At 40.4% G+C, this 144,179-nt stretch overlaps 2 protein-coding genes and 1 long non-coding RNA gene across 3 annotated transcripts; 2 read left to right on the top strand and 1 right to left on the bottom strand.

Moving 5' to 3' along the window:
• Positions 1-32,053: 32,053 nt before the first annotated feature.
• Positions 32,054-92,807, bottom strand: LOC140132979 (uncharacterized). Its single transcript, XR_011855759.1, has 3 exons — positions 92,724-92,807; positions 86,374-86,467; positions 32,054-32,259 (listed from the first exon to the last, which is right to left on the bottom strand). It is a non-coding gene; the product is annotated as an uncharacterized lncRNA (long non-coding RNA).
• FOXQ1 (forkhead box Q1) lies at positions 54,740-57,153 on the top strand. The gene has a single exon (XM_072152477.1). It carries the CDS (start codon positions 54,886-54,888, stop codon positions 56,191-56,193), a length of 1,308 nt encoding a protein of 435 aa, XP_072008578.1. The 5' UTR covers positions 54,740-54,885; the 3' UTR covers positions 56,194-57,153.
• A 28,600-nt stretch (positions 92,808-121,407) lies between the features above and the next one.
• Positions 121,408-128,008, top strand: FOXF2 (forkhead box F2). Its single transcript, XM_072152476.1, has 2 exons — positions 121,408-122,733; positions 126,498-128,008. Exons 1-2 carry the CDS (start codon positions 121,797-121,799, stop codon positions 126,662-126,664), a joined length of 1,104 nt encoding a protein of 367 aa, XP_072008577.1. The 5' UTR covers positions 121,408-121,796; the 3' UTR covers positions 126,665-128,008.
• The last annotated feature ends 16,171 nt before the right edge of the window (positions 128,009-144,179 follow it).

The raw sequence follows: 144,179 nt of genomic DNA, 5'->3' as shown, positions 1-144,179 counted from the left end.
CCTTACAGGGACCAGTAAGTCCAGATTAACCCCTTCCCGACACGCGCCCTACTAGTACGGCGCGCGCCGGGTCCCGGTGCATGGAGAGGGCTCGTGGGCCGAGCCCTCTCCATAGCCGGTAAGTCTTTGCTGCATATTGCAGCAAAGGCTTACCGGTAACACCCGCGATCGGTGCTAGCACCGATCGCGGGTGCTTTCACGGCGATTGCCGCCGGCAATGCTGCCGGAGGCTTCAAAAAGAAGCCACCATCTTGCCGCGGATCTTCACTCCCCGATGACGTCATGGGGAGCGGTGATCCATTGCCATGACAGCATCGGGACTCACGAAGGCCCGATGCTGTCTCGTTTTAACCCATTCATTACAATGTGCTATCAGCACATTGTAATGAATGAAGAGTAAAATCCCCATATACTGCCATATTGCAGTATGGCAGTATATGGTAGGATCGATCAGACAACCTAGGGTTAAAGTACCCTAGGGAGTCTGAAAAATAGTTAAAGTAAAAGTAAAAAAAAGTTTAAAAAAAAAAAAATTATATAAAAAAAAACCTAAAAATTCAAATCACCCCCCTTTCTCTAGAACTGATATTAATATTAATAAACAGTAAAAATCATAAACACATTAGGTACCGCCGCGTCCGAAAATGTCCAATCTATCAAAATATAATAACGGTTTTTCACTGCATTTAACCCCGTAACAGAAAATAGCGTCCAAAGTCAAAAATGACATTTTTTTGCCATTTTGGAAAATATAAAAAAATTAATAAAAAGTGATCAAAAGGTCGTACAGTCCTAACAATGATAGCAATGAAAACGCCATCAAAAGTCGCAAAAAATGACACCACCCACAGCTCTGTATACCAAAGTATGAAAAAGTTATTAGCGCCAGAAGATGGCAAAATCAAAAAAAAAAATTGGAATTTTTTTCCCGCTTCCCAGTACACGCCATGGAATATTAAATACAGTCACTACGAAGTGCAATTTGTTACGCAGAAAATAAGCCATAACACAGCTCTTTATGTGGAAAAATAAAAAAGTTATAGATTTTTGAAGGTGGGGAGTGAAAAATGGAAGTGAAAAAACTAAAAAAGGCCAAGTCGTTAAGGGGTTAAGCAGTTGAATGCAAGAATGGGTTCATTCTAGAAGGTCCATGATCTTGTCAAAGGCTTGATAGAAACTGGTATCTTATACCACTTTAGAAACAACAGTAGATGGTTTCTGAACTATCTACATATGGGAAGAAGGCAACAGTTTGTGTACGTTGCATAAAACATGCTTGACATACCTATTATCTAATATGAAAATGATGTATATTATGTAAATATTAAGAGGAAGCTGATGGTTTCTTACAAAATGAATCAATAATTTTGTATGTGCACATAACACCACACGCAAATGATAATGTCCATCGGAAGTTTGCAACATCATCGAAATGCATAATCGTTGACCTAATTTATGTTTATACTGGCAATCACGATTACTTAATCTGAGAAATATTTTTGTTAGTTTATGTGACGTGTATTTATATATATAAGAACTTCAGACTTGCACAATACTTCCTATATGTGCTTGTATAATTATTGATCTAATAGTGACTCATATTTTTTTCCATGCTTTGTGTTCAAACAGTTCTCCAAGGAAAGAAATTTATGATATAGACTGACTCAGGAAGAATGGGGAGCCTTGAGAAGTGGCATTAGGACTAGAAATAAGTGCAAATTAACGGGTGTTTTTTAGAGGTTGATGCCTCTTCCATTGGTGTTTCTCTTATAAAGAAAGAGAAAAGAAGTCGCTTTTGGTCTCTGTTCAAATCATTGCCAATGATATATTAGGCTATGGCAGGCATACATCAATTGTGGCACTGGATCCGTCTCTCACCAATTGTGCTATAATTTGCACAGGGATGTAAGTTTGTGGCGCAAGGGATTAATGATTTAGCACACGGACGAAAATTAATCGCACTAACTCCTTATTCATGAAGGTAAAATAGAACTTCTTAGACCAGCTTTTTGCAGCTCTAAGTGTGTACCAAAAATTTCGGGAAAAATGTTGGAGAACTAGATGCACCGGAAAAGTGTCAGATTCTCAAGAGGTGACCGAAAAAAGATGGAAATTGTTGGAAAAGCACCAATATTGTGGCGCAGGCACTTAATAAATATGGTGCAACAGGGGCAGCAAGGGGGAAAAAATATCCCAGTTTTCCATCTCAATGTAAATAATGAATGCCCCCTATGTCTCAGAATATGCCAGGGAATTTATATCAAAGCATGGGCCTACTTCAGCCTTTGCCTCCTTCTGAGTATTTTTGGCAGTATCACCATGGATTTTTATCACAGATCTAACTCCTTCTGCTGGGTGAACCATTGCAAGGATGGCTTTTCCAGAATGAAACACTGCATAAGGTCACAACTTAACATGGTTGTGTGCTTGTCTGGTGTAGCACCTGGCTGGGTGGAGAAGGGAAAGGGAGGGAGCGCTAATCACTCTTCAACTATCAATTGAAAGTTGAGCACCCTGGTCATGGACCGCTCAACGGATTGAGACCAGGTGCCAAAGACCTCTATAGTGGCAGTGATAAAACCGCAATTTGTGGGGCCCGATCACAGACACAATTACACTCATGTGAATAGGACCTTAATTTGTGTGGTCCTCCTTCTGCTCCCTGTCTACCAATCCTTTTCATAAAACATATGTTTTGCCTACTTAGCCTTCCACTTCATATTGCTTTTAACCATGGGGTTCAATGTAAATAATAACTTAAGAACATCTGACTTACAGACGACTCCAAGTGACAGATGGACCTCTTTGCCCACTGTGACCTTAGGTGAAAATCTCTGGAAGCTTGGATGCTTACTGACCTTTAGCCCCAGGCTGCAATGATCAAAATAAAAGTTATTTAAGGTGTCTGAAGCTTTATTGTTGATCTTTGTTCCCATGACAGTCAAAATTTGAAAAGAAAAATTATTGACACAAGGACAAAACAATACTTTCCAATTACATACAAAGTCAACTACAGAACCTATCTTGTACATAACCCCGGGACTATATATATAGGTGAGTTACTATAAATTTAAATATTTAAGTATCATCAGTACAATATTATTGTGTTGACCAAAATCTGTTATATCTAGAGATGCTCTATAGTGATGCTTAAAAAATCAAGATTATGTTGGGTAATTAGTTTTTACTGTGTTTTGGTTTGGGTGCCAAATGTTTCTGTGTGAATGCTATAAACTTTCCTTATATAAATGGACCAGCCTAAAACTTCCTTTGATTCCCTCTATGTATACACAGTAAGTCAGGGTGTGGCTTTTGTACTGCTAGATAAACATATGTATTAATAATATCAGTATTAAAATTGATTCATAGAACAGTAACCACACAAAAGCTTAATGCCAATAGGGTTTGTCCTTTTTGGTTCAAAACTAATTAAAGTCTTTCAATTGAAAAAATAATAGATTCTGTGGTTTAAAAATATTTCATTGAACGCTTTGATGTAGTATAACAACAAAAGTGAAATTCATTTGTGCTTTACATTGGTCACATAATAACTGCAACAATGACATACAAGTGTTATTTGCTTACCTACTTTACCCTCTTGTTCTATTACCTTTCTGAGCAATAGATCTCAGCTAAGCAGCAATAACTGTGATACCATGTATTTTATAAGAACAAAATCTGCAAAGGATATTAGGAGTAATAAAGCAATTGTTCACATCTCACTAGGAAAGGGCTTTATAATAACTGAAGTAATGTTATGGCAAATGTAACAATATAAAATTAAAAACAACTTAAATAAGTCTATTGAGATAAGTGGAAGTAATAATATTTCAGTAAATGTTTTTCATCAAACTGGGAAAAAAGTTGCCCCCAATTATGTTCTGTTCTATCTGACTACCAGGCCTGTAACAGTGAAATCCTGCCACATATCCAAGCATGATATCTTCTAGCTATGACGTGTGTATAGAGTGTGAGGCCAAACATGTGCTTGATTCTTTTTTTAAAAACTATTTTAAGTGCAATATTTGTATGTTGTGTGCTGCAAATTGTACATGTTACATTTATATTGGTTTAAAACACACAATACCATTGTGTTATCCTTTTGCGTTTTGTGTACATTCCCATGTCCACTGTTGGCTTACTATCTATGATATTGTTAAAAGAAAAGTCGAAGCGTCCAATGCAGTGGCAGTTTTATTCCAATAATAAACATTGTCAGCTGCATAACCCAAAGTCAACATGGTTTCAATTGATGAGGAACAAAGGTATTACATCCTCACCTACTTGAAACAATCAGTTGTATATAAAAACATAGCTACTGTCACCAGCGTTTCTTCATGCCCATATTACAGTCATATCCCAAAGAGGAGAAGGACCTGCAATTGTGTGTGAGTTACTGTCCCATCTCCCTAATAAATTCTGATGCTAAGATCTACTCGAAACTTCTGGCCAACCATTTGTCTCACCACCAGGGAGCCCTGATCCATCTTGACTATGTGGGATTTATTCTTACAATGGTGAGAGATAATACTCTCAAAACATTGTCACATCCATCATGCCCATTGCTCAAATCAGTCCTTTTTGCTACTTTTGTTACATAAATGCGAAAAAGCTTTTGACTGGGGGAAAGGGGCTTCCTTGAGACAACACTCGCCTACCTGAGACTTGGAGATATTATGTTCTCCCAGATCAACCGCAGATCACCAGCTCAAATTCAGATAAATGGCCGCCTTTCTGGAGGCAACAGAGGCAACAGCACTAGACAGGGCTGCACTCTTTCCCTCCTACTCTATGCCCTGGTCATGGAGCACCTTCCCATGCTATCCCATGCTATCCACTTCAATTAAGCTATAAAAGGATTGTAAATCAAGCTACTTCTGCAACTATAAAGTGAACATTGAGAAGATTATAGCATTGAGCATTGGTCTTAACACCAACATATATTCCTCTTTTCTTGGCAAGATAAGACTCTGAAATACCTCGGACAACCATTGTTGCACAAAGTTTCTTTGAAATTAACCAGCTGCTTAAAAAACTGACCTAATCTCAGCCATGCTCTTTTCTTATACACTGCTTTATACTGCTGGAAGTTTTCTTTCCCATTGAATTATCCCATTAATTCATTAACTGCTTCAAAAGGTCCAGAATATATTAGTGTTCATGGTGATGTAAAACAATATTTGGCCTAGGATGTGCAACCAAGACATTGCACACTGTACACCAACTTTTAGATCATGGATTATTTGATCCCAGGTCGATTTTGCTATTTTTCCCACCTCCAAAGAATGGAGAGGCCTGATATTTGTATAGTAGGGGAAAAAAATCCAGGAAATCACAGTCTATGATTTTTAAATAATTAAGTAGCATTTTATTGCATGAAATAAGTATTAGCTACCAGAAAAAAGCAGAGGTCAGGCATTTCATGTATTTCTTGACCATGTTTGCACAAACTGCAACAAACTACAACAGGGATTTTGGCCCAATCCTCCATACCCATTTTTCTCCAGATCTCCGGAATTTCATCTCCCTCCAAAGATTTATGATTGGGTTCAGGTATGGAGACTGGCTAGACCACTCCAGGGCCTTGAAATGCTTCATATGGAGCTGCTTCTTAGTTGCCTTGGCTGTGTGTTCAGGATCATTGTCATACTGGAAGACCCAACCACAATCCATCTTCAATGGTCTTATTGAGAGGTTTTTGTTCAAAATCTTGCTATACATGGCATCATCCATCCTCCCTTCAATACAGTGCAGTTGTCCTGTCCCCTTCCCAGAAAACCAACCCCAAAGAATGATGTTTCCACCCCCATGCTTCACGTTTGAGACAGTGCTCTTAGGGTCGTATTCCTCCTTCTTTTTCCTCCAAACCCAGCAAGTAGAGTTGATACCATAAAGTGCTATTTTAGGCTCATCTGAGTACATCACACCCCCTTGAGGAAGCGACGGCGAAACGTATGTCGGGTGATGTGGTGGTGGTCTGGGGCTCATTTACTTAAGGCAAGGTAGTCAGGCACTTGTGGTACTACTCGGTGAGACTTTATAATTGCATACTTTGCACAGCCCTTTCCTGTATTTATTTACTTATTTGTATGGTTGCATGTGTATATGATTGGATACCTGGTACTGTATGCAATGGATTGACCACCACCATGCTGTTTGTTTTTGTGGATTTTAACGTGTGTTTTTGATGTCTATTTTGATCTCCCTTATGTGTATCAATGAAGATTTATGTTATATTGATTTGCTATATGGTATTTTGTGTACGGTTTTTGGTCCTGTATACTTTTGTTGGTATTTATTGTTATTGTTATTGATTACAAGAGTGGTGGGTACGGCTATTGATATTCATCATCTGAGTATATCACCTTCTCCTGTGCCTCCTTAGGATCATCCAGATCAGTGTTGGTCAGTGGTGAACTTCAAAGAGGCCTGGATATGTGCTGACATGAGCAGGGGGACCTTGCACGCCGTGCATTTAATCCATGACGGCATAGTTTGTTACTAATGGTAATCTTCGAGACTGTGCTCTCCGCTTGTTTCAGGTCATAGACCAGGTCCTCTGTGTAGTTATAGGCTGATTCCTGACCTTTCTTAGAATCATCCTTACCGCACTAGATGAGATCTTGCATGGAGCCCAAGTCTGAAGAAGATTGATGGTCACCTAGAGTTCATTCTGTTGCCTTTTCACCATGCCGCTTGCCTATTTTCCTTTCAAATTGAGTTGCACGCCCTATGTTAAAGGTGCACCACAAAAAAGATGGTGAACTCTGTCGGACCATTGCGGGGAAGCGCCAGATTAATGATTTGTGGCTCAAGATCTAAGTGAATCGCCGCTTGCAGCATTATAGACGGACAATGCACTTTTAGTGAACTGTCCAAATGTGTAAGTAAATGTGCCCCATTATGTTTAACACTGAAATGTTTAACACTTTTTATGTCAGCTGGTAAGTTAACACATGCTTCTTCATAACCTAGTTAAACAATTTGTTGCTTAATGTTTTTTTAGCAATTAATGCAATACTGTAACAATGATGTTGTTATAGTTTACTCCCACTTCCTGAATGGGTTTTCCCTACTTGCAAAGGAACAGGAACATGTCAAACCATCAAGGGTGGATTCATGTAATGAGGTTTCTTATTTATAATCAGAAGCCTGAGTTTTTATATCAACTATCTTTTGAGTTATCAGATCTGATGCAATATCATAATGTTATACTTTTCCTATGGTACCAGTATTACATTATATGCATTGACATAGATAATTTTGAAGACTGGTCAAAAATAAATTCAATTAATTGTCATGTCAGCTAATTTACTAATACATATCTATTGGTACATAGTAATAAATCAGGGTATCTCTACATCCATATACCTAGAACTGCATATTCCAATTTGAATATACTCATGAGGGTTTGGTGAACTCATACTGTTAGGATTGGTCATTAATAGGTGATGTGACAACCGGCACAGTTTGTAGTGCAGTGGCTGAGACAGTTCACTGAATAAGTAACTAATTTAATGAGAGTTGAATAATATCTAGGCCTACAGTAAACTGGACACCTGACACAATATAGACATAGGTTTTGTTTTTGGCTCTGTCCATAGTGTGGTTCTACTGGATGTTGAACCTCTATGAATCACATAGTAATTATTGCAGCTTAAGTTTAATTACTTTACTCAACTGGAAAGTGAATTAAGTTGTATATTATGTATTGCTTCCAGCCTCCAATATTTGGAAAACTCCTATAATGGAATAAGGTGAAGGAATGAGCAGGGTTGGTGCATTTTTTGGTGGCTCATCTTTGTATTGGGTATTTTTGGGTGACAGATTCTTGTCAACCTGTTAATAGTGCACAAATAAATTCATAGTATGATATATGTTGGGGAATCAGTATTGTGGTGGGAACATCGGGAAATGAGTGACAACTAGGAAATATGAGATAATTATAGCCTGGTTATAGCACTGTAGTTTGTAGGTTTACAACTAGAAGTCTTGTGAGTATTATGTGGTTGCAAAAGGCTCAACTTCCAAAAGGTCTGGTATTTTTTCCCAGCATTCTTCTTTCTTAATGGGCACGATATTTGGTCATATATTTACTCAATGCAGTACACAATCTTTGGGAAGTCTGAACTGAAAATAATTTTGTTGCATTTGTTTGCCACGTTATATGTCACTTCTGATTGGCTGGAATCATTGGGCCAATTTATCAATCTATTTATGAAAGAATTCTGTCATGATTTACTCTAAAACTGTCTAATACACATGGCTTCACATTCATCAAAAGCTTTCAGGCAGTTTATATTAAACGAAGACACAAACCATGTACAATATAAAAACAATTCTAAATTACAAATAGTTCTAAAATAGATCACAAACTGTTGAAGTCCCAGTACACGTTACAACCCCAATTCTTCCCACTTATGAAAGATCAGCTGTCTGATGTAATTGGTGCCCATACATATATTTTTGTAGGGGGAAAATACTGTGTATGGGATATGTTGAAAGAATTTACTATTGTCAAAAAACTTTACCAGGGTAAGTACAAGACCCCAATAGACTCAACCACATAGTACTTACAGTTTCTGTAAAGCAGAATCAGGACTTCTTGTGGTAGATGGAGGGTGGTGCTTATATTACTGTATGAACAGCCCCTCTTTTGTAACCAATGCCATAGCATGGAATCCTGCAGCAGGCAGGTCAAATGACCAGCCAGTCCATGGTAAAGTTTTATGATTGTTGCCAACTTTAAATGACACTTTATCTAAATCTTTGAAGCATTTATCAAAATAAATACTGAAAAAAGAATTGAAGAAAATGTCCACTTCAAAGTCACCTCCTCCGAACAATAGCAAAGCTTGTGTCCTTGTAATCCTAATTAAATAAACTGAAGACCTCTAAGCGATTCTGAAATCAAATTGTAATTGTGAGAACTCTGCTGCTGAGTTGTTTTGTGTTAAACACATTGTTCCAGTGCCAGCTTACTCAAAGATTATATTTATTCTGTTATAATCGAAACATTGCAGACAACACGGGCAAAGAATACTTGGTCCCTGTGGGAAATTGGTGTCTGCTTCTTAAATTTCGAGACATTTTCTAAAGCTTGTATTTGAATGCTTTTTAGTTTGTGTACTTTCATAGGATCACAAAAGGAAACCCTGACCTTATGCTTTCATCTATATTTTGTGCATAATTTGAGAAATTGAATGGTTTCATAAAACAACATTTGTTTTAATGTTCTCTCAAAAGAAAAGCACAGCCCTTGATCTCAGTGGGATAGCTGTTATGTACAGCAAGGAAGCCGAGGAATGACAAAACCCAAGGGCCCTATTTATAGATCCTCTTTGAAGCATCACGTACTATATTAAAAGTATTGAGCTTTTTGCTACTGGTGCCTTCCTCCTTCCTAGATGCCTAACTATGATAGAATGAAATATAGAAAAAGAGTGCTGACATTTGCCTGCATACCTGTTGCTGAGTATAAATGTAGGTCCTCAAGCCATGCCAAGGAAATATTTTCAAGTGACTCTTAGCCCAGATTGATACGTTTTTGAGGTCTGTAAACAGAAACCTCATTATTCAGATACTTGTTCAAATACTTCTAAATGTCATCATTTATGTTCTTTGACAGCCCCCATAACTTTAAATTTATTTATTACTTGATATGTTGATGACATTTGATCAGCAGATTGATATGTTCTTTTGTAGGAACAGTTTCAGTCTATCTTAACATTCCTTAGTTCATTAACCATTATGGATTTAGGAGTCTATTCAGAAGAGTAAGTAGGGGGTTAAGCATATGAGGGGGGGCAAGCCCAATAAGGTGGGCCCCCAAACCAGGTGTACTAGCATTCCACTATACAGTGACCATGTAGCAGTAGATACTGGTTGTCCTCACCCCTCCTTATTTATAAATCACAGCACATAATGCAGTGACTTACAGGAGACATCTCTGTACTCATACACATTTCCTGTGACCTCTGACCAGTGCCGCTCTGACTTCAACTGGTGGCATCTTGGATTTCTTAAAGAGAACCTGTCAGGTGAATTTGGGGCACTAAACCAGCCACAGGTCCATAAGAATCATTTATACTTACCTACCCGTGTACCCCGGCTTTATAGTGCACACAGCGTAACTACAGTCCTTGGTATATTAATCTGGCTTCATAATGCACACTTCATACCTACAGTGCTTGTGCAGTGAGACCAGGGTGTACTACTCCGGTTTCATAGTGCACACTTCATACCTACAGCGCTTGTGCAGTGAGACCAGGGTGTACTACTCCGGTTTCATAGTGCACATTTCATACCTACAGCGCTTGTGCAGTGAAGCAAGGGTGCACTACTCCGGTTTCATAGTGCACGCTGTGTAATTATATTGCTTGTGCAGTAAAGCCAAGGTGTAATAGCCTGGCTTTGTAATGCACACTGCATTGGGGTTGCCATCAAATTTGTTAGGCATCAAAATTTCGGGTCCAGAGTCTACTGCCGGAAAACATGATGGGGTGACTGGAGCAGCAGGAGGAGGAGTCACAGAGGCTTGTTGCTGTGGGGCAATCATCCATCGAAGGAACCAAAGTGGATCCTTAGCACAGTCCATGGCTTTAACAGAATTCACGACCTTGGCATAGTCCATGGCCAGGTCTTACTGTGACGGTTCATGAGGGAAGAACCATCTGAGAGTCTCTTTGGGAAGAGTCTGTGGACCCTCGTCTGTGGACCCTCGTCTGTGGACCCGCGGTGGCAGCCAAGGTAACAAATTCAAGAAACAGTCACAACCTGAGATGACACCAGGAACGCAGAGGAGCACTGGTAATGCTGGTACGGAGTGAAGACAACGCTGGGCTGGAACCCTGAAAGGCACGGCAGAAGCCTGAAAGACAGGGGGCGTGCAGCCTGCATGCCGGGACCCGAGCACAGCCAGGAGCATGAAGAGGTAAGTGCGGGCAGGGGGACTGGGGCAAGCAACCAGCGGGTCACAGGTGTACCTGCAATCCATGTCGAACACCTGTGACAATGATTTCATAAACAGTAATCAAACAGGGCAATTTTTAACTCTAAACCACTGTTCAATAAGGACCTGGGGGCGATTTAGTGTCCCAAATCAAAGCCAAAAAATTCTGCAATTAAAAGGGCATTCCAGTGCAGAGTCAGTGAACCAAACTTATTACTGCAACTCGAATTGTGTTGCATGCTCTATGTTAAAAGTGCACCAAAAACAATTTGGGTCAGTGCAGCGGGCACCAGATAAATGAAGACCATGCGCCAGTCTACTTTTGATAAATGTGGGCCACTATGTCTATTTCTGGATGATTAATGTGGTGCAGTACAAGACTGATGAGTCATACTTTGCACCTCCTATTAGTTAGTATAGTTTGCTGCGCCACAATATCGAATTTTATGGTGCACAGGATATTTTCTGTGCGGTCTCGTTAGTTACTAGTTAGGATGTGCCGCTAGTAACTGCCTAAAATTGGTCAAAAACTTTCAATAAATGGCATTTCATGTGCAAATTAATCCAAGGGGCAGTTTATCTTAATTTTTTCTATTTCATATTTTTTTTGCACCTAAAATGTCTCTATTTTGCAACATACTTGTCTATTGTTAAAATTTGGTTAGATAGATTTGTTCTTTCTCTGTCGCTTGTTTTTGAGACTTCATATTTTCGCGACTTTTAGTAAAATGTCTCAATGAGAAAAAATCCTATAAATAGGCTTCAGCTGACAACATTCTGCTGGCAACATACAATCATTTAACATTTAGGAACATTCCTCAGACTAATAGTATTGGTGGGGGGGGCATGAATTTTTTTTATATATAAAAATCGAAAATGAGATTTAATTATTTGTTTAAATTGTAATTAGAGATGGGCGAATTTATCAAAATTCGATTCGACACGGTTCACCGAATTTTCAGAGAAAATTCAATTTGAATCTAATCACGTCACATGTACGTCACATGCCGAGTGCAGGTGCATGGAGAGGGCTCACAGCCCTCTCCATAGCCGGTAAGTCTTTGCAGCATATTGCACCGATGGTGGGTGTTTTACCTCCGATGGCCGCCGGCTTCAAAAAGATGCCGCCCATCTTGCCGAGGATCGTCGCTCCCAGTAACGTCATTGGGGAGTGGCGATCCTTCGCCATGACAGCCTCAGGTCTTCCGAAGACACGAGGTTGTCTCGGTTTAACCCCTTCATTACATTGTGGGATCAGTACATTGTAATGAATGAGGGAGATCCCAATATACTGCCAGTATATGATGGGAATAATCAGACAACCTAGGGTTAAAGTACCCTAGAGAAACAGAAAAATAGTAAAAATTTAAAAAAGTTTTAAAAAGAATTTTATATAAGCCTGCCTCTTCCTGTACACCCTGCCCGATCTTCGTGCCTCATGCCTGAGAGAAAGCTGTGTCTGTTTTTCCGTTGTGACCCCGGTTCCGTTCATGACTATGCTCCTCTGCCACCTGCCCTGACCTTTTGCTATGTCTCCAACTCTGGCCCTGTGCCGCCGTCTTGATCTTCTGCATGTCCCCGACTACGAGATTGCCTGGCGTTCCTGTACCTTAACCTTGGCTGCCACCGCGGACAAGTTTCATCTTTAGAAGACCTGGTGGTACCACGCCCAGTTTGTCCAACCCGCTTTGGTGAAAACCAGGTAGCATTTACACTCCAGTCCCAGGTGTCGGTTTGTGTCATCATCCGCTGTGGTTCAGAGGATCCACTACCAACGAGCCTGACCGTAAGATCCAGTTATACTAAATTCCCTTTATAAGTCCTTTCTGATAATCACCCTCCTTTCCCAGCTCTCTCTCCCAGCAACCACCAGCACATCACAGCCACCACGCTGCATTGTGAGTAGCCAACTCTTATTTAACGCACAGCTACATTGTGTATCATCTAGCTACATTGTTTCCATGATACAACTGTGTACCCTACATACCCTCTTCCTGCCTATAATTTAATTATGTCTGGCCTTCATATTAGCATCTGATCTGCTCTAGTATTGATGTATTGATTTATTTATTTATATTAGCTATTACTGTATTATTTATGATTTTTCTGTATATATTTGTATTGTTTACATTTTAGAGTACACTCTGTTCTACTATTCTATTTATCTTTTTATTTATTTAATGATTTAATTATTTAATTGCATCAGCTCTCACCATTACATCTATTTATTTATTTATAGTAGTCCTCACTCAGTTCTACCATTGTATCTATTTATTTCCGTATAAAGACCGTGTCATTTAGAGTCATTAGCTCCTGAAATGTTGTATCACCTCTCTTCCTTTTAATCTTGGTTTACATATATTTTGATACATAATTTCATTCTTCCTTATGCATCATTTCCTAATATTTAATATGGATGCCTTTTTCTTCCCCTAGCAATTGTTTCTGTATATCTATACAGGTTGTCTGCCGGTTGTGATTTTTTTGTCTAAATATTGGTCTGAAGAAGGTTTTTATAACCGAAATGCGTTACTGAGACATATAAATTTTACCAATTATATTTTAATATGCCACTTTTTTGTTCAATGATTGTTTCAATAAATTTAATTACATTGATTTAATCACTTATCTGGTCACTCTTCTTCTCCCGCTTTAACCTGATAATCCACTTTCGATCTATGGAGAAGAATATCAAAGCGGATGCCCTTTCCCATGCCTCCGATCTCATTGGGGAAGAGCCAGTTCCTCAGCATATCTCCGGAACAATTGGTTGCTGCCACTCCGGTGGATTTACAGTAGCTTTCCCCAGGCAAGACGTATGTCCAACCTGCACCGCGGAAGAGGATTTTGTTTTGGGAACATTCTTTGCTCCTGCCTGGGCACCCTGGGGTGCAATGCTCCGTGGCTCTCATCTCCCGCTACTACTGGTGGCCTGACTTGGTTAAGAATGTTCGGGACTTTGTGGGATCCTGCACCTCCTGTGCCCGTAATAAGCCTTCCTACCTGAAACCCTCTGGTCTCTTGCTTCCAATACGGATACCCATTTGCCTGTGGTCACACGTCGCTATAGACTTTGTCATGGACCTTCAATCTTTCCCTGCCTCTTCTTGCACACCCTGCTGGATCTTCGTGCCTCATGCCTTAGAGAAAGCTGTGTCTGATTTCTTGTGCTGTTTTTGAGATTTCCCGTTGTGACCCCGGTTCCATTTCTGACTACAATCCTCTGCCGCCTGCCCTGACCTGTTGCTACGTCCCCGACTCAGACCCTATGGCACCCGTCTTGACCTGCCTGTCCCTGACTACGAGATTGCCTGCCGTTCCTGTACCTCAACCTTGGCTGCCACCGCTTTATGGGGGGCTCTGGTGAAAACCCGTTAGTATTTGTAAAGTGCATCTAATGTCGCTGAAAATAAGCCCATGTTTATCCAAATTGGCAAAAAATATAGATTGTATAGCCGTTAGAGATGGGCGAATCGATTCTAATGATTCTAACTTAAGTAGAATTTTTTTTTCCCTCATGCAGGGGCGGACTGGCCATATGACCCACCGGGATTTTTCCCCGTGGGCAGCTCAGTCCGGGGCTGGAGGGGCCGGTCGGAAAAAAACAAACCATGAACTCACCTTTCCTGGCGTTCCGCCGTAGCTCTGGTGCTTCATCCACTCCGTCCCGCGCTGACAGCTCCGTGTGTGCCGGCGTTGCCGCCAGCACTCACTGAGCTGTCAGCGCGGGACGGAGTGGATGAAACACCCGATTCAGGTCAACGCCAGGAAAGGTGAGTTCATGGTTTGTTTTTTTCCGACTGGCAGGCTGTATACACGGGAGCTGGCTAGGCTGTATACACGGGGGCTGGCTAGGCTGTATACATGGGGGCTGGGCAGGCTATATACACGGGGGCTGAGCAGGCTGTATACATGGGGGCTGGGCAGGCTGTATACACGGGGGCTGGCTAGGCTGTATACAAGGTGGCTGGGCAAGCTGTATACACGGGGGCTGGGCTGGCTGTATACACGGGGGCAGGCTGTATATATGGGGGCTGGGCAGGCTGTATACATGGGGGCTGGCTAGGCTGTATACACGGGGCTGGCTAGGCTGTATACACGGTGGCTGGGCAGGCTGTATACACGGGGGGCTGGCTAGGCTGTATACACGGGGGCTGGCTAGGCTGTATACAGGGGGCTGGGCAGGCTGTATACACGGGGGCTCGGCAGGCTGTATACACAGGGGCTGGCTAGGCTGTATACTACATGAGGGCTGGCTGGCTGTATACTACATGGGGGCTGGGTGGCTGTATACTACATGGGGGCTGGCTGGTTGTATACTACATGGGGGTTGGCTGGCTGTATACTACATGGGGGCTGGCTGGCTGTATACTACATGGGGGCTGGCTAGCTGTATATAGTGAGGGGGGCTGGCAGGCTGTACACTGGGGTTGAGCGCAAGCTGGTTATTTGCTGGGGAGGGGCTGGCTACATACTGCGGGAAGAGGGGGCTTTATGGATATATACAGGGGGCAGGCTGTATACTGGAGGGCTGTTTGGCTATATACAGGGGGACAGGCTGTATACTGGGGGATGTTTGGCTAGATACAGGGGGGCAGGCTTTATACTGGGGGGATGTTTGGCTAGATACAGGGGGGCTGGCTGTATACTGAGGTGGCTTTCTGGGTATATATCTGGGGGGGCAGGCTGTATACTGGGGGGAGCGCAAGCTGGCTATTTGCTGGGGACTGGCTTGCCACAAACTGGGAGACTGCCTGGCTATATACTTCGGGGGAGGGGGCTGTTTGGCAATATACAGGGGTACTGGCTGTATACTGGTGGGGCTGGCTGGCTGTATACTGTGGGGTCTAGTTGGCTGTATACTGTGGGGTCTAGTTGGCTGTATACTGGGGGGCTGGCTGGCTATACACGGGGGAGGGCTGGCTGTTTATACTCAGGGGGGCTGGCTGTATACTGGGGGACTGGCTGACTATACACTGGGGGGGCTGGCTGGGTGGCCATATACTGCTGGGGGGAGGGGGCTTTCTGGCTATATATTGGGGAGCTGGCTGTATGCTGGGGGGGCTGGCTGGCAATATATAGTAGTTATATTCTTGTACATAGGGGACATATATGTGTGTGTGTATATATATATATATATATATATATATATGCATCATGCCGCCGTATTTTAGTCCACCTTGGCAACGAGCATGTACCTCACTCCCTATGGCAACGAGCATGTACCTCACTCCCTATGGCAATGAGCATGTACCTCACTTCATATGGCAACGAGCATGTACCTCACTCCCCTTGGCAACGAGCATGCATCTCACTCCCCTTGGCAACGAGCATGCACCTCACTCCCCTTGGCAACGAGCATGCACCTCACTCCCCTTGGCAACGAGCATGTACCTCACTCCCCTTGCCAACGAGCATGTACCTCACTCCCCTTGGCAACGAGCCCTTTTTTTGTGTATGTGTTTGTTTTTTTGTCTTCCAGAACCATGCATGCAGTGGACTACTTCGGATTTGAAGGATTACGTCGATGACCAGCATCTTTTTGTGTCATTGTGCCACTCTGCAGCCTACTCATGCCGGTGACAACTGAACGCTGTCTCCCTGTGATTTCCATAATGCTGTTTTCACCCTCCATCACTCTATGACGTTGCCACTATGTTTGGTTTTCCCCTTCATTTCATCTGTCAGAAGGATGAAAAGCTTCAGGATTGATAGCCAAAAGCAGGAGTGGATACAGAACACAGAGGACATGCAAGTATCCCATTTGCTGCTCATCTCTATTCTGGATCAACTCCTGTTTGTTTTTGGCTTTAGCAATACTGATGGATTATTGACCAATTGAAAGAATATTTGTGACAGCAGAACAGATGAATAATCATGAGCCAGTATCATTTGTGGTTGTTGGGATGGTATGGAGGAAAGTTCTCAGCATGGCGAACATTCTAGAGACCATCTCTTTTACATCTTGAGAAGTGGAGGGTGGGAGGGAGATAAGGCAAGGGCTGCTGGTGAGCTCCCTCTGTGGTGTGAGAGGCCATGCCTTTCTTTGTGATGGCCAAAGGACTAGTGAGTGCATCTTTGTGGAGGTGAGATAGGTGGCATATGTGTGCCATGAGGTGATTGAGATTAAGGTGGCCATGTAGCATGTGTAGTGACTCACGAAGGGGCCAGCAATGCATATTCAGGTGGAGTATGCAACAGTTATGGCTTCTGGGGTATGTTTGTTGCCAGAGAGGCATCCCGTTGGGGATTACATAGAGGTGAACCTGGCTGCTGGGTGTCATTTGCCTGCCTTAGTACAATGTCCCCTTGCTGTGAGGAACAGGGAAGAGGCTGAGGGGCAGCCTGTGGCCAGATGACATGTGCATGTGTGCTCTGATCCCCCTGGAGCAGTCAACTGTGTGAGTGATGAGCACCCACACTCTCGGGTGGTGTGCTGGCGGTGCTTCTCTGCTAGGCTGTAATGCCGGGAACATCAGGTGCCACTATCTTAGATCCCTGATGTGGCTGAGACACTGCAGCTGCTGGCGGTATGTCAGGCTGGGATGGGCCGATAGGTGCCTGGCCCTTCTCCTGAGTTATGCTGCTGGAACTGGGTGTCTGTAGGCTTCCTTTCCCGACGGTCCCCATGGGTTGAATCTCGGGACGCACACGAATCTGGTGAGCCAGCCGCCATTACGGGATCTTGTGGTGCAGATGCGGGAGCCACTGCAGGAGTCAGGTATCTCACGATCCCTCTGGAGGTCATCCTTGTGGAGGGAGCACAGGGTGTTTTGGGGTCCCCATGCTTCTTGGGTCTCTTTGGAGCCTGATGGGGTGCTGGATAGCAGTGGGTGACAGCAAACTCAGAGGCTTAGGACAGCAGCTAAACTTGTGTGCGTCTGGTCTCCACCATAGTTAGACCACGCCCCTATTTTTACCTATATTTAAAAACCAAAAAAGAACAAAACTTAATTTATCTGGTGTTTTTTTTTTTTTTTGTTATCTACTCCTCCTCTGTAAAGGAGCAATTTTCAGACTTTTTGAGTCATCGTCCGTGGTGGTCCAGGGGGTTTACTAACCCCTAGCCTTGACACCTGATACCATTTGATCAGTGCAAAAGCTCAAATTATAAACTAGACAACCAAAAAATATGAAAAGTTAAAATATATAGAAGACAATCCACATAGAAACAATATTTCTTCACTCATATGCAATAGACTGAATTTCCATAACTGGACAAAGCAGCACAATCCTGTTAGTTAGCGGTATGTCCAACAACAAAGTTGTAATGGCCATATCTGTATTTGTACGAGTTGACAAAAATCCTAAATGGTTTCCCCTGGGAGAAAAGAATAATAAAAGAACACTGCTGGAATTAAATGACTGTGATCAGGGCCAGAATATAGTGTCGGCAACCGGATCACAAGTTCCCACCATTGAACAGGAGGGGGTCCTCCACTATCCTTCCTGTGACCTCTGCCACAGGATCAGCTGTATAAGTGTCCTGAAGACAACAATACAGCTGAGTCCTATGTTGTACAGGGACTCTCCCTTTAAAGGAAACCTACCACTTAGAATGGCAGGGGTAAGCTGTAAGTACCGAGCACCAGCTCAGGGTGAGCTGGTGCCGGTACTTACTTTCGTTAGTGTTATAAACCGCGGTATCGCAGTTTTAACACTTTTTAAACTTTAGAGCAGAAGAGGCTTCGGCGCTGCGTGCGCACGATCGTGTGCGCGCCTACATGGGAAATAGCGGAGATGTCGCGCGCAGCGCCGAAGCCCCTTCTGCTCTAAAGTTTAAAAAGTGTTAAAACCGCGATACAGCGGTTTATAACACTAACGAAAGTAAGTACCGGCACCAGCTCACCCTGAGCTGGTGCTCGGTACTTACAGCTTACCCCTGCCATTCTAAGTGGTAGGTTTCCTTTAAGATTCCTTTTATGCTTCAAGATCAGTAATGATATACAACATCCCCCACCAGGGCCTACCCTTCTCTGGGGGCCTGGATACAGCCGGGGCCCAGAATACCGGATTGGCTGGCGGTTGCGGCCTAGGCACGCTAGTGTCACGGTACTTGGTATGGGGACCGGAGGGCTGTCCTACAGCCTGGCAAGGTCTCCAGCAGGTGGTGTTGGCAAGAAATGATATGGAGGGAGAGGCTGTGGTACTAGTTCTCCCTGGGGCAGCCCTTAAAGTCTGTAGTATGTGTCCCTGGTAGATGGATGGGGCGCACTTGATGGTGATACAGCCATAGAGGCAATGTTGTGCATAAAAGTAACTTACAGTTCTTTATTCGAACCAACGGAAACAACACGCCAAACGATTCTGTACAAGTGCAGTACTGGAGTGATTTTGGAGAGGAACCTCAGGAGTTGGGTCACCAGCCTGGATGCACGAGCAGGCTGGGATTTAGATGTGTCCAATGCTGGAAGCTGCAGCTTTGTCCGGTTTGTCCTGTGTTACTCTTTATGTGGTTGCTGAGGCCTAAGAGCTTCTCATGTGGTGAGAGCTGGGCCTGAGAGATCTGCTCTCCCTGAAATATCTGGAACTCTCCTCCTGTGGAGAGCTGGGTCTGAAGAGATCCTCTCTCTGACTCCTCCCCTGACTATGGGTTTAGTTCCTCCCTAGTCAGGTGGTCTCCTTCTCCAATCACACTCCAGTTACAAAAGTGGAACATCATTGGATGATAACATTAACATTCCTTTAACCCTTGCCTATCCAGGCAGAATCTACCGCTGCACAATTACCTGAGCATATGTGTAGTGTCCTGCAGGGGAGCTGATCAGACTCACTACCAGGGGGACACACATATAAGGGGCTTATTCGCAACAACTCCTCTGCCTTGCATTGGCAGGGATGTTGCAGATAGGTTGTCCACGAATGAGCCGGCGCTAAGACCCAGCTCTTTCAGGTGAAGGACAGGAGTCAGCTCTTCCCTGAGAAGCAGCTGAATCAAATATCCCTGACCCTATTTAGACCATGCCCAATAATAAAAGTGAAAAGGTGGGGTGGGGGATGGGTGTCTGGCTGTCTGAAAAACTCTATCTCTACATATGGTGCCATTCAGGAGTTAGAAGCACTCGCTCTTTATAGGGACATGATCCAAAGGATCCAGCTCAATAAGAAAAGCCAGACTTCCCATCACTAAAGTTGAGCAAAATGAAGAGGCCACCATAGTTATGGGGTGGGGGCTTTGCAAATCGAGAATTTATACATATGTGGGCTAGAAGTAGGATGTATATGTATGAGGGGCTAGAAGTAGGATGTATATGTATTTAGGACTAGGATGTATATGTATGTGGGTCTAGAACTAGGTTGTATATGTGTGTGGAGCTAGGACTAGGATGCAGGGGCGAACTGGCCATGTAATCCACTGGGGGAAATTCTGGTGGGCCGACTGGGTTGTGGCTGCTGTGGGGCCGGTATTCATCTTCATATACACCCGAGTATAAACCAGATTATACTCGGGTATATAAAAATAAAGTATGTACTCACCTCTCTGATGCCCCCCGCCCACAAGTCTGCTACTTTACCCAGTCCTACCGACAGCGACAGGTCCGTGCGCGTTTGCATCGGGCAGACTATGAAGTCGGCAAGTAAAGTCGACATCGGAAACCTCTTTACAATATACAGTACGGGTAGTACAAGTATCTCTCCAAAGATCTTTTTATACCAAGGCCTGTGACCAGGACAAGGGGGCATCCTCCACGCCTAGAGGAGAGGCGATTCTACCATCGCCATAGACAAAGGTTCTTTACTGTAAGAGCAGTAACTATGGAACTCTCTACCTCAGGAGGTTGTTACGGCAGACGCTATGTACACGTTCAAGAGAGGCCTGCATACGTTTCTAGAGAGCAAAAATATCACGGGTTATGGGGAAAAAACATTTGTTTAACCCCTTCCCGCCGCGGCCCTTTTTCCATTTTGCGTTTTCATTTTTCACACTTTTTTATTTTTCCATGTACAGAGCTGTGTGATGGCTTATTTTCTGCGTAACAAATTACACTTCAAAATGATGGTATTTAATATTTCATGCCGTGTACCGGGAAGCGGGAAAAAAATTCCAAATGCAGAGAAATTGGTAAAAAAACGCATTTGTGCCGTATTCTTGTGGGCTTGGATTTTACGGATTTCACTGTGCACCCCAAATTACATGTCTACTTTATTCTTTGTGTCGGTACGATTACGGGGATACCAAATTTGTATAGGTTTTATAATGTTTTCATACATTTAAAAAAATTAAAACCTCCTGTACAAAATTTTTTGGGGGGATTTTGCCATCTTCTGGGGCTAATAACTTTTTCATACTTTGGTGTACAGAGATGTGGGTGGTGTCGTTTTTTGCGGATTTTGATTACGTTTACAATGTTATCATTTTTAGGACTGTACAACCTTTTGATCACTTTTTATAGAATTAAAAAAAAAAATTTAAATGGCAAAAAAGTGCCATTTTCGACTTTGGGCGCGATTTTCCGTTACGGGGTTAAACGCCGTGAAAAACCGTTATCATATTTTGATAGGGCATTTTAGGACGCGGAAATACCTAATGTGTTTATGATTTTTACTGTTTATTTATATTTATATCAATTCTAGGGAAAGGGGGGTGATTTGAATTTTTAGTTTTTTTTTATTATAATTTTTTTATTTCAACTTTTTTTTTATTTTTATTTTTCAGACTCCCTAGGGTACTTTAACCCTAGCGTGTCTGCTGACGGCACATGGTAATGAATGGGTTAACCCGAAGTAGCTTCGGGTCTTCGTGAGAGACCCGAAGCTACCATTGGCGACGGATCGCCGCTCCCCGATGACGTCACTGGGAGCGACGATCCACGGAAAGATGGCGGCGCCGCCGTCTTTTTTATGCCGCTGGCACCTTTGCCGGCGGCAATCAGCGGTAAAACACCCGCGATCGGTGCCGGCACCAATCGCCGGTGTTACCGGTAAGCCTTTGCTGCAATATTCAGCAAAGACTTACCGGCTATGGAGAGGGCTCGGCCCGCGAGCCCTCTCCATGTACCGGGACCCGACATGTGACGTAGTACGTCACATGTCGTTAAGGGGTTAATTCTTAAAGGTTGGACTTGATGGACTTGTGTCTTTTTCCAGCATTAAATACTATAATACTATGCTACTAATACTATACTAATATACTATTATTAGTAACTCCACCCACCAGGGCCGGCGCCAGACTTGGGCATACCGGGGCAAGTGCCGGGGCCCAGAGCTTCTGGGGGACCCACATAAAGCTGTACATAAGGAATCCATAGGGGTGAGGGGGCTGTATATAATAATTCCATAGGGTAGTAGGTGGGGCTTATTTAAATTAACCATGAGGGAACTGTTTGATGCGTTAACTAGGGAATATTTTAGGACAGGGGATTGTTTTAGTTTCTGAATTTTGAATGCTGCCACTTGAATTCACTGCAAAGGGGCCTACTAAGTCTCTGTCCCCCAGGGGTCTACTGAAAACTGGAGCCGCCCTGCCACCCACATCACATGGTAACACCTACTTGTTTTGCCCTTGCCCACAGAATAGGGCCACTTTTAGAGTTTTTTCCAGGCCCACTTTAAATTTCCAGTTCGCCCCTGCTAGGATGTATATGTATGTGGATATGATACTATGCAGCAGCTGTCGTGTGTATTATGAAGTTCTGCAGCATCTGAGGTGTTGATTATTAAGTTCTATAGTGAATTGTAATTTTATTAAGTATAAGGTTTATGGGCAATCTGGGATCTCTAGAAAAGCACTATTTTGTCTGTTGGGAGTGAGCGGGCACATAGAAGATTAGGGGTAGGTGTGGCCTGGCAAATAAAATATTTGGGTTGTAGTTAGTGGGCACATTAAAGAATTAGGGTAGGTGTGGCCTGGCACTTAAAATACTTTGGTGGGAGTGAATGGGCACGTATAAGAATCAGGGTAGGTGTGGCCTGACACATAAAATATTTTGGTGGAATTCTCATGAATAGCTTCTCTTTTTTGCATGATGCAGTGCTCTCTACCTCCTGCCCCCCACCCCTGCATTACAAGACCAGCTCAGACGCAGAGACTTCCTGCTGGCAAGCAGTGTGCAGAGAATTTACTATACTAGCTACAGACAGATCAGGTTTTTATAGCAGAGCTGAATGTGTGTTTTATTGACTAAGTGAGGGAGCAGAGCTAAGAGTGTCATTGTGTTTTATATCCATCTCATGGATCCCCTTATTTTTCATCTCTGATCCGTCACATCTCTCTTTTTCTATTTGTTAGATGCATGTGGAATGTCAAGAAGCTAAATAAAAGAGAATCCCCTCCCACACTATGGATTCTTACACTGACCTGTCTATGGAGTGATAGGAGCTAAAACAGCAAACAAAACTGACTAAAATTGCAAAGTAAGGGGTTAAAATTATCTTTATTGTGTAAACATCAGTAGCGGATTAAAATATGAGCGCTTTCTTTCAGGGGAAAACCCTTTTTCGTTTCAACAAGACTTTCTTGAATTAAAAGCATAACAGTGCCTTACAATACGTCATGGCATAACATATGCCCCTCACAGGGGGATCTCATAGAAGTGATTTCAGAGTGATGCATAACCAGCAACTGTATTTAACAAACTGAACAAATGAACGGGGGGAAAAGGGAGGGGGAGGGCAAAGGGTTGGGGAGGGTTGGATTAACTTGATAATGGAGTTAGTACAAGATCAGTATATGTGGTCGCTAAGGGTGAGAGTGGTAACAAGCATAGGTATCGACGAGCCATGTGTGATCTATCAATGTCCTTAAGGGGACAAAGTCAGAGACCTCTCAAGGGTGGGAAACCCCTTTTTAAAAGGTTACATGTCACTTTTTGATTTGTATTTCATATAGGCATAGAAAAAGAAATGTGGATTCTGCATGGATTTTGTTGTAAAAATTACCCAAAAGAATTTTCACTCTGTAAACTTCTAGACATTTTGGTATTGCACCTACACTTGATAAAGAAGCACTCCACAGGTTGGTACAGCCAAACAGGCTGATAATACACTAAAACCTAAGAATGAGCATGCCATTAAAGCCAACTATATGCTAATATTCCTCAAAGGAAACCTACCTTCAGGAATATGCCTATTAAGGTAGATCTGATGCTAGGTCCATAGTAACATCCTAAACCCTAAATTATCCTTCTCTAATCCTATTATACTTGTATATAGAAGATTCAACTTGGATGCACAGGTAGGAGGGATCAAAGATAATAATGGAGCCTGGAGAGTATATTACTTAGCATATTAGTTAAATAAAGTGCAGATTAAGTTAGAAAGTAACATGGAGTTAGGGAAGGATAGTTTATGATTTAGGCTGTTACTGGAGACCTACAATAGATCTACCTTAATAGGCAAAATAGTACCAGTAGGTTTTCTTTAAAACAGATATAAAGGGGCAAAAACATTCACAGCAATAATTAGAATGTAGGCTTATGTGTAATCTATTCTGTAGCACTAGGTATGTATTTGTTTTATGATGGACTCATTGCAGTTACACCAAGCTAACTTACAGTGGCAGCAGTCCAACGGTGAACACCCACAATGCCCACACAACTGCCGTGGAACAAAGACTATATTGACAAGAATGTGGAGGTGATGCAAGGGGAACAAAGAATTCCAAACAAATTGTAATTAACTTCTAAGACTTGAATGTTTATATTTGTTTCATTTTACATGCCTCTAGTCAACTAGATAAAAAGACAATGTTCACCCAGCATATGGGTTTATATGAGAGATATTATTGTACTTGTTATTGTTATTGCACTGACGAAAAACCCAGTAGTGTTCATATCGATACAACACTCAAATGGGAGTGGTTGTGTTTACAGAGCATGCACAAGCAAATTTCAGATTTTTCATGGTTTATCTCTTGGATCCCATGAATGCATTTAATATTTATTTATTGATATGGCACAAAAAAACATAGTTGCTAGGCACCTCGCCTACTGTGTTCTCTATCGTTAAGAATAAGTGGAGTTACTAATGAAAAACAGCTTAGATTAAATGCCTGTGCATACCAGACAGATTTCTTTATGGAGAAAAGTTATATACACAGATTAAAAACCTTTTTAATAATCACTATCCAAAAACCAATTCTGAGTATATTAGGGATATATTATATTTATACATTTATTTAAGGGTATATGGTTAATTATAATATCACCATTGTGCTCTGGGTTTCAGTTTATCGGTTACCTGTTTTCTCTGTGCATTAAAAATCGAATCAGGTAAAAATCATCGCAATAATAACACCCAAGACCACAACTTTTAACGCTGCCAGTGGAGCTGTGATAGGGCTTGTTATTTAAAGAGGACCTGTCACCTATAAAAAGGCACTGGGAGCTGCTTACTAAAGTAATCCTAGCACTACACCATTTTTAGCAGTGATAAACTGCTAGCTTTATCAGAACCTTCCAATAGCAGACACTGCTGCGCTCATAGTGGTCCGGTGTATTCATGAGGGGGTGGGACTAGGAGGCGGTGACTGCCACATGAAGTTCAGCAGTCACCGCCCGCCTATTGAGAAGAAGCAGTGCCTCGGGCCGCACCCTCATGAATACGCCGGGCCGCTTTGAATGCAGTCCGCGTTTCTATTGTAGTACGTGCCATTGTCTGCTAGCTTTATCAGAGAGTTCCAATAAAGCTGGCAGTTTATCACTGCTAAAAATGGGCAAGCGCTAGGAGCGGCTCCTAGTGCTTTTTTATTGGTGACAGGTCCTCTTTAAAAACCAATTGCATGTTTTAAGTACTTTATTTTAACTTTTTAGTCACTTGTTTATTGTTTTAAATGTGACAAGTAGAAAAAGAAATCACCCCAATCACCTTTTCAGATCAAAAGTTTCTCTTCCTCCTTTGGAACCTCCTCCAGAAGTTTTCTGCCAATTGCTCTATGTACAGTATGCATCAACAGCAAATGGCATCTCGAACAGCTCAGCTACTCACTGTCAGGCAGTCTTCTTATCCCAGGGTCCAGTAACTGCTGACCACACAGGGGATATCCAATCACTTGCACATTCCTGATGATGCACCTTAAATATATTTACACAATTTGTCCATTAAGACCTGAATTATTGCTCTGATCTACTCTTTTCTACTGCAGCTCCCTATTAATCGGTCTTTTACTTACTTACCTCTCTACAATCTATTCTTATTGCAACAGACAGATTTTTCTTAATGCTCCTCTGATACAAAGCACTGCAATTGGTACAGAGTGGCAGCATTGCGGAGAGATGTAATGAGGTTGACTAGTTTAAATTGTATTTGAAGGAAATGGGCAACAAATGCATTGGCTGGCAGAGACTGGTGACATAAGTGCATTAAACTTTGGCATTTATGGACATATTGGGGGTCATTTACTAAGGGCCCGATTCGCGTTTTCCCGACGTGTTACCCGAATATTTCCGATTTGCGCCGATTGTACCTGAATTGCCCCGGGATTTTGGCACATGCGATCGGATTGTGGCGCATCGGAAATCGGGGGGCGTGGCCAAACGAAAACCCAACGTATTCGGAAAAACCGCCGCATTTAAAAAAATGAAAATGTGTCGCTTGGGAAGCGCTTACCTTCACCTGGTCCAGCTCGGTGTATTCCGGCGCATTCAGATGATTTTCAGCGCAGCGGCGGAGGAACTACCTTTATAAATCCCATCCGGACCCTAATCCTGTGCAGAGAACGCGTGTATCTGTGTAGACTACTTGAAAGGATTAATGAACATTAAGAGACTTTTCTGACTGTGTATCTCTAACTAAAGAGAAGTCAGTAATAGTAAAGAAGTCAGCTATAGTAAATTGTTTTGCAAAAGAAAAACAGACTTGTTTACCAGAGAAGCAGACAATCTGACCTTTAGAATAACAGGTGCTGTCTAAAAACATGTTCACACTTTAGAATCTTGCTGCCTTAGAATATTATGGGAACTCAATGTAAGTCTATGGGAGAACACCTTGTCATTGTTTTTGCGATGAAATGTAATCACTCCTCCCCTGGCACAAAGTATGTAGGGAGAATAGTTCCAGTCCTTAAAGTCTTGCAGTTAGGGAACACTTCTGGATGTTAAGGAACAGAGTTTGGAGGAGAAGACTGCCAGTCTATCTGTGCAACTAAAAGAAGAAGAAGCAGAGTTGGGGATGCTCTGGAATAGACCCTGGTCTCCAAGACTATAACCAGGGTACCAGCCTTCTGAGAAAGACAGGGAAAGCTATCCCTTCTTCTCCCAAGGAGGAGAGTGGAGAAGTCCGCCCTTTGATTTGTGATGCTTTGTACCTGAATTTCTTCTTTCTGAAGAAGGAAACTGTTCACTGCAGACCCTGACTCTCTGGATTTATTTCCTATTGGGGTGCACCACGCCCTGCCAACCCTTCCATAGAGCAGAAACATGTAGTGACACCTCGTCAGTGCCTGGCAGACCCAGCATAGCACTGGGGACACCACTGACCCGAACACTGCACTCTCCTGCCTCATCTTAGTCTATTGGGGAGATTAATCATACGCCGGAGCTCCTGCACCAATTTAAGATTGCGGCCCACCCCCTCTTGTCACGCCGGATACATCAAGAGGCTTAGGTCTCTTGATGTATCCGGTGGGCGGTGGTCCAAGCTGGGGTAGTTTTGTGTAAAAACCAGCAAGGTTTCAGAATGCCCTGTGCACATGGCGTGGAGGTGGTGTAGTCACTATTGTAATTGCAAAATCTTGCACTGCGCAGAATTTGCTAATATTTCACTGCTTTTACGCTACTGGCATAGAAGCAGTGATATATCTCCCATTATGTACACTTCCATATATATATTTTTATATATAACATAGCAGCTAGTGACTGATTCATGCAGCAGTATTCTTCATTTATTTAATTATTTTACTTATTCTGGAACCTTAAATATTGTCTTAACCATTGCATTAGCTCTTATTCCTTCTGTGTCACCCATTCCTCCTCAAACACTGTAACATTGTAGGGCCTTAAATTATATGACTATGTTATTACTCTTAAACCAAAATATTCAGAGTGTGTAGGGGTCCAAAATTTGGTATCCCACCAAATTAAATGCTACACCCAACAAAACAAGCAGGTAGTCGTCACTACAAAAATACCCCGTATAGTAAATGGAGTAAACTGTTTTGCACAACTCCTACCCTATACTGGTCTGTATTTTTATGGGTTTCTACTTGATGTACTTCGTATACATGTCCTTATCTTACCTTTATTATCTTTTGAGCTGGAAAGAAGTTATATTATGGGTGATTTTGGAAGCTTTGGGCTTTGTGCAATACTTTTATGTGAATGACTCATGTGTTACTATGTGGGGTGGGGTGTTTTTTTGGTCTCCGTACCCACAATTTGTTTCTATTTTATTATATTGAATAAAGATTGTTATTTTGCATCTATGTTGTTGTATGTACTTTATGGGGTATTTTGGGTAGTGACGACTACCTGTGTCTTTTGTTGGTGTATGTGTATGGTGTATTGTTTGTGTAAGTTATTACTGTAATGTAATTTCTTCTTGTGTTTGTATATTTACCACATAATCTGTATAGAAATGTGTAATATGATGCTGCTAAATAGATGAATTTAATAGATTTAGAATCATCATTAACAAATAGATGTATTATTAATGACATCAAATTATTATTATATTATATTATATTATTAAATTATATTATATTATTATTATATTGATAATACAGAAGTATTGATAATATAGGTAACCTAAAGCTTGCAACTAAATCTAAGGCACAAAAGTAGACCAGCAACCAAAAATTCCTGGCAGGTTTCTTATTCATTCTTACTTAAATATCCAAACATCAATATTATATTATATCATATTATGAGTAAGGTGCCAAATTGGTTGGGAACATGTTAGTTGAGTTGATAACTTTTTTTAATTATTAGTATAACAGTTTACACAGTATGATATTTCTAACATTTTATATTGAAAAATCACATGCAGAATCATTGGTTGCTGATCTTCTACTATTGTCCTGTGGATTTTCTCGTGAAAAATAAACATAGCTCTGCATTCTTCTGATACAAACCATGTCATTCATAATTAAAGTACATCCAGAAATTCATGTATGAGAAATTTTTGATAATAATGGTGTTTCTAAAATATTTTTGGATTAAAATAGACTCTTTTGTGAAATACTCTTCTAAGAATTATCCTGACGCATGGACCTGTTTCATTTCAGTAAATAAAGGTTTCACTTTGTTACCATGATCTTTAATCCTTGCGATCCTTTCTAGATGAAAATTCCTTAGAGCACAAATAAACGAGTAAATTTAAATACACAACTATGAGGAAGGAAGGACTTTAAAAAGAAGACTAAAAAAATAGTAATATAGAAATATATATGTATGTATTCTGGCCTATGTGAGTATAGCCTAACATGTATAAAATAGCAATATTTTAAGATTATTTAATAAACTGCATATATTCTAAAGCACAAAATAAAAATGTAAATGAGAGAACTAAAAAAACACTGAAAAAAGTTTGGCTGGTAGCTTTTACCTAACTTTTGAAAGATGAAGGTCAAAGGGGAGACGTTATCAGCAATAACAGGAGAAGTTAGTTGTTCCAAGTTTGTGATTTTCTTGCATCCTTATAACATCACAAACTCATTCAAGCCCCCAAGAAGGCTGGTTGCCTCACAAAAGACCAATGCAAAAGACAACAGGATAATGTAGAGAATCTCCATGAGTAATTATTTCAACACTGCAGCTAGAATTTCTCGCCAGTTCAGAACTGAACAGGGTAAGGATCTGTCTTATCATACAATGGGGCACATTTACTTAACCAGTCCAGTTGTGATCCTGCCGTGTGTTGTCCGGCGCTGATTTGGGTCTGCCGGGATTCACTTAGGTCTGTGCGCCCGGTATCCAGCAGGTGTCGTTGGATGTGTTTTAAATTCCGCTGTTTTTCCAAATCCGTTGGGGTTGTCCAACGACCACACCCTCCATTTCTGTCACGAGAAAGCCGGCACCGATGTGACACACTCCGATCGCGTGCGCAAAAGTCCCGGGGCAATTAGGCGCAAATTGGAAATATTCGGGACCACGACGAAAGTGTGGCGTTCGGACCCTTAGTAAATGAGCCCCAATATCTAAATTCTAGATTCACCTTTGCTAAGGAGCATTGAGGAGAAGTGGTCCACATTTCATTTTAGTGATGAAAGCAAGTTTAATTTATTTAGAACTGGGAATATGGGAAATATAATGTTGATCTACAACCTGGAAAAAGTGAACCTAAAGTGTGTAAAGAAGTTAGTGAAAGGTGGTATAGCAAGTTCATGCTTTAGGTAATGTTTTCTGCTGCAAGAGTTGGACCAATCATACAGCTACATGGTACAGTGAATGCAGGTATGTATCAGAACCTTCTTCAATAACATGTGGTTTCTTCCTTGCATTATTCACTTAAAATGTCAGCAATTTTCATGCAAGACATTGCCCCCTGTCACATACAAAAACAGGTAAAGCATTTCCTTAAAACAGAAAACACTGACACAATGAAATGGCCAGCCCAGAGTCCTGATCTTAACCCAATAGAAAACCTTGTGAAAGTCCTTGGTGACAAGGTTATGGACATTAAACCCACAACAATCGCAGAACTGTGAAAGAAACTGAAAGAGAGTGGACCAAAATCTCAGCAGAGCAGTGTGAGAGACTAGTGATGTCTTGTGGCTGCAAATGTGCTGCAGTCATTCACAGCAACGGCCTGTACATGTCCTAACGATGTTGTAACCTTCAGAAAATGTAATTATACTCTTTCTATGTGCTGAAATCATTGCTTTCTCTAATTATGACATTTGTGTCTTTTGCAAAATAAAGGTTTTAAACTGATATACTTTGCCAATTTTGTTAAACACTTTTCTAGTTGGAGTACCCATTACTGAACATCCTTCATATGTTGATTAATAGAAATTACATTATTTCAGAAAATAATCAAGTGATTATACACTGTTCTCTAATTTTCATCTCCTATGTATATTTAAAGGACACACCTTATCATTCAAAGAGTTTCCTGTATTTTTATGACTATAAAAATTTGTAGATTCACACTGAAGGCATCAAAACTATGGATTAACACATATGGAATTATTATACTTAACAAAAAAGTGTGAAACAACTTAAATATGTCTTATATTCTAGGTTCTTCAAAGTAGCCAACCTTTGCTTTGATTACTGCTTTGCACACTCTTGGCATTCTCTTGATGAGCTTCAAGAGGTAGCTGAAAAGGTTTTCACATCACAGGTTTTCCCCTATTAGGTTTAATAAGTGGGATTTCTTGTCTTATAAATGGGGTTAGGACTATCAGTTGTGTTGTGCAGAAGTCAGGTGGTTACACGGCTGATAGTCCTACTGAATAGACTGTTAGAATTGTATTATGGCTAGAAAAAACAGCTAAGTAAAGAAAAACTAGTGGCCATTATTACTTTAAGAAATTAAGGTCAATCAGTCTGCAAAATTGGGAAAATTTTGAAAGTGTCCCCAAGTTGCTCACATGAGGACCGCCCCAGGAAAGGAAGACCAAGAGTCACTTCTGCTCCAGAGAATAAGTTCCACCGAGTCACCAGAAATCACAGGTTAACAGCAGCTCAGATTAGAGACCAAGCATCTCTGTAAACTCCTTCAAGACTGTTGGAAAACCATTTTAGGGGAATACCTCATTTATAAGACAAGAAATCCCACTTATTATACCTGAAGGGGGAACACCTGTGATGTGAAAACCTTTTCTGCTGACTACCTCTTGAAGCTCATCAAGAAAATGCCAAGAGTGTGCAAGGCAGTAATCAAAGCAAAAGGTGGCTACTTTGAAGAACCTAGAATGTAAGACATATTTCAGTTGTTTCACACTTTTTTTTATATAATTCCACATGTGTTAATTCATAGTTTTGATGCCTTCAGTGTGAATCTACAATATCTACAGTCATGAAAATACAGAAAAACTCTGAATGAGAAGGTGTGTCCAAACTTTTGATCTGTACTTTATATATAAAAATCCATTTTAATATTTAATTTATGGAATATAACATTTAATACTATTAAGTTGTCAATGAATCGGTAGTCAAAAATAAAGTGACTAAACCTTTAAAGAATTGTTTTATTGCAGAAATAGAGCATGTGATAATAAAATATAGTATTATTAATAACGTAAAGCGGCTTCTCTGGCAATAATGGAGGTATCGAAAGACTCTTCACCGGGGCTGGATGGTTTGCCTTTTGCATTTTATAAATGTTTGGAGAAGGCATTAACTCCTATTCTAGTCCAGGTTTTTTCTGCAGCATTTCAGAAAGGGACGGTCTCAGATTCAATGGCTGAAGCATCTATAGTCTTTTTTCTGAAAAAGGATAAAGATTCTTTAGACATGGGTGCATATAGACCTATCTCCTTGTTAAATTGCGATGTGAAGATATTAGCAAAAATCCTCGCTACCTGGTTAAGAGTGGTGATGACTGACATTATTCATCCTGATCAAAATGGATTTATTCCATTGAGGGGTACGGATAACAGCCTGCATAGGTTGTTCTCCGATATTCAGTTGCGAACAGGGGAGAGACGCTCCATCCTGTCGTTAAATGCTGGCGTTCGACAGGGTGGAGTTGCAGTTTCTCTGGAAAGTTTTGGAGAAGTTTGGTCTTGGGGAAGGGTTCACTGCATGGGTTTGTACTCTTTATAGTGCTCCAAAGGCCAGAATGAGTATTAATGGTATTTTAACAGATTTTTTTTCTCTATCTTGTGGTATGCATTAGGGGTGGATTAAGGGGTGGGGGAGCAGGGGAGAGAGGGATAAGATTTATCACTGTACGCAGATACCAATAATATGCCCACTAAAAACGCACAAATTAAATTAGAATAATTCATCAGATAGTACATCAAATATATATATGTAGGTCTTATAGAAGACTAAAGTGCAAACGTGAGGGATAATATATGCATAAATAAATATCAATCATAAACACAAAAAAATACAAAAGTGCAAGTGCAAATAAATATTGGACACAATCGGTGTCACTTGGCATATTATTGGTTTATGTATTAGTCCCATTCATCCAGTATGAATCTGTTATTCACTATTGATTATTATGAATTTATGTTTCACATTGCTATTGCAATATAATCCTCTTCCACATATATACATGCTGATGTATATGTCAGGGCGGTGACACATTATTCTTTATGTATTCAATTTTCCCCACTTTAATCAGGTAAATCGTTTTCTACTGCACGATGCGCTTCACTGACCTCACTTCCGATTTCATACCCGGAAGTGGGCGTTTTCTTTTCATTCCGGTGTTCGTGCTCTGACAGAGCTGCAACATATTTAAGGAGGTGAGTTATTCTCACCTGCATCCCCTGAGGAAGCCCGCCTGACGGGCGAAACGCGTGGGGCACGTGTGACCCCCCGGTTCCTCCAGCCCGGCACCTCGTTGATTGGTAATGCGACCTCTATGACTCCTATTTAGCACTTTATATTTATGCTATGGTTTTTGTACTATCCTTTGTCACATCATATATGTATTCCACACTGGGGCTGGACACTGGGGGTCCATTGTTTTCCCTAATCATGGGAATTTTAATTGTTTTTACTTCTATGTTTGATTCTCATTAAATAAAACTTATTTTTGCCTATAACATCTGTCTTTTCATCTGTCCAAATTCTGATTCATTGTTTCAGATGTTGCCATTATTTTCTTTGACCCACTTTTTCTGCGAGTTCAATATACACAGTATATACATATATACACAATATACACAGTATATACATATATATACAATATATACATATATAACCCAAGAGGGGGTGGGTCAACCTCGAGTAGATGAGGACCCAAGGAAATCACTTATAGGGAGTGAAGAACAAATTACAATCAGTGATTTAAAAATGCTATCTTTTATTTAATAAAGTTAAACAGAAAGGGTAAAGCTCCGTGAGTCTTATTGGTACGGACTAAGGCCTCTGCACTGAAGGTCAGTCTGAAAAAAGAAGATTGATCGTGTGAGAATAGGATAATGGTGACCTCGTTATGGTATAGTAGTGTAAATGTAGTAACGAGGGCTCACCTTGTTTGTTATCCGTGCAACTCAAGGATCAAAGGTAGGGAAACTCTATCAGCCTACTGGAGGAAAATACCCAAAGATGTTCACCTTAACCTTTGTGACTGTCAGAAGTAGTCGATTGTGGTGTTAGGTGAGAAAGGTAGAAATCAAAATGCTTAAGAGTTTAGGAAAAGGAGGGTGACCGATAGATATAAGTCCATATGGGCTCGGGTCTTACTGACCAAACTGTCATGTAAATCCCTATACAAGCCCTATTTAGGACATAGACTATTGCACCCTGATAACCTAGCCTCGGGACTATGGTCCTATGCGAACAAAGCCCAGACTGGAACCTGTCCCTGCAATAACTGGCCCTATTAAAGACCTATTCAGCAGGTAAATTCAGGTATTTTTAGAAGACTATTGGTGTCATATACTGTCATAAGTAAGGGTGAAAAATTGTGTCATAAAGTTAGAGGAGAACCCCAATCCCGACAAGGCTTGTTTCGCCCTATTGGGCTCATCAGGGGAACGCTGGGTTCTTCAGTAAACGCCCTTAATGCCGTAGGGGGTAACAAGGGAGTAGAATCAAGCCAGGTAATGCTTGCAGCCGTAGGAGACAATGTGAAGCTCCTGGTGACAGCCGTCTCAACCCGTTGAGACGGCTGTCACCAGGAGCTTCACATTGTCTCCTACGGCTGCAAGCATTACCTGGCTTGATTCTACTCCCTTGTTACCCCCTACGGCATTAAGGGCGTTTACTGAAGAACCCAGCGTTCCCCTGATGAGCCCAATAGGGCGAAACAAGCCTTGTCGGGATTGGGGTTCTCCTCTAACTTTATGACACAATTTTTCACCCTTACTTATGACAGTATATGACACCAATAGTCTTCTAAAAATACCTGAATTTACCTGCTGAATAGGTCTTTAATAGGGCCAGTTATTGCAGGGACAGGTTCCAGTCGGGGCTTTGTTCGCATAGGACCATAGTCCCGAGGCTAGGTTATCAGGGTGCAATAGTCTATGTCCTAAATAGGGCTTGTATAGGGATTTACATGACAGTTTGGTCAGTAAGACCCGAGCCCATATGGACTTATATCTATCGGTCACCCTCCTTTTCCTAAACTCTTAAGCATTTGGATTTCTACCTTTCTCACCTAACACCACAATCGACTACTTCTGACAGTCACAAAGGTTAAGGTGAACATCTTTGGGTATTTTCCTCCAGTAGGCTGATAGAGTTTCCCTACCTTTGATCCTTGAGTTGCACGGATAACAAACAAGGTGAGCCCTCGTTACTACATTTACACTACTATACCATAACGAGGTCACCATTATCCTATTCTCACACGATCAATCTTCTTTTTTCAGACTGACCTTCAGTGCAGAGGCCTTAGTCCGTACCAATAAGACTCACGGAGCTTTACCCTTTCTGTTTAACTTTATTAAATAAAAGATAGCATTTTTAAATCACTGATTGTAATTTGTTCTTCACTCAATATATACATATACACACAGATAAATACATATGTATATACTTACCTTTTAGGATGTTTGGGTGACCACTCGGCTGTGGTGTCAGGTGGGTGTTCCGGTGGTTGTTCGAGCGGGTGTTCGGGCAGGAGGGGGGGTGCGCTTGGACCGGGGGGGGGGGAGTGGGGTTCGTTTCCCGGGCGGGAGGGGAAGGGGGGGTGTTCACCGGATTTGAGGATGGGGGGCGTGGTCGGATGGGGGGCGTGGTCGTCAACTGTGCCGTGTGTAATCAGCCAGCTGTGCTGCTATGCAGGGGGTAGGCGGGCCGCGGTCACGTGTGCCGGCGGACGGGTAAGGGAGGTGGGTGGCGGCTGGTGGGCCGCAGGCGGGCAGGTCAGGGAGGTGGCAAATGGGAGTGTCAGGTACTGAGCGATCCAGGAGAGGTGGGTGGGCCAGGAGAGAGGTGGGCGGAAACCGGGACAGAGAGGAGGGGCCCGGGGACACATCTGCCAGGTACCCAGCAGTGTATTCACGGACCACTTGGCAAAGCACTGCACACAGGGTCCGTGCATCCCCAGGCCCCTGAACCTCAAGGGCCCCGTAGCAGCTGTAACGGCTGCTGCGGCGGTAGTTACGCCACGATATAATACCATTTCTACTGATGCATCTCTTAAATTATTTTCTTTTATGTTATGAGCATTCATATATTGTAGTTCCATGTTGATTTTTATGATTTTTATTTTTCTACATAAACAGCATGTATCGTATAAGTGTACTGTTTTTCACTATAGAAAACATTAACTTGACATTAAAATGAATGGTATTTAACAAGTTAAGTCAAGTTATCATTTGCTACTGTACATCTGTATATAAGCATCAGATTACTCTACAATACAGCAATAATAGCTTGAGGAAACACCCACACAATATACAGAAATCAGAATCTGAAATACATGTGTGTATATGTTCTGATTGAGAGGAGGGAAGAAAGTCTCAGTTACGTTATGGTAGGAAGGGAAGAAACAGTATCTTTTTACTTTTTTATAAAATACCTCAAAATTTTCTTTTTGTGGTAGCAATTTATTAGTTGTTGTAATTTACACACTGGATGGTATCATTTTCAATTCCAGCAAAAGCTGGAACATAGTGGACAAGGCAGCAAATGTCCAGATGTATAGAACATAGAATTATGGACTTGGCAGGCAATACCAGACTAGCAGCAATACAGTAGGAAACGAGATGGAGAAGGCACAAAATTACCAGCTGTGAAGGATTAGCATCATTTCTGCTTGAAACTATTTGAATTAAATGTTAACATTTTGAAAACATTACATTCAATTTAAAATATTAAATTGATAACATTCCATTTAGTTAAAAAAAACACTAACAATTTCAGAGCAAATGTAAATAAAATGTAAAGTGTCATTTTCAAAATATTATGGTGTAGAAAGGTGAAAAAGGAAATGGTATATGGACAGAGATGTATTATTGATTGTTGTAGAAAGTACATGAATTTGCTGTACAACAACAACAGACGTATCAGCCATGTAATTAACATTAATATATAACTGATACTTTGCCACAGAAAATGTTACACTCTGAGATATCAGGAAGATAATGGAACCTTGGACCGTTGAATTCTGTCAGGACTCACTGAATTGCTCCTGCAATGTTCTGAAAGGGAACGGGTCTCAGGCTTCTGTGCTTGTGCCCAGACACAGGGCTGTATGGCTGTGAGCATTGATTGACATCAGCCTTTCAGTTCCCTTTGCGGAGATGGGTATATGTTCCTGTGGAAAGCTTGGATGTCATCAGAATTTGTGTTAGTATCAGCTGTGACCCGAGTGATGGACGGCTAAACCAGTTAGTTGCTGGGGGCTGGGTCCAGGATGTCCATATATGTTGGCCCAGTTCTGATTACAGGTTGCTGAATATTGCAGTCCTTTTACTCTTTGTATCTTTTGCTATTCTTTGTATCTGATCTCTGATACGTTTATTTGACCATTCTCTTATTAGTCAGTTCTGTGCCTTACTGCCATCTTCAATTTGACATGGTTCTGCCTGACTTCACTTGTCTGTCTATTATAAGTTGTTTTTACCTCCTTGTCTTGTCACCTCTCCAGCTGTGACTCTGCTTTCCCTAACTTAGACTTGTTTTCAGTTATTGCTTTTACCCATTTGAATATCACTGCTCCTTGGTCAGTCTTTTTTAACAATATTTTTATCATCCTTCTACCAAGTCATGTAACAGAATGATGCATGAAAAGCAACCCCCTTTGAATAGATTGTGAGCCCCATGGGGACAAGGACTGATCTGGCAAACTCTGTGTAGCGCTGCGTAATCTGTGTGCGCTATATATATAAATAAAGGAATTATTATTTCAGTAAAGCCTTTGCCTATATCTATGATACCTTGCCATTTGTCAGGAAGAGGTGACATTTAGATCAGCTCTTTGGGATACTACTTACCGAGCCTACTTATTTCTTTTAAATCTGCATTTTGAGGATGTAATAAATTTGCAGTTGTAAAGGTGAAAACCTTTTCCTTTATAAGAGGTTTGCAGTATCCAAAGTTGACAAACACAGGGCCAAAGCCACAGGTGTTTTTCACCTTCGTGCAGTTCCTCCATTTGATGCTCAGTGAACCATTCGCTCAGACTCAGTTGTAATTGTATTCATTCAAGCTGTGTGTACTTATCTATGAATCTCTGAAAGACAGCGCTGTAGTCTCCACACTCCTACATGTGCTACAATGTTTTGCCCTTATGCTTAGGTATAGTAATTGGAATGCTTTCACAATGTTCCCCCTGATTGATGTTTGGATAACACGCTACTCTGACCACAAATGGAGCACAAACAGCCTGCATTCTGACTCACAGAAACAGAACACACGCATAGCTGCAAGTGTTAATCTCTACCTAATTTCCACCTTAATCACAGTCTAGCCACGTTATATAAATCAACAGCTTCATAAACAATAAACAGTATATTTGTTTCTTAGATATAAAAGCAATGGGATTTAGCAAATAATTCCTGCATCTTGTATGAAGCTAAAAAGTAGGGCCACCAATGAGATAAATACTCAGGCATGCTAGTGACATGAGGGTGTACAATCTAATAACAGGCAGAAAGCCGGGGAACAGGTACATTTACTATACTGTAAGCATACAAGCTACTGCATGTTTTAATGAAACTCACGACGCCTCAGTGTCTCAATCCAGAACACTTAAGAAAGGGCTCTCCGAGTGATTACACATTGTTGGACATTTCACATCCTTCAATGTGTTTGTTTAAAATTTTAAATATGAAACTGAGATAATCACTCATAGGTGGGTGGGAGTGATCCATAAAATTCAGTTTGTATAATTGCTTTCTAAAAACATGTAATAAGGGTTACTAGAGACACTGAAAAAAAAATAGAGACACTAATATATAGAGGACAAAATGGCTTTCTTTTATGCAGATGAATAGACAAATAATGAGAATAGACCTGGGGTGATTCAACAATGACATGTGATGTGTCAACAAATTTGATAACCAAAGCCAATAGATGGCCGTATTTTCGAGCAAATTTATAGTGTGACCAACCATGGCATTCCAGTCAGTCCACATGTAGATCTAACCTAAATTTGCATGTACATTAAATTACAAGCTATTCCCATGAGGTTGACCTGAACAAATATGCAAAACTGAGCTCAACTACATTAGAAACAGGACATTTATTCTGACCAATATGTGTGCAATTGCCAGCGCTGTAAGGTGGTAAAATTTTTACAGTAAAAATTCGGAATTCCAGTTCAATTATGCACAGGGCAAAAAGGCGGCACATAAAGTAGGATGTGTTGGAACATGTTACAAATATAATCAGAGACCCAACCCTGTCTATTCGACTATTTTATGTTGCAGATAACTGAGGATAATAATGTAGTATCTTTATTGAAAATAAGTCTTGTAGTTGTATTGTGTGACAATTTATAAACTTTACTATTTATTATACTCTATATTTAAGTCAGTTTGTACTTTAGAAATAAGTGGTCCCATGACTGCTGGATTCATATGCCCAACATTTAAGCGATAACCCTTCTAGTCCCGCTGATCCTGATGCTAGCACTTGCAATTATTTTGCCCTCTCTGCCACCTTCACGCTGGCCGAGAGTGGTTACCGGATTGGGGCGACTTTTAATTTTTTCATAAATGCTGCGCAGCCACCTGCCCAGATACATCAAGAGGCAGAAGCTTCTTGATGTATGCCACTGCGAAAATGCAGCGACAGAGCAATCATACTCCGAAAGATAAATATGTCCCCTTGTGACTATGCACTCGTTTATCTGTACCTGATGAAAGCTGTAGTCCCCAAGCACAAAAACATTCTACAATTTTTTAATATTTTATATAGTTATATTCATTTTATTCTGCAAATATTTTATTTGGAGGTTTTTGGAATATCTCTATTCCTGGTTGTACCTCTTTCCATTTGCTGACCGACGATAATATGGATTCCTATCCAGCTAGTCTCCAGCATCGGCTGCAACTTTGATACTATAAGCTGCTTGAATCACCTACAAGGTGAGTACCCACTATTGGAACACCTTGCCATACACTTGCTTGTCCGTTTACTGCACTTGAGATTGTACTCTCCTTTCTTTTGTGGGGTTCTCTCTTTTCTTCGAATTTGCAACATTACCATTGGCAATCTTCACTTCTGCTCCAGTTTTCTCTACTAACCCTGTGTTCAGCCATTGGGGCACATTTACTTAGCCACCGAAAGTGCATTGTCCAGCGATAATGCACTGTGGCGCGATTAACTAAGATTGTTCGTCCAATATCCTGCCAAAATCCCAGCGCAGACACATGTTAAATACCTGTTCAAGCCATGCAATCCCTGAAAAAGGTGCAAAATCTGATGAAAGTGCAGTGTGCGACCCTTAGCAAATGAGCCTTTGCCTCAGGTAGTAGAGATGAAGTTCCAGTGACTTAATGCAAAATCTGTTACACTTAATTTGTGTAACATTTCTGACACTTTTTTATGTCTTCTTTTGTAATGGAAGGCCTTTTGGACCCCCTCTAGCAGCAGGACCCATGTGTGATATGCTTACCTTGTCCAAAAAACTGTGACTTATTCATTGTAATGTGAGAAGTTAAATTAATAAAATAATAGGTCGACTTAGTAATATAATGATTTACTTAAGACCAGTTTGATTCTAAGACGGGTGTGAATTTACAACAGTTACATTAATTAGAATTTGCTGAGCTTGACATGTTATATTATTATACTGAAGTATGTGACGAATCGGGAGACAATGTTTGTGTATAGATGAGCTGCATGCAATAAATAATATAGTGCCATTACCTAATAGCAGTTCCACCTAGACAGCAAGGATTATTAATCCATGTACCGTGTAGTTATAAAACATGCCAGGACACTGTGCACACCTATTCCTCAAGTTAAAAACACACACAGTCTCCATGGTGATGATGATAAAATATGCCAAATGATCGAGCACGCCTCCTCCGCAAGCAAAGAAGGCTGACCGTGCCTTTTCATGGAAAGCTCATGAAAATGATTGAATGTGTCATGTCATGGCAGAAGAAGATACATTGAAATGTGACAACTAGTTATCTAAACAAGACGGGCAATAGAAGATACTTGACTGGAATGTACATTAGCTCTTCATCCAATTACCCACTTGCATGCAAACATGTAACTCTCGTCTTAATCTCATTCCTCTTACATTTAAATGTGGGCTCTTCAACTAGCAGAAAAGAAATTGTTGAGGGTTAGCTCACATGTATGTTCTGTCCAAACATCGGGACAAGAATAAACAGACCAGCATTAAAAAATCTTTACCATAACAAACAATCCTACTTTCATGCCTGGGTCACACTTTCAAGGGGTTTTGATCAATAAGATATAAAAACTAAACATTTGTGGGGAAAAATAAAAAATAAATCTCACCTGTTCATTACCCCTAGATCCAGCACTACTACCTCAGTGGTGCACATGTCCTGCAATTTAGTCATCACATAAAGTAGATTCATGTGACCTCTACATCCAATAATATATTGCAGGGTGTAATAGCCATAAAAGAAGCCACCAGCTCCCAACGCCGACAATCGTCACATTGCACCTTCAGAGGCGAACACGTGCAATGGGGGTAAATGAAGTACCACATTTTTGTTCATTCAGATTTTATTGCAAAAGGAAAGTAACAGTAGGAAAATGGGAATAAAGTGGGAGATACCCAAAGGGGGGCATAATGTGGGAGTGCTGCACAAAAGAAGGGATAAGGTAAGGGGCATAGTAGTAGGGTATGGTAATGAGTTGTGGGGCCACAAATGAGTTGTGGGGCCACAAAAAGAGAAAAATAATTTTTGGGACTAGTGGCTGATACAGAGCATGCAGCAAAAGTAAGGGGACACTATAATAACTGGGGCCACTAAGAGTGTTATTAGACTTTGTGGGCATACTAGGTGGTCGGTTTAGGGCACTAAGTGAATTTTGATGGTGGAATCCCCATATGAATTTAAATGAGACTATATGAATTGTAATGGGAGAGGCAGTAAATCAATTTATCTAAATGAGTGGTAAGTCTGGTGTCCTGAGAGGTTGTAAGCTGAACTAAGATGAAAGGAAAACGCAGGCAGCAGAAGCATATTTCTCAAATGAAACCATAAATCATAAAGGCCATAAATTGCCATTCGAAAGCATTGCCCCTATCCGTTCATTGTCCCTCTACATGCCTGTAAACTTAAACAATCAGGTCCTAAAGCTGTATGCAAATGACCTGAGATGGTTCAATGAGTCATGATCATATTCAGCAGCTTATTCAAGAGTATCAGGCACAGCCACAGCCCTCAGTGCTTGACTGACCACCTGCATAATGATGTAACACTCCTGATACTGGCGCCCCCTGCAGCCTGTATGTGTATGAGATAATCCTATACACATGACTGACAGCCTGTATAATGATGTAACACTCTTGGTGCTCTCTGCCTCTATGTACTTCCTGGTTCTGGCCCCCTGCAGCCTGTGTGTGTATGAGGTACTCCTCTACACATGGCTGCAGCCTTTATAACGATGTGACACTCCTGGTGCTGGCTGCCTCTATGTGCTTCCTGGTGCTGGAAGCCATGCCCTCTGCAGTCTGTGTGTGTGTGTGAGATACTCCTATACACATGACTGACAACCTGTATAATGATGTGACACTCTTGGTGCTCTCTGCCTCTATGTGCTTCCTGGTGCTGGCGCCCTCTGCAGCCTGTGTGTGAATGAGATACTCCTTTACACATGACTGACAGCCTGTATAATGATGTGACACTCCTGGTGCTGGCTCCTCTGTGTGCTTCCTGGTGCTGGAAGCCATGCTCTCTGCAGCCTGTGTGTATGAGATACTCATATACGCATGGCTGACAGCCTGTATAATGATGTGACACTCCTAGTGCTGGCTCCTCTATGTGCTTCCTGGTGCTGGCAGCCATGCCCTCTGCAGCCTGTGTGTGTATGAGGTACTCCTCTACACATGGCTGACAGCCTGTATAATGATGTGACACTCCTAGTGCTGGCTCCTCTATGTGCTTCCTGGTGCTGACAGCCATGCCCTCTGCAGCCTATGTGTGTATGAGATACTCCCATACACATGGCTGCATCCCATAGCAGTTGTAACAGCCTGACCAGCTACTACTCCTATACACTACTTGTGTAGCCAATGTCTGTGTCTTTCACACAAGCAGTAGAAATGCTTTACTATACATTATACACAGACATGAGCAGGGGGAGAGGGGAGGGGTAACATGCTCATTTACATATTAAAGAAAAGATTTTAGAATGATTAATGTAGGAATTGACTAGATAAAGGCTGGGATGGAATTCTTGTGAGCTGCTCCAACAGGTAGTGGTGACAGAATTCGTTACAGAGACGCAATGACAGGTGTCCTTTAAGCTGCATAACACGTGGTAGTAAATGGTTCATCAGTTTGTGAGAGACCCCATACATTGGCTCTCTGCAGTGGCTGACATATGGGGTTTATTGAGTGTGAGATCTCAGTATATCACATATATATATATATATTCTACACATATATATCCTATACCTATGTCAAGGTGTTATTATCTATAGCAGGGCCGGTTCCAGGTTTCAGTAGGCCCCTGGCAATGAAACCACGTTAAATTCAAAAACGTAAACAATCTTCTGTTCCCTGAATTATTCTCTAGTTTATCATCCCAAACAGCCGTGTCACAGTCAGGGCAGTTTTGAGGTCATTTAACCAACAGGGCGAACCTAAAAATTTGTGTCCCTCCCCTCTGCCAAGTAATAAAACTGAACCTCATAATAGCAGAACCTCATAATACACACCTCAGCTGCTGCGGAACCTCAAAATACACACCTCAGCTGCTGAACCTAATAACCAACACCTTAGCTGCTGCGGAACCTCATAATCCACATCTCAGCTGCTGAGGAACCTCATAATGCACAACTTTGCTGCCGAACATCATAATACAAACTTCAGCTGCTGCAGAACATCATAATACACAACTTTGCTGCTGCAGAACCTCATAATACACACCTCATCTGCGATGTGACCTCATAATACACATCACTGCTGATACAGAACCCTCTCTCCTTCTCATGTACATTGGAGGTGATTAATATTTTTAGACTATAAACCAGCACACATTCACACATGCAGAAAGACATATATACAGGTAGATACACATGCAGACAGGTATAGCTACATGCATACAATTACATGAAAACAGACACACATGCAGGCAAACACATCATCACACATACAATACACTCAATAAATGTATCAGTAATACACATCCATACATGTCACATACCATCACACACCCTGTGGTGTCTGCATCAAGCCCATAGAGAAGTCTTCACGCTTCTCCTCCTCCTCCTCCACCTCTTCGCCCCAATTTCTGAGCTGCCGGATTTCAACTCTACTGTATCTCCATGTGAAGAGGGGATGGGGGAGGTTTTAACCTATAATGTGCTGCATCACACAGGCTCTGAATAGCTCAGTAGCCTCTGCCTCTCCTGTGCCTTGTCCTAGTGGGAGGAACAGTGCAGGACACAGCACTTCCTCAGTCATCACAGAAAGTGAAAATGTGCACAGCGTGTGTGGGCCCCCCGGCAACTATCTGGGCCCCAGCACTTGCCCAGGTATGCCGGGTGCTGGAGCCGGCCCTGCTCTTTAGCCCATGTCAACAGCCCAATGTCTGCTACAGCTTCTAGCTGTGACCTGAAGGCTGCAGGGATGTGTACACTGTCCCCGCAGAACTCTGTATACTGTCTGTTCTTTTCATACCCCAGGGACCCATTATTAATCCTGGATAACGCCTTCAGGTATATCACATACAGTAGTTAGTGTCATTCATTAGGTAAAACCTAATATACATATAATAGCTAGCTTTTACTATTATTTCCCGTTTTATATGAAATGTATCTGGAAAATAACAGATTAGTAGTATATTTAGCATCACTTTATGAATAGAAGACACTGGACACTTTTATATCCTCAGAACAATGTTACAACATTAAGTAAATGGAGCAATTTTACTTGCCAGGCCATTGCCAAGGTTTTGCTAAGTGAAGTTGAAACTAAGGCGTATATTACTGAAAATACAGAGTTTGGAAAGAGTAAAGCGCCAGCACAAAACATGTGTCATAGTTTATACTATCCTAATAGCATGTTTTACAGTGAGTAATGGAACTTTAAATTAAAGGCTGTCATACAGAAAATATGGCAGATTGAGAAATTCCTAACATAAGTAATTGGAGTTCAATATTATATTCAAGATGGCTTTGTAGTTAATAATAAGAACACAGAGATGAATTTCTGGGCACTCATCAAAAGCCAGCACGTTCATGGGCCATATGGCGTGGTTACAGTACAATGCAGCATGTTCCTTTTTTTAATGTTTATTAACATGGAAGAAATTAACAGGTACACAGACAGTTTCCAAATAAAGGGAAAATAAATCAGGATTTACAAGTATTTAAAGGGAACCTGTCAAGCAAATTAAACACCCAAAACTAAATATGTTTTCCCAAAGTGCCATTAGAAAGCATTGCCCCTACATTGTCGCTCTACATGCCTGTAAACATAAACATTCAGGTCCTAAAGCTGTATGCAAAGGAGATTAGATGGGTCCAATGAGTCATTATCAAATTCAGCAGTCCAACTTATTCATGAATATGCACAACCACACCCCCAGTACTTGACTGACAGCCTGTATGATGACGACACTTCTGGTGTTGGCTGCCTCTATGTGCTTCCTGGGGCTGGCGCCCCCTGCAGGCTGTGTGTGTATGAGATACTCCTATACACATGACTGACAGCCTGTATAAAGATGTGACACTCCTGGTGCTGGCTCCTCTATGTGTTTCCTGGTGCTGGCGCCCCCTGCAGCCTGTGTGTATGTGATACTCCTATACACATGACTGACAGCCTGTATAATGATGTGACACTCCTCGTGTTGGCTGCCTATATGTGGTTCCTGGTGCTGGCAGCCATGCCCCCTGCAGCATGTGTGTGTATGAGATACTCCCATACACATGGCTGCATCCTGGAGGAGTTTTAACAGCCTAACCTGCTGTTACTCCTATACACTATTTGTGTAGCTTATGTCTGTGTCTCACACATGGGTATAGGAGGAGACAGCTGCTGCAACAGGTAGTGGTGACAGAAACAGGTGACAGGTGTTCTTTACGAAGATGTCTTACATACAGTGGTAGAGGGGAGGTCAGTAATTAGAAAGCCAACAGACAAACTGGGACCATGGATCTCCATGGAAGTCACCAAGAAAAAGTATTTGTGTGTGAGTGTGTTGAGGTTATTAGCTCATTAAATGAAGAAGTTCGCTGATGTATTTTTGTGGTGTAAATTATACAGGGTTATACCTCCTGCAAACAACTCTATTTGGAGTTGTGAGCTAGCCACAGAAATTTCAGGTTGCTCATGACCCCTACAGAGGTCTATTGTCCATGGTTAGATGCACCGTACTACGAACGGGCTTAGCTGCCGCGCAGCAAATTATACAGGTCCTTTGAACATGGGCGAGACGAGCGGTGATAATCTTACTATGTCCTCCTGTGCAATACGGGCTGCAATTTTTCCCCTGTTTGTGGTTTGTATTGCACTCAGTTGTGTGCATACGGCCTCAGTCAAAGTGCCCAGGACACCTTTTTTCTAAAAAAAAGAAAATGATAGATCTGAATATCTCAACAAGTAATGGGGGAAGAGCCTCTGTTTTAAGGCTATTTTCAGAACACTTTCTTGAATGCAGCCATATTAGATCAAAGGTTTTACTTATAGGAAGGTGGTCATGTAACATATCAAAGAAAAACAGAATTCCCTGATAAATCAATTGACGTATCAAATTTGAGAGATTTAGAGAGAGATTTGTTAAAAAAAACTGTGAATATTCCCTGTGATATACAACTATTTGACTTGTTTTACATGGTGCTATATAGAGATGAAGGTGCTGGATCTAATCATTATGGAGAACATCTGTGCTGATAACTTGTGACCAACAAGAGAAATTACGAATCTTATTGTGGCAATTGATTTCTCCGGCAATTTTGGCTTCTCTGTCATGCTTCATGACCATCTTCCCATTGGAAAAACTAGCCCTTGATCCAAGATGTTGGCTTTCAAGATGTGTATGATCATCCCATTGCATACTAGATTGATTTAAGCTTCTGAATTGTTCTAAAGTTGGCAAAAAATTCACACACAATATACAAACTTTTTTCTGTTTGGTAGGGCAGAAAATGAAGCACCAGGAAAATAAGGGTTATGGGTCTTTTACCACTGATTATACCATTTGCTTGCTTATTTTATATGATGTTTAAAAGTTTGTCATTTTGCTTACTGTGGTCTGTCTTAAAGAAGTCCATCCACCAGTGAAAATAAGAAAACAGTCTGTAAAATGGTTACTCTGAGAATGTCTAATTGTTTACCATGTTCGTGCTCTTTTTCCTAAATGACAATCCTAAAGTGATGATAACGTGTCCATACAATACAAATCCAATCCAAAATACAGAGGAAATACACCAGCAAACCTACAATGTTGTGCCCCAGAGAAGTGTGATTCATTACTCCACACAACTGGTTCAGGTTCACTACTCCAAAGTCCAGGGGCAATGAACTTTACATCGCTTCACCTGACACTTGGCATTGTGCGAGGTGATATAAGACTCGCTTTCTACTGCTTGATCAGAGAAATCAGTTTTACAATGATAGCATCCCATTATAACAATAGGCTGGAATTCAGTAGGGTCTTTAAACCATTATTTCTTAATTGAAAGTAAAAGCAGACTCCATTTCTGTGGGTTGGATTTTGTACCCCCGTGTCAATAGGACATAATTAAACACAAATTCAATTATAAATACGTGTGTCCAGGTATTTCTGTTCATACAGTGTATATGTAAATATACCCTAGCCAGACATAACCAGACTCAGTTCAGGATGTAATGTGCTAAGTCTTCATAACTGCAGAGGAATTTCACTGATGAGAATATTGCTTGGAATTTTAATTTACTAATTAGATGTATATGGAACATGGTGTAATTTAGGAAGCTACCTGGAAAGATGATTAATTTTGTACATTCACAAGGACTTATATATAGAACAAATGATATAATGCATTTGCATTTACCCTGGTTTTGAACATATGATATGAACCAACACCTACAAAATTATATATATATATATATATATATATATATATATATATATATATATATATATATATATAATCAGAAATGATTATATATAGTTAAGAATAGAAAAAAAGGTTTATTCAACCAAATACTGTATTTTGTAATTAATAGCAGTAGTCGCAGGCAATAAAGGTTAATATACAGTTAAGCATGTATGATATTTCATTTTCTCCTACACGTAACCTGCTCTGTGAAGTTCCCCAAAACTTCTGAACTCATATCCTGAAATACTCTGTGCAGCTATACCTCAGTGATTTGTTCAATTACTGGAGTTATTTCTTATTAAATTATTTATATTAAAAGTTTTTTTTCCTGCAGAATCCACGGTGAATTGTTTCAGGAGAATTATTGTTTGGCAAAAAGTCCATTTCATCATGTTTGTTTCAGAAAACTGTTTTGCCCACCAATAATTGGTAAAATGGTTTCCATGAGCCAAAAGCCCCATGCAAAGGACAGGGCCGTAACACAGGCAAAGCACTTGACTGGGGGGGGAGAAGGGAAGGGGGTAAGTGCTCATCACCCCTCCCATCTTCAACAGAACCGGAGTGGCCATGCTGAAAATCAGTCTAAAGCTAGAACCTGCTTTATATTTTGCAGCTCAGCTGCCCAACTTTGTTGCGGTGCGGTGAAAACTGGTGCAATTTGCCTTTGTGCAGTTTGTCTCACTAATGTGCACTTTGCACCAAATTATTTAATAGTTGTGCATGCTATTAATTGTTCTGGTCTGTTTTCAGGATGTGCATACAGTTGCACCTTTTTTGTGCACTTTCCTTCATGCTGTTGCAAGACAAATGTGTAAATCGCAGTAATAAATGTATTGCATACTAGGAACGCACACCCACGCGTCCCTTTAGGTACACATATTTTAAGAGGAAACAAGACAAAAATACTGGCACAGGCACAATAATATATCTGGGCCGCTGTATGCTCAACACATCCTGAACGGGTGCAAAAGACCTCTATGGAGCTGTGATCTGGCCACAATTTGTGTAACTATATCACAGCCCCCAATACGTTCTTGTGAATTGAGTCTTATTCTGCAATTAGATGCAGAAAGCAGAAACTTCATCTATATACAGACTGAACTGGAAGGAGGCCAAGACCTTCTTCAGTAAAACCTATGGACAATATGACTACTTTAGTCAGACTACTTAGGGCTTGCTTGAGAAAGGAGGCATTGCCTGAAAGTGTTGCAAAGCTTTTGTTTTCTTTTTTATCCTCTTCTAAGCACCTTTGGATGAGTTACTGTGACTTTGGTTATATACTAAATTTTCAATGGATTAATTTTTAGAGAAAGAAGCTGGCTTCACAACTTGTTAACAATGTTACTTTATGTTAGCAAAAACAAAATCATTTCTACATCAAGATCTAAAGATCTAAGGAATTTCCGCATATATAAATAAATGAATATATTCATACAGCAATGGGTGCTGATCCAGATTTCTTGGATTATTAATACGTACATTTTAATTAATCCTTTGTATACCATTTTTTATATATATTTGTTCCTATACCTACATCTGTCCTTACACTTATACTTGTATAGGAAATGTAGAGAGCACGACATCGATATCTAACAATGTCAGATGTAATGTACAAGTGTAGATAAATGATTACTTTTAATTAAGTTCAGCACTTAAAATAACAATTAAGTAATTATCTCTGTGATCAGTCGACTTTGTATAAATTAAAGAGTGATTTATACATGGAAATGGGCCTGAACGCTGCTTTACCATATAAGCTTTACTACCAATACAAAGTCAAAGGGAGGATTTCTCAATTACTATACAGTACTGTGGATATATTATGGGTTTGTGCCTAATTTACAATAAGATGTGTGTTTTTAAGCACATCCCCTGGCAGTCCATTTGCCTAGAAGGAAATCTACCTTCTTGCTACAACTACTTCTTGAAAAGTAGCAAAATAATTCACAGAAAATTTCTCAAATTAAATTTTCAAAAACACAAACCCAGCCTTTTAACAACTATTTTAAGAAATCTTCCAAAGAACCTTTACTAAATGTTGAAGAAGGCAATGAAGAAATCAATAACTGATCTGGAAACCCCCATAAGGGAATCCCAGAATTACAGTACATACAGTACAACTATATCTGTGTATTTAATTCTTGCACAATTATTTTGTAACCAAAAGCTTTATACGTCTAACTGCCTCTTACATGGCTTGCTGTAACTGGGATAACATGGGAGAACATGTCACATAGTTTATTTTCTTTGTTTTTACAACAGAACATAGTAACAAAAATGTTTCCCTAAGGCTGAATTCAGAAATAAAATGTGAACGTTACCTGGCCAGGGATCAGTGGTGTTTTCTTCAGCATATATTATGGATACTTTGCTTTCCTAATTTCTATGGTGCAGAACATATGAATGGAATGCTGGAAGGTTTTTTGTAGAACATCAAAAACTAATAAGATTCCATCAATGCTCTCAGTTTGTACAAAATATACCGGTAGGTTAATTTTGCAGTTTTGTAGGAAAAGTAGTGAGATGACTAGATGGACAGAATGTTGGGTGGATGGGTAGGTAGGTAGATAGATAGGTAGATAGATACAAATTGGAAAAAGCGAGCAGCACTCCAGAGGTAGAATTCCAAAGTTGGTGATCTTTATTGAGGCAAATGGCAATGTTTCGGTGTTGGACACCTTTTTCAAGCAATTTGACAAGTGAACCACACAGGGTATATAACGGAAACCTGGTATACAATGCATAAAGGGCGGTGTCCTTAAAGTGAGATCGTGAACATACATTGTTATTTCATCATAAAATTCATATACAATAAAGTGCATAAGTAATACAGATGTATATAAACATCCCCATATGTTATACATACAATAATAAAGGGCATCATGATTAGAACAAAGTGCAAGTATTGTGTTACTGAGTGTACACAAAAGGGTTAAAATTACCCAGTATACTTGTGGGAGAGATCACCCAGGGGGGAAGTGTTGATTTCACCTATGATTGGATATCCTCATCAAGATCACGTATTAATGTTTGGCGAGTGCCGCCTGGCAAACAAAAATGTTTGCAATGTTTACTAAATGTTTACAATTGTGTTTACAAATGTTTCTGTTTACAAAATGTAAACAAATATTATGAATAATAAACAGAATGTCCATGACAATGTTTGAGGAGTACTTGTATTAAGAGTGACGTCCACGGTGTTGGTCCTCTGGCAGTCTGTATAACTGCTAGTGATATCATCGCCTTCCTATCAACACGGAGTAAAGGTGGTCAATAGAAATGCACCCAAAAGGTGTCAGAAAAATATCTCAGCATCAAAATACAAAATATATATACACTGGGTCTGAAGTGCATACAGCACTAGTGAAAGTAAATGTCATGGGGACTCTATATAAGTATATCCCCTAATAGTGGCAGTGCTCACCCCATGTCTGATGGAGCATGTATAATAATCACAGCATCCACAGAGGAGCACTAACACCACCCTTCTGACATTAAGAAGTGCTATATGCACAATGCATTTCAGACCCAGTGTATATATATTTTGTATTTTGGTGCTGAGATATTTTTCTGACACCTTTTGGATGCATTTCTATTGACCGCCTTTACTCCATGTTGATGGGGAGGCGATGATATCACTAGCAGTTATACAGACCGCCAGAGGACCAACACTGTGGTACCTCACACTTAATACAAGTACTCCTCAAACATTGACACGGACGTTCTGTTTATTATTCATCATGTTTTATTACATTTCTGTTTACATTTTTTGTAAACAAAACCATTCGTAAACAACACTGTAAACATTTTGCAAACATTGTAAACATTTTTGTTTGCCACTCGACCTCCCCAAACATTAATGTGATCTTAGTGCGGATATACAATCTTCAACACTTCCACCCTGGGTGATCTCTCCCACAAGTATACTGAGTAATTTTAACCCTTTTGTGTACACTCAGTAACACAATACTTGCACTTTATTCTAATCATGATGCACTTTATTATTGTATGTATAACATATGGGGATGTTTATATACATCTGTATTACTTATGCACTTTAATGTATATGAATTTTATGATGAAATAACAATGTATGTTCACGATCTCAACTGCACTTGCACTTTAAGGACACACTCCCTTATATGCATTGTATGCCAGGTGTCCTTTATATACCCTGTGTGGTTCACTTGTCAAATTGCTTGAAAAAGTTGTCCAACACCGAAACGTTGCCACTTGCCTCAATAAAGATCACCAACTTTTGAATTCTACCTCTGGAGTGCTGCTCGCTTTTTCCAATTCATATCTGCGTAAGGACCAAGCCAGGGCCTTGGTGGGCTCTGCACCCCCCACCCCCTTCCTTAGGGGTTCCACAAAGCTGTGCGGACTTGAACTCTACTTTTTGTAGGTAGGTAGATAGATAGATAGATAGATAGATAATTTGATCTAGAGCATTGAGCGCCTTGTTATTACAAACCTTAGAGTGGAGGGAGTGTTCCAGAAGGTAAAATAGTATTAGAGTAGTGGGATTACATTTGTTGTAAATTGTTTCTTACATGATTTCAGAATTCTGCAGTATGTCATCAAAACCAATTACTGTCTGTGTGCAGCGGAGGACTACACCCATTCTCCCAGTGCTGGAGCTCACATTTACAGGTAGTATTAGCGCTGCATTGTGAGCCCTTGGCTTCCTCATTCCCGGGGAGTCATCTCCAGCCTGCAGCTAAACATGAAAAATGATGTCCCAACCAATGCAGCAAAACAACCTGAACTGTATAAACAAGCCCAGCAGCTTCCACTCTCCACAGGTGTCTAGACAAGGCTGAGGAGCTGATAAGGAGATGCATCAGCAGCAGGCAGGGATGTTTGTCCTGTCATTGTCACCGGAACATCCTTTATGCTGCTGGCATTCCCAGCTGAAAGTGGCAGCAGGGACACAAAAGTTGTAGAATAACTTCCTGCAGCAAAGATGAATGGTCCTTCTAGGAGACAAGAGATTAGCAAGGCACATACAATGGTGACCTTTCTGACTGCTGTCACTGCTTCAGCAAATGATCCACAGGAATCTCTAGTGGTTCTGTGATTTCATGGAATAAGATCTTCCACTACTTTATTGTAAGGTTGTATGATTCATGGTAGCATGGCCTTCTATATAATGGCAAAACAAGTAATGCATTGGTAGGGTAATATTCAGTGGAAGAAACATATAAAGTATTTTATTAAAATGATTAAGATATATAACACATTAAAATAAAACAAAGTAGAATATATTAACTTACTAATGATAGATTTAGAATTAGATAGATATTAGATTTATGGATGGATGGATAGATAGATAGATACATTGACAGATAGATATTGTAGAAAGAAAGCTATTAGATACATTAAGATACATTGTAGATATGTAGAAAATAAATAGAATGATAAAGTACATATTGTAAATAGATTTTTTAAAAAAACCAATAACAGCACTCCCAGGGATCAGGTGAAAAAAGGTGTCTCAATGGATTTATTCCAGTATTAGAGCAACATTTCAGCTCCAAATGTGAGCTTTCCACCTGATCCTTGATAGTGCTGTTATTGTTTTTTGGATGTTACTTGTGGAGGATCAGACTCCCAGCTCTGGATAACATGCACTCAATACTCTCTATGGTTATGCTGCTTGAATTTTCTGTTGATAGATATATAGATACTATTATAAAGCATACATTTTTTTAATTCCTTAGGATGACAAGTTTACTTTATTGACATTCTGATGTACTGATGTTTTTGTTGTTCTGAGATATTATTCTGATGTAATATCATGTATGAGTTAATTCTTTCTGTCTCACTATTCTACTCGGTGCTACACATGAATAAGTCAGTCCTTGCTGGGAGGATTATTCTTTCCCCCCTCACTTTGACCTTTCCTCTGTCATGTGGAGTTGTGATGGGAGACCCTTCTTATTGAAACAGATTTGGATGTGTTTACCTATAAGGTTTGGAAACTACTTTTAAGTCCTTTGATTGAAGATAAGAGACAATGTGCACAGTTCTTACACAAATGCTGGAAAGGTAATAAAATAAACATCAAAGGTAGATTAGAAGATATGACCCTATCCCTTGCAGCTCACAACAAAGGCAGGAAGCACAGGAAACCTACCCCAAGCATTGACTGGGGCTCAGATCATTGCACTTCTCACATCCAAGACCTCCCTCCCATCTCACATACAGTGTGTGTACACATGTACACTTTATGATGAATGTCATTTTATTGTAATAAATCGGGGGAATCTAAAATGAATATGATGTATGATTTAGCTAGAGGGTGGATTGGGGAGATAGATTTATTTCGCTTTGCTGGAGAAGGGACATCTCACGATCCAGGTACACGGCAGGTGAGCTCTACCTGGAGCAGCTCTGCCCCCTACTAGTCACCGCGCTCCCTACACCTGGAGACACCTGCGATCATATAGTGACACATGTGCCAGGTAATTAGACGTCTCCTGGATCCTAATTACCACTAACTGCTCCCTCCCCCTCTTGTTGACTGAGCGTGAGATTGGCTGGAGATAGAGTAGGTGAGCTCGGCAGCCCCGCCCACCTGTCTATTATAACAGAGAGAAGGCAGCACGGGACCAGTGTACTGTAATAATAATAAGCTGCACTGACAAGCCACCAGCGTGGCGATCATGTGGGCACGGCTGGCCGAGTGACATAGCAGTAACTGGGCACCGCTACCTGAGCAGACAGAGATGAGTGTGGAGGTCTTCTCCCGATCATCCACCTACGTGGACAAGGTGTGCAGCGGCAGCAGCGACCAGGAGGGCAGCCTGCCATCCCCCCTCTCCAGCCGGGACGATGAGCTGGGCTCTGACGGAGACTTTGGAGCCAACAGCCCTGCGCCCGTCCTGTGCCCCAGAGACGCCGAGATGGACACGGACAGCGGCAGCCTGGAGGAGGAGGAGGAGGCGAGAGCCGGCTCCGAGAGGGAAGAGGAGGATGCCGACATACCTGGAGGGTGCAGAGCCCAAACTGCCGAGGCGGGCAAAGCCAAGACCTACACCCGGCGCCCCAAGCCGCCCTACTCGTACATCGCCCTCATAGCCATGGCCATCAGAGACTCGGCCAGCGGCCGCCTCACCCTGGCGGAGATCAATGACTACCTGATGAAGAAGTTCCCGTTCTTTAGAGGCCAGTACACCGGCTGGAGGAACTCTGTCCGCCACAACCTCTCCCTCAATGACTGCTTTGTCAAAGTGCTCCGAGACCCATCACGCCCCTGGGGCAAGGACAACTACTGGATGCTCAACCCCAACAGTGAGTACACCTTTGCTGATGGGGTGTTCAGGCGCAGGAGGAAGAGGCTGAATAGGGTCACCAAGTGCCTTAAAGACCAGGAGCTGCACGGGCTTTCTGATCACCAGAACCACCCTCTTCTGCCATCACCTGGTACCAGCCAGGGGCCAGTCTCTTCCTCCAGCAGACTACTGATGCCACCTTCCTCTCCATCCTCCTCCATCAGCACCAGCAGCTCCTCCAAGGAGACAAGTCCAGGAACCAAGTTCTCCAGCTCCTTTGCAATTGATAGCATCCTCAGCAAACCATTCCACAAAAGAGAGAGCCGAGAAGAAGACTCCAAGTCATCAGGTGGAAAGATCATGTGGTCTGCAGGTGCTTTATTGCACTCCCCTCCTTCAGTCCCTTCCTATCCTCTTCTTTCTTACTCCCCATCGTCTACACTGCCTCATTCACCTGCCCTCTTCCCTCTTAACCCCCTAAGTAGCACTGCAGCTTCTCTGCACTTACAACTTTATAGGTATTGCATGCCTGAAGCTCTGCTACTCTTGGTGGATCCCAGGAATGAAGGACAGCAGCTGCCTGTAGACCCCAGGGAGGAGCATCATCAGTCCAGGCGTACTTCCTCCCAGCACCCCCACCTATACCTTCAACCCAGCACTGCCAAGTCTTTCTCAGAACACATGGGAAGTAATGAAATCCTGTGCACCATGAGATCTTCTGGATCATACCAACCATACCGACCTGAGACATTGTTAGCATGACAATGAAGGGGGGAGTGGGCCAGGGAAGGTATGTTAGTTGTAGCATCCACTGTGTCCAATCATATTTATGGCATGATTTATTTGCAAATAATTTGTTGTGAAGGGGATCCATTGATCAGGCTACCTTGTAATGCATAAATACATTTCTGTGTATCTTGGGTCATCCCACCCATTTCAGTGCCTTGATTTTCTATTACTGACAAGTGCCTATAATAACCACCCCAACATCAGGGGAGACTATTTAAAATTTATACTATTTTATAGTATTCTTCTATTGTTATGTCCTTGTCTTAAAAGCCCCTAGCCCTTATTAATGTGATTGTAAGTCCTTTCAATGACCAGGGTCTATATCAAGGTCCAGACCCATATGATATGTAACTATAAGTGTGGCTGTGCCACAGAGACTGCACTGGTGTATATGTGTTCTAAAATGTCTAAGTGACCTTCAGCTGCACTTTCTAAGTATATTATTAACTGTTTTAGTGGACAGAACACAATATCCCGTTGTTTTTACCTCGACTGGGCCACCTCTCTGGCTGTCACCCTTTCTATGTTTCAAACTATGTGCCATTTGTGAGATGAGAATTCTACTGTTGCCCTACAAGCAATAACTAAAATCTTGATTTTTATTTTTTCTTTGCATTTGTGATGAACAGTGCTAAATTTCCAGGCCATTTCTACTGTAAACACTACTGTGCCAAATATATTGTTTCTTAAATTATTTATAGTTAATTCTGTGATGCCAAGTTGCCACAAAAGAACTGTGGTGGGCCAATGATTAAACAGATGGCTTCTAAAAAGCTCGAATCGAGCCAGGCATGTGGACTTCCTGCAGGTGTACCAATGCCACTGCCAGCACTGCCACTACTGAGCAGAGATTGCCTTTTTATAATGATCTTTTTTATGTATTTTATTGAGACATACAGCTTATTTTCAAATAAAATGGTTGAAAAAACTTCATTCCTGTGTGTGACGTGTGCAGTGATTCAGCACTTTGCTTTGTGATGGTTGAAGGGAATTCCATAAACTTCATAACATGAAAAGTATGTGATTTGCGTGAGAAATAATAAAGACAGAGTAAAGAGTCTGCAGATCTGGTTACTCTAGAAGACTGCTCACCTTGCAGGAGAAGGAGGCTCAGCTGACAGTTCACTCATCTTCATTGCTTCTTATCTCCACGCTAATGTAACCACAAATCTCTACTAGACTGAACACCCACATGAATGTCATAATCATGCACATACTCTACTGTCTACACCTCTGACAATTAGAAGACAGCATAATCCATTTCATCATTTATAAACATTCTTAGGGAACCGTAGATTTAACCCATTCATCATAACATTTATGGAAATGCTCAAGTTAAAAGCTCGACTTTCATATACTGTAGTTGTCATATAGATAACAATCCCAAGATGTTGCAATCTCCTGACCAGAATGATTTTGTTTATAGTGTAACATTCTAAGAAAGTATACATTATCACTGTATTTAGCTTTGTCCACAATTAGCCAAATGGGCGGACATGTTTTTCCTCAATCCAGTGCCACACCTGTCCACAGGTAGTGTTTCATATTGCACTTTATTCCTTTGTCTGTATAGCACCAATATATTCAGTAGTGCTTTAAAGACATTGGTGGGAATCTATTATCATAGGATTTTTTAAAGTCCGTCTTACTAGAGTATGCGGTGTAATAATTTGTGCCAAATTTATCAAATGTGTCTCAGTTGATACATCCGGATTAACAGCCACTTTCCTGCCATATAGAAACAACAGAAAGTGGTATAAATATATAAACCTTTTGAAGTCAAAATTCTGGAGGCAGGGTTTGGTATATTTCCCCCATTGTCTTCACAAACCGTCCCCAGTAGGGTTCACACCCTAAATTTCCTTTCAGTTCCATTTCCTTCATTCCATTTATTTCTATGCCTTTCTCTATGATACAATCTACTTTTACTTTAATAATGATAAGTTTGAAATATCTGCAGTCTCCTCTTATCATTTGAAGGTATACTTGTACCCCCTTTGTCAATGTGGTTAGACAAATTCTTATACCTGTTCTCTATTGTGACCTACGCAGGGTGAGAGAGGTGCAGGAAAGTGGTGGAGGATTGTCCATCTAAGACATTCTACTGCAAACACTTGCCTAAAAGACAACCAATTTCAGGTTTTTTATTTGCAGCTCCTGGTGTTTTTCATGTCTTCCAAAAAAATCCTCTAGAAAGAGTGGCTTTTGCGGTGGACTTTCTCTGCCGTCTCTTTTTGCATTACAAATTCTAATATTCTTAAGGACAATAATAGCAAAATTTAATCCCATCCATTATGCTTCACCTGTAAGTCACCGGTGGTTACCTGCCAGATAAGTTTGGTTAAACCACAGTGACTGTGTCTTGTGGACTTATAGGGGAGAAGTTTATAAATAATTTACCCAATTTTAACAGAAACAATGCAGCAAAACAGAAAAAAATGGTTACTAAGGTTATTATTAGATATAATTTTATTTGGTCAGCAGCAGCTAAACCCATCTGTTAGACCAAATGTACAGAACGTGATATGACATCACCACGTGATAACCCCTGACACTGCTAATGTCTATAGAAAATGACTGCCCATGCCACAGACACAGGCAGGAATCCCAATAAGGCTGTGAGTTGACCACAAAAAAAGCTAATTCACAGCCTTAGGCCTAAACCCAACATTACATTTATGCCATTACATATCATGACATGAACAGGCTATTTAAATATACTTTACAAGTGTTCACAGTTTACCTTAACTGCTTTTTGCAGGTGTCTAGATACACTTTTATTTCCCGTGCTTAAAGAATGGTATTACTGTATTTTACTAGACATGGACAAAGAATGACAAGCACGTCAAGGAGAAAGGAAAGTTATTGCTTTTAGTTCTGCTTCATTTCACAGGACACCTGTCTGTATAAACTCACATTCTTTCCCTTCAGTCATAATTTAGGATTTACTTATCACTTCATCACTTGAAATAGGGGTATTTGAAGATGGAGAAGGATTTAATCTTTTGGACAGTACATTGCAGCTATTTCAATAATTGTAGTGGTCATGCACACAACACAAATAGACATCTTTGATTAATAGTGAGCACAGACAGCAGAGCAAAAGGGTAGGAACAGTGTAATGTATCCCATGTATTGTCAAAAAGCATAATCCTTAACAATCTCCCCAAACATCTATTAGTAATGCATAAAATGTATTAGCATATGAATTTATATACAATCTGTTAAACAGTTGGAACCAGATTTATGGGAACTGTAGGTTCTCATGTACCTTTCTCTATTGGACAAACTGCTAGTGGGGGATTACTATGACTATGTTAGGAGTAGGACTTGTTTGTTTCCCTACAGTAAAAGGGGTTGCAAATTTGCGTATTACTTTTTTCCTTTCACAATTGTGATTGGACAATGTAGATTTTACCTGTCTTTTAAAATAAAATTTGGAGGCTTAGGCTCAGTTTACTCATTGAAATTCACATAATTAGCAAAATTCATGGGGGCCTCACTGTGTTTGATTAATAAGGGGTTCCGTTTATACAGTTAATGAAGGGGCCAAAGGTATACAATTAATAATGGGACCGAATGTGTATAATTGAGGGGACCTAGGGTATACAATTGATGAGGGGGTCTAATGTATATAATTGAGGGGTCTCAGTGTATGCAATTAATCAAGGGACTCAGTATCTACAATTAAAGAGGGGCCCAGTGTGTTCAATTAATCTGGGAGCCCAGTCTATATAGTTAATGAGGGGGCTCAGTGTGTACAATCAATGAGGGGACCCGGTATGTACAATTAATGAGGGGGTCCAGTGTGTACAATTAATAAGGGGTCTCACTGTGTACTAATAAGGAGGGGGTTCAATGTAGATAATAAATCAGGAGACAACTAACCGAGCGGCCCAGTGTATAGAGCTCAGTGTACATAATAAATGGGGGGGCTCAGTGTATATAATAAATTAGGGGGTTCAGTGTGTATAATTCATGAGGTGGCCTAGTTTGGAAAATGCAAAGAGATGACACAGAATATAAAATATTTGGGGGGCAGCATACAGAAATAAATCAATTAAAAGAGAACTAGTCAGCAGGGACTTTCCCAGTAAAACAGTTCTGTGTGCAGCATGTGATCCACTTTCCTTATATTTAAGTCCTGTTGCAGAGTGGAAAAAATCAACTAATCTGTGTTTTAAGGAGCATCACACAGTTAGGAGGTTGAACACCAGAATCAAGTTCAGCACTCCCGCCATTGTGATTGACTTCTCTACTTTCAAACTGCCTGGCTTTTCTGATGTGTTGCACATGTGTTGTGCATCCTGGATTCCAGTGCATGGACTCTGGCACTCTGCAATGTATGACACACAATGGCACCCGGTATACGTGTCACATGCGTGATTCATCAGGATGTCTGGAAAGTTTTAAACGCTACAGAAATGCCAGGCAGTTTGAAGGTAGAGACATCAGTCGCAAAAGAGGGGGGTGCAGAGTTTGAATTTTGGCAGCTCCTGCCAAACCAGATCCTGTGATGCTCCTTACTACATGGATTAAAAGTTAATTTTTTCCAAGCTGGAACAGCATTCAGCAAGTGGTTATAAAGAAAGGGGATTAGATGCTGCTGGTTTACTGGGATAATCTTTACTGACAATTTGGGGCGAAGTCGCAATGTATACATGTATAATTTAAGGAATTTTATATGCATATTAAACATTTGAAGGGGATTATATGTATAATAATAATTAGGACATGATACATTTTATATAAAATAATTGATTAGGTGGCACTGTATAGAAAAATAAAAAGTGGCAATAAAGAGGATTGTCACCCTGAAAATATAAGCAGCTCCTAGTGCTAAAACAAACGCAGCAGTGTTATACTGTTAGCGTTATCGGAAACCTCAGATAACGCCAACTAACACCTCTGCGAAGTACAGTACTAACGCCAGACCTCTTTAGTATTAATGAGGGGGCAGGTTTAGGGGCGGTTTTGGGGGAGGTGACTGCCGCATGACTTGCTGCAGTCACTGCCGGCCTATAGAGTGAGCGGGGTGGTCCGTGGAAGAGGCAGCGCCACAGACCGCCCCCTCATGAATACACTGGACCGCTTTGAGAGCAGTCCGGCGTTAGTACTGTACACTGCAGCGGTGTTAGTTAGCGTTATCTGAGGTTTCCGATAACGCTAACAGTATAGCACTGCTACGTTTGTTTTAGCACTACTTTAGTAAGCAGCTCCTGGTGCACTTTTTCAGGGTGACAGGTCCTCTTTAAATAGCTACAATAATTTATTAAAGGGGAACACATATATAAAACAATTCTTATGGGAACTATACATTATGTAATTTATTGGGGGGCACTACATATCAGTTTTAGGGGTACAGAATAACTTATTCAGACCAGGACTGTGGTATAGTAATGTATTTAGGGGTCACAATTTAATTTTGTATATATGCAAGGGGCACACAGTGGTTTTTTAGTGGGCTATATTGGGGAAGGGTACAATGAGGCCAGTTTTGCTATGTACATTCTTTAGCAGCACAGTGTGGGTCACTGCGGTATTTTTAGGGGCGCAGTGTGGGGGGTTTTGTTATCCAAAGTAACTTTGCTGTGAATTTGGATTTAAAGGACAATACATGTCACCTGTTAGGTGCTAGATCCTAGATTTTACTTATGCCTGTGTCAGATCAGTATTGTATTCACTGACTAACCCGTTCTATATGAAACTTGTCTATGTGGTGTGGGGACTCCAGAGTGTGGGGTTATTTTAATCAGTTATTGTAAAGATTTTCAGCATTTTTTTATTGGTAGCTTGGTGTGGAGTGCTAACACTTACATACCTAACCACAGCCCAGCCACCAGCAGAAATCCTGGGAAACCAGGGGTAATTCTTATACTATCTCTAACATTAATGCTCTGAAATATTATGGCCCCTATACACAAACCAAGATGTGTGTGCACTGCCTACAGGGAAGCAGAAAGGGATTAGGTTATCCTTTATTTTATTGCTACCACCATCAGTGCCTGGAAAATACCTTATCCCAAAATATTTGGAGCAGTAGGCAGGCCCCCAAAATGAATTTCACTGAGGGCCCTCAGGTAACCCAGTCCAACTCTGCAAGCATATAGGGCAGATTTATCAAGCTGTCTAAAAGTCAGAATATTCTCAGTTGCCCATGGCAACCAATTACAGCTCAGCTTTCATTTTACCAGTGCTCACAAATATTTTAAAGGAGAGCTGTGATTGGTTGCCATGAGCAACTAAGAATATTCTGACTTTTAGACAGCTTGATAAATCTGCCCCATAATGTTACATCAAAGATAGTACTTTGCAGGAAGCAATGGGGGGTTAAAGGGACAGAAGTAGAGGTGGGATGAGAAAACAAAGATAGTATGGAAGGGGGGGAGAAAGAAGGGGAGAAGCGGCAGCATGTTGGGAACTGTGGTAACAACTTTACCAATACGTCCAATGACTTATGGGTTATTTCGTAAAGATATTAATTGGAAACTTTATAGTAGATCAGAGTTAGAACTGCTATTGAGTCAGACCGTCACACTCGCAAATCTCTACCTGCCCAATGTGGGGCAACCCACTGCGCTTGCAAATATCCTAGAGGAGCTAAGCTCCTTTCAGGAGGGGATCCTGATCTTAGGAGGGGATCTAAACGTAACTATGTCCCGGACATGGATGTCTCTAACGGCTCCACATACCTGTCACGGGCCCAGACACGTCGAAGTAAAGACATGTTTCTTAGGGGGCAACTGATAGATGTGTGGCGGTCCCTATACCCGAGCTCACGCGACTTCACATACTATTCAGCCACCCACGATATGTTCTCTAGGATTGACTACTTTTTCATAGACCATTTTCACCTAGATAGGGTAATGGAGGCAGACATACATACATCCCCTCTATCTGATCACTCGCCCATCTCCATCACCCTGAACCTGGCCCCTCCTTCCCACTCACTGGGTAGGTGGATCCTTAATCACTTCCTTCTCCAAGATCCCTTACATGTGCAGGAGGTGGTGGGCGAACTCAGTCATTATTTCTCCACAAACCCTAAATCAGTCACCAATCCATTAATCTGCTGGGAGGCCCATAAGTGCGTCATCAGAGATGTATCTATGCGTATAGGCAGGAGGGTAAAACGGGAAAGATACACTCAGGCCACTGCACTCCTGGCTCAAATCAAAGAGGTGGAGGATCGTCATAAAGAGATACAGACCCCAGCCACCAGGGACCTACTTATCATACTTCGGGAGCAGCTCCGTAACCTCTACCTGGCAAAGGCAAAAGAATCCCTGACTAAGTGTAGGAGGGTTTTTTATGAATGTGGCAATAAACCGGGTAAAATTCTAGCAAACGCCCTTCGGGCACAGAGAGCGGCCAACTATGTCCCGCACATAGTGGGTAAAGGGGGATCCAAAATAATATCTCCAGCAGGTATAGCCAAATCCTTTAGAGACTGTTACGCGTCATTATACCAATTGCAGCCCCAGAAGCCCCCTACTCGGCTGGAGATCAAGGTCTACCTTGACTCAGCTGATCTCCCCTCCCTACCTTCCAAAGATATTGAGGCACTGGAAGCTCCAATTTCAGTGGAGGAATTCAAACTGGCCCTAGGCTCCATGCAAACGGGGAAATCACCTGGCCCGGACGGCTTTACAGTGCATTACTTTAGCAAGTTCACTGACCAACTGATACAACCCTTCCTTGAGGCTTTTAACGCTCTGTCCTCGGGAAGCGATATGCCCCCGGACACGCTTAGAGCGCATATAGTAGTGATGCCGAAAGAGGGTAAGGACCCTGCATCTTGCAGTAGCTACAGGCCCATATCCCTCCTTAATGTAGACCTTAAATTATTCTCCAAAATTTTAGCCAACCCCCTCTGATGCCAAGCTTGGCTCACTTCGACCAAACTGCACAAACCTTCAGGGGAAGCTAGGGATAACACCACAAAGGCACTGAATATGGTCCACCTAATTAAGACAACAGCCCTCCCTGCGGTCATACTATCCACCGATGCTGAAAAGGCTTTTGACAGGGTAGGTTGGCCTTTCCTGTTTGGAGTCATGCAACATCTGGGACTCGGCATACACATGCTTAGCTGGATTGGAGCATTATACTCCAACCCAACGGCATCAGTGAAGGTGAACGGCTTATACTCTGACACTTTCCCAATTAAAAATGGAACACGTCAGGGGTGCCCATTGTCCCCCCTCATCTTTGCTCTCACGATAGAACCCCTGCTCCGGCGGGTCAGGAATAATCAGGACATATCAGGAGTGACGGCAATGGCAAAGAAATCAAAGCAGCAGCTTACGCTGATGATTTGATGTTCTTCCTCTCCTCTCCCCAAGTGTCCATCCCTAACCTCCTCAAAGAAATGGATATCTTTGGGAAATTATGTAATTTTAAAATCAACATACAGAAATCAGAAACTCTATTGATAAACATTCCCCCGGACCGGAGCGCCCCCCTTCAACAAGCCTTTAACTTTAAGTGGTCCTCTACCGCCATAAAATATTTAGGCGTTCACCTTCCAGCAGACCCGGACCAGACTTATCGTATTAACTTCCCGTCATTATTACAGGCCATTAAGATAGATTTGGAAAGGTGGTCAAAAGGTTTCTTCTCTTGGTTCGGGAGGATAGGGGTCCTTAAAATGAAAGTTCTTCCATGCCTTCTATACCCCTTTCAAGCCTTACCTATCAGAGTCCCTATTAGCTTCCTGACCTCAGTTCAATGGCTATTCTCAACCTTTGTCTGGGCCGGTAAATCCCCAAGATTGCAAAGAAAGATTCTATACCTGCGTAAAAGAGAGGGTGCGGTGGCGCTTCCAGATATCACTCAATACTACGTGGCATCCCACTTGAATAGGGTTGTGGACTGGTGTAGACACGGGAGTACAAAAGCTTGGGTATCAATTGAGCAGCACTTTACTCGTGTTCCGCTTTCCTGCCTCCCCTGGGTAGAGCCAAAACAGTGGCAGGCACTGTCTTCCCACCCAACCATCTATGCTACTTTAATGGCCTTCAAACACTGCAGATCAGTGTTTGCAGATTCCCCTACTGACTCCCCCCTAACACCGATCCTTGGCAATCCCAGGTTTCCACCCGGGATCACATCGCCGGTTTTTAAGCAATGGATAAGTGCTGGCCACTTCAGGCCTCATCACTTCCTGGTGGATGGACAGTGGCGAGGAGGTACAGAGCTAGTTTCCCCTCCAAATCTCCCACGAGCGCCAATGTGGCAGGGTCTCCAACGAGCACATTACTTAAGATCTCTCACACCACCTCCCACCTTCAGCTGGTCTCTAACAGGCTTTGAGGGGGTATGCACACAAAAAGGTCAGACTAGGGGTACTCTCTCATTAACATATAACCTCCTGAGAACCTGGGAACGGGACCTGACATTGACTCTCTCTGCAGAACAAAGGGAAAAGATTTACGAACTGGCACACAAATCCTCAATTAGCACAGCTTACCAGGAGACAAACTATAAGCTGCTTACCAGGTGGTATAGGATGCCCCATGTACTTCACAAGATGTTCCCAGATGTCCCCCGGACCTGTTGACGCTGCGGTAAAGAGGAGGGCACACTCCTTCCAATTTTTTAGAGTTGTCCCTCACTTGTTCCATTTTGGACGGCGGTGCTGGGGGTGATTATGCGAGCTGCGGGATGACCCCGCCTGGATTTTGTTACACCACCACGAGATTTCCCTTGCCACGTACAGGAAGTTCCTGGTATGTCACCTCCTAAATGCAGCTAAGGCTTGTATCCCGGCCCTCTGGCGCTCTTCCGATCCTCCCTCCATGCATCAGTGGCTGGGTCATGTCAACGAGTTACAAAGGATGGAAAGTCTCTTGAACACTGATCCAAAGAGGGCCGCCCGCTCTCAGAAAACATGGTTCCACTGGGTCTCCTTTGTGGCATCTCCCCGCTTCTTGGACTTGACAGCACGGGATGATGAATCTACCGAGATTTGAGCTCTAGGTAGGGGGGAGGCATAGCGCTCTTTCTTTCGATTCCCCTACTCTCCTCTCCTTCCTTCTCTATTTCTCCTCATATCTGGCAATTCCTCGCCGCTATTTCTTCTTTCTTTTCTTTCATTTTTAGGAAATTTTATAGAATGCATCTAAGTTACAGTGAACCTGTTTCAGTAGATAACGGTACATTGAATTTTTGTTGTTGTACACTTGAGACTTTGTGTTCGAAATTGTCGCATTATCCAAATGTAACCCCCTTCCCCTTCCACAAATGGGTGCATGTTGGCGCCTGATTATTTGACTTTAAGTGCTTACTCTCCTCCTTCCCTTACGCACTGTTTTGTTTCGTTGCTAAAAATTAATAAAAAATTAAATACGTAAAAAAAAATACTATTGAGGTTTCAATTGCTCATAAAAAGTTGAATAATCCTGTCAATAAAACCTAAACTACAATAATTCATGACAATACGATACTATAGACGCTGGTTACGATTAATACAAAAACAATTAGACATAGTCTGTGAGTATGTGAATCGCTGCACAAGCTCTATAACTTACAACAACAAACTATAGGGCATGACAAAGCTTTATTGTGTTTGTAGGTAGCAAATAAACGTCTATTGATCTTTTATAAGTGCTATATTTATTTTGGCAAGGTTTTTTGTTAACATTGCCTTAATTCTTCTAATAGGTTTCATGAGGCAAAACTGTATATCAAAATACACTTAGTTACACAAAGTTTTATCCTCCGTTTGGATTATGTCTAAGAATGCATGTCAAAGTAATGATCATCTTTTGTCCTGCAATTTCAAGTCTGAATAAGCGCAAAACAGTTACACAAATATATCACTTTATATAGATTGTTGTCATGGAGATTGTGTGAATCTTTTCACTTGTTATATTATTAACATGGCTTACACAATGTTGATATGATTATAGTTGAGCATTTAGAGTTTAATTAGTTACAATTTTGCAGTCCAGATAATAAAGTAAAAACTGGGATTTTAAAACATTCAATATGGGTTTAGTGCAGACTAGACAATGTTTACCTCTCTCCGATTTATCAGAGTGGTAGATGCTGGAACATTAATCTGACACATATATCGTATCTAACTTATTTGGCATAGTTTTCACCCAATAGTGTTCCAAGATCTGAGTTTACTAAAAGTGCATTGTCTGTCTATAATGCTGCATGTGGCGATTCACTAAGATCTCATTAATCTGTCGCTTCTCTGCACTGGTCCAACAGATTTCACCATCTTTTCTGTGGTGCACCTTTACATAGGGCGTGCAACACAATTTGAAAGTTAAATACGGTCCGACGGCACACCCCCTAATTTGTGTCGTATGGAAGCCAGCGCAGCTGTGCCACAAAAGGGTTGCGTGCGACAGAATTGCAGTGCAGACACTTTTTATATACCTGTGCAAGCCATTTTAGCCACGAAGAATCTGCACAGTCTGACTTAAAAGGGTATTCCAGGAATCAGCATAATTCATATACAAATGGATCCTTAAAATATAAGCTACTATGTAATTAGTTGTTATTTAAAATTTTGCTCCCCTCACCAGAACGTATTGTGGACATACCCTGTAATGAAGAATTAAATTCTACTGGCCCTTCAATCAGGCTGTTGATTTCCTCCACCTGGAGAAGACACAGGACAGAAGATGGCCGCTGGTCACATGTCCTACACCTGGCTGTGCCGGTCATGTGATCATCACTATGTTTAGCTGTAGTCGGTTGGTTTAAGTATGGCCAGTGTTGTGGTGAGACATTATATCAGTGAGGCAATGTGCAGTGATGGCAGTTACACGTCATTACTAGAGATGAGCGAGCATACTCGTCCGAGCTTGATGCTCGTTCGAGCATTAGCATACTCGAAATGGCTCGTTGCTCGGACGAGTATTTCACCTGCTCGAGAACGAGCTTTCAATTAATTAATGATGGCAGTCAATGCAAATATACTTCTGATAAGTTAGCAGATGTATGGAAACACCTGCAATGTGTTCTTCACACATATTGTTCTTCACGTACTATTGTGAAGAACACTTTTGTGCACTCATGTCTTCTGATAAGTTAGCAGATGTATGGAAACATCTGCAATATGTTCTTCAATGTGTGAAGAACACATTGCAGATGTTTAACATGGGTCATTCTCCATGGGTCATTGAATAAAAAAAAATGAAGAGACGGGACTGACTTCCTTATTTCTCAATAAAATCACACATTTTATTGGTCCCCTTGAAAAATGCTCAAGTCTCCCATTGACTTCAATGGGGTTCGTTATTCGAAACGAGCACTCGTGCATCGGAAAAGGTTCGACTCCAGTAACGAGCACTCCAGCATTTTAGTGCTCGCTCATCTCTAATCATTACTATGGTAACAGAGCAGGACTGTTACATCATCACTCGGAGCAGAGCATAAGAGGGAGGAGGAGTTACCGAGAACTAAAGGATCTTGGGACTTGTAGTTTCCAATGGTGGCCCTCTTGGTGATAACTCCACCTACTTTAGAGAGGCCATAAATTTTGTAAATCATAAAATCAAGCTTCATTTTGTGACTAATGTCATTGAGTTTTGTTATATTCATTCATTTATATCATCATGTGTTTTTGTATAAGAGGTTCATATTCTCCTTAATAGCCCTTTAAGTGCACCACTCGACCCTTAGTAAATGTGACCCTATGTCTGTGGTAATCTTTATATATTTGTTATCCATGGCGTCCTTCCTTCTGAGGGTGCGGTTGAGTTTACAAACACAACATTAGCTCCTGGGGCGTGCCTTGGCCCAATCTCATACGCGTTTCCATGTAAATGCATGTGATAGGTAACTAGTAACTTGTTTTAATGCAAGACACCAAGTTCTGGTTACCGATTGCATGTGTTTCTATGGAAATGCATATTTGATTGTGCCAGGGAGCTAGCATTGCATTTGTAAACTAAACACTAGCGGTACGTTTTACCATACCCTAAAATAGACTTTTAAAATTGTGATGATGAGACTGAGGGTTTCTGGGGGGATATGTCTTTTCACTTGTTACAATGGGCAGAATATGTCTCACCCTCCCCCTGCTTTCTCCCTCTCCAATCTAGTAGCAGCAGAAAAAGCAAGGGAAGGGGGGGGAGACCTGCTCTTCTCATTGTGGCATCACTGAAGTGCTCTGGAAACACCCACTCACAGTCTGATTAGCATAATTTGAAAATATTATTTTAGAAGAGGCCATAGATAATAAATATAAGAAGATTACCACAGTCACAGTGCCTGGATCTATAAACAAGTGTCCCTGGTTTATCATGCTTGATTTTGATAATAGATTTTCTTCAAAGGGAACCTGACAGGCACATATAGCCCCTTAACCAAAGGTTCTACCTCACTTACTGTAGTGAGTTGCTCTGCATGAGGATATTGAAATGAGTCTGCGGCTCCTGTGCATTATAAAATGACCTCCCACCCCCAACACTCTGCATAGTAATCCTGTGAATTGAGTCAGCCAGGTATTCCCGAGACAGGCTACAACATCCCCTTCCTCCTCGGTCATTCTTGTAAACATGCCCCCCACACACTCCTACTACTACTCTTTCCCTGTATTAGATGTGTGTCTTGAAACTATAGAAAGGGTTAAGAAATTCCACCCAGAGACCCATGGGATTGAAACAGGGCAGGGTTAAATAGCCAGACTGCAGAAAGTCATGCAGAAGCTATGAATAAGGTATAACTACCGAAACGCGTAAGCTTAAGTGCTATTTTTTTACTCCTTATGCTGTGTAATGCATTACTTTGTCTATTTTAATGGATCTAAAATAAAAATTGTTAAATTTTAACGAAAATTCTGACGTCTGATGTCCAGCTGGAAATAGTTTTCTTTTTCATCGTTATACACACCTGTGACCGAGGTTTTCCGTGCTGGAGTGTCCAGACTCAAGACCATGTGGATTGTTCAAACGGAGAGGGTGAGCTGATTTCACAAGATTTTTTCTGTGATTGTTTTTGTGCATGTGACACATTTATTATACAGAGTCAAACAGAAGTGTGTCACATGCCCTATGTTAAAGGTGCACCAAAAAAAAGGTTGGTGCCCTCTGTCGGAGCAGTGCAGGGATCGTCAGATTCATGAAGAATGGGCCCTGAAATTGCGGAATCTAGCGCACTCTGCACACTACACAGGCAGACCTCATAGTACAGTTTACACTGTTTTAGTAAATGTGGGCCAATATATCTCAAAGCAGCAAGTTTGACCATACACCAAACAAATATAACCATACAAACTCATACTTGTGAAACATAATCAGTTTTCTTTACAAATAGATGTAATAGGTGATAAATGTAATACTTGAATGGTTTGAAGCTGCCAATAACTCTTCAATTTGGTTTAAAGGGGAATTCCAGGCCAGAGGATTTCCCTCTAACGCTGGCGACACATTGGTTGGAAACACAGCAGCCACTTCACTGTGAAATATGGAGTCTAATCTGCACTGAGTTACAATATCTCAACCAGAAATGACAATTTACCCAATTGAAATTGCAAAATGGAAAAATAAAGCTATTTACCAATTTTAAAAGGAAACCTTTATTTATTTTTATATACTGTAATGGGGCTCATTTACTAAGGGTCTGCGGACCGCATTTTCATCAGGTTTCCCGACGATTTCCTATTTGCGCTGCATTGAACAGGGGTATTTGGCGCACACGCTTGGAATTTGGTGCATCACACGACACAATCGGGGGGCGGGCCGTCGGAAAATCCGTCAGATTCGGACAGGGCGAGGGATTTAACATCAAAAATTGTGTCGCAAGACATGCACTTACATACACTGGAAAGAAGAAGGTGAACTGTCGGGGAAGTGACAGATGCAGGGAATCGCGCCGGACTTCATCTTCGTCGGACCCTCTGGATCGGGGATCGCGACAGGGCCGGGTAAGTAAATTTGCCCCATTGTTGTAGTGTGTGATGCATGCAGTGGACTTCAAAAGTGGGACTCTGAGCTGGGGTTTTAACTCCTCTATATGATCTACGGCATATGGTCAAGACAACGCCCCAGTTGTTCCAGCGAATATATCAAGAGGCTTAGACCTTGATGTAGCCATCCACATGCCGGGGAGGTGTGCAAAAACCTTAAATAATCGCAATTTCTTGCAGTGCACAAATTGCAATTATTTCAGTGCTTCTATGCTAGAAAACTGATGTAGAAGCACTGATAAATGTCCCCTTATGGGATTATGAAATGGTCATGAATGGGTTAATTGTTGTGATTGCACAATGACTGAATCTTGGTATTTCAGTTTTATGAGTTGCAGTACACACAAAATGGAGGCAATCTAAGGGTGTGAATAGACAGTGCGGACACAACACGTTCATTATGCATAATTCAATAATTTGTAACAAAATTATTATTTATTGGCAATTTCATGTTAACAGTTCATGAAACTGTAACTAATTAATAAATTCATTAAAAATTATCAGCAGAATTACTTAGTTGTGCCACATCAAACACATCACAATCGTGTCATGGTCGCACGCTAAACAACTCTCATCCACTTGCAGCAAAAAACCTTCTTGTCACAACCAATGAACAGTTTAAAAAGGTTTTCCAACCCATAAATATTAATGAATGATCCAAAGGATAGGTTGTTGATAGTAGATCGGCAAAGATGCTACACCCAGTTTCCATGGAAATGCATATTTGATCAGGCCAGGGCAAGCCCCCAGGAGTAGATTTAGCCCAGAAAACCCATTTAAACCGAAATTTTGAGATTTTGTAAGGCTGCATGCACACTGCCGTGAGCCCGCCGCACCGTAGCACGGCGGGCACACGGCAGCGCGGGGAGAGGAGGAGGAGGTGAGCGCAGCTCATGCCCGCCCCTCTCCATAGCGATGTATGGCCGCAGCACCGTAATACGGGAAAAGATAGGACAAGTCCTATCTTTTCCCGGGCTACGGAGCGGTACGGTGCCGCACGTGTGCTGAACCGTACCACTCCCGTAGGGCGCCGCGAGCCCATAGAAGTGTATGGGGGACGTATATCGGCCGCATATTCGTCGGCCGTATATACGTCCCCCATACTGTAGTGTGAATGTAGCCTAATTCTGTATTTTTTTAGCTCATGATAATAATCAAATATAACAAAATGTGCTGTTTTCTCAATTGATTTCATTATACATAAAAACAAGGATATTAAAAATACTGGGCCCACCGCATTGTAAAGGGGCACCTTATGAACCACCTACAGCTACTGGGCCTGGTTTCAACCAATTTAAGCTATGCCCCCGCTTGTCGATCGTCAGTCTGTGATCACTAAATGTTGGACTGAGTGAACTCATAATTTGAATATTATATTTAATATATTTTTTCTTTTTGTACAGTATTCTCATAGACTGTCAGCTCTTGTGAGCAGGGCCCTCACTCCTATTGTTCCATATGACTGTTTGTACTCTAATGTAGTATTTTATTTGTATATGACTTGTAAGACGCTATGGCATATGATTGGGCTATATAAATAAAGATTATTATTATTTAATACTTTTTATGTTGATGCATACATAAAATAAATTCTCTGATTATAACACAATGCTGCCGCCTATGGGTAGTTATAGGTAACCCACACCTGTTTAATTACCTCAGCAGGTAGCTTGCATTGGTTAACTTTCTTTTTCATACTTTTTATGTTACCACACCATACACACAGTTATAGATAACATAGATCTTTTTGTTATAGTTAGACTAGCGATGTCATATTACTGTTTGGTGTTTCCAGGCTGCTTGTTAGAAGCTTAATTTCTGTGACGTGATATAATGACCTGCAGTATTCTCTATTTTTTCAGGTTTCTCAACATTCTCCTACATTGAATCTAATGGGAAAAAAACTGCTTATATAAACCCTGGATGCATTATTCCCATGCAGAAGTGCAAGACAGCAGCCATAGGCAATATAGATGTAATAGTTTAAATCTTTACATTTATCCACATCGCTTTACAGATCAATGACATCTGGGGAAAATTCAGTTTGTCAAAATGTTACCTGAGGTTCACTGGAGGTAACATAATCTGGATTAAGTCTCAGAAACATTTCCCAGCTACTTGGGGAAAAAAGTGTATTACAATACAACAGGTAAAAATAGTGTACAAGGTTTATACCATAAATACTGCAATAGCAACATTTTTAACACCTTATTTTGCCATTTTACTCAGTTTTATTCTTGTTTTTTCCTATCATTGTCTATGCTGGTTTTTAAATCAAATCATTTTTATTCACATTTTTGTGTTTTACAAACATATAAATAATCACCTAGAAAAGAAAGTCATAAAAAGCAGCACAGAGCGCGGGGACAAGATGTCCGGTGTCCTATGCTGCTAATTATGCATGCCCCCATGCCTCCCTCTCCCCTGCCCATGAGGGAGGTGACATCACACGAGATGTCACCTACGAGGGAGGTGACAAGGGAGTGCATTGACAGCTTGGAGTGCTGGACATATTGTCTACGCGCTCTGTGCTGCTTTTTATAACTTTCTTTTCTAAGTGATCCCGGCATGTCAAGCATAAAAGTAGGTGAGTATCCTTAGATGTTTTTTTTTATTTTTTTAAATGGTTAATTTCCTTTAATGTGTTGGTTTTTAGGCCAGTGGAGAGTAGAACTAGACGGTTCTCAGCTGCGCCAGATTAATCACTGTGTCTGATGCTATATGATTAATCTGGTGCAGTGTAAAACTGGTGAGTCGTACTTTATACCTCATATTAGTTGGTCTAGTTTTCTGCACCACAATATTGATTTTTTTGATGCACTGACTGAATTTTCTGGCACACAGGCTATATTCTGTCTGGAAACTCCCCATAGTTAGTGAGGACATGTTCCTTTTTTCAGAGGAGTTGGAAAACAGCCTAAAAAACTGCCTCAATGTGACCTGCACTAAATAATGCCGCCAAAACTTAATGCCACCCATATTATTGCACCTTTCTATTCATGCCTGCTGAAAGGAGCCTCCACCTTATTAATGCCCTCCAAATGCACTAAAAAAATAACCCCATACTGAATAGCACGCCTACACTTAATAAGTAATGTCCCCACATTCTATAAACTAAATAATTGCTAAGACTAGCAATAAATTAGGGATGGGCTGGGCTTTTTAAAAAAAATAAATGTGTGCTCACCTCCTCCATCCCGTGCTGATCCATGCCCCTGTTGTTTACAGGGGCACGGAAGCTGCACTCGGGGAGCTTCCAGCCGTCCGAGGTTGTCGGTCACTCCAATCCATCCCTATCTCTCAGCATTGTAGGCGCTGGGATATAGTGACAGATGGGAGAGGCCGGGCCAGCCGGGAGCTCCACTATCTGTGTTGTAGACACTGCTTGACACTAACTTTAGAGGTGAGACTAATGACAAAATTCAAAAGCGACCAAAATAACAGCCACAAAGGATGAGAACAGAGAAATGGTGTGTGGTCACCACCTACTGAACCACTACTTTATAGGTATAATTTTTACCTGTTGTCTGTTCTATTTGCACAACAACAGGAGAAATTGATTCAGAATCAGTGTTGTTTCAAAACTGAACAGGTTGATTTCACAGAAGTTAGATTGAGTTGCAGCTACATTGTGCTGTTTACTTTTTCCTTTTTTTTGAGCAATGTATATTTGGCATTATCATATTTGTATAAATCCACATAACAATTGTTCTTTCCATTCCACCAAAAATTGATTAAAGGGGTTGTGAGATTGTTTCAAAATTTAGGAGCTGGGCCAGGGAGGGATTTTTAAAAAGAAAAAATCTGTACTCACTTCCTCCGACGCTCCTGGTGTCACATGCTGCTGTTTCGCTGGTCTGTGCCCCCTTTTGTTTACAGGGGCACAGAAGAACTGCTGGCAACACCCACCCCCATATCCCAGCGCTTGTTACACTGCTGGGAATAACGATGGGTGGGCTCAGCAAAGCTTCTTTACCCTTCTGTGCCCTTGTTAAAAATCCCAACCCCCAGCTCCAGAAGTTTATTAACAATAGAGCATCCCCTTTAACTGTTAAATAAGCAATATTTACATCAGAATTGTGAAATTTACAAGTCAAACTCTTTCCACAAAAACAGCCACTGGGCAATAGTTATTTGACTGCATTATGGAAAAATTTAAACATTTTGCTTCTAAAATGTCTAAAGTAAACAAATTAAACCTGGTGATCCAGAAAACACATTTCTCTGAACCAATTTGCAAATTGATAAAAGTTAGCTATAAATACAGGAATAATTATTAAAACTAACCTAAGTTAACAACCTGACCCCCAACTCCAGAGCATCCCTCTAGGTCAGTGCTGGCGAACCTATGGCACGGGTGCCAAAGGTGGCACTCAGAGCCATTTCTGTGGGCACTCAGACCATCACTTCAGGACGGAGTCCCAGGCAACTTAAGAGATAATGTTTTAAAGCGACATTTCATTGGCTGCTTGTAACTGCGGGAAAAGTGAGAGGCTGTTGACAGAAATGTAATGTCTTTGGAGATCCTCCTGCTGGAACCACGATTCTCATTCTACAGAGAGACCCCAGACAGAAGCTATAATGAGAGTCTGCATTTGCCCTTCTTTCAACTGTATTGGTGGCCTCACGGGGTTGATACAAAATTGAGGAAGAGCAGGTATGAATAAGTTACTCCTTAAAATGCCATGTTGGCACTTCACGGTAAATAAGTGGATTTTAGTTGTAGCTTGGGCACTCGGTCTGTAAAAGGTTCGCCATCACTGCTCTAGGTCTTTTTTGCCAATTTCCCTGCACAAGATTGCTACCAGCTCTGACACATGTAGAAGGGATGTACCGCCAATCTATTCCCTGATATTTCTGCCTATCCCTATTTTCTGCATCTTGCCTGTTACTCCACAGTTTATATTATTTGAGATTTTATAGCTATAATTGTGTATTGCTGAGATGATTTCTCTATTTTCTTCTCATGCACATGTAATTATATCATGGATCACTAGGAGTTCACACTTGACAGAGGAATTCAGATACTCACCAAATCCATTCATCTTAGTAACACTGCTTACATTGGCCATCTTGTATAGCAAGAAATAATTGAAGATATGTGAACTCTTACGCCTGGTAATAATTACAAAAAAGGTATTTTTGTGCTTATTGAAATCAAGAATTGTTCAAGCAACAGCCAAACTTATTAACTAGACTAATGATGATGAATTACTACTGGCAAAGGATTAGGCTTTGAAATCACCATGATGCAGTCAGAAACCTCAGAGATTCATAATGTGCAATACTATTGGCTGTATTGAGGACCATGCTGGTAATCTGGTAAATTCCAGATGAGCTAATGTCTCATACAGTATGAGCCATATTTACCACACACATATCATGTAGTAATAAACTGTAGACATCTTCAGCTGAGTACTCTGCATATATCTGTATATATTTTACCATATAATATTCACGCATTAAAACTAGTCAGTGTTATTTAGCCTTTTCTACCACCTAATAAAAGTAGACACATTTTTATCCCACAAAGTCTGTCAGTACATTATTAGCAGGGCCCAGTTTGTAATTTCAGGGGCCCTAAGAACCATTACAGGAAATCTACCATCAAAGATAAACAATGGACACTGACTGATCTAGGTACTGTGACTGTGGTAATCTTCTTATATTTGTTATACATGGCTTCCTTCCTTCTAAAATTAACTTTTAAAATTATGCTAATTGGTCTGAGGGGCTACCCTAGCCCCTCTGTCATCTGAATTTACAGACTGTTATACTGTCTTATCCTCCTTAGGCAGGAAGTGTTATGTAAACGTTAGCTTCTTTCATTTTGTTAAAGTTGAATTTGCACTCCAGACAAAGTATTTTATTCCTTCCCTATGACAATAGGATTTGCAAAATTTTGGGCTGTCATGGGAAAAAGGATTATCAATAAAGTTTCAATGGAGACACCTTATAGTTGATCATTGCAATCACATCACCACAGTGGGCAGAGAGGTCTATTTGTAACTGGTGGTTGCCTAATTGGGTGTTCTTAAGTTGGGGACTGCCTGTATTGCAGTGTATTAGCTTGAACAAGTGAACATGTTTAAAAAAAAAAGAACAAAGTTGAAAAGGTTAAAAAAAAGTTTATTAAAAAAATAAACTGAAAGTCCCCAAAACAGCACCAGTACATGTATAAATCACATAAAGTACATAAAAACAATAACTTTTTAAAACACACCACAGATTTGGTATCACCTCATCTGTAGCAATCTTTAAAATAAATATTTAAAAAAATATTGGACCTCCATGGTGAACGCAATAAATAAAAACCTGAAAACATATCAAAAATTATGAATTTGCATAGTCCCTTGAGAAAGACCAAGGAGGGTTTTAACAATGTGTCTCAGGTTCTGCAAGTCTGTAGCTTGAAAATACTAACCTAAAAGCCATGATTCCACCTCAAGTGCCAACAGGGGGGTAACTTGGAGAGGCTGGGCCACATAGCAGATTTTTGAATTGGGCCCCCCTTCCCCATGTAAAAAAAATATACATAGTATACACTCATATAAAAATATATTAATATACAGTATATAGATACAGCATAAACATACATACAGTATACATACACATACAGTACCATATACACCCAAGCAGCATATACACACATACGTATTACATCATATACAGACATACAGCATATACACAGACATACAGTATTATTTACTGACATGCAGAATATACACACACATACATACAATATCATATACAGACATACAGAGGAGACTTCATTACAATATACAAATACCTGAACGGGCAGTACAAGGATCTCTCCAAAGATCTTTTTATACCTAGGCCTGTGACCAGGACAAGGGGGCATCCTCTACATCTAGAGGAGAGGTGATTCTACCATCAACATAGACAAAGGTTCTTTACTGTACGAGCAGTGAGACTATGGAATGCTCTGCCGCAGGAGTTTGTTATGGCGGACTCTATGTACATGTTCAAGAGAGGCGTGGATGCCTTTCTGGAGAGAAGAAATATCACGGGTTATGGGGAAAACATAAGTTTAATTCTTTAAGGTTGGACTTGATAGACTTGTGTCTTTTTCCAGCCTTATATACTATGATACTATGACTAAACATGTACATTGAGTGATGTAGGACATAATCAATAAGAAGCTACTGTTTTCCATGTCACAGAACTGTGATTGGAGACAACCCTGATAACAGACCATTAACTTTTCAGATCTTAAGTTGGTCTACAAAGGCTCAGTGATGTTCTACAGAGGCTGATGGCAATACGTATGCAATGTTTAAAATTCCATACTTGCATGATTACCAAACTTTAGTCTAGCAATCCTCACTGGAGTGGACTCAGTAGGATTGATCACCCTGCTGGCCTCTGTAACTTGTAACCAGCTGTCTAGGAAGAGTAACCCACATTCAGACCCCCTAGAAATCACCTTGTCTGGGCTGCATTGTATAGCATGTTATAACAACAGCATCATCTAGTGCTAGGAATGGATATAATTGTGTGCAATATGTATGTATGTAATCTTCTTGGTCATTGTCTAAGGAAGTGGTCTCTGTCGTAAGATTTCTGTGTTAAGAGATTGCCAAATTGAGCTGTAAAAGCAGCGGAGCTGATTCAGCTCCCAGTAGATTTATCCAGGCCAGCAGACTACTGGTTCTTATTTCTACCTTGAAATAGAGGAATGACATTAGTCAGCCTGTTATGGCTGCTGACCTGTCTGCAAGACCTGCTAATAAAGATACTCTGAGTTTTTTCATCATCACCACTTCCAAGTCTGAGTCCATGACTAAGCCACTAACATCATGGGCCTCCCCCTTACAATCAGCAGGGACCTGGCGACCACATTGGGAGTGCATCTTGCTTCACTTTGCTGACCCTGGATGAAGTCTATATAGGATTGTGCTACCATGTCATCTGCGCCTTGGCTGCAACCAAACCAGCTACTCAGTTCCTGGTTATATCTGCCCCCATATCGTGTCTGCCTCCAGTGGGGATGTTGAAAATGCAAACTGGCTATTGCACCTAGCTGTGGCCGGTATCAGGCTATAGTGGGAGTATACCATGAACGTGATGTCACCACGGAGCCTCTGTGTACCAACAGAGGCCAGCAGTGACGGGAGGTGCCACACTTGAACAGAGCACAGGAGAGAGGTAAGTAGAAGTTCTTTTTTTTTCCATACTACCTGGGGCCAGTACTAAAAAGTTGAGCAATACAGGACAACCCCATTAATGGTGGTGGTGAGCAGGTCTTTAGATGTTCTTGCATGCAAAATCTCTTTAGCTGACCAATTCACAATTAACAGAACATTGTAACATTGTCTCAGCTCACATGTTCTTGGCTGGATCGTTCTGTACTCAATGAATAGTTTTAAATCAACCCAAAATGTTTGATAACTAGATACAGGTTGCAAGTAGCACAAATAACACAGCAGAACTTACGTGACTACTTTTATCTTGATAATAGACCCCTGAAGCGTTCATTATTCTCTTGAAGTGTTTCAATGGTCGTGAATTCCTGCCAATCTCAACACACCCCTACGTAGCTGAAAGAAAGGCAGCATAATAATAGCATACCATTAACTTCTATCAGCATTCTCACAGAGCTCTGCAACCAATTGGTGTAGAGAAAGGCAATGAAAAGTTTCATTTAGGAAGCCTAGTAATTCAGCAACACCCTTCAGATGTTTACCAATGGAAAAAATTACGTCAATACACAGCGGGCAACTTATTATTGTAAAGAAAGGGAAAATGTTGACATGTTTTTATCAATAAATTGGAAAATGACACTGGTGTGATGAAGGGTCAAACATATGCCACTTGGTCCGAATAACGGGAAGGGAAGAATTTGCAATATCTAAGTTGCCTAGTCATCCACAGCATTTCTCTGGTACACGTAGAAGTTCTCAGATACACTTGGCAATAAGATATGGTTCAGTCTATTTGACCCACAGTTGGTGCCATAACATGATCAGTAGAAAGTGGCCATGTTAAAGCTGTCAGGCTCATTTGTAATTTTCAAGCCCATAAAGGCAAAATCCATATACACAGATCTACATTGTTCGGCTACATTCACACACGCGTATAATAGAAGCCGTATCCGTACCCTACCGTAACGTTTTATTACGGGTTACATATGGCCAGATTCATTTCAATGGACAATACGTCCAATCATTTATATTGCCTTTGTTAAGCCCGTACCGTATGGTGGCCGTAGAAAAATATAGAGTATGTCCTATTTTCACCTGTATTTCTGTGCCGTACGGGCCATAGAAGTCTATGGTAACATATAAATATGGGTTGAATACGTGCTGCATACGGTTGTGCACCGTATGCTGCCGTATATACATGCTGTATCCAAGGTGACCAGAACTAGGGGCAGGGTGACCAGACACAGTAGGAGGACCTACCTGGACAGTCTGGACAATAGAGCAAAAGCAGCAGGATGTCTTTCCTTTCTATAGAACACCTTTTTGCTCTTGTCCAGGCCAATCCCATTTTATGGGATAAGCGGCACAATGGGTTTTGTGACCACGGTCAGAAATATCGGGCGTGAGAAGAGATCACTGGCCAAGTGATCCCAGGAAAGTGGAACACAGCAAAAACAGCAAAGCAGGAGCACGCTCTGGGTGAGTGTGATTTGCTTGTGTTCCTATCATGTTCCCTAATACATGTCACCCCTGCAGCATTGTGCAATATGCATGCCACCCCTCCAGCATTATGCACATCACCCCTACAGAATTGTGCATTATGCATGCCACCCCTGCAGCACTGTGCATTATGCATGCCACCCCTACAGCATTGTGCATTATGCACGTCACCCCTGCAGCATTGTGCATTATGCCTCTGAACCCCTGCAGCATTGTGCATTATGCATGTCACCCTTGCAGCATTGTTCATTATTCATGTCACCCTTGCAGCATTGTGCATTATGCCTCTGAACCCCCGCAGCATTGTGCATTATGCATGTCACCCTTGCAGCATTGTTCATTATGCATGCCACCCCTACAGCATTGTGCATTATGCACGTCACCCCTGCAGCACTGTGCATTATGCCTCTGAACCCCTGCAGCATTGTGCATTATGCATGTCACCCTTGCAGCCTTGGGCATTATGCCTACAGTAGGACTTGCAGGAAACATATTGTCACAGGAAGTCCCTAAAACAGCTGCCAGTGACGGGCAGAAGCTGAAAGTTTACCAGGGTAAGTACAATACAGATGACCCTATAAGTTTCTAGTTACTTGCCCTGGTAAGCTATAAAAGCTCCAAAAATAAAAGTATGTGTTCCTAAATGCATTTTTGTATGTCTCTGTTGAAGTAATAGTTTCTTCCTGGCAGAGCACTCATTCAGCTTATATTCATACAGTACTCTTTTCACTCTCAATGACACATTCCTACCAGTTTCTTAGTGTATGTAAACTTCTATAAGTATGAAAAAACATGCATATTTGTCTTTTTCCCTCTATACTCCAGGGTCACCTCTACTCAAGGCTCTCCGTCTACAGACTGGTAAGGTCCAACCATTTATTATTGCCTTCCTTTTATGTCATATTGCTATTACCATTTGATCGGCTAGGTCTACTGTACGGTCTATGTGCTCTTTTACATTTTGTTTTTGTGGTGATAAGTTTTTGGGGTATTTACATATTTTTCTTATGCCTAAAAATAGAAAACATGTTTGATAATGATGATACCTAGACCTAGACAAGGTAATAAATGGTCAGAACTCCTGTGTGAGTTTTTCTGGCTGAGTATCACACCCAGGTGTATGTTATACAGAGGACGGAGTGATTGAAATCTTGCTCCCTCACTGACCTGGGGATATTTCACAGGTACCAGCTGGAGTGACAGACAGCCAAACAAAGCAAATGCTCAGGTGGTGTCCATCTAAGCTCACCTATGACTTCATTCAGTGCCAAATCTCAGAGTCTCTTTCTATACCAAATACTCTTCTGAGCTTGCTATGATACTGACCTTGCTTGCACCTTTTTAGTACTCTACTGCCTTACAATTTAGTACCTTGCCGAAATTGGTTTTCATTCTGGTTTGCCTGACTTTGTTTTCTTGTCTGTCTTGTTGTGTGCACGTTCCCAGGTAGGGACCAAAGCCCAGCTGTCATCTGTGGTTTATCGCAGGGCCAGCAACTAGGGATTGACAGAGATTGTGGGAAGCACAGGGTTCACACGTCTTCTCTGTCTTGACAATAATATTAACACCTAGCAAAAGTTATTGTGAACAGTCAAAACTGTAAAAACAAAATCATGGGAGCATCTTCTTTACACTAATCTGTTTTGTTTTAATATGTATTCACTCTGCACTGTAAACAGGTTAAATTAGGAAAATCAAATTGCTTTCATCCATGTCCATGTCCATCCATGTACGGCATACATGTTGCATCCTATATTCATTTCCACAAAAAACAAAGGGGAGGGTCAAGTATAACTATTTCCTGTCCAGGAGCTGACTGTCACAGCCGTACTCGCAATCCACGGTACAGATCGCGGGCACACCCCTGCCCCTCAATGCTGCACGGTAACTCCCCAGCCCAGATTCACCTCTCCGATGCTCTTGCTTCCCGACAAGCCGTGCGCGTCCCCGCTCACTAGGGCGCGCGGCTCTCCTAGCTTTAAAGGGCCTGCGTCCTCCTGATTGGAGCACGTTAATCCGGCCTCACACTTATAATCCAGCACCTCCCATCCTGCCTCGCTGGATCTTCAGTTCAGCATCGTTCCTGTGTGTCTTCAGTGTTTCCAGACGCCTCCGTGTCTTCTGTGTTTCTTCAAGGACCTGTCCATTCCTGCCATATGGGCCGTGTGCAAGCTCCTGCCTACTTGCCTGCCATGAGTTCCAGCTCATCCTTCCAAGCTGTACTCCTGCTGTCATCCCAAGCTCGAACTGTGTCCTACTAACCCTGTTTCCCTGGCTGCCACAATGGGCCTAGTCGCACCAGTGGAACTACCCCTTGTGTTTTTATGATCAGTGGGCTAATTGTTGGGCCCGGTGATCTATACAGGATAGGGATATACACACATAACTATATAAATATATCTACATACACAACACCATGCACCAAGAATAACTGTATTTGGAAAATTCTGACCTGTTTTGCCATGTTTCTGTGGATTTGGCTCCTACTTGCTACAGTAAATGAGAATATAATAAAAAAATGACTTTGCAATATACCTGTCAATCACAAACAGCAAATATTTTTCATAAGAGAACAAGATGTTTCCATTAATGATGTCTTTTAATAGCACACCATATTCATACTTTTCCATCAGCTTTATGGGCTCACAGGAGCTTTTACGAAGTAAATCAAGTGAAATTGAAATATTTTGGCAAATGTGGAAGATGGGAAATGAAAAGAATTGAATAGAAAGATGAAAATGGAAAATGTTGAAAGGACAATGCCCTATGATGTTTTATAACCAAAATACCTCGGCATGTTTTTCCTATAGGTAAACGATATTCTGCCAGTCATTGTTGTACGTCCCTTGATCAATGATGTCAGGTTTTCACATTTTGTTCAGTGTTTCCTATTAAAGGATTCTTATTAAATTAAATATAACCAGGGCTAGTAAAGTAAATTAAAATGTATATGTTTCAAATATGTGGGCTGTAGCATAAAAATCTGAATTAACACTGCAATATATACAATTTTCCAACAATAGAAACCTAAGAGCTACAAACCACTGACATTTCCAGCAATGTGGCGCAGAGAATTCAAGCATTTAGCATTCCCAATCATTTTTTAGTAATTTAATATAGTAATTTTCTATATATTTTACAAACTGAAGCAAACACTCTGCATAAGCTATAACTGTGTAGAAACCAGAAGCTTCTGCTCCTCAAAACAAAACATGTAGTAACAGTAACAGACACGCATATGGGTCATGTGCCATTTATAATGCTAGCTGCTTTGTCAGGCTCCACGGGTAGTGGGCCCAATGGACCACCACGGACGATGACATAAGCTGACACCTGGGACCGGACTCTAAGTGGTACCCGGTTGGACTTGTTGTGGTGTGGTACCACCAGGTTGTTCCACAGGTGCGACTTTGTCTGCAGTTGCAGCCAAGGCGATATACACAGACGTTGAGCAGAATTGTAGTCGGGGATAGGCAGGAGGTCAGGACGGGCAGCATGGGATCAGAGTCAGGGACATAGCAACAGGTCAAGGCAGGTAGAGGAGGAGCATAGTCGGGAACAGAACCGGGGTCACAACGGGAAATCACAACAGCACAGGGCATAGGAACAAAGCTCTCTCTAGGGAACAAGGCAAGAAGATCCGGCAGGGTGTGCAGGGAGAGGCTGGTTTACATGGAATTCTGGGAAATGGCCAGCGCCAATTAACGATGTGCTGGCCCTTTAAATCTTCTGAAGCTGGCACGCGCGGGCCCTAGGAAACAGGGACGTGTGGGCACTGCGCTTGCGAGCAGAGAGGGGTACTGGTGAGCCCGTGACACGGGATATGCTTCTTGTGTAGCAAAGGGGTATCAAGGCCCTGGTGTGACTGCTGTCTCTGTACCCGCACATCTTTCTGACCATTGCGACTTTTCAGGAGAATGGTCAGCCCCTAAGCTAGTTTTTAATGTGATTGAAATTTCCAGTAATATTTATGTATATGACTTAAATTTTTACCTAAGCATATATTTATACAGTATGTAAAAATGCTATATTACATTTACATTGATTTTCTATACAAAATATGAATTAAAAAACACCATTATAGAACAGATATCTACATGTATCTGGCAAGACAATGCAAGCACGGCAAACATAGCAGCACAAATAGAAACATTTATTGTTTACTCTGCAGGTCAGCAGCAAATCTAAAATGTATCTTTTAGTTACTTACCATTTTGATGATTTGTTGATGTTGATTACTGAGATCTCTCATGTATATGACACGTACATATCTCAGATTGTCTTAGGAAACTGATTGGGCTGATTAGCTCAAAATGTGTTTATGCTGTACAATTTTTATGCCAAAAAATATATTGGTCATCCAAGATCGGTCTTCTTATACATTACCTTTGGCAGCAACGCCATATATGGGGCCTATTTTTTGACATTTTTTTGGTAAAGTTCCAAGTATTTCGGTTACCGGGCTTCAGTTGCTGTTTACAGACAATATACTGATATGTATTTACCCAAGTTATATAACAGGTAACAACAACAGGTCAATAAAAAGTACTTTGAACCAAAGTTTGCAGCATTAGGTGTTATGTCATTATTTTTACTTGAACAAGCCATTTTTTATATGCAGTGGATTTTTAATGTAGCAGATGAAAACAATATCTACAGTATATCCAGGAAAGGCTTTGCTTGTATTCACCTCCATGAGCTCCACGAGTGACCCCCATAGTGGTTGAATTAAGGCTCTAACAAACCCACAGTTAAAAAAAAAGTGCTGGTTATCAGAAATATGTATGCTTTTATCTACATGAACATAGACCTTATTATAATATTCATGAAGCCAGATCTTGTTGCAGTGAGCACAGCAGATTTTTGTAGTAAATAACCTTTTTAAGAGCATTTAGAAAAGCGAGTGTGCGAGCTTTGTGGCGAGTGTACATTGATCCTAAGTGTGTGCAGTGTCCAAAGTGGGACTTAGGATTAAGGGACTTAAGCAGGTAACTGCTGTATTTTGTGTTACTTTACTTTGAAATCTTCTTTTGTTCCGTATTTCTCTTGTATTCCCGATTAGCACGATGGACTCCATAAGTGGCAATGCTACACAGTGTACATGCTGTGCCATGTATGCTTTCCTTGAACAGCCATTTGAGGGGGAATACTACTGTGTGGGATGTGTGAAAATTGCTCATCTGGAAGCCCAGATTCTGGATGTAAATGAGCAAGTTTCAAGGCTGCGGGCAATTGACAATATGGAGCGAAGTTTGCTGCTCCTGGAGCACAAACTCTCTGGGGAAGATGGGTGTGGGGATGAAAGTATGGGGGTATTGGGGGTACTGGTGGATGGTAAACTGAATTTTAGGTCCTGAGCCAGACGGCTGCTGCTAAAGCAATAAAAAAAAAAAGGACATAGTTTTGCCCTTATACAAATCCCTGGTCAGACCACACATGGAATATTGTGTACAGTTTTGGGCACCAGTGTATAAAAAGGATATAGTAGAGCTGGAACGGGTGCAGAGGAGAGCAACCAGGATTATTAGGGGAATGGGGGGATTAGAATACACTTACTGTAAGAGCAGTGAGACTGTGTAACTCTCTGCCGCAGGAGGTTGTTGTTATCGTGGACTCCATGTACATGTTCAAGAGAGGCCTGGATGCCTTTCTGGAGAGAAAAAATATCACGGGTTATGGGGATAAAACATTTACTTAATTCATAAAGGTTGGACTTGATGGACTTGCATCTTTTTACGGCCTTATATACTATATTACTATGATAAGATGAAGGTCCTGGCATGCCGATTGTTCATGGACAGATCCATCTGCAGCCATTTTATGGACAGGAATGTCTGGCTGATGAGGTAAAAGACAGGAGGCTTCACTTCACACAGATGTATATTAGTAAATTACCTAACATCTTGCCCCCCACACTCACACACACATCACAAAAAACATGAGGTATAATGCACTGCAGCAGGTCAGTCAATATCCTTATTACAGACTAGTAAGTATTGTTCCTAGAGATTGAAAACCATGATGCAATGAGATCTGCAGTGGCCACAAACAATGAAATCACCTGGGAAATAACAGAATGGGGCCAATATATCAAGACTTGTGCTTTAGTATTAATTATGGGTGCTTATGGCACAATATGCCAGAGGCCTAAGAGGTTCCGACCTTTTACTAATCCAGAATTTCAATCTATCCCAGACCTAACCTAACCTGTTGTAGATATCAGATATAACCTGTCAAAGATTTTTGGCACAGGATACAATACATTTTGTTGGCCAAGGTGGTGCACATGGGCAATGTTGCAGATTCCGTGGTATGTGACTTTTTCATTGCTTGTACGCCAAAAAACAAGGCATGATAAATTGGCCCCCTTGGTTTTCCCCACAGAGATTAATGGGTTAGGAAAAGAAGGAAAGCTATTGTCAACAGATAGAAAGTATGTAATCAATTACACTTTTCTCATCATAAAAAGGTCAAGGAAAATGTTTAAATTTGGGGAAAAAGGCAATTTTCTACCAACCATCAGGTATCCAACTTACCTCTCTACCTAACAAGGATCAGGATGAGGCCAATAGTAGGAACCTACCATCGCATCTACCTTGTTAGATAGATCTCTGATGGCTTTTTTTTTGGAAGCTATATGCGCTTTATTCTGGGCACAATCCAGGCAGATGTGCTTGAAATATAGGGTATGTTGATCAAATTCTTTGTTTGTCATTTTATAAGAAAAAATTCAAATACTCAATAATTTTTTCCCCATTTATGACACAATTTGTAGTACAGGTTCGAAAAAGAGGGGTTTCGTTTTTAAATAGGATTTCCACTCATAATTTTTATTCCTTCCTTTGTTTCTTTATTTTTTTTTTACATAACGCTCACAGATTATGCAGAGCTACACAGAGCTAAAAATTGTTATCACTGCTGCACCATGTGCACCTTATTTATTACTTGTTGACACCACAAATTAGCTTCTGTTCCAACACTGATGCCAATTTTAATTTTTGCTCTTCTAGTTTCTCCAACACTTTTTTTGCTGCAATTTGTGTTGCACACTTAGACCCACAAAAAGATACCTAGTTCTATTGCTCCTTCAGGAATGTAAAGTCATTTCAGAAACTTTTGGTATGCGCCGAATTATTAAGCCCTTGCAACACCTAAAAAAATCTCGGTCTATCACGGCACAGAATTCTAAAAAGGAAACCTTGCGACACAAATAAAAATCGACCCCAGAGAGTGCTAAGCAGAGCAGATTTGCAGATTTTAGAGAAAGTGGGGGTAGTACGGGGTGACTGGGCAATAAGACAAAGGCGTAAAACCTCAATGAGTTATTCATTCCTGGTTGTTCATTAAGTAGAAAAAAAAGTGAGTCACTCAAGCTGTCCCAATAGAAATAATATATAACTTTATTTTTTGTTGATTGTGACATACCCTCCAAGCCATATCAGAGGCCAGAGAAAACCACTAGCCATATAGTATGTGCAGTCTGAGCTCCTACCTTGAAGGAAGGCTAGGAGTAATTATCTGCTGCACAGCGCCATCTAGGGGACATCACTGGAAGTACACATTTATATCGTTCCTTCTTGTGAGCAGCAGCTTTAAAGAAGTTTTTCCGGCAATCTCCATTCACGGGCAAGATCTAGTGCTCTGTGCTGATATCAGTGACATCCTTCTATTCATTTCTTATGTCACTCTAAACAGATAGATACATAGATAGAACTTGTCTAAAATCAAATGTATCTTCTTCTACTGCAATGTTGTGGCAAGTTAACTTTTTTTTGTTAATCCCAGTTTTTGAGATTTTCCCGAAATTAAATAGATAGGTGTTCAGAAAAAGCTGTAAAATACTAACATAATCATCATAATAATAATATAAATAACGACTATAATAATAACAACACAACAATAATGATATTATATGAAGTCCTTTGTTCTATGAACACACTATTGATTTCTACAATTAATCATTTAGAATCATGATATTTTGTATGACTCATTTCAATGTTCTTTTTTATAGAGCAATATTTTATAATCTTCCTGGCCATAAGTGTGTGTCATATAGAAAACATTCGGTCCAGGAATTGTAAGATTCCACGCAGTCTTCTATATATGTGAGAGCACAGGATCTGAGAGCGTCACATCCATGTTTTTCTATCCTATATTTGGAGAAGGCATGTGTTTCCTGCAGGAGAAATTGTTGTATCCTCTTCACAGCGGGGTGTTGTATTCTCATGTTAAAAAAAGAAAGTTTTCACTTTGGACCAGAGCACAGAAGACACAACTACACACATTTCACATCAGATAGACATGTCCAGGCTGGGGGGAATGGATCTCAGAGCTGCTGAGTCCATGGATTGTAGCTGTGGATGTTGTCTAGAGATCAGAGCTGCTGAAGAACTACAAATCCCAGCATGCTGATGTGCTCTAAAGCATAGTCTGTGGATGTAGATAATTATAACTGGGCATTTTATCTATACAGTGATCCCAGAAGAGGAATATTCCCTCTTTTCTATAGCGCCATCCTGAACTGCATGTAGCTACTTGCACCAGAATAGTTTAGTCTTTGCGTTGGGTATTTATTATGTCTGTAAATCTGGAGGTGCCAACCCTGGGCATGTTGTTCAGTATACTAAATTAAGGCACTGTGGTGCATGCCTAACAATGCAAGCTATACATAGTTTCCATGTATTGATTGAGAGCTATGTAGCTTCTAACTCTAGATAGATGAGAGGGAGAGATAGATATGCAAGAGAATTGTTATAAAAATTCGACAGATATTAATGTGTTCTTTATATTATTCTCACCTTTATAAAAACACAATTTATAACCTTTTTATTCCCATTTAGTTTTTAACTTTGTCAGTAATAAATCTTTGATGTTTATGATATTTGGCCACTTAGAATTATAAATATATATTTTTTATTTCACTGTGTATTTTTTGCATAGGCAATTTCAAATGAAATTCAAATGAGATTAAATATTGTTAGTTACACATTGTTTAATGATGTAGTGCAGATTTTAAACCCATTGAATATATTAGATGGATATTTTGCATATATGTCAATTTTCTGGAAAATCACAATCTAATAAAACACACATATTTGCATGCAGATTTACAATTTAGATACTTCAAGAATGTCTGCTGGGGGTTTTCTGTAAATAATCTCAAAACCTTGATAGGTATATAAAAAATTATTAATCTTCCTCTTAATCAGCTCAACAGATTTTACCAAAACTTCACATATATGTTCTTCTGCTTTTCTTAAATTGTTTAGATTTTTCTATTTTGTTGATATTTGTTTTTTTTCTGAAACAGAACCTACAATGAGGTTCTAACTCATTCATGGAGTAGTAGTGTTAGTAGTGATGCTGAGGTTGTGGTTACACTACAGTTTTTATGTTTTTTTTTAAAAAGAAAGGAATCTTTTAAGGGAGCCTAAATGTATCGTCATCCAGTTAATTTATAATGAATCTCTTTAATCATAAAACCAGATCATAAAAACTGACTGAGGAGAGACTTAATTTTATACATAAGTTTCCATCATGTTCACGTGCATAAGAACTAACAAACTAAATCCAGTACTTGTATACATGTTAGGTACACTGCATAGATGGAGTTCACATCTCACATTAATTAGAACCCTTCAAAAATGCTGGACAAAATAAAACAGCATGAGAAAATGACAAAACACGATGACATTCCAGATGGACCCTCTCATAGTACATAGTCTGGTGACATATAAGTGCCTGCCATGCTATGGATATGGTAATATTTTCATTGTTCTGCTCATATGATGGTAGGCCTAGGCCATAGGGTTAGTAATAGAAATTCTTAATTTATTATGTTTTGTATTTTGTAATATATATTATCATATTGGTTTTCACACCACTTCTATGTAACTATTCAAAGATAAGGGTAAATATAAAACACCATATTTTGGCTGTAACACTTAGAAGGTTAGAATGTATAGTATAGGTTGTCGCACTGTCTTAGAAGGGTCTTTAATACAATCACTTTTTATAATAGTCATATTTTTTAGCCAGTGTACGACTAAGGCTAAGTTCACACTACTGATCAAACCTTCGTTCTTTAACTACGTTAAAAAAAAGTTAAGAACGGAGGTTTTACATATCTATTAAAAATCCCATTGACATCAATGCAAATGTTATGTTATCTGTTATGGTGACCTTGGCAGGCATCCGTTATGCATGCGCTTTTCTGACGGAAAAAGTGACGGTGGCTGCAGTACTTTTCCTCCATTTGAAAAAAATTGCATGGATAACGGATACTTGCCAAAATGAACATAATGGGTGACATAAAATTTACATTGATGTCAACGGGATGTTTAATTGACACGTTAAACCTCTGTTCTTTACTTTTTTTTAACAGAGATAAGGAACTGGGGTTTGAAAGGTAGTGTGACCTAGCTTTACATGTTCCTGTAAACCAGAGGCAATCTGTGGAACAGGGTAATTTTTATGCATACAAGACAAACTGTATATGAAGCTAATACATTATAATTTTTAAATGTATCAGATACATTGCTATCATTAGATATCCTGATAAACTGGTTATGGTTATAGTTAATCAATGGCTTTACAGAGGACTAAATAAATCTGGATGGATAAATAGACTTGTAGATAGTATGTTACATTTCCATCGCTTTGAATAGTTTTCAAGACTAATTTTTTTTAATTATTTTTACTACCATTCTGTTCTAGTTCCATGAATTTTTATTTGCATTATTGTTTTTATTTTACAAGCAACTCCTTTAAATCACAGACATACTCTATTAGACACCTAGGAATGATACAAGGATTACGTGCTGACGGGTATTTATTCTATAGCAGATATGGAGCTGTAGCTGCAGATCCTGCAGGAACACCTGTGTCATGTAAGGGGACTGGCAGTGCTGTGTAATGTCCAGCTCCTGCAGACCTCCGGCTGATGTGTGTGTGTGTGCTGGCAGATGATAGATGGCTTATCACAGTTTCGCTGACAGCTGTATAAGATTTGGGCTCCCCAGAAGGTTACCTGGCTGTGTGTTCTGCAGCTGGATGTTCTGCAGATATGTTTGTATAAGGGCACAGATGTGCTTCCACTAAGACACCTCATTTTTCGCCCTGATTACAGCCTGACATACTCAGCCCCTCCATTCCTGCTCTTTCAGGACAATACAATGAGCAGCGAGTCCGCTGTAATGTTACAGCAGGACAGGTAACCGAGATATATTATTTTTATGTCTCCCTACCCTGTCCACCTCCTGTGTTGTGTTTGTAGTATAAATGTAGCGTATAAAGTTCAGCAGAATGAATATTTCTTCCCCCCGCAGCAGTGTAATAACATAGGCGAATTCATGAAAGCTCTATTCCCCCAGTAGGTCTCCCTCTTAGACCTCCCTCACCTTGTTGATGATTTAATCTGTCAAGTCTACAAATCCTTGGGTTTCCTGTGTCAATAACTGCACAGGATTTTTCCTTAAGCCCAGCAAAGTCCAGCTTTAATGGCAGCATTCAGCACAGATCAGCCTCATAAAGATTGCAAATGCTGCTGCAAAGGAGTGTTTATAGAAATGGAAATCTATAGAAATAAACACTGGGGTTTCAAGGTGGGAGTTATGGGGCTTCTAAGAAACCAGGACTGCTGGTTCTATGGGGAATTGGAGATATCTCCCAAATGGACCTCAGAAGAAGACAGCTTTATTGATGTGCTGGAAATGTTTGTATGGAGCAGCTCCACATGAAAAGTTACATATTTTCTTACAGACCTAACCTTAGATCTGCCATATGGAGGATGTCTATATTATAAATGACACATGGGGAAGACGAGAAAAGACACTTGTCCCAGTGCAGACTTTATATATTGCATCCCCAATACACAGCAAGTCCATAATCTCCTATAGTACTCTTACCAGTGGCCTGCTCTCCAGGTTGGGTCTGTCCTAGACATAGGTTACTAAAGAATAAGAGGACAGTGTGGGTCTGCGATGAGCAATGAAATGAAACCGCAATAAGAAAGAGATTTGCTTTAACAGAATAATGATTACACAGAGCATTTCAAGAAACCAAGAGCTGGCAGCGCTTCCAGATCACTATTTCATGGGAAGTCAAACAATTCCCTGTGCCAAACATGGGATCAGCTGCATTACACAAAGGAATTTCTTATATTCCCTGCTTGGAGTCACTAAGCACAGGAATATTTAACCTCTTTCTCCCCAGTGTTTAGTAATTTACAGTTAACTAGACTTGTCAAGAAATATTGAAGATTTTGCCTTGCATTACTCTTTTGGCCATCCCATTATCAGATAGTATTCTAGTATAATTGAGTATAAACTCAATGTATCGTGCTGTCATTTACAATTTCACACCTACAAATATATTTCTCCATATTTGCTTTTTCATGCATCACTAATATCTTCTCACAAGTAAAATCTCTTAGAAAGGGTAGTACATAATATCCAATGTGTTAACTAGTTCAATGAAATGGACTATAATACCAGGCCTCAAGGCACTTGTAGACACGTTATACACAGCCTGAGACATGGTAACACAATATAAATGCACAGCTTTTATTTTATATATCTTCTTGTGTTTTGTCTTTGAATTTTCATGCACCTGATTCAATGACTTTGAGCCCTGTTTTGCCTTGTAGTTTTAGAAGCCATAAACAAGTGTGGATCCTGAGGGGTGAGAAGATTTAGAGGACTAATGGAACTTCCCTTTTCTTCCAATGCAATTCTGGTTCTTGCTCCAAAAACGGCATAAAAAACATGAACTACAGTATTTTTATTACACCAAAAAAGTTATTAATATTCTTTAACCAATTCCCCTGTGCTGCTCCCATGTATAGGCCTGCATTGTGCTGGGCCATCTTTCTCTGTTGGGGACATTTATACTGGATAAATACAATCATAAGACGCTACTTGGAGTAGGTTGAGTGTAAATAGTTGCATGGATGCTCTGGGGGAAACTGTCGACGCCTGTTCGGTTAATTTAGGTTTTCTTTGTGTAATTACTGTGAGCTTTGGGAGAAGGAGCCGAGCTGAGGGCAGTAAACTGACACTTGGGCTCTGTGTGTGGTATCACAGCAGAGCTTGATGGAAAAAGTCTGCATCCACTCAATTGTAGGTCACTGCCGGAGACCCTACACTCACCAGCAGATCTGCAGGCTATACATCCAGTCCTATAGACCCAGCACAGCGCCAGAAGATATTTACTTGGACTCCTGGACAGGCCTTGTTCATCTACTATCTCAGTATATATATATATATATATATATATATATATATATATATAGTGAGTGAGAGCCCCAACTCTTGAGTTCCTTATGCTGGAGGAATTCCATTCAGCAAATGTTATTCTTTACATTAAACTCCAATCAACAAAACTCTGCAAAAATAAACAAGATGAATGAAGCAAAGTCTTATTGTCTGATTTCTCTTCCTCCACCTCCCATACAGCTTCACCAAACGCACTTTCATTAACTCCTGATTGCCTCTTTTAGATTTGCCCTAACACTTTCTATCAGTATAACAGTATAATCAAAATCTTTCTTTTACACGTTATATTAGGGCGTTGTTTTACTCCAATAAGTACATATGCAGTGATACATATAGAAATGTGTCACAATTGCAAATTTTCCATGTGTGTATGTTTTATAATGACAAACAACATTTTGTTACATTGTGTCATATAGCCGTTAATTTGATAGTTCAGCTCAAATCTATTATTCTGCTCATAAGGTTTGTAAATAAAAAGTATAATAATAAATTTAGTAAAGATATTTTGGGTATAAATTTTATATTTAAGTATCATTTCAAATAATAAGTTGTCAGCTATTATTGGTGCCTGGAGAATGCAGTGCCATGGAGAATATATAGGGATTGTATATGCATGACTGTAAGGACTATTTATGGTAAGGTGAGTTTTAATATAGCACCAATTACTTGGATCACAATTTGTGTCATCTCAGAACTGGAAGATACACATTACTGTCACATCACAGATGTGTGGAAAACAGCTTGCCCTTTCCAAGTATATGCTGTTTTATTTGCACCTGTTCACAAATGAGAAATGTAGAGGCAGGAAATTCATAACCGGCCTCAAAATATTAAAGTCGTATATTGTTCCAAACATTTTGCCCATCTGTGCTTCTCTTCTAATTTTCCATGTAGTTCTAGCACAGACTTCACATCACAATGCTAAGCCTATGTATCTATTTTGTGTACATTGCCAAAATAATAAATTATGAGTAACTTTTTAGACCCAAATAAATTAAGTAAACAGTTCTCACAAAGGGTTTTGGAGCAGCCATTTGCATTAATTGAATAGTTGACAAAAAGTATGTCAGCAGTTTTAAGCATACCAGGTATAGACAAAGGAAAGGAATGCCATAGCTTTCATTAAATTACAGCAAAATCAAATTTTTAGTGCTGACATGACAAGTACAGATGAGCACCCCAAAGTTTCTGTCCCACGTGACCTGGACATATTGCCAGATTGGCAGCCAAACAACCAATCCGGCAAATTTATGCCCCTAGCTACGAGCCATGGCTGTGATTGGCCATTGGGATATTTTTTCTGTTATTTCTCCCTCACTACCAAGAGGCAGAATTAAATTATTTCAACAATTTCTCAATGAAGAAGTCAACAAAAGTTTTTCAATAGGTGCCAAAATGCATTTTAAACTTAAAAAGAACCCCGTAGTGGCCTAAGACAAAAAAGTTTCATTTTTGAAAGGACGTAATAAGCAAGAAAGAGTGCTTTGGACTTTTAGGCATAAATTCGACAGGTACTTATGGGATACCGTGGAATAACATAAAATATTTAATAAATGTATATAACTATGTAGTTTGATGTTTTGTTTGTTCAAGGTCTCTGGAGGGTCTATAAAATATGTAAAAAATAGAAAAGGAAAAAATTATATTAAAGAATTTAATATAAATAGCGCATATTTACATATAAAATAACTATCCCATACAGTACTTTTTGCCATTTCACACCATATAAAAATATAAAAAATCAAGGTATTATAGTGTTTTCCAGGCCCAAAACTCATATTTTAAAAGCTGTTCCCATGTATTCCGTATAATCACTTTGTGTCTCCTAAATCCTATTTGCTTTTGATATCTCTGTATAGTATCCACTGAATTGTTCACATCAGCCACACTACTTCCCTGAGTATTGCCCATACTGTACTCCTAGTCACCCAATATCCTCCTAGTTATCTAGTGCTATATAAATAAAGATTATTATTATTATCTCTGCAACGCACTCGACTGTCTTGGTCCCTTTGGTCCCTTGTGCCATGTATGTGCTCCTTACCTTGTCCCCTGTCTCCATCCACACTATCTCAAACAATGATCCCCTTTTTCACATCCATCCTGAACACAGCAAGCCCTTGAGATCAAGCTATAGGACATAGAAGCCAACCAAGTCAAGCCCAGCAAGATGGCATTTCTTTAGACTTTAGCAAAAATATCTGCCACATCAGACCTGGTGTAAACCTGGTGGAGATTGCAACTCTGGCCTCTTAGTAGTTATGGGCACTGGAGTGGCGGCAGAGGGTATTTTAAGAATGCCAATTAAAACGCCTTAATATATTCCTCCCAATGTCTTTTGGGGTTTTTCCCTTTAATATTACATTAGGAAGAAGTGGTTTCTTATTGTCTTTTACTGTTCCAATTAGGTTTCCAAAAAGAAAATACAACATAGACTTGAGAATTAGGTACCCAACTTAGCACACTTACTTAAAAATATAAAAGTAGTGTATCAAAATGTTTTATATATGTAATAAAATGCAGTAAGAAACCAATACAAAAGAAAAACAATATGACACTAGGTTATCACAGAAATATGCGAACATGAGAATGTAGCAGAAAAATATTCAAAAAAAAAAGATTGTGCACAAATGTGACTTTTTTTGTAATAAAATTAGAAAGAAAAAAATGTTTACAGTTTTCTTAAAATTACGCAATCCTTTCTATATACTTTATGTGATTATAGGTATTTGCAGGCTGAGAGGCTGAACAGTTGTATAAGATGCCAAAATTACATTACATAAAAATGTATTTTTTTAGCAGTAAGCTGTCATTTGCAACCATTTTTTTTACTGGAAAACAGAAGAAAATAGCTAAATCTGTAACACTGTTTTCAACTTGGCTTAAGTCTATTCAGAAATATAGTACTCGATTCCCTACTCCCTCTTCCTGGAGTGAGACTCCTACAATTTATATGACTTTTTAAAGAGCAAAGTGATAAAAAACTTGAAAAGACTTTTTCAATCCAGAATTGGGCATGATGTGATATATTATCAGCAAAAATCCTCATTGGTATGATTAGCATTAGTGTATTTCTCTAAAAAGTTACAAATATTCTAAGTTGTCATCAACTCATACAGCACATATTAAAGCCACACACAATTGATAACCTTCCAGTTCCCATAGGGAGTCAAAAAAGGGTCAAAAATGTAGTGTTTTTCAAAATGGCCCAATGCATTGGTGGACTATAATGTTGGCAATTAAGGCAGTCACCTAGGTGAGGTGTATCTACCGAAAGTACAGGCCTGCTGGAAGATGTTTGGCAGGTCCATACCTCTTAAAGAGGCAGATGCTATTGATTCATTGAGCAGTACAGTACAGATATCTTTGCATGTGCTCTCTCTATGACAGTAATGGCGAACCTTTTGGAGACCGGGTACCCTAACTACAACCAAAACCTACTTATTTACCATCAAGTGCCAACATGACAATTTAAACAGTAACTTATTGCTCTCTGTTGTTCCACAACATTCAATCGTATCGCCCCCCTGAGGACAACAATACAGTTGAAAGCAGGATGGCAGATTCAGACTCTCATTGTAGCTTCTCTCCAGGGTCTCTCTGTACAGGAAGAATCGTAGGGCCAGCAGTAGGACCTCCAAAAATATTCTCGCCCTGTTCACACCTTCTTATTCCTCTTGCAGTTCCAATCAGTCAAGGATACATCACCTTAAAAGAGTGCCAAGAGCTGCATCTCAATTGTCTAGGACTGCAGGAAGATTCAAGTCCTGTCTGGTGAACTTTGTCCTGAAGCGACAGCCTGGGTGCCCACAGAAATGTCTCTGCATACAACCTCTGGCACCCGTGCCATAGGTTCGCCATCACTGCTCTATAAAATCCTATAATACAAAGAAAAGCAGGGAAAAGATGGGATTTCAGGAAGGTTAGTTATTTTCATTGTTTTATTATTGGTTGCCACCCAAGGGCAGTCCAACTGGGAGCTGCATGTATATTAAGGAAATTCTATAGGAAAAAGTGCTACCTATATTAGGGGGGGTGATCCCTATAAATTAATTAATTAAAGGGGTGTTACATTTAATTAGTGCTTACATATTTAAGAGGGGGCGCTACATATATATTAACCCTAAAAAGGATGTTAGAATGGCGCCACTTTTCCTTTTTTATCTCCTGTCGAGCTCCAAAAATGTCTATTTTTCCATGTTGAAGGCTTGTTTTTTTGTGAAATTAATTGTACTTTGTGTACTTTATTGATTAAATTCATAAACCATTTCTGGGGAGGATGGAAAATGTGGGCATTTTATTTTAAATTTAATATTTTGCTTTGCTTACCATGGGGCAAGAATAGCAAGTTTATGCGGCGGGTCAGTAGGATTCAGATGATTTGTAATAAATAAATATATATATTTAATTTAATTTATTTTTCTTTATGCAATGAAAACACTATTCTGAAATTAATCAATAGTTTATGCAGGAAGATTCAAGTCCTGTCTGGTGAACTTTGTCCTGAAGCGACAGCCTGGGTGCCCACAGAAATGTCTCTGCATACAACCTCTGGCACCCGTGCCATAGGTTCGCCATCACTGCTCTATAAAATCCTATAATACAAAGAAAAGCAGGGAAAAGATGGGATTTCAGGAAGGTTAGTTATTTTCATTGTTTTATTATTGGTTGCCACCCAAGGGCAGTCCAATTGGGAGCTGCATGTATATTAAGGAAATTCTATAGGAAAAAGTGCTACCTATATTAGGGGGGGTGATCCCTATAAATTAATTAATTAAAGGGGTGTTACATTTAATTAGTGCTTACATATTTAAGAGGGGGCGCTACATATATATTAACCCTAAAAAGGATGTTAGAATGGCGCCACTTTTCCTTTTTTATCTCCTGTCGAGCTCCAAAAATGTCTATTTTTCCATGTTGAAGGCTTGTTTTTTTGTGAAATTAATTGTACTTTGTGTACTTTATTGATTAAATTCATAAACCATTTCTGGGGAGGATGGAAAATGTGGGCATTTTATTTTAAATTTAATATTTTGCTTTGCTTACCATGGGGCAAGAATAGCAAGTTTATGCGGCGGGTCAGTAGGATTCAGATGATTTGTAATAAATAAATATATATATTTAATTTAATTTATTTTTCTTTATGCAATGAAAACACTATTCTGAAATTAATCAATAGTTTATGCACCACCATCTTCTTAAAGTAGTAACTTTTTTATTTTTCACCAACTTAAGTAGTAGAGGGCTTTCTTTTTCTGTGATGAGCTGTAATTTGCATTAGTACCATTCTGGAAAATGTGCCACTTCTAGATCTTTTAGAACCTTTTTAAATGCAGATACTAAGGAGTTAAACAGCCAAGACCATTGTGGCAGTAGTCTGTCTATCAGTGTCTGCTGGGCTTCTGAACACACACAAACAGCGTTGCACCACATCCCCACAAGGGGATGTGGCATGTATATTAATGCACTAGGGAGTGCTGCATGTAACCCAATGAATGAGAAGGTGCTGTAGGGATTATTGCATGAGGAGTTCAGTATATAGCTTTATACATGAGAGGGTACTTTTTTTAGGGAATGCTTATAGGATAAATAAGGGATGGTGTATTCATTATAATGAATTGAGAGCTGTAGTAAAAATAAGGGTGTACAGTAAATATTTATTTAGTGCTGTTATAACACTCTCAAAACAAGGCATATATCAGCTGCATTACACAGCTGACATTACATGCCGTGGTTGAACCCAGATAGGTCCTAAAATGGTATTAGTGCAGAAGTGACAGTGTACACAACTCTGTACATTGAAGTATGAAAAAGTTATTGGCGATACAGCCCAAAAAAATTTTCTACGTTTTTAAAAAATTTTTAACAAAACAATTATATTAATTTGGTATCTACATGATAGTACTGAGACAAGAAATAAAGATGGGGGGTTGCACAGTGAAAGATGTAAAAGCAAAGTGCATGACAACATGGAACAATTGCATTTTTACATCAATTGTACCGCATTTGGAATTGTTTTCCAGCTTTTCAGTACATTGCAGAAAAAGTACCTTATTTCTCAGATAAGCCATTATACGTCTCTGTAAACAGAAAAATAAAAAAATGATGGCTCTTTGAAGGTACAGAGTAAGAAACAGAAATGCAAATATTCAAAAGAGCTGAGTCTTCAAAGGATCAATCCACCACAGGACTGATATGATGATGGTAATCTATGAGATCTTTTCTTGCATTGGTTTCCCTTTCAATATTATTTATCAGGCCAGAGGGAAACTGACACTGGACACATGTAAATGCATCCAAAAACAGCCTAAGATTTGGGCATGTTCACAAAAATATATAAAATAAATATATTTTGATTAGTTTAGTTTAAATGTAACAAAACCTGCACCTGTTTTATCAACTTAAACAGATGACACAAGATTAACATAAAATACACAACTGCAGAAAAGTCAGTTTCCTACTTTCATACAAGACTTCCGTTTTATGAGAATATTTTTAGACCCTCTGTGCATTGCACCTTTATAAAGTAAGTTCACAGTGCACTCCATATATCTACCCACACATTTGTATACATTCCCATTTAAGCTCATATAAACAAGCAGAGGTCAAATAGTCAGATACAGCTGCAATCTGCAACAGCAACCCTGAAATATGGCTGATGTTATTTTCAGTCAATTCTTTAAATAAGTAATGGAACACATTATAGGGTTTGTGATAAGAATTTGTGGCAATAACTTTTAATTCTATGAAGAACCTTGGAAAATCACATCCAATGAAAGCATGAGCAAAACTACCAAATTCTGTTGAGTTTATATTGTACATCTTAGTGGGACCTTATGTTTTTTTTCTGCCCTAAACCGGCCTCAGCATGTGCAGCGTCATGTAATGACCTTTTCCCATGGTGCCCCTTGGTAAACTTTCTGGTGCTGAAGAGGTATAAATAATAATAATATTTCTTTATTTATATAGTGCATACAGATTACGCAGCGCATCAAAGAGCTTACCAAATCAGTGCCCATGGGGGCTCACAATCTAATCAAGCTTTGAAAACCTTAACTAGTACAACAGGTAGAGAGCACCTTCATACATTCATGCCAAATCATAAAAAAATTAGTTGGCAGCTCAGGGGGAAATAAGATTGACTCAATCAAACCTTGACATGTCAATCAAACCTTAAAGCACATAATGAATAAATGCCTAGATGTGATGACCACTTGATCCTTGTTAAGGACCATTATGCATGTATTTACACAGCTGTGGTTAGGGCCAAAAATATATTAAGCTCACTTTTCCGCTGAAGTGAATCCACATGAGAACTCCAGGACATGCTCATTGTGCATGGGGTAAGGTGTTAGTACACCTTACTTTACTGCGCATGCTCTGGATACTGGGCACATGTCCCCAGGCACAGTGAGCATACCGTAGAGGCCTCAAACAAGCTCATATTATTAAAACCTTGGCACCTTCTCTAGGTTGTAGCAAATGGCAGGATTGAGTTTACAATGTTTGAGAGGTTAAACCCTAGTTAAATCCCAGGCATTTTGGCAGTTTTGTGGTCTAAAACACCCTAACAGGTTCACATTTATTTTATTTAAGGCTTCATGCGCACATCCAAAAATGTCAGCCATGAGCTAGCCGCAAAAACAGCAGCTAGTTCAAAGCCACCATAGACAAACATTGTGCACAGGTGGCTGGTTGGACGTTCAGCTAAAGATAGGACAGGTGTTACACTATCCTGAATTGCGGTGCAGCCGCTCAGCTCGCTATGGAGAGGGGAGGGGTGAGCAGCACCACTAGTTCTTCAGCCGGTTTGCAGTTTACAGCACATGTCTGCTCGGATGTGTGCATGGAGCCTAACTGTTAGTTATAAAGCAGTACAAAGCAAGGAGAGGACTTAGAAAAAAGATCTGTATGCATCTTCAGATGTGACAGAACAGAATAAACAAAAGACCATTACTGGGTGAAATTTTGTAGAACAAACCATATGGGTGCTAGTACACACTAACATGAAGACAAAGGACATAGGGGGACATTTAGGGGGATGAGAGCACTTCAGTGTCTCATCAAATCTCAGACTGAGCAGATAGGAAGTCATCTCCCTGCTCACTTCCTGTTCTTACCAGAATGTTGTCCCTCTGACTGCATGGTGCATTTAGTAGTGAGAACTGTGTGGGAAACTGCACTGTTCTCACTCGCCTTGTGATGGGCAGAGCTCAGAGGCAGTGGGCGGAGCCAGCATAAGCAAAGGCAGAAAAAAAATTTGGGCAGCGATTTTGATGGTAGGAGGAGGCAAATTTAATTTGGGACGTGTACTACACTTTTTAACAAAGGCAGAGTGATGGGGTGTGTAAGTTTTATTGTGCCTGTTCTTGATAACAGGTTCCCTTTAAGCCTCAGTTCTACTACTCATGTTTGCCCTCCAGAGTCCACTACCTCTATCCATATTGTGAGTCACAGAGACCATACTTTACACATCAAATATAAAATTATTATATAAAAAATGTACAATTATTTTCCCACACTTCTAGTTTCCCCACACTTGTTTGGGGTAATTTTTGTCCCATAATAAGCTCAAAAATGTCTTCCAGTTTCTAAACCCCTTCATGAATGTGGTTTGTCATTTCTGATGCTCAATTGTTCTTTTTATGGTATGCCAAATACATTAAAGGGGTTATCCGGGTTTTAAAAATTTCTTATGGCCGGGCTGGGGAGGGCTATTTAAACACAATAAACATGTACTTACCTCCTCCAGTGCTGCCGATGTCCCGCGCCGCGGCCCGTCTTCTCCGTGCGCCGGTTTCAGTACAAGGGCGCACAGGGAGCTTCCGGCCGACCGGACGCTCCCATGCGCACCATCTCCCAGCGCTTACAACGCTGGGAGATGGGGACAGATGGGAGGAGCCATCCACATCGTGGACCGGAAGCTCCCTGTGCGCGGCTTCCGTGCCCCTGTAAACAAACAGGGGCACGGATCGAAGGGACCGCGGCGCGGGACATCAGCGGCGCCGGAGGAGGTAAGTCCATGTTTATTATGTTTAACTAGCCCTCCCCAGCCCGGCCATAAAAAAATTTTTAAACCCGGATAACCCCTTTAAGGCTGTGCTCCACAATATCGCATCACAGTGTAAATTTCTGTTAAATTTGGGTGCCAAAAAACAGCCCCATTAATAATGAATACCTCAATTTATTTTTAGTATCTTTATACATAATAGTGATGCCTTCTACACTGTTCTATACCCCAAAATATGAATACTAATACATGCTATTTGGTCTAAATTCCCTTATCGCAGGGAAAATATTAGGCCCTGATCCATGCAAGATTTACACTTAGGGTGGTGATGCCTGTAACTCATAGGGAGCTGCTCAGACAGACTGTGACTTTAAACAAGTCAACTCCAGCAAATGTGTAAAGCAGCGCCCTGCCTTCAGTTGTACCATAAACATAATAAACAGTGTACTTAGCAGAGAATTACTTGGCAGTAATGAAAATTATGCACGGCAATCATATCTTCTGTATTACAGTAAAGCAGTGGGCCAAAGGCAGCAAACGAAGAAACACACAGCTGTGCACAGTACCACAAGCTTCTATGCTACTGGAAAACCAATTCGGAGAGATAAGTCAGAAATAATAGCAGGCAAATACAAGAAATGTTCTCTTTATTTTCTATTCTCGAATGTGTTTAGGATTGAATGTGTATATTAATATTAAAAGATATCTGGCATTGCAATATAATATAGACCCATGGCAGCATAGGGAATGATGCTTTTATTATTTTACAAAGAGGGTACTGTATATGCCCATTATCAGGGGCAAGAGGTCTTGCAGTGCATCTCTTAAGTGCACAGACTGAATTATACCAGAATGTAGCAATATAGAATATGACCTTCTTTATCTTCATTGCCATCTTCTGCCATCATCTCTCATCTACCTACACCCATTTCTCTAACCTTCAGGTATGTGTGCTTAACTTCAGTACCAGAATGCCCAGCAATCTTGCATGTCTTACTGGTTGCGTGTCCCTGGATGCGGGGCAGCTTGACTATATGGCAGAGTATGGCTATTACACGCTACAAAGAAGCAGCTTTACTCTATGGCAGAGAATGGCTATTACACGCCACTAAGAATCACTTCCAAATAGTGACTTCCAAAGAAGTCTTTCAACATGTTGGTTGCAATATCTAGAGACTTCCCTGTTACTTTCTTATACAATGGATCCTCAGATAATCACATCAACAGACAGGGAAATGTGTTGCTCCACAGAAACACGAAATTAATGATATTGCTTGAAGGTATCTGTACTCAAAGTTGATCATTGTTGGATCCCTGATAGAATGTGGACTTGAAAAAAAAAACATTTCTGTATACCCAAGAATTTCAAAATAATATATAAAGTTAAAGGGGTTTTCCCATGAAAAAAAATTCTCAAATGTCAAACCCCTAGTGATGTTAACACAATAAAGATGATTTTTAATCCTTTATGTCACAATGTTACTCAGTTTTATTAATATCCTATCACTCAGTGTGTACAGGGACTCTCTAAGCAGACACTTTATGATCCATCTAGATCTGTGGGCTCAGTGGGGTAACTAGGAGAAGGCTTCTGCATGGGGCCCCCCTTCTCACAAAAGAAATATACATATTTGTATACTCACACATGCAAGTTACAATCACACATTTATACATACATACATATAGAGCATATATACATCACATATATGTTATATACATGTTATGCTCTATGTATATAATGGTGCACATCCTCCACTCTTTAGTATGTCAGGTAGGATGACAATGTGCTTAGATTATCAAGGTACAAGGTTTATAAACACTTTCATCTGTCTTCTGAACATTGTACTAGTATCTTACACATAGAAAGAGAGATGAGACAGATCCATGAGATGCCTATTGCACAAAATGACAGTCATCTCTCCTACATCTTTGCTATTCCACAACACACTAGATCTGCTGTACCTTCCTGCTGTGCCTCCTCAGATAAGAGCTTACCTGTATGTAGTTTGTAGTTCTCCTCATGCTGCTGCTTGCAGGAACTCAGCGTCTGTGTGTCAGTGTGAGCTCTGTCCTGGACTGCAGGGGGTGGGGCTAGAGTGCAGGGAGCAGAGAGAGACAAAAATCTCAGCTCCAGGCCATCACACAGAAATCCAAGATGGCTTCCCCGACCCAAAGTCAAAAGTTACAGTGTTGTGTCTAGGAGCAACTGAAATTGTATATACCAGGACTGATGGAGACAGGTTGGACTTATATCTGTGAAATGCTGTATTTTTTTTATAACAGTGAATTAGAGAATGTGTTTTTTTGTTATCCTGAATACATTTGAGAAACTTGTCTCCATGGGAATACCCCTTTAATATTTTTTTCAGACTTTTTAAATAAAGCATCATATAGAGAAAGGTACATAAAGCTGGAGTCTGAAAAGATTGTCTTAATTTCACTGTGACCCCAAATAGTGGATGCTCTAATGAGAGTTAAAGGGATATTCCCATTTCCGTAAATAAATGTTGTTTATATGATGAAAAGTCCAATATTCCAATATATTTTCTGTATCAATTCCTCACAGTTTCCTAGATCTCTCTATGATGCTAACGAGCTGTGCACCTTTGTGACTATGGACACTGGAAATAAACATAGAAGCTATCTACAGAATGACAGCAATACAAAACTGTGAGGAATTGATACAGAAAGTATATTGGAATATTGTACTTGTTACTATACAAACAATAACATTAATTTTAAGTTGCCGGAATAGGAATACCCCTTTATGCTTGTTTCAGTGTCTTTATCAAGTCAAGATCCAGGCTCCACTCACAGTACAGATCACAATGATCATAGTGCAGCTCGCAACTTTAGCATCTTAGAAGCACCAACTACCATAGTGCAGCATAAAATGCCACCTCAGAAATGATAAAACATACCACAGTATAGAGAACTCTCCCCGAGCAGACAAAATTGATGAAAAAACCCAGGGCATTTAATAATAACTGAAACCCCTCCAGGAAAGACAAAATAAATGGAAATCCTAGAACATGTAATAAAAATGCAGACCCCCAGATCAGAAAATACTAATAATGGTCACTACCCAAAGCAGCCTATAATAATGGAGATCTTTAAGCTGACAAATATTAATGAAGACCCCATAGCAGAAAATAATTATGGAGAGACTCCAGAGCAAATAATAATAACACAGATCTCTCCAAATTGAGACCACGGGACAGATAATAAGAATAATGGAGAGTCCCCAAAACAGACAAATAGTAATGGAGACCCAGTACAGACAATGCCCAGGTCAATTTTAGGTAATTTGCTCTATCGATTAAATCCCAAAAAACACAGTGCTACCGGATGTATAGATTATATTATATGCAGAAACATCCCACTAAGTACAGAGAATGCCTCCACAGAGGTCATTTAAGCTTATACATACCCCACTTTGATAAAAACATGGACAGTGTCTTTCAAATGAAACATAGTGCCTGTCATGAATTATTATATGAGTTATATTTATAATAGTGCAGTACATAAATACATCACCAGAACCTAACTCAATACATATATACAGCACCAGCAGGGTCCTTATACACACATATACAATATCCTAAATGAACTTGCAGGTGCCGGACGGAGGCTAGCACCCCCCACCCGGGTGGTCACACTATGACCCTCCTCACCCCTTCCCCCACTTAAAGCATCAGGAGCAAGAGAAGCACACGGGTGAGTACAGCTGAAATCATGGCTCCCGATTCTGTTCTTGGTGCCCCTTTTTTCTGTTTCCTGACGCTAGCAAATACTAGCTTACCAGCAGGGTCGGACTGGGGTGCCTGGGGCCCACCAGAGGAATTGATTCTGGGGGCCCACCTTCATGCTACATAGAAAAATTTAGTTATATTTATCAGGGCTTCTGCCCCACATCAAATGCTAGCACTTGCGATTATTTTGGTCTCTCTGCCACCGTCACACCAGTTGGGGCGTAAAGGGACATGATGGGGTGGAGGGCACAGCCGGCTGGGTGTGGGCCGACGCTGGCATTACTGTCCCTGTGCACTCGCTGCGACATATGAAAAGTCACCGGCTCCGTCTTTTTCTAAAATAAACACTGTGCAAGCGCCTTCCCCAATACAGCAAGAATATAACCACTATAATACTGCCCCTATGTACAAGAATATTACTACTATAATACTGCCCCCTATGTACAAGAATATAACTTCTATAATACTGCCCCCTATGTACAAGAATATAACTACTATAATACTGCCCCTATGTACAAGAATATTACTACTATAATACTGCCCCCTATGTACAAGAATATAACTTCTATAATACTGCCCCCTATGTACAAGAATATAACTACTATAATACTGCCCCCTATGTATAAGAATATAACTATTATAATACTGCCTCATTGTACAAGAATATATGTACTATAATATTGCCCCCTATGTAAAAGAATATAACTACTATAATACCACCCCCTATGTACAAGAATATAACTACTATAACACCGCCACCTATGTACAAGAATATAACTACTATAATACTACCCCCTATGAACAAGAATATAACTACTATAATAGAAACCAAAAAAGAAACGAGGGCAGGGAAACCAGCATAGAAAAACAAAAATGTAATCTTCATGTTAAAAAACACACGCAAAAAATGAAATACACATGGACACAAAAAGACAAAAAATACAAGACAAAAATAGCAGCGGTAACACTTTTCGGACTTTTACATCTCAGTCCTTAGTCATACCAGGTATAGTAGTTAGAATATAACTATTATATTACTGCCCCCTATGTACAGGAATATAACTACTATAATACTGCCCCCTATGTACAGGAATATAACTACTATAATACTGCCCCCTATGTACAAGAATATAACAACTATAATACTACCCATATATACAAGAATATAATTACTATAATACTTCTCCCAGGTCTAGTTTCCCTCCCTCATACTGTAGCCAGTCCTATTCCCCCCTCCCCTCTTGCAGCCAGTCCAATTGCTCCCTCCTCCCCTGCCCCCAGTTCTAGTTCCCCATTACTGCCCCCAGTTCTTCCCCCCCCCTTCCTGCCCCGAGTTCTATTCCCCCCTCCCCTCCTGTCCCGAGTTCTAGTTCCAACCTCCTGCCCCCAGTTCTAGTTCCCCCTTTCTGCCCCCGGTTCTATTCTCCCCTCCCTTCCTTCCCTGAGTTCTATTCCCCCCTCCCCTCCTGCCCCAAGTTATAGTTCCCACCTCTTGCCCCCAGTTCCTTTTCCCCCCTCCCCTCCTATCCCTAGTTCAAGTTTCCCCCTGCTACCCCCAATTCTAGTTCCCCCTTCTGCCCAAGTTCTAGTTTCCCCCCTCACCTCCTGCCCCCAGTTTTAGTCCCCCCCCTGCTGCCCCCAGTCTTAGTTCGTCTCTCCCCCCCTTGATGCCCATAGTTCCTCCAGTTTCCCCTGCATACAAAAAAATTAATAAATTAGCGGCCCCTCTGTCCTCCGTTTAGGCCCCTTCAATGCCCCTCCAGTCCCCTGTGTCCTCTGCTCACCTGAGAGGACGCTGGATGCAGGCGGGACAGGATCCACGACCACGTGATGTCATCATTTAGCGGGCGCGCATCCTGGGTCAAAGTGCGCCGTCCCCCGGGAAAGCGTCGCACTGTGAGTTTCAATGGTATCGGCATCTTATAGATACCGATGACATTGATTAAGTTCCGGTGCATGAGCGGCCAGTGCTGGCCACTTCATGTAGTTTTACTAGAACTGGCAGGGGCCTCCTATCGGGCCAGTCCGATCCTGCATACCAGCATTAAAGGATATCTACCACCAGGATGAAAGACTGTATGAAAGTCAGCCTGATGGGCTCCAGGCTCCATTGACACCTATGGAGCCTGGAGCCCCTCAGGAAGTTTAACAAAAGAGCCTCATCCAGATCAGTAGAGGGCCCAAAAGCAGTGAGCAAGCTGACAAGAAATCACAACTTTGGTTTTGAGCTTTGCTTTGCTCTGGTTCTTTATTCCTAAAGTACTTGGAGTGGTAAGTGTTTATTAGATGCCACAACTTGAGGCACCATGAACGCCAAGGACAAATGGGTGCCCATGCAATCATGGACCTACCCCCTTTGGTCCTCTAGAAAGACAAATCATTGGAAAAAATCTGTGCCGAGAAGCTTATAAAGAGCCCTAAACAATGCTGCTTTACCTGTGAGGTGATTTAGAAGCTGGTAGGCTCCCTATAAATGGTCCATTCGAACATATAGACATAGTATCATAGTATATAAGGCTGGAAAAAGACGCAAGTCCATCAAGTCCAACCTTTAAGAATTAAATAAATGTTTTATCCCCATAACCCGTGATATTTTTTCTCTCCAGAAAGGTATCCAGGCCTCTCTTGAACATGTACATAGAGTCCGCCATAACAACCTCCTGCGGCAGAGAGTTCCATAGTCTCACTGCTCGTACAGTAAAGAACCTTTGTCTATGTTGATGGTAAAATCGCCTCTCCTCTAGGCGTAGAGGATGCCCCCTTGTCCTGGTCACAGGCCCAGGTATAAAAAGATCTTTGGAGAGATCCTTGTACTGTCCGTTCAGGTATTTGTACATTGTAATGAGGTCTCCCCTCAGTCGTCTTTTTTCTAAACTGAATAATCCCAAATTTTGTAATCTGTCAGTGTATTCTAATTCCCCTAATAATCCTGGTTGCTCTCCTCTGCACTCGTTCCAGCTCTACTATATCCTTTTTATACACTGGTGCCCAAAACTGTACACAATATTCCATGTGTGGTCTGACCAGGGATTTGTATAAGGGCAAAACTATGTCTTTATCATGAGAATCTATTCCTCTCTTGATACATCTCATAATTTTATTTGCTTTAGCAGCAGCCGCCTGGCTTTGGTCCCTAAAATTAAGTTTACCATCCACCAACATCCCCAAGTCCTTTTCAGCTCCAGTTTTACTAAGTAATTGACCGTTTAGAACATAATTATACTTTTTGTTTCCATGGCCCAAGTGCATAACTTTACATTTATCTACATTAAACCTCATCAACCATTTCTCTGCCCACTCCTCAAGCTTCCACAAATCCCTCTGTAATGCTAAACTATCGACCTCAGTATTTATTACTTTACACAGCTTAGTATCATCTGCAAATATTGAAACTTGACTGTGAAAACCATCTACAAGGTCATTAATAAAAATATTAAAAAGAAGTGACCCCAATACTGACCCCTGTGGCACTCCACTGGTAACGTCAACCCAATCTGAGACTGTGCCATTAATGACCACCCTCTGTTTTCTATCACTAAGCCAATTACTTACCCAAGTACACAGATTTTCTCCTATTCCCAACAGTCTCATTTTATATACCAACCTTTTATGTTGCACGGTGTCAAATGCCTTTGAAAAGTCCAGATATACAACATCCACAGCGTCCCCCAGATCCAGTCTTGAACTTACCTCCTCGTAGAAACCAATCAGATTAGTCTGACAGGACCGATCTCTCATAAACCTTATAAGGTTGTGCACAGTGAGATACTCCAGGATAGCATCTCTAACAAACCCCTCAAATATTTTCCCCACCACAGCAGTTAGGCCAGCGCCACACGTGGCGCTTTGTCTGCGCTTGCAAACACAAACGCAGACAAAGTCGCACCCACCGGGGCGGGCCTCGACCCGATCGCATCGGCGTTTCTATGCGCCGGCCGTAGACTCACAGGTCTGTAGTTTCCAGGATCGCTATTTGATCCTTTTTTGTATATTGGTACCACATTTGCTATGCGCCAGTCCTGTGGAACATAACCAGTCCTCAGTGAATCTTCAAATATTAAAAATAACGGTCTATCACCGTACATAGTTCATGCAGAACCCGGGGGGTGTATGCCATCTCGCCCCGGTGATTTATCTATCTTAGTGGCTGCGAGGCGGCGCCATACCTTTTCCTGGGTTAAACTGTTGACATACCAAAAATAATTTACATTATTCCTCATTGTGTCTTCCACCAGGGGATTTTCCTGGGTAAAGACAGTTAAGAAGGCGACATTCAGTAGATTGGCCCTTTCCTCATCTCCTTCCACCATGACCCCCATGTTATTTCTAAGGGGACCCACACTCTGTTTTTAGTTTTTTATCATTTATATACTTGAAAAATAATTTGGGATTATTTTTGCTCTCCCTGGCAATATTTCTCTCAGTCTCTATTTTTGCGGCCTTTATCTGCTTTTTACAGGATTTATTTTTCTCTCTATAATCCTGTAATGCCTCATTGCTACCTTCACGTTTTAGCACCTTAAACGCCCTATCTTTCTCGCTTATTGCTTTCCTTACAAGACTAGTTAGCCACATAGGCTTTTTCTTGTTCCTCTTATGCTTTTTCCCATAAGGTATGTGTTTCTCACAGGACTTTTACAGGGGGGGGGGGGGGGCTTTTGTCTTTGAGAACATTATCCCAGTCTATGCCTTTAAGGTCTTCCCTTATTTGTTGAAAGTTTGCCCTCCTGAAGTTTAAAGTGTTGGTTGCCCCTTCCCTAACGTTCTTAGTAAAGCGTAATACAAAATCAATGATATTATGATCACTATTCCCCAGGTTCCCCCCAACCTGTAGTTTTGATACCCTATCAGGGAAGTCCCCCATGATAAGTACTTCACCATGATTTGAAGCCGCATTTCACTTATCAGCATTTCCTCTGCTGCCTCCATTATATTTGGAGCCTTATAACAAACCCCTAGTAATATTTTATTATTCTTTTTCCCTCCCCTTATCTCCACCCATAGGGACTCCACATTTGCATTTGCGTCACCGATGTCATCTCGCAAGACAGGCTTGAGGCAAGAATTCACATATAAACAAACCCCTCCCCCTCTTTTATTTATATGATACTTTCTAAAAAGACTATAACCATCTATAGTAACAGCCCAGTCATAGCTACTGTCCAGCCATGTCTCGCTGATACCCACTATATCATATTTCCGCTCCAACATCAAGAGTTCCAGTTCCTCCATTTTGTTTGTGAGGCTTCTGGCATTTGTGTACATACACTTTATATGGTTTTCCCTGTCCGTATTCCTTTTGTCCTTATTCCCCAATCTCATCCCAGCCCCCCTTCCTCCCCCATGGACTATGACTCTTCCCAGCTCTCTATCTACACTGTCTATTTGCCCTGCACAAGTGTAGTTGCCCCCCCCCAGGTCTCTAGTTTAAACACTCCTCCAACCTTCTAGCCATTTTTTCCCCCAAAACAGCTGCACCCTCCCCATTGAGGTGCAGCCCATCCCTACTGTAGAGCCTGTAGCCGACAGAGAAGTCAGCCCAGTTCTCCATGAATCCAAAACCTTCCTTCCTACACCAACTTTTGAGCCACTTATTTACCTCCCTGATCTCCCGCTGCCTTTCTGGTGTGGCACGTGGTACAGGCAGTATTTCGGAGAAAACTACCTTTGAGGTCCTTGCCCTGAGCTTATGGCCTAAATCCCTGAAATCATTTTTAAGGACCTCCCACCTACCTCTTACTTTGTCATTAGTGCCAATGTGGACCATGACCGCTGGTTCCTCACCAGCCCCTCCCAGTAATCTGTCAACCCGATCCGCTACATGCCGAACCCGAGCACCCGGCAAACAACACACTGTTCGGTATGCACGGTCTTTGTGACAGATTGCCCTGTGTGTTCCCCTAATAATGGAATCTCCCACTACCAGCATCTGTCTGATCTTGCCTGTGCTCCCATTACCCTTCTTACTGGAGCAGACAACTGAGTGCTTATTGTATAAAGAATTTATCAAAAAAAATACAGAAGGGACTATAATATGAAAACTACATAAATATGAAATAAAAGATTGTAGTCAAACAGCTTAATAAGGGTAATACCCTTGAAAGCTGCATACATAATACTGATATGATAATGATATGCTTGAATTCTTGTATTTCTGTAAAACTTCAAACAGTATTATTTTTTACAAGATCTATATTCACACTGCATTCAGTTTATAAAGAGAATCTCTGCCTGTTTAGGCCTAGAAATTAAATACTGATTAAAAAAACCCTTTTCATTTTAGAGTTTGGATAGATACAAACCCCAAAACATGCCGCAAAGTAATGTAATATAATGAAATTATTATTTGTTAATTATTCAAGAACACTACTCTATAAGTATCAACATAAAAGATCACATGAATAGTAATATGAACAAAGAAACAACAAAATGGTGAACATAGGAGAGCAGAGATGATTAGTGGTATGAACATGTCCCAAGGTTATGTACACAATGGGGCAGATTTCCTTAACCGGTCAGTTCGCGATCCAGCGGCGCGTTCTCTGCGGTGGATTCGGGTCCGGTCAGGATTCACTAAGGCAGTTCCTCCAACATCCACCAGGTGTCACTGCTGCGCTGAAGACCATCGGATTGCATAAGAGTTCACCATCCTACCCTGGGTAAGAGCGACACTTTTTTTTTTAAAAATGCAGCGGTTTTTCCAAATCCGTCGGGTTTTTTTACGGCCATGCCCCTCGATTTCCGTCGCATGCATGCCGCCACAATCCGATCACGTGCGCCAAAATCCCGGGGCAATTCAGGAAAAATCGGCGCTAATCGGAAATATTCGGTAAAACACATCTGGAAAACGCGAATCGGGCCCTTAGTAAATGACCCCCACCAGGTTCTGTAGATTTTTTCTTAAGTTCAATTTGTAAGTAAGTCAGAACAGGTATATTTTATAAATGTAATTCCAGACAAAGTTTTTTTCATCCCTTTTTTTGGGTTTTGGGTTATAGTGGGTCAGTAAATTACCAGCATCCAGAGAGCTTCATCTAAGGTCACAGTGGGCAGAGAGGTCCATCTGTAACTAGAAAGCATACAAAAACACAGACATGATTAAAACATGTCAGCACTTAAAACCTAAGGGAAATGTCTGATAAAAATCTACCTATCTACTAGGGGGAAAGTGTGTGCTTGTCTATTTTCTAATAGGGGGCAGTGTGTGCTGGTCTATTTATCTACTGGGAGCAGTGTGCTAGGCTACTTATCTACTGGGGGCAGTGTGTGCTGGCTACCTATCTACTGAGGGATTCAGTGTGCTGGTGCTATGTATCTACTGAGGGGATTGTGTTGGGCTACTTATCTACTGGGGGACAGTGTGTGCTGGTCTACTTATCTACTTGGGGTGCAGTGTGCTGGACTGCATATCCACTGGGGGGCAGTGTGTTCTGTGCTACCTATCTACTAGGGGGGCAGTGTGTGCTTGTCTACTTATCTACTGGGAGCAGTGTATGCTGGTCTACCTATCTAATTGGTGTAGTGAGTGCTGGAGCTACCTACTCCTGGTGGAGGCAGTGTTCTGGGGCCACATATCTCCTGAGCGGGAGGGTGCTTGGCTACATATCTACATGGGGGACGGTGTGTGCTGGGCTACCTATCTACTGAGAGGCCAGTGTGTGATGAATTATTAATCTATTGCGGGGCAGTGTGTGCTGAGCTACCTATCTAGTGGGGGGCAGTGTGTGCTAGGCTACCTATATACTGGTCCGGAGCTGAAATGCTTTGCGATCTTTGTGTACAATAAAGAAATCAATTTTAACATCGGATCTCAGTGTGAGTAAAAAAAAGTGCCCTCCTGATATCTCCTTTGGGTTGCTGTACACTTCTTCCACATCGTTCCAGGATACTGGTACCTCGCTGAACGTGGCTACTGAGGATTGGCAGCTGGAATCCTTCTCCTAGTAAAACCCTCTTTCAATTAGAATCCAAGTGAGAGTCCTGACTTACAGTGATTCTTCTACCACTTGCATTTACTATCACACGATAGTTGCGCTTTTTTCCCTTTCTGTCTAGCACCCACGTTACCTTGCTGTTTTGGAGTGCTCTGGATCATTCCTCAGCCCCTATCCCAGGCAGTGTGTGCTAGAATATATATCTAGTGGGGACAGTGTGTGCTAGGCCCCCTTTCTACTGGGGGAGCTGTGTGTGCTGGGGCTACCTATCACCTGTCGGGGCAGTGTGCTGGGGCTACGTATATACTGAGGGGGCAGTGCTGGGGCTACGGATCAATGGAGGGGGGCAGTGTGTGTTGAGATACCTATATAGTAAGGGGCCAGTGTTTGCTGGGTTACTTATATACTGGGGGCACTGTGATGGGCTACCAAACGACGCAGTGTGCTTTGGCTATGTATCTACTGGGAGCAATGTGCTGGGCTACCTATCTACTAAGGAGCAGTCTGTGAGGGGCTACTTATCTACTTGAGGCATTGTGCTGGGATACCTATCTACCATAGGGCAGTGTGTCCTGGGCTACCTATCTAATGGGAGGCAATGTAATCTGGGGCTGCCTATCTAGGCAGTGTGTGCTGGATACATATATACTGGGTGGGCAGTGTGTACTGATCTTTTGAGGGGGACAGTATGTGCTGGACTACTTATCTACCAGGGATGCAGTGTATGCTTAGGCTACTTACCTACTGGGAGAGGCAGTGTACTGGGGCCATGTATTTCCTGAGGGGGGGGGGCAGAGTGCTTAGCAACCTATCTATGAGGGGGGACTGTGTGCTGGGCTACCTATCTAGTGGGGGGGCAGTGTGTGCTAGGCTACCTATATACTTGGGCAGTTTACTTGGGATACCTATCTACTGAGGTAGCAGTGTGTGCTGGTCTACCTATCTACTGGGTGGGGGGGGGGGCAGTGTGTGCACGGCTACCTTTCTACTGAGGGCCATGTGCTGGGGCTACCTATCTACTAGGTTATGTGCTGTGGTGGCTTCATTTCTACCTTGGGGCATGTGCTGTGGTTGCTACCTATATACTGGGGGACATGTGTGGTGGCTAACCTTCTACTTGGTGTAATGTTACATACTGTATATACAATGTTAATGCATTTTGTGCTTTATTTTATATGACTACCTCCCCCCCCCCCAATAATAAATTGGGGAATGCTGTACTCACTATAATTCATTCCTGAGCACTATATACAGTAGAATTCATTCATGAAGTACTTATATGCAATGTCGCATAATAGTATAGGATGGGAACCAAAGCTGAGGGGGACCGCTGCTGGAGGAATGGGCAGGCACAGGATGTTCTTGGCTCATGCCCGTGTTCTTTCTTTAAACCTGCAAACATTTGTTTGTAGGTTTTCACACAAAAATATGCCAGGTCGGACCTGGCGTAGTTTTGCCCAGTGGCGTGGCCGCCTTGTGGATGCTTGATGTATGCACCGTGATAGGAGGGCGTGGCCTTTATCATATGCAGGTGGTATAAATTAATCCACATTTGTATACAAATGCTGGTAAATATAGTTTTCTAATGAGAAATGAGGGACTGTAACTGATAATAAGGCTAGATGACAAATATTTAAGATGGCTAGCACTTATCTGGTTCTATCAATACGCTGGCTGCCTGTGTGCGTATGTGATGGTACATGATCCTCCTCTTAAGCCTCCTCCCGACATTACTTTTCATGTACTGTCTGCATATACTGTCATGTTTTATTGTTCTATAAGTGGTTGGGGTTTTTTTTTGTAAAAATAAATATATATAAAGTGGATAATAGTGTATTACATTTTGGTGTTTTAAGGTTCATAATGCTATAATTCAGTATTTTTCGGAGTATAAGGCGCACCGGAGTATAAGGCACACCATCAATAAATGCCTGCTAAAATGTCTAGGTTCATATATAAGGCGCACTGGACTATAAGGCGCACCTGATTATAAGGATGAATGACCAGCAGGTGGCAGACCTGTGCACAGTTCAAGACAGCTGTTGTCTCTAAGTAAGGTTCATATATAAGGCGCACTGGACTATAAGGCGCACCTTTGATTTCTGAGAAAATCAAAGGATTTTTTGTGTGCCTTATATTCCGAAAAATACGGTAGTATATTTCTGCCAAGCGGTCTCCTCTTTTACACCAGCGCCCCCCTCCCCATTGTATTTAGCCACATGGATGGTGGGGGGCAGCATTTAAATATTTACCTCAGGCAGCAAAAGGTTAAAATCAGCCCTGGATATAAAAAAGCAGGTAGCTAGATGATGGCAGAGAGACTATAGTGAGAGATTAATAACATGATAACATGATAGAGTAGATGAGAAGATAGAGGGGTGAAACACATAAACACATTAGAATTATAGTATAAGTCAAATAAAAGCTAAACTCTACCATAGACGTAAATGTAAGAAAAATGCATGTAAAAATCTGTGAGAATGCAAAAGAAAGGTAACATGATCATTATTTTATTTTTGGTGCACAAATTGTGCTATAATTTACACAGGGATATTATATTGGGGCACATTTACTTCGCACCGCTTTGCTACGCACTTTTTTCGGACTGTGCCCTATCTTTAATGGGAAAATGGCTTGCCCAGGTATTTAAGTAGTGGGTGCATTGCGATTATGTAGCACACAACCCTTTTTGTGGCTTTCATGCAACATAATTTAGGGTGTGTGCATCAGACAATCTGACTTATTTGGACTGAGCCCGGGATTTAACTTTCAAATTCATTATATCGGGTGCAGGATCTTAGTGAATCGTGGGACAGTGCATTTGAGTCGGACAATGCACATTCTGTGAACTCCGGTGATAGGGTGAGTAACTGGGGGTCATTTACTAAGGGCCCGATTTGCGTTTTCCCGACGTGTTACCCGAATATTTCCGATTTGCGCCGATTTCCCCTGAATTGCCCCGGGATTTTGGCGCACGCAGGCATGCATAGTAGTAGTATGTCAGCGAGCGGCTGATGTAACGATCCCTGTGACGGGCAGCGCGGAGACACGGAGCCGATGCTGAAGCATCGCTGTATAAAAGAGAACCTGCCGGGGCGCGGGGGGAGAGGGGGTACGTCGGAAGGTGAGTGCACTGTTTGTTTTTGGACACTTTTGACACTGTATAGTGTTGTCCTTTACAAACATGGTGCCGAGAGTGTCTCTGGACTGCGGTGCGCGAGTTTTGGCGCATTCGCATTGGAACTCCAGAGACGTCAGTGGTCCTGACCCAATAGAGGTATTTTAAACACCTATTCACACCTTATGTACTACTATATACACCTCAAGGATATAAAAGGTCACATCATTTATATATATATTGCACTGATATTTATGTTATGAATATTGTGTACAGAAATTCATCACATTTCATAAGTTATTCTATCATGTAAATTACGGTATGCACTTTACACTTTAAGACACGACCACTTGTATCTATTGTTGTACCATGTATTTCCTATATAAACCCGGATGGGTCCATTTTTCCTTGATGAAGGTAGTTCACACCAAAACGTTGCCACTGTTTTAATAAACTTTACCCTTTGGAATTTTTGAAGTTTGGAGTGCTGCCTACACTTTCTTCAATTTTACTACACAAGGGTCTTGCCAGGCTCTATGGAGGCTCTGCAACCCCTCTATTGAGGTCTTTTCCACTGTGTGGACTTGGTTTATCGATAGATAGATGATAGATACATAGATAGATAGATAGATAGATAGATAGATAGATAGATAGATAGATAGATACGTAGGGAAAGTCCAAAACAGCACATCAAAGAAATAGCAGTGGTGGGTGCAGGCACTCAGAACCAGGGTGCAGGCTTGAAAAAGGCTCCCTGGAGCACAAACGTCGCTGCTTATGTACTTTAATGTACTCTAACATGGAATAGTATTTTTCACTGAATACCTTGGAGTGCTGCCTATTTTCAATTACCTAGATAGATAGATAGATAGATAGATAGATAGATAGATAGATAAAGTAGTGGCTGTTGCTGTAACGTCATCCGTTCATCATGTTCAGTGGTATTACCGTTTATTTACCATCCGTTATCATATTGTAACGAAAGTACGGATATCCTGACAGTATTGTGAACATTTTTATAGAAGATATCCTTAAAACCAGTATAATATGAGCACAGGCACAACTTCAAAACATCAAACTAACTGGGTATGATTTAAAATAAACCAATCCATTCCATATTGTTCTACTGGTCGCAGACTGTGATCCGGATTAGAGTTTGAATGTTAGTTTCTGACTTTGGAGAAGAATGTTAGAATCATGAGATATGGGGGCACATTTACTTACCCGGTCCAGTCGCGATCCAGCGGCGCGTTCTCTGCTCTGCATTCGGGTCCGGCCGGGATTTATGAATGTAGTTCTTCCGCCGTCCACCAGGTGGCGCTGCTGCGCTGAAAGTCATCTCATCGCGCCGGAATTCACCACCTCGGACCAAGTGAAGGTAAGCGCTCCCCAAGCGACACTTTTTCGGTTTTTAAATGCGGCGGTTTTTCCGAATACGTCGGGTTTTCGTTCGGCCACGCCCCCCGATTTCCGTCGCGCGCATGCCGGCGCCGATGCGCCACAATCCGATCGCGTGCGCCACAATCCCGGGGCAATTCAGGTACAATCGGCGCAAATCGGAAATATTCGCGTAACACGTCGGGAAAACGCGAATCGGGCCTTTAGTAAATGACCCCCCATGGTGTCTGAAACTGTAAACATATTCTTTATATAAGCAAATTATTTTGTTTCGTTTTATAAAACACTATAATCGGATATGGATTACATAAAGTATGCTAGTGCCATATGTGTAAGAATCACGTGATTTCCTAAAAAAAGAATCAATATGTAAAAAATGATTACCCAGATTAATAACAGAGGGGTCTATATGTAAACAAATTCTACACTACAATGTGAATCGACCAGAATGAAATAGTAGAGTCTGTTTTATAAGCCTGTGTTTTCCTAGAATAAAATAAGCATAAATTATGCGATTGCCAAGATGAAATACTGAGGGGCCTATATGTATACAACTACTATAGTCAGATATGGATTGGCTAGTGCGGTCCGTATGAAAAGCTTGCATTTTCCGAGAACATAATAAATGAAATGTAACTGCCAAGGTGAATTACTGAGGGATCCATATGTGTATAGGTATAAGGATCTATATGTGTTTATTCTGGTATACCCTATACAGTAGCTAAGAACACTATACAGTGGATAATAGATGAATAATGAAAAATTAAACAATGATTTGAGGGGGGCATTTACAATTGACTTTCCTCAAGAAAACTGGCATTTTCTTTCCCTGGTGCATCTGTTGTGCTTTATTTATGAAGTGTCGGCGCCACAATATTGGAGCTTGTCCTAAACTCACAAATGTCAGAATCCGACACTTTTCCAGGGCTTCTAGTTTTCCAACAAATAATTTGGTGCAATTTTTGGTGCTCACTGCTGCAAAAGCAGAATCCTGTAGTATAAAATACATATCGAAAAGGTGAATAACTCAAGGTGCCAAATTATCTTTCTCAAATATCAAACTACTTTCAGCTCTGGACATGCGTTTAGTAACATCACCTCCCTTCCAGTGAGATCTCAGACATTTGATCCCCAAAATCAGCTGTTAGCAAAAGAAGATTTGTGCATTTCATTGAATGTTAAGATGAGGAGTAACCCTCAAAGGTTTATTGATATTGCATACACGTTCACCAATTTTAGTGGATAATATACATATAGTGCAACTTTGCATTGTATGTGGTAAATTGCTCATTTGGTGTAGCTTGTAAATAAGCTCCTTTTATTTCATTATAAATTTTACATAAATACAAGTTCCTCAATAATTCCTCAGGGAAATAACATTTTATACCACAGATACTAGTTTACTACTGTACTAGTTTACTGTAGTCAATTCACATCATAATATAATATGTATATGATAAATTCTTCCCTCTGTAATTCCTCTGAGAATTTTTTTTTTTACATATTGATTCTAATTGAGGCTAGTACAGGACACAGCTAGTGACCCATATCTTAATGTAGTGTTTTATATACCTAATCTCTTTGGATGCACTTGGAGTCACGTCACTGGCGGGGGCTGCAATGCCCTTAATTCCTCAGCATTGTGCCATACAGGAATGAAGGAGTGATGCCTCTCTGGACCATCACTTCCACAATAAGATACTCCTTATCAGCATCAGCTAGTTGTCTTCTGGCACCTTCCTTTATCATTGAAGTTTTCCCTCCGCAGAAGTCCTACACTACATGTGTATCAGTATTTTTTAGGCGCAGGCAGAGCTAGTGCATTACCTATTGCAAACTAATTAGCCTCCATACACATCAGGTTGGGCGTGCATGTACTATTGCAGGTTTTGGTTTTCTGTAGATTATCATGATGGTTCTGTATCTATTCTCGGATAAGCAGTAAGTGATACAATGTGTGTGGAGCAGACTCCCTGGGATCCCCTGGTAGACAATGCCTCTCCCTGGCATGTGCTGGGGGAGGGCAGAGCCTGGCACTATGGCGTGTGGCTGTGTTGACTGAGACGTCTCTGCGAGGTTGATAAATGGAGTAATTGCGTGTATTAGAGGATTGGCTGCCACATGACGAGTGGACAGGGGCCAGATGGAGGGGGTGGTCCCTTCCCTGCTCTGCATTGCTGGATGGAGTCAGGGGGGTCTGAGGCAGAGAAAATCTCCAGACAGATTTAGGAGAGTGATAGGTGGTCGCTCTTATAGGGTTTGCAGAAGCAGAGAGGGGCAGAGATGGCCACCGGCTTGAGGACTCTGTAGCTGGATCACATGGTCGCTGATCTCAGGGAAAGGAGCACTTGGAGAAGTTCTGTGAGTCCTGGATGTGAGTGACTGCTTCCTCAGCTTCTCCAAACCTTGGACTTGATCCCTCCAGGGAGTTTCATGTCCAGCTTCTACCTACCGCAGTGAGTATACTGCCAGTGTGCAGGACTGCTTGCCCAGATGACCACCGAGAACCACAGCCAGCACCTAGATCCTTCAGCTCCCCTCACCAGCAGTCCCACAACCGCAGCCATGGACACCTCCTCATCTTCATCATCCTCCAAGAACAAGAAGTCAAACTCTGGCCTCAGACGTCCGGAGAAGCCTCCTTATTCCTATATCGCCCTCATTGTCATGGCCATTCAGAGCTCTCCCACCAAAAGACTTACCCTAAGTGAGATCTACCAGTTCCTACAAGCCAGGTTCCCCTTCTTCAGAGGATCTTACCAAGGATGGAAAAATTCTGTCCGCCACAATTTGTCTTTGAACGAATGCTTCATCAAGCTGCCCAAAGGGCTGGGGAGGCCGGGCAAGGGCCACTACTGGACTATCGACCCTGCCAGCGAGTTCATGTTTGAAGAAGGATCTTTTAGACGAAGACCTAGAGGGTTCCGAAGAAAATGCCAAGCTCTGAAACCCATGTATAGGATGATGAATGGCATTGGCTTCAGTACTTCTATCCTACCCCAAGGATTTGATTTTCAGCCCCCACCTGCTTCCCTGGCATGTCACAGTAATGGCTATAACTTAGATATGATGACAAACTCTATGACAGGAGGATATGATGGCCTGAGTGGAGGTCACCATGTCCCACATATGTCCCCCAATCCTGGTTCTACCTATATGGCCAGCTGCCCTGTCTCCTCCAGTGGTGACTATGGACCTGACAGCAGTAGCAGTCCTGTACCCTCTTCTCCTGCCATGGCCAGTGCCATGGAGTGCCATTCTCCTTACACCACTTCTGCAGCTCACTGGACATCTTCAGGGGCTTCTCCCTACTTGAAACAGCAGACTATGCCACCTAGTAATGCAGCATCTGCAGGGATACACTCAGGCATGTCCTCCTACACCTTGGAACAAACATACCTCCATCAAAACACCCGGGAGGATCTCTCAGGTACTTCTCTACTACTGTTATTGATAGTAATGTTAGTGCTTGGAATAATGTTAACATAATAATAACACTTTGTTCTTCTATATATAAACTACAATTCCTAAGAAAATCTGCAATCAGACCCACAGGCACATTTCACTTGATGAACCAATATTACTGTGTTGCAAATACAGATAGTTGTAATATATTGTTAAATTATACTGTATTATTCATCTGTTAGAGCTACGATACTGACTCCAATGTAGTCACGTTTACACAAACTTTATACTTAATCCAATTAACAGAAAAATAAACACTAAATCAAATCAAAGGACAGTGTATTCCTTAAATTAGTAAATGGATACTCAAGTGAAAAGAGTTGTGGATGGGTGAATAAGTGTGTCCACAGGTCATGTATAAATCATGCAAATGGGGCTCCTGGGACACCTCTATACACACATTCATCAGACCTAATTTGTAGTCCTGCGTTAGGAAGCCGTATGCATTAGAGAAAATCATAACATTAGCCATCTATCTATCTATCTATCTATCGTATTTTATATACTATATCCATTTATTTAACTGTGTATATATTTCCCTATATATTTAACCAACTGTGTAAATATGATCATATGTTAGATTGATAAATGTAAGAATCAGTTTTAGAAAGTACCAAATAACAAAATGTTGATCCAATCCTTCTATTAATCTATCTGTCTGTCTATCTATCTACAAATATGCACAGTTGGCTATATAAATACAAAGAGGGGATGTCAAGCAGCAGAACATGGTGGATTTGTACAGGGAAATGTGCACATAGACCTTATAAATGCGGGTGGCAGAGGTTAACTAAACAAAGACAGTCTAGGCTGGACCACACCGGAGAGGATTTGAGCCTGACTTAACCCACATGAGAGTGGCCTCTTGTCCGATTTTATGGGAATTTCAACAAGTAACAACTGCAGAAAAAAAAGTCTCAACATTTTTCATAGATCTTTGGTTCTAGCTGCCAATCATCATAGGGAGCCGGGAGAGTTTTATCTGTGTAGTCACTCCTTATGGGAGATTATCTATATAATCCCAGATTGTGGGCTCCCTACTACAGATTCACCGAGCTACATTTTGACTTTTTTATTAGACAAGAAAATGATCTTCTGCCATCACTGCAGAAACAGATTTGCAAATGCCATACCCTGTATACTTTTCTTATGGTATGTTGTAGAATTACATACACCATGTATAAATGTGCTGTATAATATATCTGCAGAGGCTTATCCTGCCATTGTCTTCTACACAGTGGTCGTATGTACAGCATAACACATTCCTGGGAACACTGCTGAGATTTTCTTTTGTACATCAGGCTACATATTATTGTGTATACATCCTATATACCTACTATTTTCACAGGCAGGGAAAAAGGAAAAGGACTCTGCCTATTGGCCACCAGAATAGATCAGGCAACTTCGTTGTGAAGCCGTCGGAGATAATTATGCGCAGCAGTTAGAAAAAAATAATGAAATTGTCTGTTTTTTTTTTTTTTGGAAATTACCAGGAGTGAATTAAAAAGAAAAGACTTGTATGAAGGAGGATCAGATACATCTTCTCTTTTGGGTCACTCCTGATTTGACAATCAAAAGACAAATGCACCAAAAACTGTCAGGGTGTAACCAGTCCCTTCATAATGAAGATTATAATCCATTCTTGCTCTTTTATCTTACATAAATATGGTAAAAGTATAGTTACATCATAAAATCTGCTCCGATATCTCCTGCAAATATTAATACTATCAACATAATGAAAAAAAAAACGAAAAAAATAAAAACGGGAAGACAGAGTAGAAGTTGATTCCAGACATGATGCGTCTAGGTGTCACATAAGTAGATAAATCTTTGTCCTTTTTTGGGGAGGGGGTGTGCAGGACTCCCTTTGGTGTTTCCATTCCTACAATAATTAAAGTTTTGAAGATGTTTGCTACATTGCATTTTTTGCACAATATATATTTACAATTATTAGTGTTTTGGTAAAACTTGACGAAATTTCCAAATTAGGGAAAAGTAAAAAAAAAATGTAGAAGTTTATAGTTTGAAGTGTAAATGTACCATCTACATAAAAGACTAGACTTTCTACGTTAATATTCTAGAATATTGGGACTTGTCATCCTTATCAGTGACACTTGTGTATTATAGTTCATTTGTTATTATTAATTTTATAATATATTACTTAAAGGGCCATTGTCGCGTCTATTAAATAATATACAGTATGTGAACAAATAAGGGTCCTTGATGTTGGATCAGATAAGACTCTTGGCAAACCCCTACACTCTGTATCTCTCCAATCTGAGGTTTTCACTTCATTAGCACTAGGCCAATTCTTAGTTCCAATTAGGAAGTGGGACAGCTTGTTATAGTGAGTGCTCCTTTTATATGGGGGCTCTCACCTGGAGGAGCAGGCAAGTGGCCCTGTATTAAATATTAATCACATAATGAGGTGTCTGCTGCGGGTTAATGAGCCCAGAGCATGTGAACCCCACTTTACTGCCACATTCCTCCCTCCATTGACATAAAATCTAATAGTTTGAGCCTCGCGCTTTCATGTTGTATTACATCCAATATCAGGGCGGATTGTAACCGCAGAGGCTGCTTTACTGAGGTTTGGAAATACATATTTTCTCACGTTGTTAATCCATGGAAACTGATTAAATCCGGCTCATAACTGGGGAATGTGGAAACACTGGGGTGTAATAGAGAAAGCTGAGGAGTGCCAAGAAATATAGGAAGCGGAGGAAAGGGTCTCCTTAATGTTAAATGCAATATGTATATATTTATATTAGTGTGTATATATATATATATAAATATATATATATATATATATATATATATATATATATATATATATATAGGTGAGACCCTTATATATATACAAGATACTGTTATAAGTTGGTCTTCAAAGTTAGATGAAAACATACACAAGCATGTACAAAGTATATTTGTGTATATGTATATATATGTATATGCAGGGCGCAATTCTTATATTATCAGTACACTGTATATGTATATATTGATACAAACACATATATTTACACATTTTTCTTTAAGTAATTCTTCCCCTTTATCTCCTAAACTATACACAGGTATAAACGTAATATCTATAGTTTCCAGTAAATTATAAAGGTTCACCTCACAAGTTACTAGCGGGACTTCAAAGTTATATATATATATATATATATATATATATATATATATATATATATATATATATACATACATAAAAGAAAAAATGAGACTGCACTCAAAGATAAATGTGAAAAAACGGATGGGTGCTTTATTAGCCCTAAAGCACACATCCGTTTTCTCACATTCTTCTTGGTGTGCAGTCTCATTTTTTCATATATATATATATATATATATATATATATATATATATATATATATATGTGTGTGTGTGTGTGTATATATATATCTCAAAGTATCAATATAACTTTGAAGTCCCGTGTGTCAAGACAAGACCAGTGTATATAGTGTATATATATATACAGCAGCACCATGCAGCTTTATCACATAAGGTGCATGCCCCCATGGTCTTGACGCGCCAGGTTGATCAAACTTCTTCAAAAAATGAGGCTGCACTCATTAAAGTACAAACACGAATATTTGCGCGTCTTCAAGTCATTCTTCCTCTTTACCTCCTCATGTACCTAGTTGTATATAACTAAGCCATGTCAGAAGGCTCTCTCTTTAATAAAAATATATGTGATATATACAGCATAACCATATGTGTTTGTATTGCAGTGGGATTGCCTCGCTACCAACACCACTCCTCCCCAGTGTGCGACAGAAAGGATTTTGTCCTCAATTTTAACGGGATTTCTTCTTTCCATCCGTCTGCCAGTAGTTCCTATTATCATCACCATCATCATCAAAGTGTCTGCCAGGATATAAAGCCATGTGTCATGTAGACTGGAAGGAAGCACCCGGGCAAGGAGAGTTCATATTGTACTGTTAATGTGCCTTGCTAGAATGTGCCTGTTGTACGACACATCTGGACCAGGCTCATAGACTGCACTCTACAATCAGAGGTCCTAGTGCTGGACCATGCTGTTCTGCCCTCTACTGCACTGTCCTATATGAGTGTCCATAGGCAGGTGGACCCTTAGGACGTCAGTGACAGTCTAGTAGTTTTTACCCTTCCTCTCCTCATGGACTTGTTCATATATTGAGGCACTTAACTGCATCATAACCAGCCCAAAACAGGTAATAATAGAGTTTCATATGTTTACAGTGTTGTGTCCAGGAGATTGTTTCATAACCAGGCACACAAGGAAAATTCCTTATATCTTATTGCTCCTGAAATTAGTCCATCAACGAGTTATTCAATAACTACCATTTAATTTATTACATTAAGAAATGCAAATTACCAATATGAATTCATTTTGGTATATGGTATAACTATAATCCATATCTGCACAGAAGCAAATGAGCTCATAATCCGAGACTACGATTACAGAATACATTCCTTATATTACTAAATGCTCAATTTTATATGACATGAAAATACTCTTTTTTTGTATAACGAAATGTTTTCTCGTTTGTCCTTGTAAATATTTTCCGTGTTAGTTAACCATGAATCATGTCTGATGTCATAAAATGATGACATGCAGAAATAATTTCCACAAGGTAGAAATTATCCCATGATTCTAGACCTTAGAGAAGACAGAGAACAGAGTTGTCATTGCCCACACCCGACATTTAAATATTAATTCCTACAGCATGTATATACTAGGAAATAAATCATTTAGTATGGAAGGAAACTAGAAAACAAGTTGTATGTTTTTGTGTCCAGTTGATAGCAGTATCTGTATACTCTTCACACTATGCTTTGTAAGGGAAGATTATATTTGCACTTATGTAGTCGTGAAATATTGTTTTAGTATTGGATGTACATTTTTTTTTTTCCAATAAAATGTGTGTAAACCGCATTGCAGGTTCTGTCTGAGTATTGATAGAGAAGACCTATTGCATAGTATAGAATATGTATGTCATGAGAGAATGCAGCTGGTGCCTAAGATTAGGGTTCAGGTCAGTCCTGGCCCCAGAGTCCCCCTCTTCTCCCTGGTGGCTTGCAGATTGCAGTCCATATTGCCGTCTATATTTATTTTTTGAAGCCCTATTTACATTGAACCAATATAAACTGTGAATTGCCAGAAGTCTGCTGTTTCCTGTCGTGTTCCCAGATCCTATTAATAAAGGTTAATAGTAAATACAAGAGACTCCTGCAAAGTGCTGATGTCTCTCAGACAGACTACAGCTGCACTGCTGGGCTGACATGTGACTGTCACATTACAGACTGCCCCCACATCAGTCTATGGAGCTCACGGCAGCTGTCATGGAATATATGCACTACTGTCTAGATCCAGGGAATACAATCGCATCAACTACAAAGAAATAATACATCAAAAATGTATTCCCATCCCTTATACACTATTTTGTTGGTTCTTTCATAGGGACATCCAATGGATAAATACAACCTACAGATAAATATTTTTTCATCAATATTCATATTCACCCCCTGCCTATTTATTTGGTGTTTTTCGAAAAGTGAGGATCCAGGTCAAATACTATGAAATACAAGAACGTTTTAGAAATGTAGACTGCTGCCTAAGATATAACAAATGGTTAGTGCAGAAGTAAAAATAAAATGTAAACATGCAATAGAGTGTCCAGAAATTACCAAAAATCCCTTAAAATGCGTCAAGATGACAAATAAATATGTGAAATCTATTTCTATCCATTTATCTAAAATATATGTACAAATATAGCAATCTTTCTGATATCTTACCTATATAATGTCTACCTACATGCTTAAATATCTATCTAAAATCTTCCTACATACTATTTAGTTGATATTAACGACATTAATTTTCTATACAATAATTTATGTTAATTTATTTTATGTAATTATATTTATCGATCTATTACTAATAATTATCTACTTAACACCACTGCCTTTGTCCGCACGTGTTTTGTGTTTACATGCTTTTGTTTGTATTTTATATTTCATTTTGATATGATCTACATATTTTATGAACAGACAAGATCTAGTCAACCGAGTTCACAAAATTTACCAATCTCCTGAGGAGCAGTCCGGTGTGAGGAAGTTTTTCCTCATAGTTAATGAACCAAGAGCATCAAAAGTCATCGCATAGGACACTGTGGGAGCTGCCACGTCCTTACATGCACCTAGTACTGGAATTAAAGACACCTTCCAATAGTCACTCTCAATGTTAATGCATCCCTCTTAAAGAGCTGGCCCCATTTCAGATGAGCCACTTCATAATTATTCTGTCTTAACACTTCAGTCAGCAGATGTTTGCCTGTCCAGATACAGAGAATATAACTTCATGGGAAGGCATGAACCATGTCTAAAAGGCACTAAGGAACCGATAATCCTGGGATTACCGAGGCCATCTCAGTGCACTTCATAGTATTTTATTTTCCATCTGAATTATGTGGAGCAGTGTGAGAAGTAGTTGTTAGGGGACATATATATATATAAAACATCCTTCCTGGAATCACAACTGTAGATATAGAGTGGATACAAATAGAGAAGGAGCAGTCTTTTCACTAAATACTTTTTTTAGTCATAGTTTCCATTAAAAAAAACTGCATTAGTAACTGCACACAATGATGCATCCAGCATAAATTTTCTGATGTAGAAGTTTCTGCAACACACCTGCAGCATGTGAATTCACCTTTAAGGTAGAAAGAGCTGTAAAAGATAAGGAAGCAATAATAATAATAATAATAATAATAATAATAATATTATAATACAACATTAATATCCAGCAATACTTGTGTGTGGTAGAAAGTCAGTGGGGACATGTATTATCACCTTTTGGTTTGTGCGCCAAATCATTAATCCCTTGCACCACAAACTTACATCACACTGAAAATATTATATATATATATATATATATATATATATATATATATATATATATATATATATATATATATAATAAGTATATATAAATTAGACGTAAATATATAAGTAAATAAGTATATACATACAGCCACATATTTTTGCATACAATACTAATCTTATTCCATAATATATATTAGTATTGTATGCAAAAATATGCAGGTGAATGTATATACTTATATACTAATTTAATATTTGACTTATATATCTAATTGGTGAAAATCCAATAACCAGTTTCCTCACCTCAGTTGGCCCAGTCATAGGCACTACACAGTGCATGGTACTGTCTGCTTCCAGCTTTGTACAGTATGCAGATCTAGTGCAATAATATTGAAGCATTGTAAGGATAGGTAAGGATCGAGATCTGCTCTTGAACATACCCTTCCAGTAAGTGTTTATAGTCAGTAGGGTGAAGAATGCAGACATCTGTTATATTTTCTTGCCATCATTTAAATATATATATATATGATATATGTATAATACAATGTTTCTTGTTTACTGAATTAACTCATCAGGAGATGTTATTATAGATGGAAATATAGTAATGTGGTGTGAAACATAAACGTACTGGACAGGGACAAAAATTTATGATTTTATGAAAGCCATGCTGCCATTTGATTAACTAGTCAACATCACAGATATATTGAAAAAAACACAATTTTTTAACTATTACTTTTTTATCTAGCCAGATTAAAATAAGATGTTGCTGATGCTTTTAGAAAATTGGTATTTACTAAATTCCTATGCACTAAACCCATATTATACAGGCCTTTATGATTTTTAGGGCACATTAATATCATAGATGGAGTATCACATTTGTGTATGTATAAAATGCTCATTCATATTTGGCCTAGTCTTACAAAACATATACAATGGTGCAACTCAAAGACTTGTTCACACATCTGTTTTGTTTACAGAATATAATCCGTTATTTCAGAGGGCAACATACTGACTTTCATTAGTCAGTCCGTTATGTATCAGTATTGTTTCTAAATCCATTTTTTTCATGTCCATATGGCATCCTCTATTTTCTGTTATTTTCCCATCCATGAAAAAAATAATGGTCTACATTCATTAGAAGTCAGGTTTTCTGACTTCTATTTAAAACCATGTTCACAAATTTGAATATAATAAAAATACCCCAATATATTTTCATTGGACCGCAGCTCAGTTAAAAAAATAGAAATGAGAATAAACACATAGGAGCACATGTACCTTTGTTTTGGCTTGGATTTTTATTCCATTTTTGCTACTTTTTATGGCACATATGCACTTTTGTGCCAAAGACAACCTCCCTTCAAAGTTTGCCATTGTCTAGTTTTCTGCAGTGCGCTCTAAATTATCACCTTGAGCCAGATGTCAATGTTGCAACTTTTTGCAAAAAGTCACAAAAAAGTTGCAAATCCATACCTGCTCTTGGCAGGCTAAGGAAAACTATTTGCAACTTTTGGTCAACAAGTCACAAAATACTTGAACTGAGACATATTGAAAAGGCAAAACTCCTTAGACCCATCTGACCAGCAGAAAAACAGAACAAGAAAATAAAAGGCAGGAGCACAAAGCCACAACAAAGATACATGTGCCACATAGATTAAAAAAGGTCAGTATTCTGCCCTTGGAAATCACTGATAGCATACAGAGAGAAAATAAACTTTTGTGTGAATGAGCCCATATACAACGATCACTTTCTGCAAATAAATACCCCTTTCACAATAAAGGTGTAAATGTACTACTAAAAAGCTACTAAAACATTATCTAAACTGATTACAAAATGCAATGCAAGAAATGTTACACAGTTTTTATCACACATTAAGCCACAAGTTTGGTGCATTTTGCTAAATTTATTTTCTTTATACATATTTTTATTTTACATCTTTTCTCTCAAAATATAACACAGTCCAAGCAAATGAAAAAAACTGCAATTAAAAACAAAAGCCACAGGAAGGAGAAGAGCTGCAGGGAAAACACAAGAGAAAAAAATACTCTTTTAGATAATATTTGAAATTGTGGTCCTCTGACAAGATTATAAAGTAGTTCCCTTTTTACTAAAATGGCTACTACTTCTACAACTCAGTTATAGGAGGTCAGCCAATGACTACTGGAGGAAAATACAGCTCTCAGTAAAGATTAGCTTTGATTTTTGACAAGTATTTTATTATGCAGATTATGATATTGTAATAGGCCCTGTATAATTGTGTTATACTGATAAGGCAATGTGATGTGATGCAATGCAATGTAACTCTTGTCATAATGTAAATAGGATACATACAAGATTATGCAGGATGTATATAGATGTTTATATGATAATTACTAGAAACATACATTGCACATACTATCAAAGTAATGGACATCTACAGTGGAACCTTCTGGTCATCGTGAATCATTGCTAGCACAGGTTCCTACAATTTTTTATTGTGTGTGCTCTTTTTTCATTCAATAAAGTCAAGTGTTTTTCTTTACAATCCTTTACAATCCTCCTTACATTGCAAAAAATCTTCTTTTTCAGTTATCCGGTCAGTTGTTAACACTTGAGTTACCATCCCTATCATTATACTGTTTTGCCACCTTTGTATTTTGTACTTTTAGACATCGGCATTTTGTGCAGTATTTTGTTTCAGTATTTAACAGCAAATGCTGGGTGTAGGCCCTAAGGTTTACGAATATTGATACAAAATATTCTAGATATATAGGCTAGATACTAAAGTGTGAAAGTGTTTTTTCTTGAACTGCACGTTGTGTGCCATTTTTAGAATCGATAAACCTGGTGTGTGAAATGTCAGAACTGCTAAGAGGTTCTGACCTGGATCAATAAGTAAGTGTCCCTGTTTTTTTATGCTTTTGATGATAGATTCCCTTTAAATAGTCACATGAACTTGCTATACGGAACTAACTTTGTTTTCAGGCCAAGTAGCATAGCCACTTATTCTTTCTAACCTCAAAACTATAATAATCTGATTTGCAAACACTGACAATTGTTTTCCTTGTACATCAAGTTCATGTAATATCCTACAATAGTCGCATTCCTTAATGGGGAAATAACTAAAGCTTGTCCTTTTTCACTGATTTCTTATTGTATGAAGATATCATTGGCCTAAGGAAATTCACATACTGTACAGTAACTCCCAAGAAATTGTTGACAAAATAACATCTGAAGTAAATGGTGACTCCTTGCTGTATCTAAAGGAAGAAATGGAGAATTTGAAATTCATTTTTTTTTATTATTTATAATTTTTTATTGTTTTGTAACATTTGTTCATGTAACATAAAATAAGCAAATGAATTTGATAATAAAACAAAATTACAAAGACGAATAATACAGCAATTTAAAAACTGGATCTACGCAGGTGCCTTCACATGGGGTGGACATACCCACATGCTGCTCTGCCGTCCGCTACAGGTGAGCTGATTGACTCAGGTTATAATAAATTTGAAATTCATTTCTGAAGAATGCTGTTGGGTGGTTCTATTTGGTTCCTTTCAATAAAATACAGAAGTTGTGGAAATTGTACCATGGAATATAATAATATAATAATAATAAGTTCCAAATTTAAATGAGATGATAAAGGCAAGTACATCATTTGTAGGGATAACAATATAAATGATTGAAGAGAATGTATAACCTATATTTTGTTCTAAACTGTTTAAATTCTAATCATAGATTGTTTTACTATCTATGGAATGTCTTATGGGGCAGCCATCTTGTCAGGACTGCAATGAGCAGTATTTATCTACACCTTAAAATGTAAAATAGGCAGAAAAATTCTGAAGACCTTCATTAACAACTATCATAGTTTTCTAGACATGTTCTGTGACATTTGTAGATATATTTGTCATCATCTCATATAAAGCTTACCGTATTTTTTGGACTATAAGACGCACTTTTTAGCAAGAAAAAATCTTGCTAAAAAGTCCCTGCTTCTTATAGACCGGAGGTCAAGAGGATCCAGACTGCCAGACCCTCCTGACCGCTATAATGGAGATCGGATGATGCCCTGACATAGAGCTGCACCCGATCCCACAGAGAGGAGAGGCTCTGTACCGCTCTCTTCCTACAGGTACAGGACCTGCGGTGATGTCAGAATCATGAGACTGATCACATGCTTCTTACATCACCACAGGTCTCATACTGCCTTTCTGCGCTGGGACAGGGTGTGAAGAAGGGGAATGGGGGAGTGTGTGTGTAGCTGAGCTGTGTGTGTGGTTCTGTGTGTGTGGTTCTGTGTGTGTAGCTGAGCTGTGTGTGTGGTTCTGTGTGTGTAGCTGTGCTGTGTGTGTGGTTCAGTGTGTGTAGCTGAGTTGTATGTGTGTGGTTCTGTGTGTAGCTGAGCTCTGTGTGTCTGGTTCTGTGTGTATAGCTGAGCTCTGTGTGTGTGGTTCTGTGTGTGTAGCTGAGCTGTATGTGTGTGGTTCTGTGTGTGTAGCTGTGCTGTGTGTGTGGTTCTGTGTGCATAGCTGAGCTCTGTTTGTGTGGTTCTGTGTGTGTAGCTGAGCTGTGTGTGGGGTTCTGTGTGTGTAGCTGAGCTGTGTGTGTGGTTCTTTGTGTGCAGCTAAGTTGTGTATGTGGTTCTGTGTGTGTGAAGCTGAGCTGTGTGTGTGGTTCTGTGTGTGTAGCTGAGCTGTGTGTGTGGTTCTGTGTGTAGCTGAGCTGTGTGTGTGGTTCTGTGTGTGTAGATGAGCTGTGTGTGTGGTTCTTTGTGTAGCTGAGCTGTGTTTGTTTCTGTGTGTGTAGCTGGCTGTGTGTGTGTGGTTCTGTGTGTGTAGCTGAGCTTTGTGTGTGTGGTTCTGTGTGTGTAGCTGAGCTGTGTGTGTGGTTCTGTGTGTGTAGCTGAGCTGTGTGTGTGGTTCTGTGTGTAGCTGAGCTGTGTGTGTGGTTCTGTGTGTGTAGATGAGCTGTGTGTGTGGTTCTTTGTGTAGCTGAGCTGTGTTTGTTTCTGTGTGTGTAGCTGGCTGTGTGTGTGTGGTTCTGTGTGTGTAGCTGAGCTTTGTGTGTGTGGTTCTGTGTGTGTAGCTGAGCTGTGTGTGTGGTTCTGTGTGTGTAGCTGAGCTGTGTGTGTGGTTCTGTGTATGTAGCTGAGGTGTGTGTGCAAATGTATGTCTGTGTGTGCTGTGCTTTAGTGCGACCAACAGGGATATTTTAATTGGTGTAAAATATAGTTTTCCTTTTTTGGAAGCCTAAATCTGGGGTGCGTCCTATAGTAAGAAGCGCCTTATAGTCCGAAAAATGCGGTAATCAGAGAGAAGTGGCATTATCTGTTAGATGCTTCATCCATACCAAATATTAACCCCTTAACGCTCTGCGCCGTAGCTCTACGGCGCAGAGGTATAAGGGATGTATGAAGAGGGCTCACGGGCTGAGTCCTCTTCATACAAAGGTGGGGGTTTTTGCATAATGCATAAAACCCCCACCGCTAATAACCGCGGTCGGTGCTAGCACCGATCGCGGCTATTAACCCCCCCCCCCCGTTGCCGCCGGCAAAGTCGCCGGCGGCATTTAAAAGGCGGCGGCGCGCGGGCGCCGCCATCTTTATTTCGATCGCCACGCCCCCGAACGTCATCGGGGGGTGGCGATCGGTTGCCATGGTAGCCTCGTGTCTTCTTTTGACACGAGGCTATCTGGCAGCTGCAGATTCGTTACAATGAGCCAGTGGCTCATTGTAATGAATGTGCTGCAAAAATGCCATATATTGCAATACTGTAGTATTGCAGTATATGGTAGGAGCGATCTGACTATCTAGGGTTAATGTACCCTAGATGGTCTAAAAGATAGTGAAAAAAAAAAGAAAAAAAAAAGTTTAAAAAATAAAAAAAATTAATAAAATATTAAAAGTTCAAATCACCCCCCTTTCCCTAGAACGGATATAAAACATAATAAACAGTAAAAATCACAAACATATTAGGTATCGCCGCGTCCCAAAATGCCCGATCTATCAAAATATAAAAACGGTTACGGGCGGCGGTGACCTCCGAGGCGGGAAATGGCGCCCAAATGTCCGAAATGCGACTTTTACACCTTTTTACATAACATAAAAAATGAAATAAAAAATGATCAAAATGTCGCACAGACCTCAAAATGGTAGCAATGAAAACGTCGCTTCATTTCGCAAAAAATGACCCCTCGCACATCTCCGTGCGCCAAAGTATGAAAAAGTTATTAGCATCAGAAGATAGCAAAAATTTTTTTTTCTTTTTTGTACACATTCGTTTAATTTTTGAAAATGTATTAAAACACAATAAAACCTATATAAATTTGGTATCACCGCGATCGCACCGAACCAAAGAATAAATTAGGCATGTTATTTGGAGCGAAGAGTGAAAGTCGTAAAAACTGAGCCCACAAGAACGTGAGGCACGTGATGTTTTTTTCCAATTTTTCCAAATTTGGAATTTTTTTTCAGCTTCGCAGTACACGGCATGTTAAAATAAATAACATTACGGGAAAGTAAAATTTGTTACGCACAAAATAAGCCCTCACACAGGTCTGTACACGGAAAAATGAAAAAGTTATGGATTTTTGAAGTTGGAGAGCGAGAAATGAGCCGAAAAACCCTGCGTCCTTAAGAGGTTAAAGGGGTTGGCCACTTTAAACTAATTTTCTTGTGAGGCTTTGGGGCAGGCTAAAAAACATTATTGTCATTTACCTTCATTAGAAATTCTCCAGCGTTGTCCCGCTCCTCCTGTGCGATCTGGCAACCTTTTCTCCATCTTCTCTCTTTTTCTTCCTGCAGTCCATCCTGCCCGGCCCTCATACTGGAGGACCATGTGATATTCCTCTCGTCCTGTGTGCGGTCCTCTGCTGTGAGTATTCATTACTGGGTCTCTGCTCTGCTCTGATATACAACACATGCGCAGAGCTAAGTTTGGCCTACGCTCCCTCTGTCCATTGGGTGCATGAACAGTGACACGCATGTGAAGAAAATGTTGTTCAGTCAGGGACAAGGCTGGATGCTGGGATAGGTAAGATAAGATAATCCTTTCTTAGGCCACATTCACACACATATTTGGGGGACGTATATACGGCCGACGTATATACGGCCGATATACGTCCCCCATACACTTCTATGCGTTCACGGCAATGTACGGGAGGGTACGGCTCCGCACACGTGCGGCACTGTACCGCTCTGTAGCCCGGGAAAAGATACGACATGTCCTATCTTTTCCGGTGTTATGGCGCCATGCCCCATATGTTCCTATGGAGAGGGGCGGGGGTGAGCTGCGCTCACTGCTGCTGTGAGCCCCGCGCGCTGCTGTGTGCCCGCTGTGCTACAGTGTGGCGGGCAACGGCAGTGTGCATGTAGCCTTAATCCCGAAGTGGGGAAATTCCCAACATTACAGCAGCAGAGAGAGTACAGTACAAACAATGACTGAATAATCATAATATCAGATAAATGAACAAAAAAATGATAAAAGGAAAACAAAAAAAATAAGAAAACAAGCAATGATTGGCAGTTTTGTATTCAGTCTGTGGATGGGACCTGCAGGGACTGGTTAGGTGGGGGGCGCAGGCTATTTCCAAATGGGCCTTATAGGTTGAAAAGCCTGATTGCATCATGGAGGAATGACTTCCGATAACGCTCCCTTTCACACTTGGGGTGAAGCAGTCGGTCATTGAAGCTCCTACCCAATGCCACCACAGTATCATTCATGGGATGGGATCTATTCTCCATAATAGATTTCACCTTACATAGTATCCTCCTTTCAGTGACCACCTGCACTGTGTCAAGAGGACAGGCTGGCATTCCTAGTCAGTTTGTCCAGCCTGCTCCTCTCCCTAGCTGAGATGTTGCTTCCCCAACAGTCTACATCGAAGAAGATGACTGATGCCACTACAGAGTTGAAGAAGGTCTTAACAAGTGTCCCCCTTCACTCCAAATGCCCTCAGCCTCCTCAGCAGGTATAGCATGCTCTGACCCTTCCTTTGAAGATCATTTATGTTGAGGAGGACACTCAAGTACTTATAGGACTTCACTGCCTCAATGTTTGTCCGCTGAATGGGAGGACTTAGTTTATGGAAGTCCACCACCATTTCCTTGGTCTTCCCATCATTAATCCTAAGGTGGTTTTGCTGGCACCAATCCACAAATTCCTGGATCAATTATTTGTACTCCCTGTCATTCTCGCTGGTAATGAGGCCTACTATAACAGGGTCAACAGAGAACTTCTGAAGGTAGCTATCAACTTGGGAACAAGAAAAACATAACGGTGAATAATTTTATCACCCGCAACTGGTAAGGAAGGGTTTAATTACTTTATTTAAATCTTGTGGCCTCAGAGACGGGTCCCTGAGGTGCTCTGCCAAAACAAGTTAGTTTAATTTACATATTTCTATAGTCATAGGTGACATGTGTGGGCATAACCCTACATAATATAGCAGTAAGTTCGGGTCGGTAAATCACTGTGAGGGATTCCCTTTTAGGCATGGACATCACAGGCCTGTTGCATGTTGTGTCCCAGGAGTGCTGTATTCTTGAGAATTGTCACTCTTTGCTGGTTTGTATTTGCCATTTAAACAATATCCAGTACAGATGCATCCTGGTGATGGGCAATAATTCACATCTGGTTACCTCCAAAAGAGCGTATTGCATATACGTACCACAAAGTGTTATCTACAATTCTGTCTTCTTGGAGGACTTTGATTGAAGTGCTTCATACAGTAATGCTGCATACCTTTCATCAGGGCCTGGCCGATGGGTCTAATGGATCATCACCATGCCTCCCAACCTGGGGATTGTTTTCCAGGCTCCTAATAGTAATCAGCAGTGTGTTCAAGAGGACATTATACTGACTGTGATGTTTTAAGGGACGCAGTGCGGAGATGTTCTCCAAAGGTTGAAATCACAAGGGTAGAAAATTCTGCAGTGATAAGTCACGGAAGGCAGAAGTTGCAATTATGTTAAGGCCAGCACAGAAAGAAGGACACAGCTACAACCTCATTTGAAAAGTAAGTATTGTCTGTATATGCCTGATGGCAGCTTAGAGTACAATTCATTTATTGTTTATGTAGTTATGTGTAGTTATTCTATGCTGATATATATTTATATATGCATTTTATTTATTGCTGGTATATATTTACATGTGCAATATTTATTCATTTGCGCTTTATATTAATTTCATAATCACTGCAGGTATCTATGTGTTTGGTATAATCATTGATGGGATGTATTTGTGTGTTTCTTATATTCATTGTAGGTAGTGTATTTATTTCAGATACATATAAAATAAACAGAATAGTGTGCGGCATAGAAAGTGACAGAATATTATAAAGCTTAGAAAAACTACAGGATTTTTTTAAATTTTGAATATAGTCCACAACATGGAAAACTTACATAAACCTAAAAATCAACTCAAAATGATTTAAGGTATTTCACCATAATGAGCTCTCGAAAACCCAGGGTTCTGAAGATTGGTAAAGAATACAGTAGAATATACTACTAGTATTGGTCTCTAGATTATTTAATTAGACTATAATACTAACACTAATAGAATAACTAACCAGTTATAAAGTTTAGGGGATTCCTTCAGCGGGATGTGATTCAGAGAGCCCATCCTCCATCTACAGTATATAGAACATTTGCAAGTTAAGTTACGATTGCATCATATATATTGTCATTGGATATGCAGGACCTTTTACCAGTTATATCATATATATTATATAGTACTATATATTATATAGTATTTTTGAATCAGCTCATAAGACATAGATCTCTGTGGCTGGTGAACCCATGGGGCTTTATTGTGTTAGAGGATCCTTCTTGTGTGAGAATGGAAACCTACCATGTGGACCTATTAATGACCTGGTGCCCCAATCCAACTATAATTATTTATCATATTCTGCTAAAAAATGTAAAACAGTTGTTTTTAAACAAATAGTGTAACACATTACCAAATGTATTAAATACAGGGATCTACAGAGTATTGTTGTTAGTGGTGGTTACCAGAAATTTGCTGACATTATTTAGACCCATAACACATTCCCTTTATTTTCCTACATGACTGAACAACAGCACACACAGAAATAGTCTTCAATGATAAAAAAAGTTATTCAATTATAATTATCATTTAATTAGTCAAAAAATCTAATATGAAAACTGTTATGGTGGACAGAGACTGCAGTGTAAAGTTTGGATCCTGTAAATAACAGATCCTGACTTTAGAAATCATTTTTCATTTTAATGAAAATATAAGTGAATAGGAAACCAAGAAGATGGCCTTAACTGCACCATTATCTTCCTTCATTTCTCAAACTATGTCCATAGGAACAGCCCAGACAAATCAAGTTTTTCTCATCTGTATCTACTTTTCCTGTCATATTTCAACAATTACATTTTATAAACAAAAATTTTAAGAGTATACAAACAGTTTGGAATCTTAGTCATAAAAAGCTCTGCTTCTTTACAGAATTCTTTACAGAATATGTATAATCTCTTTCATTATGAATAGTACAGAGCTGGGTGGTCAATGTCATCCACCATGGATTTAAGAGTTGGGACCATGGGAAAAACATACATGGCCTGGCAGCACCATACTTACCTATTGATACCTCACAGTTAGATAAAGATGAGATTCACATACTACTGTTCACCATAGAATATTCTTATTTTGTTGTTCTGTTATTTTATTATTTAGTTTTTCTCCTATATACCGATGTTCTAAACATAACACATCTGAAATGTAGTCTTGGTTTGACCACCTTATGAGGTCATACAAATTATACTTACCCGGTTGAAACTTCCTTAAACCCTCCAGAGAAGGGCTGGACTGGTGGGTCAGATGATCTCGCAACCAGCAGAGCAGGGACTTCATGTTAGGACCTGTCACTGCTGGCTTCCATGGTACCTCCATTTTAATCAATATACTATGGTTGGATGGGTGTGTAAAGATTTTATTAAAATAAACCAATCCCTTCCATTTTGCACCCAAAACTCACACATATAAATCAAGAAAACAAACAAGAAAGCTCTTTTTTTCTCTAAAAAAATTGCTTACAGAACATTTACACCCAGATATATACAAAAGTATAGCTGAAATATGTGCCTTAGTTCCTACCTCTGCTAGTAGGTTGACAGAGAATGCCATGACAAAAATTATGAAGTCGATGGAGTGTACTGTAAGTCACACATGAAAAGCAACATTCCATATACATGTAAGATTTGGGACTTCAACTGAAGGTCATCACTGATCATCACTAATCACTGAAGGTCTCGATGGTTAGATTCACACGATCAAACACTTTCATTATCCACTATACTGGGCATAATTGTTAACAGTATATTTAAAGTAGTTTTAGATTTCCACGGAGTGTGATTTTTCAATACCTTTGCTTAGTATTACAGCCATGGTATAGGTGATGGGGTTCCAGGGAGTCCACCACCCAGTGTCAGATTGGGCTTTCTTGGACCCATCAAATAAATGATTTGGTCCCAATATTCATCAAATAGACCCTAGAAGTATCTAAACTGGGATGTCTTTACTTCCTATTACTGTATTAGACCCTGGGCCCCCTAAAGGATCTTCTGGTACTCTGATTGACCAGTCTAACACTGCCTCCATCTATCCTAATAATTGACCACCAGCTATAAAGTCCTTAATAGCCCTTATAAGAAACTATTTAATGTGCATATTCCTTTAATATCTGGAAAGTCTTTTCTTCTTTTCCTTGGTCTAAATATAGATGATCTTTCTGTGAGCACAAAATAGATATGCAAAAACGCATTCTTGAAGAAATTTCACAACAAATTAAGTCAGCAGCATTTACATTTCAGGATTTAACGACAGTCAGTCTGCATTACATAAACAATGGCACAAGAGAGCTAAGATTACATCTATAAACAGGAAGCCCAACTCACCATTCAATTTATTTCTCAATGGATTTTTAGAAAGTTACCTATTTTCTATTATCATATCACTAAGATCTGAATAAAAAACCCATAGATTTTGATCTGCATTCTCAAAGTCATAAACGACTAAAAGAAAATCTGGATAAAATTGACATCTGCAGAAAATTGACAATCTGTGTATGAAAAAAACTGCAGCACATGTCAATTTCTGAATGGATTTTTTTCATGCATATAAATTTTGTTAAATCTCATATATTGTAGTTGTACTGGGTTACCAGCAGATATTCTACACAAGAGAAGAGAGAACCAATAATTTCTCATATAAGTTGTCTCTATTTATTGTGGTTTTGTCAAGTTTCTCCTTAAGGAGACTAAATAAATATTGCAGTTGATAATAACAAATGTTGAATTATACTTAATTGTTCATGTGCCCTTTTTTTCCCCTGCCTTCCTTCTTTTTAAGCAGTTTCTGTAAACAGCTCCCTTGCCTGTGCACCACTTACAGCAGAGAGGTAAAGGAACCTGATAATGATCCCAATGACTTAATGACTCTCCTCAGAGAGCTAAATCATGGAGGAAAATATTCCATAGGAATGAAGAGAGTTAATCATTTTCCTACTTTTCCTGCTATCTGAAGTCAATAGATCTCATAAGGATCCGTTAGAAACGTTTAACCTGTCAATTAAAAACCCTATTTAAATCAATGTAAATTTTATGTCATCCGTTAGGTTTCATATAGGTAGGTATCCTTTATCCAAAAGTTTTTTGGATGGAAAAAATGGCGGAGGTTGCAATACTTTTCCTCCGTTTGAAAAAAAAAATGCACAGATAACAAATACTTGCCAAAATGAAATAACGGATGACATAAAATTCACATTGATGTCAGTGGGGTTTTTAACTGATACATTAAACCTCCGATAAACCTTCATTCTTCACTTTTTTAACAAAGGTAAGGAACAGTGGTGTGAATTTGTTTAAAACTTCAAATCTAGAAGGAGTGGATAATTTCAGCAGCCAATATGGAACAAAAGTGATGAATAATAAAAAAGTAGTTAGCAGTAGGGGATACAGAAAGCATTTTATACCTGCCCTGACGCTCAGAGGACAATGTGGGGATTGACATGTAGCTGAAATAAAGTTTGAAAAGATTTGTGCTTAGCTGGAGTGAGGATAAAATATACATACATACAAAATATATGTTTTTGTAGGATAATGCATTTGCTGTTATCACTTTTCGATTTTCTCACAGTTTCCCATAAGCACAATAAAACTCTAAACACCACTGAATGAACTGGACTTCAAGTTAAAAAAAAAGTCAATTTTTCATTAACTTCTATAGAGTAGAATACATTTCCATGTTCTGGCTGTGCTTTTCAACTATGGCTCTATCTACATTTGTGTTTTCCATAAGTAGCCAGCATGCCTGAAGCCAGAATGGACAAGAAGGCTGCTCTATTCTACCTGTCATGTATGTTTCACTTTATTTATAGAACTCACATCCCTGGCACTGTGCTTGGTCTGTCTGCACACAATTGTGGGCAAAATCAGCCACGAAAAACTGAAGTTATTCAGTTGTTTTTCACCGCCGATTTGCTTCAGTCAGGCAATTGTTTTTCACTAATAACTCCCAAACAATGAGTCACAGAAGCGCAGCACAGCCAGTGATGAACAAATACATGCCAGAAGGTGGCTAAAATGGCGCTAAGGTGACAGAAAGGAGGACAAACTATTACCTGGCGTGCAACCCCGATGCACGTTTCAACCGCAGCAGGGCTTTGTCAAGGAACAGTTCTTCCAAAATAGTTGTGTGCATCTGACCTTATATCAGGCAATAGATTTGCTGCATAAAATTCTGCAATGAAAAGAATCTATTCCATAAAGTTATTCTATCGGAATGGGTTTGTTTCTGTAGAAAGTACATAACAGAAACACATAATGCATAAGTCTGCAGACCACTTCATTTTTTCACATTTTGTTATGTTATGTTTTGCTGATGTGCAGGTTTCTCCACATCAGTCTGCACTCAATGGGGGGCATTCATTATTTTTTTAAATAGTTGTTCTTTTTTGGTGCCCAATTTTTGCAGTAACATGCACTGTTGTTATTTTGTGGCGCACAGCTTTAATGCACCGTAAGAAGAACAAATCAGCATCACAAATGTCAAACCACATTTGTGAAGGGGTAGACTTGCTGTTAGTTGGCCTAATTATGCACCCATAAATGTGCCAAAAATAGTCAGTAAGGTGGAAGTGCAGGAAAAGTATCAGGATTGAAGAGCTGCACCCAATTTCAGCGAAACAAAAGAAGATGTGAGTGTCAGAAAAGTAGCTAAATTGTGGCGCCGACACATCATAAATATGACACACATGTTGTAAACCACAAAAAAGTGGTACACAGCCAATATACCCCCCAGTATATTCCATAAGAATGTGAAAGTACAACATTATAAAATGTAGCAAATTTATTGAAAGTCAAAACTAAGAAAAGATCCATCTGTGGTAAATAAAGTTAACATTATTTGGAAAGGCACACCTCTATCTATATAAGGTCAATCAGTGCAAAAACCAAGCCCCAAGAATAAAGAACTGCTTTAAGAGACCGTAGGTGCTGGTTTACCATATTAAGACATCAGGGGAGAAGGGCCTTAGCAAGAACGAG

Source organism: Engystomops pustulosus, chromosome 5, assembly GCF_040894005.1.
Source record: "Engystomops pustulosus chromosome 5, aEngPut4.maternal, whole genome shotgun sequence".
NCBI lineage: Eukaryota > Metazoa > Chordata > Amphibia > Anura > Leptodactylidae > Engystomops > Engystomops pustulosus.
This window is presented reverse-complemented; position numbering and strand designations above follow the sequence as displayed.

What these genes read in the sequence shown, in the direction of transcription:
- FOXQ1 (XM_072152477.1), top strand. Translation starts at nt 54,886, where the DNA reads ATGAGTGTGGAGGTCTTCTCCCGATCATCCACCTACGTGGACAAGGTG.
- FOXF2 (XM_072152476.1), top strand. Translation starts at nt 121,797, where the DNA reads ATGACCACCGAGAACCACAGCCAGCACCTAGATCCTTCAGCTCCCCTC. An exon ending in CACCCGGGAGGATCTCTCAG is followed by an intron (nt 122,734 to 126,497) that starts GTACTTCTCTAC and finishes TTTGTATTGCAG; the next exon opens with TGGGATTGCCTCGCTACCAA.